Below are 126,134 nucleotides of genomic sequence, written 5' to 3' on the forward strand. Positions count from 1 at the left end.
GATCGAGTTGTAATTTATTGTTACAGAGAGACAGTTTAAATTTGAGAATAATCCGTTATAAATCAGGCGTGTCTGGACGTGAAGTGATTCTACTAATAAACAGCTTGGCCTTGAACATACATGTAGCTGCACATAGAATTATACACCGCGTGTTCTTTATTGTAAACCGTGGTGTATATTCAGAAAACCCACTCTTGTTTTTGTTCAATATATACACCCACATATCTGTTTCTCACTCCGTCTCATTACAAAACAATTCTCAGGTGCACGTAATCCTTTGAATGCCTTATATAGTCACTATTTGTCGCGGTACTTAAAAATGATGGTCAAAAAATAAAATGTTTTTAAACAAGAGACCCATGGGCCACATCGCTCACCTGAGTCACCTTGGCCCATATCTGAAGACTGTCCATATATATTTGCATGTAAAACCTAATAGTCCCTATTATGGCCCAAACTACCCTTTGCAAACTTGAATCTACACTATGTCAGAAAGCTTTCATGTAAATGTCAATTTCTTTGGCCCAATGGTTCTTGAGAAGATGATTTTTAAAGCTTTTTCCTATATTTGTATGTAAAACTTTGACCCCCCCCACTTGTGGCCCCATCCTACCCCCCGGGGGCCATGATTTGAACAAACTTGAATCTGCACTATGTCAGGAAGCTTTCAGGTAAATTTCAGCTCTTCTGACCCAGTGGTTCTTGAGAAGAAGATTTTTAAATGACCCCACCCTATTTTTGTGATTATCTCCCCTTTGAAAGGGACATGGCCCTTCATTTGAACAAACTTGAAAGCCCTTCACCCAAGGATGCTTTTGGCCATGTTTGGTTGAAATTGGCCCAGTGGTTCATGAGAAGAAGATGAAAATGTGAAAAGTTTACAGACAGACGGACAGACAGACAGACGAACGCCGGACAAAATGTGATCAGAAAAGCTCACTTGAGCCTTCGGCTCAGGTGAGCTAAAACAGCAAATAATGAACAAAATTGAAGCATTAATTTGTTGTATTATAATTAGCACATGATATTTAAACATAGAATACTGGGGAGGGGGGGGGGGGACATTTTGCTGCAAAAAATGGCATCTGAGAATGCATTACATGAAGAAATATTTGCATCAAAATGTATGAATGGTAGCATACATTGCACGTGTAAAATTATACTGATCATTTTGAATATCGATATGTCTCAGTTTTAATTTATTGCTACTCACATTATCTTAATTCAGGAAATCAAACAATACAAATCACAGAATACGAGAGAGAGAGAGAGAGAGAGAGAGAGAGAGAGAGAGTTGTCATAGTTGAAAGTATTGGAAGTATTTTATCCAATTCAAATTATCAGGCTGCATGTTTTGATGTGAAATACTATAATAGCGCCTTATGTTCACAATATTGATAAAAGTTTCCCCATCTCTTTTCGAAATCTTCAAATCCACAGTTATTTCTAAGCTGAAACGCGTGTTTTGATATCTACAAGTAATTTAATCTTTCATTCAGACAACACTATAAATGTATTCAGATTCTATACTCAGAAAACTTTTTTCTTTTGGACAACCTCAAACTGCCTTCAATATGCACAGCCTCCACAATGCAAGTGAACTCCCTAAACCATGGATTCAAGATAAAATGTTTCACTGGTCCAAAAATAGATGTTAATGCATTTCTTGGAATAACAACTACTCTTGTCTGACAATATTCATAAAATATATCGTATAAGTTTTGAACATCAGGACACTCCCAAAGTACATGTACAGTATATATGACAAATGGTCTCTTCGTGTGTACGTCATAATGGCAGATTTCCTTTAGAAATATGTATGAAAATATAAATATCAGCAATACCTTTTGAATCTAATCGCCTAGCTGGGTAGCGCAGTAGTTTTTTGTTTTTTTTTAACCATTTTCTACTAAAACTGTATTTTTAAAAAATAAATAAAGTAAAATTTTTAAAGTTTTCAATATTAATAACATCATTGTACAAATCTTCCACTTTCCATCCATATCAGATCTCTCAGGTGTGTTATTCCTACCTAATCTTCCAGGGACTTTATATATATTTTTACATATAAACAGTCTTACTTTCTTGACAGAGAATGAAGGAGGAAAAACACACCTGCGAAATCTGATAAAATAATCAAAGTCACGAATTTATTTTTGTAATTACAGCGTACATGTATATAATCACACTTGAGGATATGCACAAAGGTCAAATTTGCAAGCTATTTGACATACTCAGTACTGTATAAAAAAGAATTTATAATTAGATTGTGAATAAAAACTAACAAATGACATTTCAAGACATTTTTTGCAATGTTTGCAACCTTCATTTTTAATGGGAAATGAAGGTTGAAAACATTGCAAAAAAAAATTAATGCGGGTTAAGCTTTTTCTACGATGCTTGCGAACTTCATATCCCGCATAACAAAGACAATTTCCAGTACTTTTTGATATACTTTTGATATCTGATAATTACCTGACTTTGTCTTACGGTAGTACCAAACACCTATAAAATCAGTTTTCACTGATATCTTCTCAAATTCATTGATTTAATGAATGAAATCTCCATAACACTAATTTTCAATGATGTTATGAACAAACTGTATATGAGTGGCATGTATTTAGAATATTGTGAAACATAAGGAAGACATCCAATACATTGGAGGTCTGGGAGTCTAAATCTTGAATGCATTTATCTCATCTTTGTGAGATTTAACTTTTGTAGAGACCTGTATTTGGACACACGTTTAGCAAATATGATGATGTCATTTGCCGAATGTGTCAATTTTTTCTTAATCAGATTTTCAAAACAAACAAACAAACAAAAACCAAAAAAAAAAAAAAAAAAAAAAAAAAAAAAATCCAAAATATCAGAAATCCTAGGTTGAATTTTCTTTATTTCAAAACATATCAAATTCTGTATCATTTGTTCATTATGTTAATTTTTTTTCCCTTTCCTTTTAAGATATCTTACTATGTAGCAATTTTGTGATTAAGATTTGCTATTAACGAGCCATGCATGTTATATTGTACATCGCGGTACACACACATATATCAATTACAATATATTTTGCTGAGATTTAGTAACAAATAGGTCAGATAATAAAAGTATTATCAATTTTTGTAGAATCTCCATAGAAAATTTTACATAGGGCATATTCTTATCATGAAAGTTTAATTTCACATTCTTCTAACTGGGATCTGATATCCTATATTTAAAGCTATGTGGAGAAAAAATATGATAGGATAGATTTCATTGATAACAAGCACAGCAAAAGGTTTTGTTTCTTAGAACAACACATCAAAGTTTTGAAAAAAATTGAACTGGGGGAGGGGGGGGGGGATTTTTACGGCACTACCTTAATATTGATTTTCATATGTTAACAAAGGCAATGGGAAAAAGACCAAGAAAGACAAACTCTAAACGCATAACCAGAATCCATGGACTTCAATTGCAAAAATCCACATAGTGATTGTGAATGTATACAATCACAATACATGTGCAACATTCTATGACTACACATTAAGAACGAATAAAACATGGTAAATTTTTTAATGGCAGAATGCTATGTAAAGGATATTCGGATATAACCGAAAACTGTCTATTCTGTGAAAGACATGATTGAGGCCTGTAGGGCCGAGATCAGTTCTTTCTCTCACAGAATGGACGGTTTGAGGCTTATATCCTACTTAAAACATTACATCGTTTGTTCTAAGAATGGACAGGCTCTGGGACACCCATTGACAATGATACTCATCAATAAAGCAACCTGTTAGAAATCTGTTTCAGAATCTCCTGTTCACTAAATGATCAGTGTCAGGTAAGTTATCAAGTGTATCTTGTGCTACAGATGTTTTATAATCACTCACTCTATAGTACTGAGCCATATCAACATGTCTTCCTCTGATAGCGAGAGCATTTTCATTGCGCAATAAAAATTTAAGGATTATAGTGAAAGTACTGTCACTTTCAGGACATGAAGCCAAATTTTGATCTGAAAAGCATTGTGTTTTCGAATACAGGTATATCAGATGAAGATAATGAACAGTGATCAATCTCATAACTCCTACAAGCAATACAAAATAGAAAGTTGGGTAAACACGGACCCCTGGACACACCAGTGGTGGGATTGGGTGCCTAAGAGGAGTAAGCATCCCCTGTCGACCGGTGACACCCGCCATGAGCCCAATACCTTGATCAGGTAAACATAGTTAATGCCAGTCAAAAGAACCCAAGATGCCCGGCTCATGAAATCGAAAATAATTCAGAATTAGGATATTATTGAAGAATAAAGAAAACGTCAAGAAAAGGTGTTGTAAAGAAGTTTTGGAATGTGCCTTTGGATCCAGCAAAATTCAAATACAGCAAGGAAATACGTCTTTCAATTTTAAGTTTTGATAAAAAGTTGATATAATAATGACCGATTGAACTAAACAATCTGTGAATCGCAGAAGTTGGAGCAAATAAATATAATAAGGGTAAATATCAGAGATTTTCCGATATTTGTGTCGATTAAGGAAATTTATCTCGAATAAAGTTGATTCTGTTTGACAAATGCATCGTCTCGTTTTCAGTCTACAGTAGACATTTAATACGTTGTTGAATTTACCTGGCACCGTCCAATAAGTTGACAATTACTGTCCACTATTTTTAGAATGGAAACAAAGGACAGGTCAACTTATTGGACACCTATACCGGTAACGTATTAAATATTCTGTATAGCAGCCTAAAATAACAAAGGATTACAAAGTCATAATAAAAATGTTTTAAAGATAGGAAATATATTCTTTAATTTATGGATAACCGATTGGATCAAATCTTTACACTGACTATCTGTATATTGTGTTTCTGTTCCACGTGAATTTTAATTGCTTGATGAAATTATTTTACGTTATAACTTCATGTAATACTATTCATAGTAAAGTTTACATTCATGACAAGTTTAATAGGAGCGTCCTGACAAGTTTAATAGGCGACCAGTCCACCAGTTTAATTCTTGGCTGAAACTGGTGCTCATTTACAACTGAGTGGAATCCATCAATGCTGATCAAGTGCATTGTCTAAGGACACACGAAAAGCGTCACGTGACACAATGAGATTCAAACCAGCAACCTCTTGGTTACAGGCTGAACATCCTTATCACCACTGAGCCACACACTGTGTGATTATATAACACCACCCCCTGTCTGATACTGAAACCTGAGAAAACTTTAAAAGTGAAGTTTATTTCATTCACATTCATTACAACAATTAAATCGAAAAATTGGTAACAGCTCTTTGATAACAAAACATGATAAATTTTGAAATATATCCAGCAAACTCTCATTACAAATGAGCAAAGATAATGTTACGGTATGTTCACAACGAACATGCTATATGTATATGATACAATTTGAAATGCAGGGTTGATATAAAGTTTGTCAATGGAGTGATTCTGTGTAAAGTATATATATACATACATGTATATTTGTTTTTGAAATATTCATCCTTCTGTGCAAGCAATAGTTAAATATTCTGTTGTCACAGCCATAAAAATAAATCACAGATGCATTATTTGTAAACATACAAAATGAGATATGGAAAATATAGTCTGTGTGAACTTCAGATAAAAATTAATTTCAGGGAAAGTTGAACAGGGCCATGATGTAAAGAGTAATGCAAGGGAGGTAACTTTTCTATTCCCTTAAATTCCTACAATAACAAGAACCCTAGCATGACTTGTACATATTTGTATCGAGGGCCCCCAATTCTTATATTCTACCAAGTATGAAACAAATTTATTGGCAGAATATCATGCCTATCCTTAAATATGTCATGTAAAAATCAGTGCTGGTTCACAAATTTATGATATGTACTCTTTAAACACCATCATAACATTCTACAAGTACAGTGCTCCCTCAATATATTGCCAAGACCAAGGAGGGGGGGGGGGGGGGGCAATATATCGAGGGGGCACTGTTGTTCATTTACAGAATGAAAGTTGTTTTTGCTCATTTTATATGATAAACAGTATTTAAAGTTTGAGCAGTTTACGCATTGTAAACCGTGACGTGGTTTATAAAGGACTTATATTGTATAGAATGAGTAAACATTACTCTTATTTCTTATCATCTAATTTAGAAAGACAGATTTGATGTCATTTGATAAACAATTATAACGAAAATAGGAATTTTCTATGGCATGGAGCAATATTACTGTAGCAACAAAATAGAAACAGAGGACCTGGTAACATCAATCCTAGTCAAACTGTGTTATATATAAGTGAAATTGAGCTAGTCAAAAAACAAATTTCACCGTTCAAGGGCAGTAACTCTGCAATGCTTATGCTTTGTTTTAGTGATCCTCACATAGTAACGAGGATTACAGACATTGTGTGAAATGAAAGTAAGCATATGTACCTGTATTGTTCATTTATGTTTCACTTAAATAAATTGTAATGTCATCAACACCAAAATGCACGAACATGTTGAGAAAACATTAAATGAAAGCCCATGTAAAAAAGTTCACTTCAAAGAGAAAGTACATCGAGTCCTTCACTGATACATAATACACGTTTCTACAGTTTATCTCAATATATCACATTCAATAGAAAAAAAGCACTGTTTATAAATTGACCATAACCCTGTACATAAAATTGTAAAGCACATCAAACAATGCACGGGTTTAGGGGAATTGTTTGTAGTAACATAGTAATTGTTGTTTATTATTCCAAAGTACTATAAAAGGACTAGTATCAGATCTGAATCTGTGGTACTTGTCTGGTGATGAGGGTGCGCTCACCACATTTATTAGTACCAAGAATCCACCACTGACAGAGATGTAGAATGCGCATGCTTTAATTTTTATGACCTGATTAAAATGCTGATGTTTTTCTGAGTATATCAGACGGAGAAACGTTAAACACATGACTTTTATCCATCACCATGTTGCAAGGTCCGAGAGTTTTATTAACTTAAATTAGGTGGGATTTCACCACACGGTGGGTGGTGGCTCAGATTTCATCACATGGTGAGTGGTGGCTCAGAAATGTTGCCTGAAGTTGGGTGGTGTCAGTTCCACTGATGTATAGTACAGAACATAGGCTGACGACGACTGAAAAAAAGGAGAAAAAAGTGAGGAATCCTAGCTGCTGTCTGAAATCAAACATTACCTGTTGCGATCTTTAAGATTCCTTACACATAAGAATTTGTCAAATACTCACGTAGAAGGGCACACTAATAGTAGGCATGAATCAGGATCATTCACACAAAATTATTATTTTTTTTTTTAGAGATTTGCATTGTAAAATTGAAATTACACCAATCTGCATAAGCACCAGAATGTAATGCTTTAGTCGTAGAAATATACTGTATAACGTGGGCATTATTTTTATACAGTAGCCTGTTGGTAGTTAATTTTTTACTGACCCGCACACTTGACTCTGAAATCTCCGACACATGGTCATCGTCATACTTGTACCAGTTCTGTGTGCACGGGCTACGACAATATGCTGTATCTGAAACAACAGATAAATACGAGACTAAAACAGGGTCATCAATGTCTGTAATTCACAAGCAAACAGTACAAGTAAGTGATTCACAATTACTATGAAATACTAGTACAAGTACTAATAACATAAAGATGACTAGGTACATCATACTTACAATGCCCTCCATCCAAAGTCCCAGTGTGATTCTAAAACAAAAGTCAATCCATTAAGTACAAATAAAAAATTCAAATAACTTATAAAACAAAACTATTGTATTTTCTGATCATAATATGAAAATCCAGAATGGGACTATCTCCCTTCACTCTCTGTGTCGGTACATACTGAGGTAGCGTAGAGTTTGTAGACGGTCTTTGTAGACTTAGGTCCATCTAGATACGGGTTCAGGTCCAGGTTCCTAGCAGGGAAATCAACATGGCTGTTGATCTTTTCTCTCCATTGGCCCTTATACACAAACCTACAAGTATTGGAGAAATGTGTTCACAATAAACCTACAAGTATTGGAGAAACATGTTCACAATAAACCTACAAGTATTGAAACATGTTCACAATAAACCTACAAGTATTGGAGAAACATGTTCACAATAAACCTACAAGTATTGGAGAAACATGTTCACAATAAACCTACAAGTATTGGAGAAACATGTTCACAATAAACCTACAAGTATTGAAACATGTTCACAATAAACCTACAAGTATTGAAGAAACGTGTTCACAATAAACCTACAAGTATTGAAGAAACGTGTTCACAATAAACCTACAAGTATTGGAGAAATGTGTTCACAATAAACCTACAAGTATTGAAGAAATGTGTTCACAATAAACATACAAGTATTGAAACATGTTCACAATAAACCTACAAGTATTGGAGAAATGTGTTCACAATAAACCCACAAGCATTGAAACATGTTCACAATAAACCTACAAGTATTGGAGAAATGTGTTCACAATAAACCCACAAGTATTGGAGAAATGTGTTCACAATAAACCTACAAGTATTGAAACATGTTCACAATAAACCTACAAGTATTGAAACATGTTCACAATAAACCTACAAGTATTGAAGAAACATGTTCACAATAAACCTACAAGTATTGAAACATGTTCACAATAAACCTACAAGTATTGAAGAAATATGTTCACAATAAGACAAACCTACAAGTATTGAAGAAATTTGTTCACAATAAGACACATCCGCTTTGCGGTTTATAAGCGTAAACTGCCCCAAACCAATTTTTATCGTATAAAAAAACAAAACAAATTCATTCCTGAAGTAAACAAAGGTTTGCGTTCATACTGTACATCATTATCAATGTTTTACACATCTTGTAAGGGCTGTTCTATTTAAACACATGGGGTACCAGGGGAAGGCACTTTTTAAAAAAAATATCTATGGGTGGTTCACACTGGTGGGATATTGATTCTATGGTGGGTGGCTTTTGCACAAAAATTGCTTCTAGGGGTGGTTATTTTACCAAACCATATAATCTGTGAGAAAATAATCAGAAGAACACACGAATGACATAGGCAATCTTGGCGTTCTGTAAATTATGCTTGAAAGGGAATTGCATGTATTGAATACTGAAATAAAGTTGATATCAAGATGAAAAAGTACATTTTGTGCTGTATGACGGGAAAACAATTCTAATTTGGGAATATTTTAAATTCTACTTTTTGAATAAATCAATTTGCTTCTATAAGTGGCTATATAGCTTCGTTATTTGCCTCTATGGGTGGATAGGAGTGTACCAAAATCACTTCTATGGGTGGTCATCCTAATTTTCAAGTGCCTTTCCATTGTACGTTTTACTGGAACAGCCCTAAACTTTTAATTGAATGTTTTCATTGACACATGTAATCGTTTCACTCTTACTCTCTACACATTCAGACCTGTCCTTTGTTTTGCTCTTTTCTCCATCAATTCTGGCCCACCCTGTTTTTGCCCTTCTCTTTGACACATTCATAATCCATGTCTAACTAATTACCTGTTGAGCCCTATGAGTAGAATTCTGGGAAGTCTCCAGATATCAATTTTTTTGACGGCATCACGGTCAACTTTACATCGAGGACAGCGCCATCTACTGCTTCCTGTTAATTTCTCCTCTTTTAGAAACAACTTCAGGCAATCCTGATTAAAATAAGTGCAGTGGTGTACAAGGAGAAAACATGTCTATAAGAACAGAAAACTTGGAAAAAACACAATTAATACAGACATATTTTATAACAATGTCCATCTGCTGTTGCTAAAGAATGATTTTACTTTCATCATTGAAGACTATCAACAATGCCTGTTCTAATGGGACTGTGTAAACAAGAAAGAAGATAGATGAATGAAAATCAGACATATACACATGGACAGATTACGTGAAACCCGTTCATTGGATGAAAAGGCGGACATGGTGAACCAATGCATGTCCAAAAGTTGTTTGTGGGGGGTGATACTGATAGAATGTACAAAAAAATCATGAAAAATAACTTAAAATGACTACGACTTTCTAAAAATTTAACAATGAAATTACCAGTTGCACAGGTTTACATAGTACATGTATATAACATTTCCGCAAAATCTGGAACTAAAGTGCATTGCCAAATAATTCTCCAGTTAAGAGCCAGACAGGGTTTTGCCATGTTTGGCCATATCATCTTAATCAAAGGTTACAGTGACCTAACTTTACAGTATATCACACCTTCTACCCCAGATGCATCAGCTGACAAGGTCTGATGATTCTATGCCTCAAACCAGACTCAAACAAGATGTGTTTGTGAAACACAAATGCCTCCGATAATGGCCAATTCCAATGGCCAAGGTCACAAGGGCAAATTTCTTGGTACCAGTAGAAAGATCTTGTCAAAAGAAATGCTCAAGTACAATATGAAAGCTCTAATATTTACCATTTAGAAGTTATGACCACTGTAAAAAAAAAATTTAAAGTAGGTCAAATGTCAAGGTCAAAAGGTTCAATACCAACGGAAAGATCTTGTAACAAGGAATACTCATGTGAAATATCAAAGCTCTATCTCTTACTGTTCAAAAGTTATTAGCAAGGTTAAAGTTTTCAAAATGTAGGTCAAACTCCAAGGTCAAGAGTAAAAAATGTTGGTACCCACGGGAAGGTCTTGTCACAAGGAATACTCATGTGAAATATCAAAGCTCTATCACTTACTGTTCAAAAGGTATTTGCAAGGTTAAAGTTTTCAAAAAGTAGGTCAAATTCCAAGGTCAAGGGTAAAAAATGTTGGTACCCACGGGAAGGTCTTGTCACAAGGAATACTCATGTGAAATATCAAAGCTCTATCACTTACTGTTCAAAAGGTATTTGCAAGGTTAAAGTTTTCAAAAAGTAGGTCAAACGTCAAGGTCACAGGGTCAAAAATGTTGGTACCCACGGAAAGGTCTTGTCACAAGGAATACTCATGTGAAATATCAAAGTTCTATCACTTATTGTTCAAAAGTTATTAGCAAGGTTAAAGTTTTCAAAAAGTAGGTCAAACTCCAAGGTCAAGGGGTCAAAAATGTTGGTACCCACGGAAAGGTCTTGTCACAAGGAATACTCATGTGAAATATCAAAGCTCTATCTCTTACTTTTCAAAAGTTATTAGTAAGGTTAAAGTTTTCAAAAAGTAGGTCAAATGTCAAGGTCAAGGGTAAAAAATGTTGGTACCCACGGAAAGGTCTTGTCACAAGGAATACTCATGTGAAATATCAAAGCTCTATCACTTACTGTTCAAAAGTTATTAGCAAGGTTAAAGTTTCAGACAGAATGACAGAATTACAAAAGGACAGAATGACAGACAGGACAAAAACAATATGCCCCCCCGATCTTCGATCTCGGGGGCATAAAAATCTAATTGACAGACAGACATACCATAATATGTCCCACTCAGATGGGCATATACGAAGTAAATGAACAGCTTTCAAGAAATCTCTGGACTAAATACATTTACGGAGGTACGGACAAAGTGAAACCAATTCTCAACCTTGAACTTCATTTGTGGGGGTATAAATACCGTACATAAACAAATAGCTATGTAAAATATATGAATATTCAAGGGGCATGAAACTACGAGTTATGAAATCCAAATTTATGATGTTAGAGAAGTGAAAGAACTTACCCCAAGACTACACCGGGAGGAGGAAGGGAGGGGCAAGGTAAGAAACATGAAAGCCTGGAAGTTAACAGACATCTTCCTACAGTGTAGACACATCAAAGTAGACTTCAACTGGCCCTGTAAATACAGTAAACATTATAATGTAAACACGTCAACTGGCCCTGTAAATACAGAAAACATTACAGAGTAAACACGACAACTGGCACTGTAAATACAGTAAACATTACAATGTAAACATGTCAAATGGCCCTGTAAATACAGTAAACATTATAATGTAAACACGTCAACTGGCCCTGTAAATACAGTAAACATTACAGTGTAAACACTTTAACAGGCCCTGTAAATACAGTAAACATAATGTAAACACTTCAACTGGCCCTGTAAATACAGTAAACATTACAGTGTAAACACTTTAACAGGCCCTGTAAATACAGTAAACATAATGTAAACACTTCAACATGCCCTGTAAATACAGTAAACATAATGTAAACACTTCAACTGGCCCTGTAAATACAGTAAACATTATAATGTAAACACGTCAACTGGCCCTGTAAATACATTAAACATTACAGTGTAAACACTTCAACAGGCCCTGTAAATACAGTAAACATTACAGTGTAAACACATCAACTGGCCCTGTAAATACAGTAAACATTATACTGTAAACACGTCAACTGGCCCTGTAAATACAGTAAACATTATACTGTAAACACGTCAACTGGCCCTGTAAATACAGTAAACATTATAATGTAAACACGTCAACTGGCCCTGTAAATACAGTAAACATTATAATGTAAACATGTCAACTGGCCCTGTAAATACAGTAAACATAATGTAGACATGTCAACTGGTCCTGTAAATACAGTAAACATTACAGTGTAAACATGTCAACTGGCCCTGAAAATACAATAAACATTATAGTGTAAACACGTCAACTGGCCCTGTAAATACAGTAAACACTATAATGTAAATACATCAACTGGCTCTGTAAAGACAGTAAACATTTTAATGAGGGGGAAAATAAAATGAGTGTGTAACATTCCCAGTATATTAACGGTCAATGGTCCACGAATAGGTGTATCTATTACAGACACTTTCAGAGAGTAGTGACAGCATGGATACAACTTAATCTTATATCATAACAGATGTTTAATGTATTTAACCAATGATAGATTTCCTATCATAACAGATGTACATGTATAATGTATTTAACCAATGATAGACTCCAGATCATAACAGGTGTATAATGTATTAAACCAATGAAAGACTTCGTATCATAACAGATGTATAACGAATTTAACCAATCATAGACTTCCTATCATAACAGATGTATAACGTATTAAACCAATGATAGGCTTCGTATCATAACAGATGTATATTATATTTACACAATGATATATTCGGTATCATAACAGATAAATAATGTATTTAACCAATGATAGACTTTGTATCATAACAGATGTATAATGTATTTAACCAATAATAGACTTTGTATCATAACAGATGTATAATGTATTTAACCAATGAAAGGCTCCGTATAATAACAAATGTATGTTGTATTTATACAATGATAGACTCGGTATCATAACAGATGTATAATGTATTTAACCAATAATAGACTTCGTATCATAACAGTTGTATAATGTATTTAACCAATGAAAGGCTCCGTATAATAACAGATGTATGTTGTATTTATACAATGATAGACTCGGTATCATAACAGATGTATAATGTATTTAACCAATAATAGACTTCGTATCATAACAGTTGTATAATGTATTTAACCAATGATAGACTCCGTATCATAACAGATACATAATTTACCTGGAACAGCTCCACAATTATGGACTCATTACACAGCTGGTGATGTCTCCAGGCTATCTCTGCAGCCTGGTTATCCGGTAAATTATCATTCTCCTGCTCAGGGATCTCGGGGCGTTTCTTCACCTGTCAATCAAAGTGAATATCTTACATAGGCTATCACAGGACCTCAAAGTATCAAACACCTTATAGAGACACACAGGATGATTTATTTAGGTCATATTTACTGTTTGCCTCATTAGATTTAAAAAGTTTTGCTACAAGTACCTATTTCTTAATCTTTTCAACATGGAAAATAATATTCAAATCTGTTTTTGAGCCAATCCCGATAGCTTCGAAAAATACATGCACATTACCTTAGGCTCTTACATTTTCCTGTAAATATTTCATTTTGAATTCTTTCAGAAAAGACATGGCACTTCCATTTAGAAAAGGAAAACAAGGGCACCACTAAACAGAGCATTCCAATGCACAAAGCGATAACAAAGTTGTCTTTCCAATTTCAGATCAGAGAGAAAACGGTAAGTATGCTATTGGGTCTTTCTGTTTCTATATTGAAAACACACATCTGACATAAATCCTTTATCTGGCCATACCTGTGTTTTTGTAACACTGATCAGATCTGCATGGTCCTTACACCATACATTACAATTCTAAAACAACACAATGTACAAGTAGATGGTCCTTATCAATGTTAACTTTGTTTGAAGTTATCAAAGAATGACGAAAAATACTAAAACACATTCTTGGTGAGGCCCTAACGAGGCCTCTAAAGACATTACGATTTTGAAGTTTATTTGGTGAAGCCCTAACAAGATTTCTACAGACATTGCGATTTTGAGGTTGATCTTGGTGAGGCCCTAATGAGATCTCTACCGACATTGCGATTTTGAGGTTGATCTTGGTGAGGCCCTAACGAGATCTCTACAAACATTGCAATTTTGAGGTTGATTTTGGTGAGGCCCTAACGAGATCTCTAAAGCCAACAGTGTTTTAACCTGACCTTGTTCAGGCCCTCGTGAAGTCCGTCCATCAGGAATGTCAGAAAGTCGTGGCTGTCCTGTTGAGTGGTTCCTGCAAACTCTGGGTTGTGTTTACCCACTATAAACTGTAAAGATATAATTGTCGGACTCAACCACACGATCATGTTTAAATCCTGGAATTCAAGTAGACGTGTTTAGAAGATTAGCATGTTACAGCACATTAATTTTTTTTTCAAGTATCCAATATATGTTTGCATCTATGGTACCATAGTTTTCAGAAATAAGGTTGATGTGGAGTGTAGGGCAAAAGGCTCATCTTTGGCCATTTTCTGAGAAAAATCCTTAGATTGATCGATTCTTAAGGTAGGGTGAAGACTTTCCCAGCTATTTCCAGTGCTATTGGAGGTCAATTGGGCATGAGTATTGTTGCAAGTGTTACTTAATAAATCTAACAAATGTTTTGCAAAAATGACACAGGCCATTCATTACAATGATTTGGTAAATGAAATAAATATTTTTCTCACATTATCACCAGTGTGAGATCAACTTTGCCCATGTGAGACAGCCATGCGAGATTTTTCTGTCTCACACTGCTGCAACGTCATTTGATTGTGACGTCATATATTTTCTATGATTTACGTTACACGGTGAAGATTTAGGTTACACAGTGAAGTAAAAATATTTTACATTGTTATCTTGAAATCTTAATGTATATACCTTTCTGCTGGACAACCTTGGGTTGTTTAGTTTACACTTACAGTGTAAACCATTTTCGGGTATGATCTTTCTGCCTATCTAATTAGTTTTTGAATCGAAGTTCAAATGACGATTTTGATAATTTAGAATTTTCTAAAAGCTCCTAATTTTATGCACTAAACTGTTGGTAAAATATGAGAAAAATAATCCTTCATTATTTACTCATGTGGGATAGGGAAAATCCACCTCGGGAACAAGATTCGCTGTCTAGGACTCGGCAAAGCCTCGTCCTAGACTGCGAATCTTGTCCCCTCGGTGGAATTTCCCCATCCCACACTCGTACTAATGAAGGATTCTATTTATTAGTTCTTAACACTCCGCCAATCTAACTTGAAAGTATTGCACAACTGTTAATATCATCTGTCAAGTTGATTTTTACGTATTGGCTATTTTCAGCAAACCCAGCCAAATTGAATGAATGTAATTATTGCATAATAAAAGTCCCTAACTTCATTTTTCTTAAGAAAGCAGATTAGAATAAAGGGGAAAGAAAGATAACTCTGATATAACACACATTTTTAGATTTTTTAGACACGAGTGTCCAGGGATTTAAATCTCACACTCGTACACTTTTAATTATTGTTATAGATAATTTACATGAATAAATGAGATCATCAATATACTACATATAAATCATTGAAAAAAAATGAAACATAACAAACTCATTTAAGTCAATGGAGATAGAGAATCAAAACGAAGGGCCAGTCATGAAAGAAGCAGAGGTAGGGCTTGAAATGCTGGCATTGGTGTGTTATATCAATGATTATCTACACAATCACCACACGGTGGATGTCAAAAACATTTCTTTTTAAAATTGATTGATACTCGTTACAGACTGACCATGAGACACTTCAGGGTGAGGTAATTCCAACAACTTTGAACCATTCAAATGGTCTTAAAAAGCAATTTTTTCATCTTCAAATAAATTTTTTTTCACATAGGGCTAAGGCCTCTTATAGGTCAATTCAGTGTAATGGACAAGGTTAGCGGGGGTGAGTTTAAGATGGAGATCTAATGTCTGCAGTCCCTGGCGGTGATGGTAAGGTTAGCGGGGGTGAGTTTAAGACGGAGATCTAATGTCTGCAGTCCCTGGCGGTGATAGTAAGACATACATGTTACAATTTAGTGTCAGAGAAATTTTACCTGAGAGTGCCTGGAGGCGAGTAGGAGGATACAAAGATTTAGAGAAATTTTACCTGAGAGTGCCTGGAGGCGAGTAGGAGGATACAAAGATTTAGAGAAATTTTACCTGAGAGTGCCTGGAGGCGAGTAGGAGGATACAAAGATTTAGAGGATGAAGAGCCTCATCTTGAAATCCCAGCAGTCAGTATGGGACATATAGATTTAGGTTTCAAAGAACTTAAATCTCAATTTCCCTGGGGGTAAGTGAGAGGGGGAGGGGGGGGGGGCATAAAAATTATAGGTCTGAAGAAACTCACCTTGAAATCTCTAGGGGTGATACACTTGTACTGTCCGGACCACAGGGCCTTAATGATGACAGAGAAGTCATCTGCTACCTCACCATAGTAACCAAGCTGACTCTCTCTGTTACAAATATCAACAAGAAAAATCACATTTTCATGTGCCTCTAACATAGATCTAGTATGTAGCAAGAGTGTATTTCAGGGTTCCTGATTGACACACGATGAAATGCCCAGTATGAAATGCTCGAAGATAAAAATTCTACACACAGAAATCTAATAATCTGAAAATTTTACAAACTTTATATCACTGCTTTAAAAAGTAAATTCTCATACCTGTTAATGTCGTATAGATACATGTCCGTCAGGAAATATGTTGCTAGTGGCGACGTGTTGTTTAGACACTGAATGGTGGAATTCATGTAACACGTGTTGCCAAGGTTACGTAGACCTGTCAGAGCTCGACCCTAAAAACCAGACAAACATTTAGATCACATGATTTTAAAATGGAGTATGAATGAAAAGAGTGCAAGTACTCAACGCATTTAGTAAATGATTTACACCAAACCACATACAGATGGAAGACATTCAGAATGTGTGCTTGTAGTGAATTTTATCCAGCAAGGTGTACAGTGTATGTTGTGTATCCATCATAATCCTCATTTCCATACACCGGGTTCAAGTCTCTGTTCAACTCACCACATTTCCATACACCGGGTTTAAGTCTCTGTTCAACTTACCACATTTCCATACACCGGGTTTAAGTCTCTGTGAAGGGCTTTTCTAGGCTTTGGCTGAGGATGGTCAACTCTGAAAAATCCAACAAAATCAATAACATTTCGCTGTATCCCATGTGTTAGTCTAGAACACCGGATATTGTAAATGAACCTTCTGTTATGTAATTTCATGTCAGGCCACTTTCTGAAATATCTTGGCTTACCTCTTCCAACATGACATGAAAAATTTTAATACATGAAGGAAAACAGACAATTAATCTGTGTTTTAGATATAGTATAAAATTCAACACTTTACATTCAACACAAAGAAATCTTTGAAGTCATGAGAACATTGTTTGAGTTGGACAGGTGAGGGCAAACAAATAAATTTTTAGTAAATGATGTTTGCAGTAGATTTCTATAAACAGTAATATTTGTGATAACTTTCTTTCACAGATTAACCTTATTTGTAGTTTGACATCCTTTCTTACTGTAAAAGTGGTTATTTACATGTGGGGGGGAATTTACACTAATTATGCGGTCACATGATAAGTGTGTAAATTTCCCCCACATGTATAGTTATTTGATATTCAGTTACTGCATATTTTTCCCCAACGCCTAATGTTGGATGTGGAAAAACGCATACTTAACCCGTAGCGTAAATAACCACTTTTACACTAATTTGATTAACCTTGGCTGAGGTTTGACTTTCTTTTATAGACTAACCTTGGTTGAGGTTTCATGGCCCTGTTTACGGTAGGAAGTGTTTTGGGTGCCTGCTCTTCATCAAACATCATCTTGGCAATGTTAGGAGAAGAATTGGAGCGTGTCAAGCCTCGCTTTGGAGTGGTTGGTTCATCTTTAAGCTTGGTGACAGACAGCTGTCCTGGAGGCTGGCCTAATTAAACAACAGATCAATTATAAAGGATCTCAGACCAGTAATGAAGTATTCTTGATAATAGTTTTCTTTTTGAGCAATATGTACTCGTAGGCATGGTCTCCCTTTAAACATTTAAAACAGAAAGCAATCATGACTGGATTAAACAAAACACAACAAATAAGACAAATATCACATGTATTTTTCACATTATCAAAAAACATCATTAATTCTGTGGATTTTTTATCATACATGAATAAGTATTATTCTCACAAACTAGGTAGCATTGCTTTCATTTCTTTATTCACTAGTTAATACTGTATAAAATCTTTCAGAATCAGGGAACTGCGATATCATTTCATATTCTTGCAAAACTAATTGCCTTATATAAAGTACAGTAGTGACCTATTTTTCAAGTGTGTATCATCACCATAATTATTTTTGGTAGCATTGCAATGTCCCACTAGCAATCACACAATACATGTGTGTCCTTCAGCACTTGCCAGATGTTGCCACATTTCAGAATGACTCACTTGTCTGGGTATAAGGCGACTCCCACTGTGTGCTTCCCTTGTTGTGGTTGATATAGTAGTACCTCCTCGTGTTCAGGTCCAGCCTCTTCTCCCACCCACTGGGCAAGTTGGGGGAGGGGATGGTTTTTGGTTTTGAGGGTTGTGACTCAGCAACTATAATACAATTGAAATATACAGACGTTACAGAATTACAAAGATTGCATGCTTTTATAGTTATTAGATACTATGTAATCCACTATTGTTGCACAATGAAAATTTCATAGTTTAAAAAAGGAATAGAAAACTTATAGATTTTGATTTGAAGGATAGATGTATCAGATTCCATTTCATCTCTCATTTAGCCTGCCCTGCGTTCTATATCTCCACTCTCGATCAAGTCTACCGTAACCATAACATTCTTCTGTATTAAGTTTTACTTGCTTTGCATAAACAGGATAAGGCAGCGGGCTCAATGCCTATTTCAGCCTTCTCCTTGCAGGGATTTTTTTTGGGGTCTATAGGGGGCCTAAATAAGGCCCCATTCCCAATGTTTTAAAGCAGGTATTTTTCCCAATTCTTTGCTTTCAAATTCCCAAACAATGAAAACAAATCAAGCAGGGTAGCCTAATTGTTCATAAATCTTCTTCACAGGCTCACAGATTACAATTTTTTCTTCAAAATTGTTAAGTAAACCTAATTTTCTGACCTCCGCTTATTTGAATGAGGTAAACATTGACCAAATTAAAAGCCAGAAGGAGTTCGGTTATTCCTTAAAGCACTCTGGATTGGTTTTCTCCCATCTTCTCTATATGAAACATTTTTCCCAATTGGAAAGGCCCAGGCCCTTGAAATCAAGACCTTAAAAAAAACCTGCATTGACCTACCATTAAGTCTATCACGATAATGCCTATTTCAGCCTTCTCCTTGACCTATGATTAAGTCTATCACAATAATGACTATTTCAGCCTTCTCCTTGAACTATAATTAAGTCTATCACGATAATGCCTATTTCAGCCTTCTCCTTGACCTATCATTAAGTCTATCAGGATAATGCCTATTCCAGCCTTCTCCTTGATGACTATTTCAGCCTTCTCCTTGACCTATGATTAAGTCTATCATGATAATGCCTATTTCAGCCTTCTCCTTGAACTATAATTAAGTCTATCATGATAATGCCTATTTCAGCCTTCTCCTTGACCTATAATTAGCCTTCTCCTTGACCTATAATTAAGTCTATCATGATAATGCCTATTTCAGCCTTCTCCTTGACCTATAATTAGCCTTCTCCTTGACCTATCATTAAGTCTATCAGGATACCTCTGTGTCTCGTGTATAGCTCAACCTGTGTTTTCATCTCCTCTCTCTGTGAATACTTTTATAACTACATGTATATAAAGCTTAAAGATGTCTCCTCCATACCCTGCCTTGCTTGCTCTATATCTCTCTTCCCTCCACTCTGCAATTCCAGTTAATAAGTCAGATATTTTCTCTTCCAACTTCCACCAAGCCTGCTCCACCTCTCTCCACTCTGTACTTACACAAACATATAAATCTGCAGAATTTCTCCACCACCCCACTTCTCAGCCCTCTTTCTCCACCCTCTATACTTACAATTAAGCAAGCAGCATTTCTCTCCCACCTCCTGCCTGGCTTGCTCCACCTCTCATTGCACTTCTCCATCCACACACTCTCTCTCTCTCTATTTCCTCTCCCTCTACTTACAATTAAGTCAGCAGAGTTTCTCCTCCATACATTCCCAGCCTGCTTCACATCTCACTTCACTCTTTGTACTTACAAGTAAGCTGAAGAGTTTCTCCTCCACACATCCCCAGCCTGCTTCACATCTCACTTCACTCTTTGTACTTACAATTAAGCCTGAGGAGTTTCTCCTCCACACATCCCCAGCCTGCTTCACATCTCACTTCACTCTTTGTACTTACAATTAAGCCTGAGGAGTTTCTCCTCCACACATCCCCAGCCTGCTTCACATCTCACTTCACTCTTTGTACTTACAAGTAAGCCTGAAGAGTTTCTCCTCCACATTCACCCTCCAGCCTGCTCCATCTCTACCTCTTTCTCCACTCTTTGTACTTACAATTAAGCCTGCGAAGTTTCTCCTCTGCCTCTTTCCTAGCTAGGTCTGCTTTCTCCTTCTCCAGTCTTTCCTCCTCCACTTTCTTCATTTGCTCTTGCCTCTTCTTCTGACAAAATAAAACAATTATAACATATTTAACCCATAATCATAAACAAGAGAATCGTTGTTGTAAAGCACTTCATATTTTGTACAGTTGATCAATGCAGGTCACCATTCACACAGTAACTGATATTTCAAAGGAGACAATGTTAGGCCAAAAAAATTAATAGTTTCTTGGGCCAAAAATTTCAAATTTTGGGAGTCAGACAGGTATTTTTTTTTTTAACTTGGCTGTAGCATGAGTTATCTTTCTTTTTTTTTTATGTTGATTGTAGAATGAGTTACCTTTTCTTTCTCATGTACATGTTTATACAGAATAAGCAATGGAATTTTTATTCCTGTCAAAAATAGCCTCACATTACTAACTATTGAATTTATACTAGTATCTTTAAATACTTTCACATAAATAAGTATGCATTCAATAATTACTTGATTAAAAAGATACTTTCTATTTCATTAAAACCTTCTGAAGTTTTTATTTTAGTAAAACCTTCTGAAGTTTTTATTTTTGAATAGTAAAACCTTCTGAAAGTTTTACATAAATACCTATAACACAAGAGTTACCTCATTTACATAAATAAACAACTATAGATTGAAAAAAAAAATCCATGTGGTACCCTTTCAGCAGATGCGGTGGGGCCTGAGAAACAATTATTTTTGGCCTTATCTTGGACCCTGGTGACTTTTCATTAACAACACTTACCACTTACTTTTACCATACCTTTATACAAAATATGATATCATAGGTTAAAATACTGTGTTAAGGGACAGATAAAGTGGTTACTTTAGGTTTCTAATAAATGTCATATTCACTATTCAAGGTCATTTGGGGATTCGGGGATTCTCAGTCAAAAAATACCAGCAAGTGATATGTCACAATCGTAAAGCATAAAAAATGTTGGTTATTCAAATATGATTTAGTCTTAAGGCTTGCTCTGGTGGTATATTAACACGTACATAAACAACATAAGTGCTCTTTTTCTTTGAAAAGATTGGACAAAAAAAATTAATTACATGGTTCTCCGACCAATTTTCTCAAAATTAGATGAAGGAGGGGGGTTGGGGGGTGTATCCACTTTATCTAATAAAAAAGATTATCAAAAGGGAATTTTTATTTCAATTCAAAAGTCACAACTTTTAAGCAGTTTCAGCACAGAGCAAGCATTGGAAAAACTTCCCACTATATGCCATGGCTAGATAACCATTGTGGCTTTTTGTATCTGTACAGACATTAAGGCTGTCATGATTACATAACCCAGACAACCATTTGGAAAATATCACCTGTTAAAGCAAACGTCGAGATGACCCAGACTTAGTCAAACACTTTACAGACAGGGGCATCTAAAATGTGAACAGGGATTCCAGGTTTCATTTTTGGCATTAAAAGATCACATAAGAAGAAATTTAATTTTATTCATTTAAGGATAAAAATGGTTAATGTGCATTGATTAACAGATGCAGGAAGGCCCCAGAACCAAGTAATTAACTTTTTTAAGCCTTTGATTACACTAATTGTTATTTTAGTAATTAATCCTTTCATGGTGTCTTAACACTCCATGAAGTTTTTGTCAGAAAATTACTATTTTTCAAAATGATTACAATTCAATGACAATTATCTGAGCAGATTAAGCCTAAAATATAGGCATCTTGCACTAAAAATAAAATGTATTGTGTCACATGATAATATCAAATGTATCCTAAGCACTTACTGCAAGTGTGTGGAAACAAGGCTCTGGCATAGGTTTTATTGTTATATCATATGATTATCATTTGTTTTAAATGTCTTCCATGTCTTGGCAAAGGAAACACTAATTTGAAAATTATCCTACAGGTTAGAATTCTGTTTGCCTAAGTAATGTAGAAAGTAGACTTTCCTTTCATTCATTCCTTTGAAGAGTGGCACAAAACTTGGCTGAAATGTTTCGAAGTCAATAAGAAAATTTTGAGGATAGGCTTGATATAACCATTTTCCCCAAATCACAGACAAAAAATGATTCGTAAGTCGAAAGAATGTACAGTGTAGACTCAATGTACTAATAAGCTACAAAAAACCTTTGCATAGAAAATTAATTACCAGTTAATCTTAAAGTTTATAAAATTAATAATGAATAACACAAAGCTAGAAAAATGGCGAGGATATTCACATATATAGAGAGAATCCTCAGCTGGCCACAATAACATTGGTTTTACAAATGTAATAAATTTTGAAGCGTGAATGCCTGTAAAAGGTTATGCCAGATTTATGAATTGTGATGCAATAAAAATTGCTTATACAGACTCATTTGAATCTTGATATTCATTTGCTTTATGTGATACTAAGAATATGCAGATTTACAGGCATTTTCTTTCAACAGACATTTTCTGAGTTTTTTCACTTCAGAAAATATGCACTGAATGTGTAACCTTCAATTAGTATGAACAAAATGAGTCATGTAACCTTCATTTTGTATGAACAAAATGACTCAAAATGAGTCATATCACGCTTTGTGTTTTAATGTTGTAAATATGCAAAATTACTGTAGTTTTGGTTCACATATTGCACTCAGGATTTGTAGGCATGAAGCGCTCTCAAAAATTAAGATGTAGGAAATATTCATGGAGATAGTTAAATTATCGCCAACTTTCTTTCATCATATTTCAAAATTTGAAATCAGAATTACAAAAATTTTCTATTTTTGTTTCTATCTTTGTCCATGATGAGATATACTGAATTTCACATTAATTTCAGAATATTTAAATTTTAGGGCTGGAAATGGTTATGATCGCGCCCGTCAGTATACTGAATGCTGATTCGACCTCAGAGTTACCTCCTCTTTCCTTTGCTCCTCCTCCTGTTGCCTTCTCCTCTCTGTCTCCCTTTGCTCTTCCTCCTCTTTCTTTTTCTGTGTCTCAAGTCTGTCAGCTTCAACTTTTTGCTGTGCTGCAAGTTTATCTGCCTCAGCCTTTCTCTGTGCCTCAAGTTTGTCTGCCTCAGCTTTTTGTTGTGCCGCTCGTCTCTGCTCTTCCTCGAGTAGTCTCTGTGCCTCATCTTCAGCTTTTTTAAGATCCAATTTACGCCTCTCTTCTTCTAGTTTGGCATTTTCTCTAGCCTTTTCTAAAGCCTGTACATGAATATAATCAATCTGTATACATTAAATCTATGTGACACTTTTATGATAGAAAACTGAGAGATGGATTCCTTATGGCAAGTGTGTGCTTTCGTGAGTTAGGGTCTTCTGATCTTGATGACCTAAAATATCATGTAGTCGTAAAATCTCACTTTGAGAACATCCCTGACCTCTAATCATCATAATACCTCACTTTGAGAATATCCATGGCCTCCAATATACAATATTATGTCATCTGAAAATTCCACTTTGAGAACATGATTGATCTTGTCAATATACAAAATTTGATGATAAAATCCACACCCCAGGACTTTATAATACAATATGTAATTAGTATCATCGTAAATCCCCACTTTGACAACACCCCTGACCTTCCTGTCTGCCTCGCCCTCTTCCCTTCTCTTCCTCTCCTGCCTCAGCCTCTCCACTTCCTCCAGTCTTCGCTGCTTCTCTCGCTCCATCTCCTCCTGTACCTGCCTCTTCTCCTTCTCCTCGAGGTCAAGTATGGCTAGCTCCTTTCTCCTAAATCACACAATTATGTAAACATAACTATAACCTGATCAATAAGAATACATTAACAGACATATATCATTGCAAGAAAAAGTACAGTAAAATATCTGTATCTCGAATATGGTTTATCTCGAATACCCTGCTTGAGTCGAAGTCGACCGCCGGTCCCGGCCTTTTTCCCGATATAAACGATTTTAAAAACTTCTGTTATTTCAAACATGGTAATCTCGAATACCCTGCTTATGTCGAAGTATTTTCAAGGTCCCATGCCCTAAATTCACCTGGTTTATCTCGAAGTGCAGTCAATTTTCCGCTCTGCTTACCATACCTGACGTCGTCAAGTCACACATTCACGCCCGCGACTACACCAATTATAATTACTAACCGCTAATCCACGCTCCCCTTTTGCGAGTAGTCCCAGGTCGCAATAATTGGTTCAACAGCTTGGGTGATTAGTGAAGCCTTCCAATATTATGCATGAAGTTCACCGCCAATCATGAACTAACACGCCCGATTTCAGGGGTAGTGTTTTGAATGATACACGCTATATCATTAACATTTGGGTTAAATAAACGTACAAAATTGCCGAAGTACGCTTGAAGGTAATGCTCACAATAACGATAACGCATTTAATAATACATGCTTCATCTTTGAAACATCAAATATCCTCCTTGAAAAAATGATATACTCAAGATCAATTTTGGATATCTCGAACCCCCGGATATCTCAAAGTTTTTTCAAAGTCCCTCGGACTTCGAGATAGAGATATTTTACTGTATTAAAATCTTTTAAATCAGATTTCTCTTTCATATGTACTTTTCATTCTGTAATTAGTTTGCTAATTGTAAAACTCCCTCTCTAAAATTAGATAAGACAGAACTCCCTTCCTCTTTCAGAAAAATGCCTGGATTTAACAACCACATGAGAGCTGCCCATCATGTTGTTTTAATCCAGGCACTCCATATATCAGTACATTAGGTGGTTATCAAACTACACAGAGCCTAACACTTGCTTTAGAACACAGTGAACACACTCTATGCTGAGCCTAACACTTGCTTTAGAACACAGTGAAACACACTCTATGCTGAGCCTAACACTTGCTTTAGAACACAGTGAACACACTCTATGCTGAGCCTAACACTTACTTTAGAACACAGTGAACACACTCTATGGTCTAACCTTTCCTCCTCTCCCTTCTTGTGAGAGTCTGTCCTCGAATCTCCCTGATTTTCCTCTACAATGGCCTTTTTCTTTCTCATCAAATCGGCCACATCTCTAGCCTGCTCCATTTTTAACCGCTCCAGCTCCTGAAGGTAAGGAGACAGACATTGAATGACAAATTCCATCCACTACCCGTAAGCATATGAATGGGTCATATAGGACTTTTCCTTTCTACTGCCAAATTCTGTATGACCAATAGGGGTCTAATGATGGGGTTGAGATCTATCATGATATATTGTGATACACTATGGCCATATCACTACAAATTGAGATTTTTTTTTTCAATAAAAAGTACTACATTGTATAATTTAATTAATTCTTCTACCATTAATCAGTTTTAAAATGTAATTGTTCTTCATGTTTCTACTGATTTATACAGAAAATTAATAATGCTTTCTTAACTTTTGTCCAAAATCAGGTTTGCTTTTAGCCTTTTTGTGAAGCCTGTGATTGTACTAGGACGATTCTCCTACCATCTTACGTGAACAGGTTGTAAGGAGCCATATATAAAAGCTTAATTTTTACAAGTCTAGTAAAGAAACCAACACGACGGATGATTTTAATTAACAAGAAATGGTATCACTAAACATTGAAAAAGTACATTATTTTGTTTTGTATCATGATTCAATAGAAAATCTTATTGCCTCGCAATACATTGATGTTATACCAGTATATTGTTACATCCTCTAATTACCAATACATACAGTAAATGCAGAATACAGCATACATAAAGTCCTTATCTTAAATCATTATGAAGTCCAATTACATAGTTAAAATTTCAATGTTGGTTATAAAATTCTTACATGTAAATTACAGTTTGTACAAAAGTACAGCCTGATTATCTCCTTGTGTTCATTTATTTGTAAAACCTTTGCATGTTATCACATTTTCTGATAACACTCTTGTGTCACATTACCTGTTAGTCATACCTTTGTGTTACCTGTTAGTCATACCTTTGTGTTACCTGTTTGTCATACCTTTGTATTACCTGTTTGTCATACCTTTGTGTTACCAATTTGTCATACCTTTGTGTTACCTGTTTGTCATACCTTTGTGTTACCTGTTTGTCTTACCTTTGTGTTACCTGTTTGTCATACCTTTGTGTTACCTGTTTGTCATACCTTTGTGTTACCTGTTTGTCATACCTTTGTGTTACCTGTTTGTCTTACCTTTGTTTTACCTGTTTGTAATACCTTTGTGTTACCTGTTTGTCATACCTTTGTGTTACCTGTTTGTAATACCTTTGTGATAGCTGTTTATAATACCTATATATTACATTACCTGTATCTCCCTCTGTAACTTCTGTCTTTTTGCCTCCTGCTCCTCAGCTTCCTTATCTTTCTCTGTCTGGATCCTCATCTCCTCCTCCTTACTCCTCACCACCTCCTCAGCTGCCCTCTTCTCCTTCCTTTGTGCCTCAGCCATCAAGTTATTCTTAGGCACTGATATTGTCTTACTGTCAGTCTGGGAGGTGGGGAAGACATTGTGTATAGAATTCAGGCTGTTGTTTGAGGGGGAGGGTTTGGGTTTGGTGGACCTGTCCACGCTGGGTCTGGCCTGGCCCCCTGACGTCGGTATTGGAGGTTTAGCAGTGTCAGGCACATTGTTGAGCAGACCCAGTGGGTCTGACGAAGCCTCTACTTCAGGCTTTGGTTTGGGTTTAGGAGTAAGAGAGAAATCTTCATCAAAGTCAGGGTAATCAAAATCCACTGAAAAACAGAATATTTTATATCAAAAAATGCATTCTCTTTAGCCGAGACACATTAAGCTTAGATCCGTTACTGACAGTTCTTAAATCTTACTTAATTTCAGCCATTCTGAGCAACAGCAAGTTGAATTTCTTGTCAAATTACTTGTAACATAAATTATTTTGTTATTTTTTACCATGCAAACACATATTATCTCTTAAAGTATTCAGGAATTCTATAATATATAATTTTTACATGATGGGGCTGATGACATGGGTCCCTCCTGTGTGGGGTTGGTCACGTTGGCGTTGGTGGTGACTTGGGGGTAGTACATCAGCCACTGGTCGTATCCCCCCTCCAGGACTAACGGCTCACTCTTTATTATCACTGTAGAATCATACTGAAACAGCACACATACAGCGCAATTAAATTCCTAATCTCTGACTCATCCTTCAATATAACAAGTCTTTATTCTGTTTAGATGCTAACTACCAGGAAACGGGAGAGCTTATTTCTAATGGGATCTAGTTATAGTTTTGGGTGTTATTTTGTTTGATGTTTGCATGAGAGGATCATTAGTGTGGGAGGATATCAAAGAGGCCCAAGAAAAGCCCAAATCTTTGAGCAGGGCAACCACCATATCTTCATACATCTTAATAGTTGTGTAAATTCCTAAGCATTTTCATAACAAGTTTGTGATAGATATGCACTTGGGACAGTTCTGTGCAACATGTAGAGTTTTCAATTTTCTCAAAAATAATTTACATGTATATTGCAAAGATAATACTACTAAGTGCAGGGCTTGAATTAGCAATGAAACAAAACTCTTAAGAGAACTAAACAATTACATGTATGTTCACGCATATTTAGTTATTATTTACACACTTTAAACAAGGCATCCTTGAGTGTTCGCAGTGGTGTTGCTATGGTGACCTGACTCAGGGTGGAGTTCCAGTCCAGTAAGATAATGTGGTCAGTTTGACCTCTTTTCCTCCACTGACCTTTGGCCTCTTCTGACAGTGCCATTTCTATGTAGGTCACGGTCGTTCTGAAACATGGAGTACAGGTACATACAGTTAACAGAGGAATGAAATGTACGTGAAAGAGATGCTGGATATCAATCAAGCCCTACAGCGAGTGGATGAGCTGGCAGACACTGGGTTTTAACTCGAGATTGAACCAGAGCACCATCTTTTATGCCAATTACACAAACCCCCAAACTATAAATCTCCCATTGTGGGAGTTTGGAGTCTTATTAGATTTTCATGATATTAGAAATTTTAAAAACAACCAAGATGATGTTGAATGTTCTGCACTCCAATACTTCAAAAGATCATTATCAGTATCGATACACACACAAAAAGTATTTACATTTACTGATGCTTTATCATTTAAGAAATAAGATATCATTTTTGAATGTTGTTGGGATATGACATGAAGTTGGTCACGTGATCAAATCCTATAACGCCCGAAGGGCGTTATAGTAGATTTGATCACGTACCAACTTCATGTCATATCCCAATAACATTCAAAAATGATATTTTATTTCTTATATTTATATTTTCTATTTTGATTTGTGTTCTTACTGAGCTTCCATGATTATGTAGCAGATGATCAAAATAACGATCGCAGAACACAAAATATAGTTCATAAGAGTTTTATCGAATAAAAAATTAGGAACAATATCAAAGAGAATATAAGATATAGATATATAATTAAAAATGTTAAAAAAAGACGAAACATGTGTAAAAATAAAGGTAATTTAGAGGGTAAAGTTAACTGAAATGACAAGAAGAGCGGAGTAAACTACATCCGTGGTGTGATTTGGTTGCGATCAGCGATGGAGAAACTGGCGTCCGTCTAGCTTATTAAGTTGAAAAGCGCAATTGTTGATACAGATTTCGACAGAAATTCAAAGGATCTGAGAGAATTGATGGTGGATATGATGGGTCAAGTTAACGTTAAGCTCTTAGTCAGGTTTTTGGAAAGAAACAACGGTATGTTCATCGTTAGGACTCGCGGTTGTAGCCATGAAGGAGACGATTCAAGACAGTAGGACAGATTTAGACCAAGTACAGGTAGGTTGCGTCTTTTATTTACCTTCAGTGTGTGTAAAATAAAATAAAAATGAACTGACGGAGTTTTTGTTCACTCGAGAGATTTCTGTTGTAGGATTTTAATGAAGACTCGCACCGGTACCCTGACATGAACATGTAAATTTTTTGAGCCTCGAAACCAGCCTCGCTTATAATCATGCCGAGTCATAGCTGTGATGGAAGTTGCCAGGAAACAACAGGTTAACTTATCATCATGAAGTAAATACATGTAGGCTTATAACTCTGCCTACATGTTTTCGCTTCCAATATCATAGAACTTTATTTTATAAATTCACCATGCAGAAGTTGCAGACGGTATTTAAAACTGTATAAAATGAAACAACAGAAGGATATATGTTTAATGTTTCTCTTTTATAAATTGATGAAATTCTTATTTTTATAAATAAACTGTATAAATATCCTGCTGCGTTTATTTCTGTTATGATGTCATTGCAGTGGCGGATCCAGGGTTTATGAAAGGGTGTGTGTGAAAGTCAAGTATTAGCCAAAATGCTTTAATAGCCATTTTGGGTGCCAATCTGGAATTTTACTCACACTATTTCTATTATTTAAATTTGTGGCTAGAGGGGATGTGTGTCTAAATCCCCCACTGCATTGCATAAGCAAGAAGCCAGGTGAAAATACAGGAACTGACTTTTGAAGCGGTGATTGTATTCATACGCAAGAACAAACTGATCACATGACCAATTTCATGTCACACGAAATTAAACATCAATTTCATTAGTACTGTCATATAAGGAAGGAAGTGCATTGGCAAATGTAAATATTTAAATTCATGAATTCCGATATTACAACAACTTTGAAATTCGTTCCTTAAACATATGCAACTGAGAATGGTCTATAGAATACCAGAATTTCAACAAATTTAGATGTCCTCTTTGCAATTAAGATGAACTCTGTAAACTTTTTCAATTTCCCTATATTTCACCTTTTAAAGAATTTCTGAATTGATATAAAGATTAAATCCATGGATGGGACAACCTGCACACTTACACTGCACTTATGACCCCGTGATCTGTATTCAACCTGCACACTTACACTGCACTTATGACCCCGTGATCTGTATACAACCTGCACACTTGCACTGCACTTAGGACCCTGTGATCTGTATTCCATTGCAAGGTAGTCTAAGACTGATTCTTTTTATCTTAGTTATAAGTTATTTTGTGAAAAGTGCCATAGTACCAATAAAATGCCTAGCAATGAGAGTCGAGTTTACTATAATTAGCAATGAGAGCTGAGTTTACTATTAGCTATGAGGGTTGAGTTTTGTTTTAATAATGAGAGCTGAGTTTGGTATTAGCTATAAGAGCTGAGTTTACTATTAGCTATATGTGATTTGAGTTTAGTATTAGCAATGAGACCCGAGTTTAGTATTAGCTATGAGAGCTGAGTTTACTATTAGCTATGTGATTTGAGTTTAGTATTAGCAATGAGAGCTGAGTTGAGTATTACCTATGATAATTGAGTTTAGTATTAGCTATGAGATTTAATTTTAGTATTTTAGCTATGAGAATTGAGTTTAGTATTAGCTATGAGAGTTGAGTTTAGTATTAGCTATGAGAGTTGAGTTTAGTATTAGCTATAAGAGTTGAGTTTACTATTAGCTATGAGAGCTGAGTATATTATCAGCAATGAAATTTTAGTTTAGTATTTGCTATGAAAGTTGAATTTGGCATTAGCTATGAGAACTGAGTTTAGTATTAGCTATAAGAGCTGAGTTTAGTATTGGCTATGAGAGCTGAGTTTAGTATTTGCTATGAGAGGTGAGTTTAGTATGAACTATAAGAGCTGAGTTTAGTATTTGCTATGAGAGCTGAGTTTAGTATGAACTATAAGAGCTGAGTTGTCTTGCTACATACCCTGGTTTGATGACTTCCGCTGGCAGGCTGATACAGGCATCGTGTTTAGTATGAACTATAAGAGCTGAGTTTTCTTGCTACATACCCTGGTTTGATGACTTCCGCTGGCAGGCTGATACAGGCATCATGTTTAGTATGAACTATAAGAGCTGAGTTTTCTTGCTACATACCCTGGTTTGATGACTTCCGCTGGCACGCTGATACAGGCATCGTGTTTGATGTGTGATTCTCCATACTGTGAAGCTGGCCGTACGTCCATAATAATCAAATTAGTCTCCTTGTCATTTAACAAACGGTACAGTTCCACCGGGGTTATTCTGCCGTCAGCCTGTGGGGCAGGCTCCACTGAAAAAGCAGTCAATCCGACAGATCAAAACACAATTCTATAGAATATTTTTTGTAGTGTATCACTTTCAGTAGTTCTCCAAGCTTGGAGTCATTTTATCATATATACATTATACAATCATGTTTTTGCCTTTGATATCTCTTACAAATTGACATCCATTTCCTCAGGAATGCACTATGGTTGTGAACAATGCATGTACATGTATGAAACTAGGGAATATAGTACGTCTACTTTAATGGTTAAGAATTCTGACAGAAATTAAAGTAGAATGTAGATCTAAAAAATAAATTTCATATCTGGTAAAACATGAGAAAATGAACTATGATGTTTCACACATCAGTGCTTCATCAAGTAAGCTGGTGTGAAAATCACACTTCATACCTTCTTGTAATGTCAAAAATGAAATTTTTCTTTTAAATTGTGACATTGTAAAATGGAAACTAAAACTTTTAATCTACAACTATGTTTATAGAAAATATCAAGCATAAAAATTAGAATTTTTATTTCTTTGTTTAGATAAAATATGTCATGAATGTTGTTGTTCTCTGAAAAAATTGGTGATGAGTGAACTTTCACAATTTCTTTACATATGTACTGTCTAATACAAAATGTTCCAAAGGATTTAGAGTTATCTTTCTTTAAACACCAACGTGCAAATGAGTCATCTTTTCTTTAGATATAAAATTTGATAAGATGAGTATTGGCCTTCAACTACAGTATTAATGAACTTGTGTCAAATTTTAATAAGATACCATGCGTGAACAATTCTCTACCACAATGGCCAATTCGATTTCAAGAGAATTCAATCAGTAGTCATGACAATGAACTGTGTTGCAATGGTTAAAGTTGGTCTAAACCAGGATTATCAGACCTGTTAAATGCAAAGACACTGACAACAAATTCTTACAGAAGGGAAAATGATTATTCACTATGTATACATACTGGATAGTGGTACAGATGAACTACATGTTTATCTGATCCCAGGTCATGTTTACCTGATCCCAGTTCATGTTTACTTGATCCCAGTTCATGTTCACCTGATCCCAGTTCATGTTTACCTGATCCCAGATCCTGTTTACTTGATCCCAGTTCATAGTTATCTGATCCCAGTTCATGTTTACTTGATCCCAGTTCATGTTTACCTGATCCCAGTTCATGTTTACCTGATCCCAGTTCATATTCACCTGATCCCAGTTCATGTTTACTTGATCCCAGTTCATATTCACCTGATCCCAGTTCATGTTTACCTGATCCCAGTTCATGTTTACCTGATCCCAGTTCATGTTTACCTGGTTTGTCGGTGTTTTCTGTTTCAATTGGTTTTTTAACTTCCTCTTCCGTTCTGACAGGTTCTTCCTTTGGATGAGGATTATCTTCAAGGGGAGATAACTTGCTGGCTACTTCCTCAGCCTCAGCCAACTCATATCTATAAATACCATAAGGCACAGTTCAATAGAACAAGCTCATAATAAGGAATCACTGATGATGGAGAGGTTAATTTCATTCCCTGCAGTCAGAAAGGACACATATTTACCTGTCCTTCAGGTTTGCAGACAGTTCCTCAGCTTTGTTAATAGATTTTAGTAAATTCTTCTGTCCAATCAAACTGTCAAAATAGTCCTGAAATCCAGAGATTACACAGTCATCAGTCCTTGTTTCAATACATGTACAACAATCCTGATTTGATTTTAAAGGTAAAAGAGTTGCCCTTATTTTCATTTCATCTAAATACTCAGGCATATTATGTCTAGGGCTGAAACAATATGCCCCTTCAAGATACGATATGTAATGATTTTGAACATCTTTTATTGTATAAGTGCATATTATACACATGGCTTAAACACAAGTTCTTTCAACTTAATGGGGTTCTCACAATACATATTGCAATGCATGTGCCACGATTCAATATTTTTAATATGATACATTTTAAAGAAAATAACCAGTAATAACTTTGAAGGAAAATTTAATCATGAAGATTCACAGTCATGATTTAAGACTGATTTTAGAAGCAAAATTTTTCCCAACAGCCACACAATAAGATGCTTCTGTTGGCTCTGTAGGTTAAACTGATTAAGTTCATCACTGTTTTTGTCAGACTCAGGGCTTATAACAGTCTGACCATCATTAGATCCCATTTAACCCCTCTTGTATGTATAAACAATAAGTAAAGCCTGGTGTATTTTACCAAACCAAATTTTAAAAAATGTATCAAACCGAAGATCAAGACAATGAATGGAACATTGAATCGAGCGTTTATATTGAACAGTATTGATATTTCAATGAATGGAACACTGCATCGTGCATTTACATTGAACAGTATTGATATTTTGACGAATCGAACATTAAATCGAGCGTTTATATTGAAAAATATTCATATTTCAATGAATCGAACATTAAATTGAGCATTTATATTGAACAGTATTCATCTTTTAAAGAATCGAACATTAAATCGAGCATTTATATTGAACAGTATTGATATTTCAATGAATCGAACATTCAATCGAGTGTTTATTTTGAGCAGTATTAAGATTTCAACGAATTGAACATTAAATTGTGCGTTTAATATATATTGAACAGTATTCATATTTCAATTAATCGAACATTGAATCGAGCATTTATATTGAACAGTAATTATATTTCAATGAATCAAACATTGAATCGAGCATTTATATTGAACAGTATTGATATTTCAATGAATCGAACATTGAATCGAGCATTTATATTGAACAGAGCATTTATATTGAACAGTATTGATATTTCAACGAATCGAGCATTGAATCGAGCGTTTATATTGAACAGAGCATTTATATTAAACAGTATTGATATTTCAATGAATCGAACAATAAATAAAGCATTTATATTGAACAGTATTGATATTTCAATGAATAAAACATTAAATCGAGCGTTTATATTGAACAGTATTGATATTTCAATGAATCGAATATTAAATCGAGCGTTTATATTGAACAGTATTGATATTTAAATGAATTAAACATTAAATCGAGCATTTATATTGAACAGTATTGATATTTCGGTGAATTGTTTCAGCCTTAGTAATGTCTCCAGCAAATAAAATTTGTTTTCTTAGCAATGAATAACCAAACGATGTTTGCACCAATATGTTTCAGAAATCATAATCCTGCAAAAATAATAAATAATTGCAGTGACCAAAACTCTTTAGTACCTGCCTCCCCCCCCCCCCCCCCCCCCAACTCTCAGTTTATACTCCTTCAGTGGCTCTCACACATTCTTAAACTGATGACACCTCCCCACCCCTCTCGGTTGATACACCCCCTCCATCGCTGACACTCTCCATACCTTATGTTTTTTGTATTCGGCAGACTTTCTGATTAAAGTGACCACATTAAAGTACTTCATGCACATAATGTATGCCTTCTCCTCATCTCCCAGGGACTCGTGCAGTTCCGCTTCTTTATGTATCTTCTCAGCCGACTTCAGTAGTCTAAAGATAAATATTGTCAAAACAATTAACATGAAGGTCACATTTATTAATCACATCTCAGGCATTAATTAACAATTAAATCGCTTGGGTTTGAATTTACTATTAAAGAGTACAGAAACAAAATCCCCCATGTTACTGAATGCATACAGCAATGTGAATTTAGAAATTTTCAGAAAAAGGACGTGACTTTTTGAAAAGTGGGGGTAAGGGATTAGGAGTAGTAATATTCAGAACAACTATAACTTTGAATAAGGTATGAATTAGAATAGTTTACATAAAAAACAAGGCCCCACTAGACATGGCATTCAACATTTCATGATTACATACAAACACTACAAGGAAAACCCATTGACAACATGAATCAACTAATTTCGAAACAGTTGGGTAGTGTGTAAACTCTCAACCAGAGCTCCAAATAATGTTTTACCACAAAGAGTATTTACTCCCTGATTTTCAAATCAATGAGTATGTTGCTTTTCAGAAAAATTCAAAAGTGTATTTTGTTAATTTACTGATTATCTTTGTTCTTTTGCACAGAAGATGTCACCAGATAAACGATACTTCTTCCGTTAAACTTTAACTTAAAGTTTATACTACAAGACCGCTCCAGCTATTTACGGGGAAAATCCTTTGCAGTTCTTTTTATTAAAACTATTCATTGTCATTGGGAATTTGATATTTATCATTGATGAATTAAATTTGAATATGTCAGACACTTGGTCACATGATTATGATCCAATTTTGTTTATCATTCGTCCACGATTAATAATACAAGGTTTTTTTCTGTGCTTTCGACCACACACTAACTCTTTAAGAAAGAAAGTATAACAGGTAGGCCTATATGCGTGTTTTGAGTTAACTCTTCCAATTTTTCAAAATTGTGATTGTCATCAAAGCGTATTTCATAGCGCTAAATATCATGTATGATCAAGCCCTGGGCTGACCTCAATTCATATGAATAGATAATTCATATTTATATCATACTACATGTATCACAAATACGCGGACTAATACGCATTACTTTGGGAGTGTAAAGCATATTTACGTTCGCTAATGCATAATTGTACGCATGAATTTCAACTTAAATGCGTATTTGGTAAAATTTAATGAGTATTTACGCTGATACGCACCTTATCTGGAGCTCTGCTCAATTATGTGCATGATGTGAAATACATGCTCACATCATACCCGAGTGACGAACTTATAAACAATCATTGATACAGTACAACCTGTCTGTTAATTCAACATGTAATGACATACACAACGAAAAACAAGACCAAAACAATGAAACTATAAAATAAGGGTGAGAATTCCCAGTGAAACAGATTGAATGTGTGTCGAATTTGACAGTTTCCACAGTATTGATAATCTGAATCTTGGGAAATTTTAAATTATAATCTCCAATAATTCCACATCCTGTGAGGGATCCGGGTTAGAATAGGTCCTTGGTACCCTTTGCTTGTTGTAAGAGGCGACTATATTTGGCGATCTTTAGGATGAGACCGGAAAAACATAGGCCCCGTGTCACAGCAGGTGTGGCACGATAAAGATCCCTCCCTGCTCAAAGGCTGTAAGCGCCGAGCATATGCCTAAATTTTGCAGCCCTTCATCGACAATGGAGACGTCACCATATGAGTGAAAAATTCTCCAGAGGGAATTAAACAATACAGACACAACCAAGATTCCAAATGGTCGGGAATGTTGATTTATTCCATTATCAAATTTGAACTGACTTTTAATGGTAAAAATAGCAACAATTAAAGTAATTGTTTTTAACAATCACAAGGCATGGATCAGCTGAAGAACATTACATATAGAAAAGAGCATTTAATATAGACAGCCTACAAGCGTTTTAGAATTACATTATCTTATGTACAAGGACATTATATGTACATACTCTTAAGCTCTTGGGAGTGACCTGGACATTCTTGCACGTTTAACTGTCAGACGAGGAAATAAGAGAATGGAATTGATTTTAATCTTAACTATTCACTTGCAATTTTTGCTGCACAGTGCAACTTCATTCAATTTCAATGGTGTATACTTGCACCTTACTTAAAAACAAGAAAAAGAAGTAAAATCATTTATATCAAATTTGTCACTGATTGATTTATAGTTTCTAATTAAAACTGAATGTCAATTAAGAAATTCTTTGGATTTAATATTCGACATTAAATTAGATCTACATACGCTACACTCTCCACTACTACCGAACAAACGAATCTTCTCAATTACTGTTATAACCTGTGATGGCTTTAATAAGTACAGCTGTATTTTCCTGAAATCGGAGCTTTACGTTTTCTGTTACAGTATAAACAATCCATAGTATATTACTGTTACAGTATAAACAATAAATAGTATATTACTGTTACAGTATAAACAATACATAGCATATTACTGTTACAGTATAAACAATACATAGCATATTACTGTTTTACGTTTTCTGTTACCATGGTTACAGTATAAACAATACCGAGTATATTACTGTGGAGGAATCACTCACATTTTCGGATTATTTGTCATTTTGGCTGGCAGAGCAGCAAGGTCATTCAGGGCCTTTAAAGATTTTGCCACGTACAAGTCTTTCTTCTTCACAGGCATGATGGATTATCTGTAAAGAGGAGAGAGAGAGAAACTTCTATGTACTTTCACTATTATTGAACGGTAAAATATATATGTGCAGCAAATGAATATCAAACACTAAATCTCATACTGACTGATCCAATTTAAATTAACCTCATATCTACATCAGTCTATGCGAAAGTTTTTTGGACCACACAGGACATTCGGTCCTGTGTAATCAATGAACACACCGGACCGAACCAAATTTTGTCAGACCGAAAAACCTAATGTAAAAAAGTGAAACATGTGAAAATGCAAAACCAAGGGAATCTTGTTTATTATACTAGTGATACTATACCAGGGATCCCTCCCATATAATACTTTAGACAGTCCATCCGGTTTTAATCACATTCATTTACGTATTTGGATTCGTGTGCTATTTTTTACTTATAACAAACATTTAAATGACTCCGCATCAAAATAGTAAAGCTCAAAACCGGACACTGAGACATCGGACATTCCGGTCCGGTGTAAAAAATGATGCATCGGACCTGAGGCACTGCACATCGGTCAGGTCTGACGGTCCGATGTCTTTCGCATAGACTGCTACATGTATCTCCATTAATAGTACAGTATATATACATCTATTAATGACTGATCCATATTAACCTCATTTCTAGCCTCCATTAATGACTGATCCAATTTAACATTAATAGTACACTATATAAACAGAATTTTAACAGATGCAATAGCTTTTCAGCAGTAAAAAAAAAAGAAAAGAAAAAAAGACAACCAAAACAGCAGGCTAGCTACCCCTGGACCATTTGCGTTAATGAATCATGAAACAAATTGAAAATGCTACATCAATTGTTTCATTGGAATGTTGTATAAACTGTAAAACTAGCAATTAGACTAAGATTGAACAGATACCAGACTGGTATATAAACTGTGTGCTACTTTTATCAGTGTTTATCTATCGTACCCAGGAGGAAATCATTATACGTCTGCCATCACTCCCTTTGTTATGGATTTATGAACTTCTAATCGATTGTAGACATTCATCAAATGTGTACACATTAATACAAATGTTTCCATTAAGAGAAAGCAATGATTCATTGAATAAAATTTAAGTAAATCTTCATACATGTACTAACTTTTGCTTCTGCCTCGGTTCCGGGTCTCCAATTCAATGTTATTATCTATAATGCAACTTTTTCTAGTGATGACCAATATGATTCAAAGCTGGCATAAATGAAAATATAACACTCGCCATGTCAACTTATGTAAATGGTTAGAAACGTCAGATTCAGACTTCCATAATATTTACAAATGCGTCCATTTTCTTCTTTTTCGTCAACGACTTGAATAATATGTAGGCCGATCCCGATAAAATAAAATATTTACCTCATCTCGGATCGTGCGCCTTTTTACCACATAGATAACCCCGTAGAAACCCCATAAATACCACAAAGAACCCACAGAACGGCATTATCCTGTTATTAGCACCGCGGTGCTAATAATATTTGACGTTGTTGACGTTATTGACGTAAATATATATAAACTTTATGAACTTTATTTATTGTGTTTCAATGAGAATTAAGCATTTTTTTTAATTTTTTTTTTTTGCATTTGTTCCGATGCACTCTCTAGTTATATTTTTAGAAATTACCTTATTCTCAATGAAACTTATAACGGAATAAATGTATCCATAGAAACTAAAATTTGGCTTGCAGGAAAGTACCATTTATTCCGTTATAGACAAGAAGAAAAGTATCTTTAGAATTAATTTCATAACGGAATAAATGCCATATACTTAGATGAGCAGTAATGAGTATTTGTATTTTATTCCGTTATAGACCATGTAAAGTAATGTTTCTGTAGAGTAGATTTGATAACGGAATAAATGCCATATATTAAAATGAACACTAATGCATATGTTCACTTTATTCTGTTAAAGACAAGAGGGAATGTTTTTCTTCAAATTAATTTGATAACGGAATAAATCGCATGTATTAAGATGGACAGTATTGCATATTTACATTTTGCTTCGTTATAAACAAACATAAATGTTTCTGTACAGTTTATTTGATAACGGAATATAAATTCAAGTTGAACTTTAATGCATATTTGCACTTTATTCCGTTATAGACAAGAAGAAATGTTTCTTCTAAAATTAATGTTACAACTGAATAAATGCCATGTATTAAGATGTACAGTAATGCATATTTGCATTTTACTCCGTTATAATTCCAATGTTATTTATTACAATTGTTTTGATTGGACAAAAATAAAGCTGAACAAGAGTTTATACATCAATAAATCCGAAAACGCGATGTATTCATACACACCTGAAAACAAATAACATAATGCGGGGAAACTATTCACATTTTTGTAATTGTTAATAAAGTGAATCAAATGGAATTATAAGAATCAAACATTCTTTTTGAAGAATTTATCGATGTGTAAACTCCGGACATTTTACTCACAAACTTAACATAAAAGTGCTTCGCACTTTTATTCAGTTTGTGAGTAAAATGTCTGGAGTTTACACATCGATAAATTCTTCAAAAAGAATGTTTAATCCTATAATAAACAAAAAGAAATGTTTTTGTACAGTTAATTTGATAACGGAATATAAATTCAAGTTGAACTTTAATGCATATTTTTACTTTATTCCGTTATAGACAATATAAACAAGAATAAATGTTTGTCTTAAAATTAATGTCGCAACTTAATAAAGACCACGTATTAAGATGAACAGTAATGCATATTTGCATTTTATTAAAGGGGGGGGGGGGCTTTGACTTAAATTGCGATGAATAAATGAAGTATTTGTAAATGAAAACAATAAATTCAAAATCATGGTGAGGTCCATGTCTTTCATTGTGTACAAAGGGCAGTGTATTTGATTTCATGTGCAGGAGAAATGCATTTGTGTACATTTTTATCTAATGTTAATTATACAATTTATTGCATACAGGAACATTAATCGTTTGTCATCATGTCAATGTATTTCCATGTTCTCATTTTTGCACGGACTTTGAATGTGTTGCAATACATGTAGTGAATTAAGTCCTTTTAAGGAGGTGTGATACACCAGAGAAATTTGACGTAGATGAAAAGTGGAGGATATGTACAACAATATTTTGAAGTTGAAAATTTTCAAATTTACTTTATTTTGTCAAAAAATACAGTTTTAGTGGAAGGTAATCTGAAAAAAACATTAAAACCCCTGCTGGACTCGAACCTCCGACCTACAGGTCAACAGTCGGTATTCTAACCTACTGAGCTACTCAGCTAGGTATTTAAATCGTAAAGGAAAAGCAAATATTGCTGATATCGATTTTTTCATCCACGTTTTTAAAGGAAGTCATCCATTATGATGATGTAGAGTACTATCTCAAATGGCTGTAAACAAACTACCTGTACCATTGATGGACGGCATTCTATTGAATGAGTCGCAAAGCATGGCCGTATACTACGTGTTTACATATGGCTTTTGTACATTTCCTTCATCATCATGGCATAATCATGTTATTCGCTCCGCGGGATGAATTCCCCCACCCCCACCCACAAGGTTGTTTTAATTTATACTTCTTTCACCTGTGCCATATGCAAATGTTTGAAAATTTGCATATTCCTATAGTAATTTAACGGAATAAACCAAATTTAAAGAGCAAATAACTCTTACTAAAGGTAAAATGCCTGTTATTAGCACCGCGGTGCGAATTAATTTTGGCCATTCCACAGATGAAAACGTACCATTTTTACAGTGATAACCCCCCAAAATCTCCATCTTGATTTTTAAAACATCTTTTCTCTATATATACTCCTGTTATTAGCACCGCGGTGCGAATTAGTTTTGGGGTATTTATATGAACGTCGTCTCTCTATATATACTCCTGTTATTAGCACCGCCGTGCGAATTAGTTTTGCGCATTCCACAGATGAAAACGTGCCATTTTTAGTATGGGATGACCATTTATTTCAAATACGAATAAAAAATAAAATTTTGAATATTCCCTGAATTTTATTTTAAACAGAAATTTCATTAGAAATCATCAAATAATGATATATTTATAACTTTTAACGCTTCTGACGTTACGTAAAAAACGTCAAATATTATTAGCACCGCGGTGCTAATAACAGGATTATGCCCACAGAACTTCATAAATACCCTTATAGAACCCAAATTTAAAAATATAACCCCAATTTATATAAAACTGAGAATTCTGCATTTTCAAAGACTACTGAATAACCAGTGCACGCATTACATGTACTGTATTATCTTGATGTCAAATCTTAAAACGTACAACAAATGACTCCTCACAATAATGCTGTCTATGATACTTGTATAAGTACATACCTGTAGTTATATATGTCAAGTGTAAAGTACATATAAGTAAACACTGAAGTGTTACATTTTTAATACATGCGCAGTGCTTGGATCAAACCTGCTTATTTGTACTTTAAATATAGATTCTCTAAAATAATCTTTAGACATTAAGAGACCCCCCCCCCCCCCCATTTGCAAAAATGGGGGAAAAAATCATAAATTGTCTTCCATAAAACTTTGAAAAATTATGCTCAAAATTTCTAATGTACATACATGCAAAGTATGATAGAAAAGTGTACATCCACCCAGTATCTGAGACAATTGCATGTACATTTACAAACAGATGGATAATTACACCCCCCTCCAACACACGTTTGTGGGAGGGGATGTCGAGTTATAGAGAAAAACAAAACGATTTAAGTGAAAAATTAAGGGGGGAAAAACAAAGGGAAAAAAAGTAAAGAGTGCAACCCCTACCCCCACAACATTGTGAACAACGCCTGTATAAATGTTTTATTTCATTGAGTTATTTGGGGTTCTTTGTGGTATTTATGGGGTTTTTGTGGGGTTCTTTGTGGTATTTATGGGGGTTCTCTATGTGGGTCTATGGGGTTCTTTGTGGGTCGAGGGGGGGGGGGGGGGGGAGGGGGGAGAGGGGTAAAATGACACACCGCCTCAAAACAAGTGCTGTTGAAATTAGAGAATGTTGGATTTTCCACTCCAGTGACATTGAACTACTACTACATGTAATATATAAGAAACCACGCTCGGATCCTGTTGTAGGATTAATTACATATACCCCCCCCCCCTCCCCACCACCAAGCAAGTTTGAATGTGTCCGATTATAATTTAATTCATATCATAATGTCCATTAAATAAAAGCTATTAAAATTATCAACATCATCATCAGTGTCGAATGTATATACGTACATGTACATCATACACAGGGGTCGGATCCAGGAATTGCCGTTACGGGGGGGGGGGCACTTTAAGAGGAAGTGGGTCCAGGGCGAAGCCCTGGTGAGGGTCCAGGGGGCAAAGCCCCCGGAAGCTCCTGGATTTTACAGATTTTATGGGGCTTGAAATATTTCTCCTATTTATCTATTTGTACTATTTTCTATCATTTTAATAAGGTGAAATTAATAAAATGACACAAATTTTAAGGGTTTTTTGTAAAAAAAAAAATAAAAAAAAAATAAAAAATAATAATAATAATAATAATTAAGTTCTCCCAATAAAATAATCAAGAAATCAAAAGATTTTGTCATTTATTTCCCCTGGAGTGGAAGAAATTATTGTTTCTTTTATCGTTTGTACATTTTCCGAAACAAGATACCGCGATTTACCTTAAATTTGAAAATTTTAGGGGAGGGGGTGGGGGCGCCGGCTGCGCCCCCCCCCTCCCCCCTCTAAATCCGCCACTGATACATGTGCATGTATAGTAGACGGATTTAGGATAAAGAAACGATATTAATTTCGTTCCTTCGCCTTTGCGTCTTCGCACTTTCACTTTCACTTCATCACTTTGAGACTGCTGATCCACACACTCTTTGAGTGGCCTGACCAGAACACCGTACTAATGTAATGCTAAGGGTGCAAAGGAGGGTTCATTTCAGGTTGTATGTGGGAATGTACAGGGAATTGATTTAATTAACTTCTTTAGAAGAGTAGCAGGGCCACACTAAATCTGACCCAAATACAAATGTTGATTCAAGTTTTTTTTAATGTCCCCGCGACTGTAGTCGGGGGCTTATTGTTTTGTCCTGTCTGTCCAATACTTAAACCTTTTGAATGATGAGTGACAGGCCTTTCATATTCTATATGCACTTTCCTTGTGAGTTGTGACCTTGTTTTGGTACAAAGGTTCTTTACCTTGTGACCTTCACCTTGGAGTTTGACCTACATGTATTTTTAAGAAAACATAATCTATTCAATATCTCTCAAACTGTTTAATGTAGGGCTTTCATAAATTTTTATTTAGATTCCTTATTTCACAAACTGGATTGAAACAATAACCCGTAGTTGGGTCTTTAACTTTAAACCTTGCTTATAGTAGTGAGAGATATGGTTCTCATATTTCATATGTACATATGCATGCCTTGTGACAAAACATTTTTTGGGTACTGAAGTTTCTAATCCTGTAACCTTGACCTTGGAGTTTGACGTACTTTTGAAAACACCTAACCTATCAGGTATCTGTTGAAGTATTTTAAATATGGCTTTGACATTTTGTATACATGTGTATATAGATTCTGATGGACAGACCTTTCATGTGATACCATTTTGTTTGACCTTGTGACCTTGATCTTGGAGGCTGACCTACTTTCAAGGAAAGATAACCTATTCATTATCCGCTGAACTATTTGAGGTAGAGCTTTCACATTTTGTGTATACATTTCTTATTGCAAGACCTTTCATGTCATACCACAAACTATAACCATGTGACCTGAAAACTGGGGTCATGTTAGTCATGTTGGTGTTGATGTATGCCCATGTTCTGTGAATTCAAGTAATACTTTGGGGCTGAGCTGGGGTCACAGTATGGGGTCAAAATTTTTGATTCGCATTAATATTGAAGAAAAAGAAGAAACTTTTAAAAACCACTGCTGAACAACAGCGTAGGTACCTTAACTCAGGGGGCGATGTTGCCCATGGACCTTTTCTTAGAGTTGCAACCAATTTTTCTAATAGACACTACCACCAACCTTTGCAATGCATGGGCAGAATGAATTCAATGTAGGATAAAAGATCATGATGTTTCTTGCCATTGGTTGACTCTGTTACAATATCTGAGCCATGCATAAACTGTTTCGGAGATTGTGATCATCTAAAACATCGGTGCATACATCGGGTTCATGTCTATCAAATACGAATCTGACAGTAATCCATTTATCAAATACATGCCAGTATTATCTGCCCTTTGATTACAAAATACAGTATTATTCTGCATGTCCTTCCTGGTTGATTGAGATTGGTGTACAAAATTACCAAATGTTTCATCACCTCAATTCAGCGGCAACAAAATTAGAATAGAACTAATGTCATTTTGTAGATTTTAGACTTAATCTTTTAATTTTACCACCATTGGCATGGTAAATGAGATAAATTACAATATATTACACTTTTAATAGAAGAGAAGATAGAAGACTTTTTTATTAACATGGTTTTATTAATTAAAACAGTACCACAGTATTATAAATAGGTGTAAGGAATGAATCAACGCCCTCCTCACATGACCTAAAGATCAACAAAATAACAAAATTACATGCATCTACATTGTAACATTAACAACATGACGATGAAGTAAAGAATGACATAGCACACAGAATGTACTCTACGAATCGATAAATTCTACAACGATATGTACTCAAAAGTCTTGAATTTCGAAAGTCAGGATTTATTGCAGGATGACATGCTCGTTTATATTGTCACACATGCCCCTCAACAATCTGACAACAGAATCACGATTTAGACAGAAACACAAAGTGTTATAAATCCAAGCAGATTTAATGTCTGCAATGTAAGGCATTAACATTCATTTTAATTTTTAAAAAACCCAAGAAGATAAGGCACTTCAAATATCTTTAAAAATGTCCTTCGTCGGATTGGCAATTTTATCAACACGATCAACAATAATAACTTCAGATCTCTAAATTTGAGAGTAACGAGAATCTTTAATTATGTTTCTGGACTAATTAAAGCGAGGAAGGCAGCTTTAATTAATTTTGGTGTCAGACAGATTTCATCGTATTTCACACAACCTCCAAAAATTGATGTCGCATTTGTTTCATACAGCATCATTTACATTTCATCAAGCTTTGAATAACTTAAAACATTCAACAAGGAAACTTAACTTACATGTAGTTTTTCTAAACTGTCAAATAAAAGATCGCATCCATATGCATTAATAACATGCTTTCCTTTTCATCTTACGACTTATTCACGACAATTATCATAATGTGCTTAATGTTCTTTGAAATTGATTAAGATCAAACTGTACAGAAATACTTGACGATATCCATTATGTAACATAAAAAGTTCAAAGCATGTTCCCAAGACAATGCCAATTCACTTATTGAACATCTTAAAAGTATGGCACAGATACATTTATTCCCATTGGTCCCAATACCATGTTTTAGGACATCCATGTTCACACGTTCCTGCCCTGGACCATCGTGTTAAATGAATTAGAAGTCCTAAGTGGTCTCCTTGACCCGGTCAACGTGTGCCTACACTCGCAGTAGCATCGCTTGACAGGGCAATGTCCGCTTGAACACTTTCTGGCACACTCCTCATTAATACCAGGGTATTGTCTGTGAAACCCTCTACCCTCACAACGTAGCACTTCTCTGTTCCGACACACATTTGAAGAAGGTTCTACCATCATTCCTCCCGATGGTACTAAAGATCGCTCTTGTGACGGGGAGTTGGGTACATTTGATAATGACCCACCAGAAGAGAAGGAAATATCACGTCCGAATTCAGGCGGAGGAGGAGGGGGGATGGTAGTGGTGTGAGGGGGGCGTGTGAAACCTCTGTTGAATCTACCAAACCCATTTTGTGATCCGGAAATAAGTATGCCGTTGGATCGAGGTTGACTTTTTCGTTGTCTTTCCCTGCGGCTTTGATCTTGATTAAATGTTCTGAAGTTTCCGTTGGATAATTTACTCGGTGAAAGCATCTGTGACGAAGGCATCAGAATATCACTAGGACTTTGATTTTCGGGTGAAAATGCAAAGTGAGATCCAAGGGAATGTGTGATCACGCTTTTGTCGGAATCTTTATTTTTCTTTAAACCTTGTGCGAGGTTTATTTCCATATTTTGCCCACTAGCAGACACCAGTACGCCAGACTCCAATCCACCGCCGAACGGGTTGGATAGGCTGCCTAGAGATCGGGTCTTCGTTGCTTGATTGGGACTCTGAATTGATTCTCGTACTTGTGGTTGATATGATGGAGGTACTGGTCTTTGATTAAAACCACCAGAAAGCCGACCGGATCCTTGGTTCTGTCCCGCTGAACCAAACTCATACCAGTTCATTTGTACGTTCTCACCAGGAACTGGGTTTCTTTGCGCTTGATTCACGACACGGTCAGCCTGTCTCTGTGGTGACGCTCTGGGATTAAATCTATTCCCCTTTAGCATCTGAGCAGGACTAAGTCTATTTGTACTTGACCATTGTCCTGCTTGTGAATCCCACACAACCTGTCCATTTCCTTCATTTCTTTGTTGCACCGCAGGTATTCGTCTATTTTGAAATGACGATATCGAGCCCGAAGCTACGACATTTCCTAGATTTCCTAAGCTTGAACTTCCACCTGTGAAATCTATGGAAGGCTTTCCAACTGAGTTACTCAAACCAAACTTCTGTTGGAAACTCTTGTGCGGAGTTAAACCAAATGCCGCGGAATTAAATTTTTTCACGTTCTTGGGCTCCATCATTGCATTACCCATCTGTGAGAGACTGCCTTGTACCTTTGTCTGCGGCATCCAATTTTCTGTTGTTGTTTCAAGAACTATAGGTTCTCCTCTTTTGACAGATTTACCATTCACCAAGTCGAAATTCCGATAACGATTAGGACTCATTGTCTGCATATTTCGTCCCCTAGAGTCAGCAAATACAGGTGCCATTTGAGCACTGAGTCGTCCAAATCTCAGTCCGCTGAACGCGCCTCTCTGATCTATCGGTATTCCTGTTATTTGCTGATTAAATAAGTCCCTGTCAGCTGGTTGACCTAATCCGGAGGGTACCCCGGATTTACTGGCTTGTCTTTCATGATACTGTAAGACGTCCAAGGAAGCTCCTCCAGAGCTCAGCAGATTGAATGCTTTCCTTGTTGTTGTTGTAGTAGGATCTATCTGCATACCTGTTATGTCGTTTGGCGTCTCATTTGATGGTTGTGGTATTTCTTGCGGATTTACAATGTTTCCAACATAATTTTCCGATGCACCACGTTCTAGCCCCAGAAAACCATCAATAGTACTGGTGACAGGTTCCTGTGGTTTACTGGCTCTAGATACAGCATTGTTCCCAGGATCACTTAAAGGAGCGGGGGATTCAGGTGGTCCATCATTTACAGAGCGATCAATTTGCATGATATTTTTAGAAATTCCTTCTGAAAATCTTAATGCCGTAGTATATTGTTTCGAAGTTGATTTTTCGGGTGTAGTTTTGGCACTAAATACGACAGGGTTTGATGGCCTGCTTGTGGTGTAAATAACTTGTGGTTGTTTTTTAGTCATAACTGTAGGTTTGGATGTCGATCTTACATCATTTATTGTGTTCGAAGTTACCCACTGGTTTTCCATAGGCATTTCGGAAGCGAGAGATATCTCCAACGTCGGAGACTGTGTGGGTTTTAAAGTTGGTTTCTCAGTCATTGGACGATTGTATAAAATCATATCAAGGAATGTTTTTGCATCAATTTCTCCACTTTCAAATCTCTGTCTCAATCGTATAATTCGATCTGCATCTGATTCCGACTTCCGCGATGGTTCCACGGTCATCATGGGCTCTTTAGTTGTTTTCATTGTAACCTCATAGGTTGTATCAGGAACTTCGTTCTGCATTATTGTTGAGGAAACATCTTCGAAAGGATAGCCTTTCTCTGTTGTATCATGTACAAGATCGCCTGTTACCTTTGATGACGGAGTTGCAACATCAGCTTTTCCTGTATGCTCGTATTTTGGCATTGGCTGCACGTTGTAGTTAGGTTTTGGCAATCCCACCAAATATTGAATATTAGCTGGTCCGGCCCTTAAATTGGGATCAACCTGGTTAATAATCCGAAGAGTATCACTATTCAATTGTGATGGTGACTGAATAGTGCTCCCTTTTGTTGTAACTGGAATGGTAGTTGTGGTCGGCTTTGGAGTAGTAGTTGTTGTGGTAGTAGTAGTGGTTGTCGTCGTCGTACTTCGTCTTCTTAGCATTATTCGTTTAAATTCGTTGTAATTAAAGAGCTCCATTATGGCTAACGGCTGAGTTGTTGTCGTAGGAATTGTGGTTGTGGTAGTTGGCGTGGTTGTAGTGGTTGGAGTTGTTGTCGTAGTTGTAGGTTCAGTAGTGGTTGTCATTGTAGTTGTAGTGGTGGGCTCAGTAGTAGTAGTGGTGGTGGTGGCCCTAGTGGTGGTGGTGGCCCTAGTAGTAGTGGTAGTAGGCGCAACTGTAGTAGTCGTTGTTGTCGGCACAGTTGTAGTTGTAGGTTCAGGTGTGGTAGTAGTAGTTGTAGTAGTAGTAGTATCAGGGAACATTTCTTTGTAGAGCTCTGGGAAGAAAAGTTCCATGTATGCACGACTAGGAGTTGTCGTTGTCGCTAGAGTTGTTGTTGTTGTAGGTGCTGGTGTTGTTGTGGTAGTAGTTGTAGGTTCGGTGGTAGTTGTGGGTTCGGTGGTAGTTGTGGGTGCTGGTGTTGTTGTAGGTGCTGGTGTTGTAGGTTCAGTTGTTGTTACCTCACTTGTTGTCGAAGGTTCGGTTGAAGTTGTAGTTTGTTTTGTTGTAGTCGGTTGTTTTGTCGTTGTAGGTGTAGACAACGGTTTTGCTGTTGTATATACTTTTGTTGATGTGATTGTAACAGGTGAATCTTCATGTTCTGTAGGAGACATTTTTTCTTGTGCATTGATATTCGCAATTCTCTTTTTATCTAATGATTTCACTCTATTTACTTCTTTCCTTGCTGCCATCTTGGATAATTGTTTTTCAGATTCGAGTGATGATTCTTGAGAAGGAGACGATCGAGCTTCTTGTGTTACCTCTGTTGATACTTTAGAAGCTGCAAATGGTGTGGTATACGTGATATCTGCGACTGCTTGTTTCTCTGGTGTTGTCAATTCTCCAGTAGCTAGATTTTTAATTGTTGTTTCATACCTCTGTGCTATCTTACTAAATTCTTTAATCAAATCCTTTATTTCTTTGTATACTGTTTTGTCCATGGTTGTTGGAGACTTGTTAACACTACCTGTGTTTGTTGTACTGGTGAATTGTCTCGTACTTAATGGAATACTTTGTGAGATTGTTATTTCTTTCCCTAGTTGTTGGTCCGGAGTATTTTCAGATTTTTCTATCTTCCCCGCAGAAGTTGGGTAAAGGGACTTTAATTTCTGTGCTAATTTTTCCTGTATATTTTTGGCTGTCATGGTAATGTCGGTCTGTCCAGTTGTAGAATGCTTCAATATTGTGGTAAAATTATCTTTTGATATTGGCGTATTACTCTTTGTTTTCGTGACCGGTGTATTGGATGTCACTTCGACTGTAGATGTTAGTATGGATGTCGGTTTACGTGTTGTTGTCGTAGTTGTTGTTGATTTAGGTATCACGGTAGTTGTTGGTTTAGGTGTGGTGGTGATAGTTGTCGGTTTAGGTGTTGTTGTGGTAGTGGTAGTTGTTGGTTTAGGTGTTGTGGTGGTGGTAGTTGTCGGTTTAGGTGTGGTGGTGGTGGTAGTTGTCGGTTTAGGTGTTGTGGTTGTGGTAGTTGTCGGTTTAGGTGTTGTTGTGGTAGTGGTAGTTGTCGGTTTAGGTGTTGTGGTGGTGGTAGTTGTCGTAGTAGTGGTTGGTGCCGGTGTTTCTGTCGTTCTCCATTTTGCCATAATTTCTTTGTATTGATCAGGAGCAAATATCTCAAGGAAAGCCATGTCTGGTGTAGTTGATGGTGTTGTTGGTGTAGTCGTAGGTGGTGTTGATGTTGTTGGCGCCGTGGATGAGGTTGAGAGGGAAGGCATTTCTGTAGTATATAGATACACTAATTTCGGTGTTTCATCGCTTGGCAATGTTTTCGGAGTTTTAGTACTTTTCTGTCTTTCTAGTATTTTTTGGAATAATTGCCTGTTAAACAATTCTAAATAAGCCCAAGGTTGAGTAGGTTCAGGCGGATCTGTTAGCAGGTCTTCAGTCTTTGAGGTGTGCATAGACTTGTATGGATCAACATCTTTCGAAAAGTTTATCCCGATGTCATTATTTTTTGTTGAGTCAGTTTTGTCATATATTCGATTTGCAATAGACTCGGGATGTTCATAGAAAAATTCAGACGCTGTAGGTTCATTTAGTGCTGAGATATTTGTTGATGCAAGCCTCGTCATATTTACAAGATTGGTCCGTTTTTCGACGATATTTGCACCATTTCCAGATTTGTCATTTATTGATTTAGATGGCTTTGGTGCTAACGTTGTTGTGTTTGCTTGAGTCTTTATTTTGTTCGTGGTGGAAGATGAGATGTTCGATATGGCAGTCTCGTCCGAACCTTGTTTGTACTGAGTTGTAGATAACATGCTAGTCGATAAAATTTGCTTAGGTGTAGTAGCGCCATTTGCAACCTCAGCCACTGTTTGAGCAATTGATTGCTCGGCAGTCTGACCCACTGTTGATTTATGCCTTGTACTCAATTTGCTGTTGGTTGGAGTTTTTTCAACACTACCGTGAATATTTGTCATAAATTGATTATGTACATTATCTGTAGGTTGACCTGTTTTATAAGTAAAAGTTTGGAAGGTCTCTTCTGCAGTTGTCTCCAAAGGAGTCGACAATGTTTTATCAGCTGCAGTGATTATGCCAGCAATGGGCTGTCTTGTAGTTTCTACACTATGTTGAATACTACTTTCACTTGTGGAAACCACTTGATTTGCATTTTTCGTTATTTTGCCTATAGTCCCAGATGGAAATTTAGTTGTTTTTACAGGAGTCGTATTCATTTTAGTATCCACTTTAGTTCCCACTGTCTTCGCATCAGTTTCATATAATTGTCCACTGTATGTACTGCTCGGTTTTTCTGTTTTCTCACCAGCAACTGTGTGTTGTGTATGAAAACTACTTGTATTTTCTATCTGTTCTGCTGTATACTCCGCTTTGGTAGGCATTGACTGAGATGTGCTGTGTATTGCAATTGTATTTGATGTGTCATCAGCTGTCTTTGTAGCTGTTGTTCGAGACTTGTCATCCATTATGAATGATGTTGACTTTCCTGCTGCAGTTTGGCTTGTTGGATGACTTTCGACTGCTTGTTCTGTTGTTTGAACTGTGTGACCTGTCATTACATGCTTATCAAGCATCATTGTTTGTGTGGTCGGATCCAATTTCATTGAGGTTTTATGGAACTCTGTTGGACTAGGTAAACCGTGAGTTAAAGAAGAATCTGTATTATCATAGGCAGATTTCCCTTGTATGTTAGAAGTAGGGTTAAAGGTAGTTTTTGTATCCAAAGACGAATGACTCGATAATTCAATTGTTTTATCAGATTTTGTAGATACTATATCAAACATTTCACGACTTGGCTCAGAAGAGGTTATCTGGCCTTTCAAAGATTTAGTGGGCAATTCGAAAGGTTCTAATTTTATAGAAGTAGGGGAAGACTTCAGAATATCAATTATTCCATCTGGCGTTGTCATCATGGCATCCAGTGACACTGAATACTCAGGAACTTCACGGGTTTGATGTTGGGTTGTGGATTGTGAACCTATTATAGCAGTATCATATTTATTTTGTAGCTTCTCTTGTACTGTTGAAAGTTGCAGTTTTGATTTCGCGTCAGTAGTTGGCGGATCAACGGCGGACGTGGATTGTAAGTCTGATGAATAATGTGATGGAATTTCAGCGTCAACCGAAATGATATTCACACGTAGAGAATCTGGTGAATGTTTGGAAGATGAGCGATCAGCGATGTCTTCAACATTGTCGGGAGCTACCAGGTACGGATCTGAACGTGTTTCGTTTTGTGTTAAACTGCTTCTACCAATTGGTGAAACAATTTTCGTTCTAGATGCACTTCTGGTTGACACCGATTCATACTGCTGTACTTCAGGCATGGTCTGTGTGTGTTTCCACTCTGCTTCATTTCCTTTCAAGGTTGATTCAAGTGGTTGTGTTTTTGCATTTGCAGTTAGAGGTACTTTGCTGGCAAGATTGCTTTCCAAAGTTGACGTCAATGACATTCCGTCAACACGACTAAACTCTTCCGTTGCCGTTTCGTAGAAAGAGGATGGTAATATTCCATACTCATCTGGTTGAGGTACATGTGTTGACCTGGTTCGTCGAATGGGAGTAGTTTTTTCCATACGTGGTTTCACTTGGATTGATGGAGTAGTTTTATGTGAAAATATTGGAGAGAAGATAGCGGTTGTTTGGTACGACAAGGAATGTGTTGTTAAATCTCGAGAGTTTACTTCTTCCTTGATATCGGATAAAGCTCTGCTTTTAAACTGTTTTCGTTCTGTTGGTAAGTTTTCCTTTGTAATCACTTTCGCATTTTCAGGGGCCTGGTAATTATTTGGTGAAGTCTGAGTTTGGGCCAATTGTGTAGTGTGAAATGTACTGTACTTTGTTGAAAATTCTTGACTCTTCATTGATTGATCATCAGGTGTCTGTTTAACGGAAACATTGTTTGAATGTTTTGCCTTCATTCTGTTCATAACAACGTTTACAAGAAAATCTTCCGATGGAACGTCAATCATAGATTTTCTTAAATTTGCTGTCAATTCTTTGATGAGATTTTCGACGTATTGCTTTGTCATTAAATCAATGGAATCTGCATCCACAGGTTTTGCCGTAGTTTTTGTGACTGGTATTTCAGTGTTTGTAGTGGGTTTTCTAGTTGCCATTGTTTTGCTATCAGTATTTTCATCAAGCATTCTAATTCGTGTCATTGGCTGTCGAGGTACCTTAGTCGTTGTAGTTGGTAGTTCAGTTGTAGTCGTCGGTATTTCAGTTGTCGTTGGTTTTTCAGTGGTTGTGGTTGCCTTCTCAGTTGTTGATTTTTCAGTGGTTGTAGTTGACATTTTACTTGTTGTTGGTTTTTTAGTTGTAGTTGGTATTTCAGTTGTGGTTGCTTTTTCAATTGTTGGTTTTTCAGTTGTTGTAGTTTGTTTTTCAGTAGTTGTTTTTTCAGTTATTGTAGTTGGTTTTTCAGTTGTTGTGGTTGGTTTTTCAGTTGTTTGTTTTTCAGTTAATGTTGTTTGTTTTTCAGTTGTTGTGGTTTGTGTTACAGTTGTTGTAATTGGTATTTCAGTTGTTGTTTGTTTTTCAGTTAATGTTGTTGATTTTTCAGTTGTAGTTGGTATTTCAGTTGTGGTTAATTTTTCAGTTGTGGTAATTTTTTCAATTGTTGTAGGTTTTTCAGTTGTTGTTGTTGGTTTTTCAGTTGTTGTTGGTTTTTCAGTTTTTGTTGTTGGTTTTTCAGTTGTTGTAGTAGTTAATTTTACAGCTGTTGTTGTTGTTGGATTTTCAGTTGTTGTTGGTTTTTCAGGTGTTGTAATTGGTATTTCAGTTGTTGTTGTAGGTTTTTCAGTTGTTGTTGATGTTGTTGTTGTGGGTTTTTCAGTTGTTGTAGTTGGTTTTTCAGTTGTTGTTGGTTTTTCAGTTGTTGTTATAGTTGGTTTTTCAGTTGTTGTAGTTAATTTTTCTGTTGTTGTTGGTTTTTCAGTTGTTGTAGTAGTTAATTTTACAGTTGTTGTTGTCGTTGATATTTCAGTTGTTGTTGGATTTTCAGTTGTTGTAGTTGGTATTTCAGTTGTTATTGGTTTTTCAGTTGTTGTTGTAGTTGGTTTTTCAGTTGTTGTAGTTGGTTTCACAGTTGTCGTTAGTTTTTCAGTTGTTGGTTTTTGAGTTGTAGTTGGTTTTTCAGTTGTTGAAGTTGGTATTTCAGTTGTTGGTTTTTCAGTTATTGTTGGCTTTTCAGGTGTTGTTGTTGTTGTTGTTTTTTCAGTTGTTGTAGTTGGTTTTACAGTTGTTGTAGTTTGTATTTCAGTTGTTGTAGTTGTTTTTTCTGTTGTAGTTATTTTTTCTGTAGTTGTAGTTGGTTTTACAGTTGTTGTAGTTGGTTTTTCTGTTGTAGTTATTTTTTCTGTTGTTGTAGTTGGTTTTACAGTTGTTGTAGTTGGTATTTCAGTTGTTGTAGTTGTTTTTTCAGTAGTTGTTAGTTTTTCAGTTGTTGATTTTTCAGTTGTCGTTGGTTTTTCAGTTGTTGGTTTTTCAGTTGTAGTTGGTTTTGCAGTTGTTGTAGTTGGTATTTCAGTTGTCGTAGTTGGTTTTTCAGTTGTTGTGGTTGGTATTGTAGTTGTCGTAGTTGGTTTTTCAGTTGTTGTGGTTGGTATTGTAGTTGTCGTGGTTGGTTTTTCAGTTGGAGTTGGTTTTACAGTAGTTGTAGTTGGCGTTTCAGTCGTTGTTGTTGGCGTTTCAGTCGTTGTTGTTGGCGTTTCAGTCATTTTTGTAGTTGAAAATCTAGTTGTTGCTGGTATAGCTGTTGCTTTAGTTGTAGTTTGTAGCACTTCAGTAGTAGTTGACATTTGAGTTGTGATAGCTGATTTTGTTGTTGTAGAAGGTTGTTCTGTTGTTGTGCTTGGCGAAGCAGTTGATGTAATTGGTACTGTGGTTGTTGAAGTTGATGGTTTTCTCGTAGTTGTGGTATCATATGTTTTTTGGGTTAAAATTGTAGTTGGGTTTGCATGGACTTTCGTCGTTTTCACAAATGCATCACTAGCTTTCAACGACATCAGGGGAATTGGTGTTTCCACCGTAGTATCCAGTATTGACTTGTGCATTGCAGATTCTCGATCCTTGTAATTAAGTTGTTTTCTATGTTTGTGCATCTGAGAAAACAACCCTGTTCTACCTGACACATCTTGAACAGATAAATGAAGGTCTCTCTGAGAATCTGGGAAGGAATCTGCGAAGAACATTTCCTCCTTTGTTTTGTATGAATTATGCCTGATTTTCCCAGGGGAAACGCCTTGGCTATCTCTTTGTTTATCTTCTATAGAGTTATAACTTTTTGATCCCGAATCTATGCCAGGGAATAACTGAATAGGCATTATGCTATCCTTGCTTTGTCTGTATTCACCAATGCCCATTACGGTTGGTTTATTGTCATTGTAACGTTTCTGTTCTTGGTATGGGTGTGCTTGAAATAAATATGAACCTGGTTGTCGGGTGTGCCTTTCAAAAGAGGATGGTAGATTCACCGAGAAAACATACGAGTAAGGTTCGAAAGTAGTTCTCCTATTTCTCTGTGAAATTGACCGTTCCTCCGTATTCCAAAAGGATCTGAACCTGCCATCAGAATTGACATTAAATATATTGCCTGGTTCCTCCGGAATTGGCACTGTACTGGTCCGGCCTTTCAAACGATAAACTGGGCGATTTGTGATGCTGTCTGACAAAACTGGTGGATCTATGGCATATAGCTTGTATAATGCATCGTTTCCTTTAGGATTGACTGAGGTATGATCTCGAGTAATAACCGGATTTTTGTTATTTTTTTCACCATTAATATGGGAAACACTTCGAAATTTATCTCCTTTGAGAAATGTTATGTTTGGTTCATCAATTCGGTCTGCAGATGGGGAACGAAGATGGATTTTTTGACGCATTGTGTCTCCAATTTCCGCTGCCAGTCCCTGTGTATCGGTGCTGGACCATCCATACAATCTTTCCTCAAGCAATTTAAGATTATTTTTTATCAGATCTATGGCAGAAATCAAATCTTTATCTTTTGTCATTGGAGTGTTCATATTAGTATGTTGGAATTCTGATAACATTTGTGTAGCATTTGATGGCAGGACTGACGTTTTTGCTGTATTTTCAGTGTTTGGTGTGACTGAATAGGGTGGTGGTGTCGAGTGCATGTCTTCTGAAGTAGTCACACTAATCGTTGTTACGATTGGCACATATTTCCCTTTGATTTTCAGATTTTTCTCTGATATGGTGGACTTTGGAATTTCTGTTACTTTTTCGGTTCCGACTGTATCCACACTTGTGGCTGTTTTCGTGGAATCTCGTTTTTTAATAAAACCCATAGCTTGAAATTTATCCCAGTCAATGAAATATGTTTCTGAATTAACCTTCAGTTCAACAAGTTTGCCTGGTTTGTTAGACTGAAGATCTTCTGCATCGACTACATTTTGACTGGAATCATTTCTCTCTGGAGTTGTTTTCGAAACCATTGGCTGTTTGGTGGAATTTGATTGAAGAGTCATGGATTGGTTGTCTGTGCGTTTCTTTCTACTATCGTCAAATATAGAGTTCAGCTCACGTGATAAGCTATCTGGAATTTTTATGTTGTTTTGTTTAGCTAGGTCTAAGAGCGATAATAAAACATTATGTTCTGGGTCATTCGTTTGTGAAACATTTGGACCAGTAGTTGATGCCTCGATACTCTTGGACTGTTTTGTACCTGTGTGGCTCAAATTGCTTTCGAAAGTAATGTTTTTTGATATTGATGCTTTTGATGTTTTAAAGACCTGTGTTGATGACGTAACTGGCGGGGATGTAGTAGTTGGCGCGGTTACTGGTGGAGTGATAGAAAAGCCTGGTTTTGTCATAGACTTTACGTCTCGTGTAGTTCGTGACAACGTAGAGGTGTGACGTGAAGTTCCAACGTCAAGTTGTATACTATTCTTAGACATCAGACCAAGAGATTGAAGTTTGTTCCAGTCAAGGTAGTATGTTTGATTGTTTATCTTAATTTTGATTAGATTATTGGCGGTTTTTGTGCTAGTTGCAGCACTATTTGATAACCGATTTGTGTCATCCAGAGCTGTTATGGTATAGGTTCTTGTGGTGGGAATGATCTCCCTTGTAAAGGCACTTACAGTATGTGTCATCTCTGTAGTGTCTGCTGACTGTGACGTTGTTGTAACCTTAAGAGGTAGAGGTGTTGTTGGTAAACTTTCAAAGTCCGGTGATTTTGTAACTTCTACAGTCTTTTCCAAAATCTCAGTTTCATTTCTGTTTAACGAGTTGGATGCTTCCTTGGCGTTGCTATTTAATTTGTAGACTGTCAATGTTTCGGATTTGTTTGGAATTTCCTCATTGGCAACCATGGTAATATTATCATGTTTTGTAAATAAACTCTTGAGTTGATCGGCCATGGATCCAGGGATGTCAACATTAGATTTCCTAGCATTGTCGATAAGAGATTCAATGTTATTTGTAGAATCTTTTCCTTCAATGATGTCAACAGATTTTTCATTTAGACTGTTTTCTATCATGTTGTGTAAAAAGGAAGCACCACCAGTACCGCTTGATACTTCACGACTCATTTTCCTATAAGCCAAAGGACTCTTCTGTGAATCATCTTGAAGAATTCGATAGCCATAACTAGAATCAGATGAATCTGGTCTAATGACATGGATTTTATCTTTAATGTTTTGTCCGTTCTGCACATTCTTTGATACCTGTTGCACACTATTTTGAAGACTTGTATAACTTCCTTCAATATTTCCTCGAGGTTGTGTTTCTTTGCTAGTCGTGGATGCTATCGATGTTTTGGTGGGGGTTGGTTTGGGTGATGATATTGATTGTGCTGTTATTTTTGTGGGGGTTGGTTTGAGTGATGATGTTGATTGTGCTGTTATTTTTGTGGGGGTTGGTTTAGGTTGTGATGTTGATTGTGCTGTTGTTTTTGTGGGGGTTGGTTTGAGAGATGATGTTGATTGTGCTGTTGTTTTTGTGGGGGTAGGTTTAGGTTGTGATGTTGATTGTGCTGTTATTTTTGTGGGGGTTGGTTTAGGTGGTGATGTTGATTGTGCTGTTGTTTTATACTTTACTGTTGTTTCTGCTGTTGTATGTACTGTCTTTGTTGAATTGCTCGGGGAATCTTGTGTTGTGTCACTTATAGTTGTTATTGTTTTTAAACCTTCCTCATTCTCAACTTTATTTTGTGCTGCATGTGGTGTTTGTGTCATTGTTGTTTGTTTGATGGTTGTAGTTTGAGGCACTGTTTGTGTTGTTGCTGGTTTTACTGTGGGTTTCTTTAGTGATGTTGGTTTATTTGTCGATGATTTGGCTGTAGTTTTTGTTTTCCTTACCCTCTGGGACGTTGATAATTTTATAGATGAGGATCGTGTTGTACTTGCTTCGTTTATCGCTATTGTCTGTTCTTTATTAGATGTTGGTTCTGAAGTTGTGTTCATTGCTTCTGAGGTACTTGTTTCCATCATTCTTGGTGGTGGTTTAGTTGTCGGTGTTGTGGTTGTTGCTGTAGATTTTGTGGTTGGTGCATGTGTTGTTGATGTAGTTGTTGATCTAATGGTTGTTGTTGTCGGTGTTGTTGTTGATGTAGTGGTTGTTGTTGGTATTGTTGTTGATGTAGTGGTTGTTGTCGGAGTTGTAGTTGATGTTGTTGTTGGTGTTGTTGTTGGTGTAGTAGGTGTTGGTGTTGTAGTTGTTGGTTTCGGAGTTGTGGTAGTTGGACGAAGCTTATGATACAGTTCAGGGTTGAACAACTCTAGAAAAGCGAGACTAGCTGTGGTAGTTGTTGGAATGGTAGTGGTTGTTGTAGTCTCTGTCGTCGTTGTGGGTTCTGTCGTTGAGGTTGTTGTTGCTGCTGTTGTAGTAGTAGTAGGTGTAGTGGTTGTAGGAACATTTGTTGATGTAGATGGATTTGTTGTAGTTGTGGGTTCTGTAGAGGATACCACAGTAGTTGTGGTTGGCGGAGGGGTAGTAGTTGTGGTTGTCGTTGTTTTGGGTTTAGGTCGTAGTTTATGATACAATGTAGGATTGAATAATTCCAAGATCGCCATTGATTGGGTCGTAGTCGTTGGTTGTGGTGTTGTTGGTGGTTCTGTTGTTGTTGCCTCTGTTGTTGTTGATTGAGATGCTGTAACAGTTGTAGATTCGGAAGAGATCGATTTCGTTTTTAATTCACTGTGTGAAATCAACTGTACTCTATTGCTTGTACGGAAGGCAGAACCACTATTTGCAATAATTCTTCTTATATCATATTGGCTTCTTACAGACGGAATTGGAGGACGGTTAGTGAAAGGTTCAGTTGTAGTGGTTTCTGGGGTTGGAACTTCTATGGTTTTTGGTCGGAGCTGTTTATATAAATCAGGATCAAATAGCTCTAAGTAAGCTAATGATAAAGTTGTTGTGCTAGGTGTAGTTGTAGTTGTTGGAGTTGTGGTTGTTGTCGGAGTTGTGGTTGTCGGAGTTGTGGTTGTCGGAGTTGTGGTTGTTGTCGGGGTTGTGGTTGTTGTCGGAGTTGTGGTTGTTGTGGGGGTTGTGGTTGTAGTCGGGGTTGTGGTTGTTGTTGTTTTTGGTGTTGTTGATGATGGTTCTGGAGTTGTGCTGGTTGTAGGAGTAGTGCTAGTCTGAGTTGTTGTCGTAGTCTGAATTGTTGTTGTTGGTATGGCAGTGCTGCTGGTAATACTTGTTGTCGTTTTTGATATGATAGCTGGTTTTCTTGTAGTTTTCGTAGTACTAGGTGTAGTTTTGAAAGTTGTACTTGTTGTAGTCGGTTTTGTTGGCGCTAAAGTTGTAGTTGTTGTGGAAGGTGTTGTTGGCGCTAAGGTTGTAGTTGTTGTGGAAGGTGTTGTTGGTGCTAAGGTTGTAGTTGTTGTGGAAGGTGTTGTTGGCGCTAAAGTTGTGGTTGTTGTTTTCGGGCGAAGTTTATTATACAGTGTTCTATCAAATAGTTCTAAGTAAGCCATGGACAATGTAGTTGGTTCTGTTGTAGTAGTAGTCGATGCAGTCGTTGATGTAGTTGTGGTTGTAGGTGTGGTTGTCGATGTGGTTGTTGGAGCTGTGGTTTTGGGGTGTTCTGTTGTTGTTTTTGTTGTTAAAGTTGTCGAAGATCTAGACTTCGTAGACACTGTGATGTTAGGTTCTGTTGTAGTTGTTGTTGTTGGTTTCTTAGTGGTGGTTGATAGTTTGGCCATTAATTTTCTGTATCGTTCCGGATCGAAAAGTTCTATGTAAGCCATGTTTATTGTAGTTGTCGGTGGAGGAGTTGTGGTTGTTGTTGGTGCTTGTGTTGTTGTCAATGTTGAACTCGGGGGTGCAGGTGGCGAAAATGACATATTGAAAATCGAAGGCGTAAAATCCTTACCTGGCTCACTAGCCTTCCTTTCTTTCATTCGTTTCATTATTTCAAGTCGGAGAAATTCTAAGAATCCGAGAGTGGTGGCAGAAGTAGTAAAAGTCTTTGGGGATGAGGTAGTTGTTTTATGTTCCACCAAAGACGATTGTGAGGTTTTTTGAGATACAATATCAACGGGTGATACTTCAACGTTAATCTGTTTTAAATCCATCTTATCAAAATCATTGTTTTGCTGATCTGGTTTTGTTTTTACATTCTCCAAAAGAGTTGGAATTTTGGGAGGACGTGGAGGAAATGATTCAGAAAATGGAGTGTCGGTGGTTATCATGTACGATTCATCGTAGTTAACAGGATTTTCTGTTTCATAAATAAACGGTTCTAGTTTATGTGTTGTGTTTATTTCTGTGGTGGGTTGTCTTGTGTTAGCCTTGGGTGTTGTTGATTGTATAATATCAAATCGCTCTGTATTTGTCACCTTAAACTGTGCTATTGTTTTTTGCTCAGGAAGTATGGTTGTTTTCTGAGATGTGACAGACTTTTTATTATCTGAGAAAACTGGAAGCAGTGCACGGACACTTGGTTCGGCAGCTTCCTCTGTAGTGATTCTTGGAGCTTCTGTCACGTATGGAGCGAGAATGAAAGGTGTATTTCCGCTTCCGCTCAAATTATCTCCCTTTGATGTTACTCCGAAAAGTTCAGTGATCGTGGACTTTCCTTGCAAACTCTGCAAGCTCGTGTCCTGTGGAACAGTGTTTAGAGGAACACTTGTCGAATATTTTGAAGCATCTGCAACTGCAGTATGCTTCGATGTTTCATGAAATACAACTGTGCTTTTGCTCTCGAAAGTTTTGTCAGCAGGAATGGAAACGGTTCGTTTCGTTGTTGTCGATATTGATTCTGCCTGCTTTTCTTTTCGCAACGACGGAGAAGCCAATGTCGTTTGCTTTGAAAGACTTATTTTATTGTCTGTCGTTGGCAACTCACCAGTTACTTCATAATTATCAATTGCATTTGGAGAGATTTTCTGGTCTGCAAACATTTCATTTCCAAGTGGTGATTCAGTCATTGCTGTAGTTGTCTGTGTGTCAAGTACAGGATCGTTAACTTGTTTTCCCAATGTAGCAAAATCAACCAGGGAATTTGTGTCTGATGTTTGCTCTGAAACCAATATATTGGTAGAAGTCATATGTTTATCCTGATTTGAAAACTGATCTTCAATCGTCTGAACGAACGCGCTGGCGTCTGAGGGTTTCATTGTATAGATTTGCCCTTTTGGTATTGGAGCAGACGTATAAATGGAAACTGGTTCGTTATTTTGGGGTGATGGAGGTGTGTTTTCCCATCTCGGCGGGGTGCCCATGAAATCTTGCGGTACATCACCTTTTGAATCGGGAGGAACAATATAAATACCTGCGTTGTTTAATACAGTAGCATCGTTCGAGGTTTGATCTTTCATGGCATATTGGTCCTTCACACTTTCTCCTGCTAATGTAGATGAATCTCCAAGTAAATTATTATTGATATTAGGGATGTCTTGTACAGAAAGTGAATTACCTTCTTCCCCTGTATTGTAAGCAATTTGCAATGCTTTGTAAATATTTTTACTGTCATCAATTATATTCCTCTTCATAGATTCAGTTTGAAGTAGTGCCTCGAAAGTTGTTTTGGGGGGTTCAGTAGGCGTCTGTGCATGACTGTGCTCATCCATAAGTTCATTGTACAAAATATTGTTCACCGTTGGTGTTTTCGTTGTTAAATAAGCTCTTAGCCTCTGTTCGATTACCTTTGGGACATTGATATTTCCAACATCTGGAATGCCCTGTGGTTCTTCAAAGTTTCCTGGTCCAAAGACATCTTGAAAATACTTTGGAGTTTCGTGAAGCAAGTGATGATGACTGGGATCGGCGGGCGCTAATCCTCCTGCTGCGGCTGATGCAAAAGGATCTACCGCCTCCATGTGTGAGTGGTGATGATGATCATGCATGGGCTGATTAAATACAGGACTTACTGGCGTGTAGTGTCCCTCTGCAACCAAATTAGACGAAACTAGGGATTCCTGTTTTCCTTGCAGAGATGTATCAGTTGATGACACACCAGTAATATTCTGAGCAATAGCTTCGGTGCTTTGTTGCTGAGCATTCATTCCCTTTTCTCTTTGTATTGCTGCCAACAATTCGGGGTCTTCAATTCCGTGCTTTAGATTTTGAGCATACAATTGCATTAGGAAATCTAAGTGTGTAGTTGGTTTAGATGCATTTTGAAAGATATCTTTCTGTTGAGTTAAGTTCACATTTGGCACTTGGGTAGTTTCTGCAATGTTTATGGCGGTACTGGGAGCTGAAGTTGTTGTGCTTGTTACAATCTGTGAAGTTGTGGTCGTTGTTAGTAATGCTGTTGTAGATGGTAGAGGAGTGGTTGTAGTAGATGTTGTAGATGGTACAACAGTTGTAGTTGGGGGTAGTGGCGGTTTCTTGGTTCGAAATGGCATTAACAATCCCATGCGTTTTGGTTTTTTTGTTGTTGGTGGTACTGTCCCTTTCGTAGGGCTTGGGGTTACTTTTTGTGTTACAGCTGAAGGCTTTGCTGTAACGTTTGGTGGTTCTTTCTGAATTACTGGTAAATCCGGCTGCTTGGGCGCATTTTCTTTGACAACTAGATATTGAGGATCGATTATATTTGGATTAAACTTACGTTCTTTGTCTATTGGAATCCGTACTGTTTGAGCTCGTCTTATCCCATGTGCTACAAACTCGCGCGTTTTCGGAGCGATCTGCCCAGTTCTGAACATCCGTCGAATGTGGCCCATTTTGTTCGGTTGATCTGCTATTTCATTCCCAGTATGCACTTGGCCTATTCTTTGTACGTGTTGACTGTTTGTTCTCTGAGCTGGATTTTGATTTAGTTGATGGGTTGCTTCAAACAAAGTTTGTTCTCTTGTGGGCGAAATATTTCGATTGTTCACGACACGGAAAAAATTTTGACTTCCCTGTGTCATCTGATTTCCCTTTGTCTTCGTCTTTAGAATTCCATGGTGCGTATTTTGATTATTGGGGTGTAAAAACGGCCTTGCCTTAATCACGGGTCTCGCCTTTTCGATAGGAGTCAAAGCACCACGGCTGGGATCTTTTGACCAAGTCTTCCTTTGTAACGGTTGTGTTCTCTGCGACTGTTGAGCTCCACTCCAGAGGTCAGGTGAATCGACGTGGACAATGAACCGTGGGTCCACTCTGTTAGACTGTCGCTTCCGTCTCCTCACCATGTGGACGGAGGGGGTCCTCTCCGCTACTTTTATGTCAGCACAGTTAACAGTAGAACGTTTGCACCCATTGCAACTCGGGTCATCTGCAAAATAAAAAAAATCATTAATCATAGGTATATGTACATATCATGTTTTTAACATGGTTTAGCTAGGCATGCTATATACTATAACACTAGTATTTGTTGTTAGCTTTATGTAAAGTGGTAAACGTTTAGAGCTTAGTTTCATTTTTTCATCGAATTACACTGAAACATGGTGAATATGTTTTCTATTCATACATTATTGTTTTTTTTTAATTTTATTGTTTGATTTTTTTTCGAATCATTTAGTGATAGATGTATTTAAACAGTGTATTTTTAATTTGTAAACGTATCCCTTAATGCGATCAAACGTTTAAGATCTTCAGCTGAATATTAGCATTCAATATAGTCAATCAAAATTGACCTTTCAACAAGAAGGTTGAATATTGGAAAGTGTTTACGTAAATGAATCAGTAAATATACTTGTTGGGATGAATACTGGATCATCAGACTAGCAGAATATATCTAATGTACACGACATTGACCAGAGTATAATTTTTGTTTACTATCTTCAGTAACGACGATACCCGATTTGGCATTTATATTTATATGTATTGTGGTTTGATTGAATTTTAATTGATGTGTAAACAAATAGTTGCACGTTTTAAATGACCTACAATAGGTTGTATAAATAAATAATTAGTCGTGCCCTGTTTATTGCGAAAAATAAGACTTGGACGACAAGAGGGTTAACATGTGACGTCACAATGTCCATTTTCTGATGTCGTTTCAACGATTCTAATTACTTCGTGATTGTGACATTGTGTGCACAATTTTTGGTAGAACATTTTGTTAAGCGAGTTACTTCGAATGGATGACAACACTCTTGAAAACTGAATTTACTCAGAGATGACGTCAGTTGTACTGTGTGCTTACGACACTGATTAAAGAGTGCAATAACTGACGTCAGTTGTACTGTGTGCTTACGACACTGATTAAAGAGTGCAATAACTGACGTCAGTTGTACTGTGTGCTTACGACACTGATTAAAGAGTGCAATAACTGACTTCAGTTGTACTGTGTGCTTACGACACTGATTAAAGAGTGCAATAACTGACGTCAGTTGTACTGTGTGCTTACGACACTGATTAAAGAGTGCAATAACTGACGTCAGTTGTACTGTGTGCTTACGACACTGATTAAAGAGTGCAATAACTGACTTCAGTTGTACTGTGTGCTTACGACACTGATTAAAGAGTGCAATAACTGACGTCAGTTGTACTGTGTGCTTACGACACTGATTACAGAGTGCAATAACTGACGTCAGTTGTACTGTGTGCTTACGACACTGATTAAAGAGTGCAATAACTGACGTCAGTTGTACTGTGTGCTTACGACATTGATTACAGAGTACAATAACACCATTAATACGCTCACACATTTGCTCTGCATACTAAGGAACCAGTGCACTTGATACCCATACATGTGCCTCCAATTCAAACCGAAGATGTTTGAATGGGTAGTCACTGTCCTTTCACCGAGCGCCCGGTATTAAAAGTGAAAAGCACGAGTGTTTCAGATGAGAACTTAAAACTCGAAGATCCATATCACGATAGTGATCCTTTAAAGTAAAGAATCCTTGAGCGTCATGTCAAATCAAAACTTGTGGTACTTCTCCACGTACAGATGGTGGCGTCCTCATATATATGAAATATTATTGAAACTCAACAAAATAAAAGCATTGATTTTCATCATCATTGATAGGTTATATAGCGAGTGTTTAAATGTTACCATGGATATATGTTTAGGTACCCTTATACACGCGTATAAAACATTTTACACTTCTTTCAATATAAACTACAGGAGACGAAAGTTCTGTTCCTTGTGTTTTGAAAAATAAAAATTACTCATAGGTGCGTTCACATAACGTTACAATGCACCTTTCGGACATCTTTCGTGATTGCCTTCATTCGCAATATGCATAAATATAGATCATTGACTACAGTTCGCAGTGACTCGGGAGATCATTGACTACAGTTCGCAGTGACTCGGTGCGTTTGTTTCGTGGCCCGCTCTTGTCCCGACTGCGTCAAACCTAAAACGTAAAAACGGGCAAGTGAGTGCTCGCCATCGAAATGTAAGAGTCACGAGTCTTTCGGATGAAACCTTAAAAACTTAGATTCCTCGTCATTCCAGGTGTTGGTACGATAAAGAACCCTTCCTGCTACAGTCCTGATCGCATAGGTGCAAATTTGTAGCTCTTGACCTACGGTTGGTGACTTCTTAATATGAATGAAGAAACAAGCACCAACAGGTAAAAGTAAAGCAATATTTAATAAGATATACGAGATAAATATTCTAAATGAAACAAAATACCAATGGTTTCATATCATTTTTATACAGAACGGTTTTTTGGTAGATATCTATAATACATTCATTCAGTACTAGGAAACTTTCTTGGCCACTGTATTGAACATCTATATGTACCTATTAAAGATGTCAACGAATATTCGAATATTCTTCGATACCATCGACGTTCGACTAATTTTTTTTATTCGAATAGTCGGCAAAATAATTGTAGGTTTACTTGTATCTAGACTTCATAAACGTCTGTAGTGGATACAATGATTTTTAAAAGACAGACTCGGTAGAAAGTGCATCAACAGCACCGTTAACAATTACGTTCTTTTTAAATGTACATATATAGGTGTTCCAATGAATGAGGGTATTTCAAATGAATAGAGTGTCATGGACGTTGTCTTCATTGATTGTCATAATGAACGGTTACCTCGGGATCAATTCAATTCTTTATTGTCCTTGAGTTGTACAACTCATCGGAATAGGTCTACCTACATATAACAGGACTTTTACGGTTAACTATGCAATAATCGGTGGGAATTTACGGTGAGACCGTAAAAACCGGGGACCTGTCAGTGTGTCACAGCAGGTATGGCACGATAAAGATCCCTTCCTGCTCAAAAGCCGGGCAGTAGGCTTACATTTTGAAGCCCTTTACCGGAAATACTGGGGTCTCCATATGAATGAAATATTCTTGAGACAATATACAACCAACATCAGCATACCTTGAGGTAGCTTATATTGCGCGTTTCTGATTGTTGGAAAAGACACGTAAATACTTCAGTTATACTGAAAAATATATGTATATACATTGTACAGAGGAACATCACCGTAATAGAAGTTTAAAAAGTTCGTATAATCGAATTTTCTTCGACTAAAGCTATCAAATAATCGACTAAGAAATTTACTCATATTAACATCCCTAGTACCTAATATATATTTCCTGGTTTCTTTATGTCACATCTGTATCTATATATTATATTCCCTGCCTCTGTATTTAACAATCCAATTCACCGCACTATTTAACATCTCCGTTGACTTGAACTTCTGTATCTAACATTTCTATTCATAATAACAATAATAGTATTGAACTTCACATTCAGAATCTCTATGTATCTCTATGTATCATTTCAATTGACCTCTGTATTCAATATTTCTATCTCTATATTCATCATTTTTATTGACTTCCGCATTTAACATTTCTATTGATTTCCGCATTTAACATCTCTATTGACTTCCGTATTTAACATTTCTATTGACTTCCGTATTTAACATTTCTATTGACTTCCGCATTTAACATCTCTATTGACTTCCGCATTTAACATTTCTATTGACTTCCGCATTTAACATCTCTATTGACTTTCGTTTGTAACATCTCTGTTGGTCTTTATATTTAACATTTCTATTCACTTCAGTATTTTTTGCTGACAAAAGTAACTCTATATCCCTCTCATATAACAAACTTTCTGACAACCTGTAATACGGACGGCGTGCTTATTTTGATAATTTAAAGGATCTTTCGTACCATACAAACTTTCTGAGAACTAACGTTTGATATAACGGTATGATTGTTGCATTCTAAGGACGATGACTGTTGGTAATTACTACCTATGATGGCAGTTTGAGGTAAATTTAAATGACTCGTATCTATTTTTGAACATAATTGCGGTGATTATCATCTAAATTGCATTTTTTTTCATTGTGTTACTTTGTACGCGAATTTCGTGAAATATAAATAGATAAGCCGTGAAGTGACAGCTGATCTGAGAATCCGATCCTTTGCTCTAGCGAAAGTTTGTGTCTTCGTTATGTGAGGAGTGTGTTGTCAGACATGTTTATGGGGAACAAAGATTGTACATGTACACCCAAAATCAATGTACAAGACAGGCACTCTTCGTCCTCCTTACCACAGACATACAGTTATGATTCTTTATATATTTACATTTCATGTTGCCAAGTCTACGACAACTTTTACAATGCATGGATGTCTCGATCAAAGCACTGTGATACAAATCAATTGTGACGTCGTATTAATAAGTGCTTAATCGACTGGAACACGTGATCATTCGCATTATGTGATTGATCACCCATCTACTTTTGAAAAAGCATGACAATTATTTCATTAGAAAAGGTTGTATATGATATTTATTTACATAGAAACAGTGTAATGACATGTATTTACTCAGACACCATGAAAGGTGAAGATAACGAATAGTGATCAATCTCATAACTCCAGTAAAGGTGAAGATAACGAACAGTGATCAATCGCATAACTCCTATAAGGAATACAAAATAGAGAGTTGTGGAAACACGGGCCCCTGGATATACCAGAGGTGAGATCAGGTGCCTAGGAGAAGTAAACATCCCCTGTCTACAGGTCACACCCGCCGTGAGTCCTATATCTTGATCAGGTAAACAGAGTAATCCGTAGCCAAAACCAGTATGCCAAGAACGGCCTAACAATCGGTATGAAAGATGTGTATCAACATTCATACATACCTAGATACTGTGATGTAACATACAGGCTACTTAGATACTGTGCAATGACATATATGTTTAATTAAATACTGTGATATAACATACATGTTTATTTATATTCTGTGAATTGTTTATTGTAACCATCTTTCCATGCTACAGTATCCATCTATTAGAACCATATCACACTCAGTAACTTTACTCCGTCACTGTACAATTCCCCAGACACTAAGCTATCATGATTTCTATAGAAGAGAAATGGTTAATAGATATCTTTTATGTAACTGATAATATTACACATGCTTTCATTGTTTAAATCTCCTCTATAATACATTGTACATGTCTGTATTTATTACTTGTACTTATATAAGTAATAGTCTATCATGAAAGGTGAAGATAACGAACAGTGATCGATTTCAATACTATTATATGGAATACAAAATAGAGAGTCGTGCAAACACGAACCCCTGGACACCCCAGAGGTGGGACCAGGTGCCAAGGAGGAGTAAGCATCCCGTGTCGACCGGTGACACCCGCCGTGAGCCCTACATGTATGTCTTAATCAGGTAAACGGAGTAATCCGTAGTCAAAATCAGAGTGCCAACACCATGTACTGGAACAAGTATTTTTATGAAAATACCTGAATTAAAAAAAATATTTCAACCTTTGGAATCCACGTAAAACAATCCCACGTGCCCCTTCAATGTACAATTGGAGAAGGATCTGGTGGTTTGTTTATATAGTAATGTACGAGTGGAGAAGGATCTGGTGGTTTGTTTATATAGTAATGTACGAGTGGAGAAGGATCTCGTGGTTTGTTTATATAGTAATGTACGAGTGGAGAAGGATCTCGTGGTTTGTTTATATAGTAATGTACGAGTGGAGAAGGATCTCGTGGTTTGTTTATATAGTGATGTACAAATGGGGAAGGATCTCGTGGTTTGTTTATATAGTAATGTACGAGTGGAGAAGGATCTCGTGGTTTGTTTATATAGTAATGTACGAGTGGAGAAGGATCTCGTGGTTTGTTTATATAGTGATGTACAAATGGGGAAGGATCTCGTGGTTTGTTTATATAGTAATGTACGAGTGGAGAAGGATCTCGTGGTTTGTTTATATAGTAATGTACAAATGGGGAAGGATCTCGTGGTTTGTTTATATAGTAATGTACGAGTGGGGAAGGATCTGGTGATTATGTATTATATAGTAATGAACAAAAGAGGTGGGGAGAGAACATGTGCTTATGCTATGGGGATCCAAAGATCACGCGGAATTATGCACTGAAAGAGATTGGGTTTATTAGTACAGAACTGGTAAGGTAGGTATCGGATCTTTCAATCGTTTTTTAAACTTTCGTTTTTTGTTTTTTTTTATAGAATTACTTGCTGAAGTTCTGAATCCACATAGACATGAATTTACCTTCTGTAAACCTCCACCGTAATACACAGTGTTCACAGGCCACGGCTTCCGGAAGTAGAAGTACTGTAGACACTTCCTGTGATTTGTCTATTACAATGTCGTAGTCGTGGGAATTCAGAGGAAGCAGCGGGAAGTCCTGTTGGCACTCTTCATCTTCAGATAAAGAAGAGTCTAATCGAACACACAGAGAAATCCGCAAAATTCCACCAAACGTCGTATTCACTCGAGATTTTACTTCTAAGACATCACCGGAAGAATATGTGTTCACTATGATAACTTCGGCTACGTGTGTAACTTGTGACTGTGTATGTGAGCAGTAACCACACTTCCTGTCACGTGTCTACAAGAAAAGAAAACAATCATGATATTCATTGATGTTTGCATCCGAAAAAAAGTAAAATGTCATTCACAAAGCTGCAAATATATACAGTGTAATTATTGAATATCTAATATTATTCTTTTTATGTTTTGTTGGCACAGATTTAATTTATTATTTTTGTTGATGAAAGCGCCGAATTCGAAAAGTGCAAAGTGTTACAAAAAAAAAATCCCACCTGTTTAACAAAAAGTATATTACAAATTTCTCAATTTACATGTAATATAATCGATCATTGATTTCCGTTTTGTGTGGTTTTTCTTCATTACAAAACATGCTGGCAGTGTTAGAAATCAGATATTTGGTATGTTTGATCTGAAATATCATTAAGGAAACCTACAACCTTAAATCAGTAGACCTGACAACCAATAAGGCATGTCTATCACCACCATGCTAATGAGACGTTTGTTACAAAATTAATGTCGATAAGTTTGAATTATTTTAATCAAGCACCGAGTTGATCCTGTAAAATCATATATTAGTAAAATAATGAATTTTAATATTTGTCATAGAGAATAGATGTAGTTTACACTAGTGCGTTGATAGTCATGTAACTTAATGATAATTCTAAAGACCTCGTCATGTCTGAAAGCGCGCTAAATTGTCTTGTAGAGGAAGAGAGAAAGAAACAATTATTTCCTCACGTATTGGACAGATTCTTTCTTTGTAAATTTGCACGATGGTTATTGTCAAAGTTTTCAGAGAGCATGTGCATGTCTCTTGTCCGAAAAGGCCTTAACATATGTACTTGATAATGTAAAACAATGGTTATGAAATATTCATGCAATGAAGATCACAATTCATTTTCACTTCTATTCTAAAAAGCATTTTAATTAAACACGAAAACACAATGGATTTTTGTCTTGTACCTTGTTATCGTGTGTCACTTGTAGACCTGGTGTGGCGTTTCAATGTTATTTATTTTTTAAGTTCTTTGATTCTGTTTTGAGTGTTGTCCTTAAAAGTTATATGCGTATATTTTTATCTGTTTTGTCATTTGAAGAAGACGAATCACTTTTGAACGTTTTATGACAGATGTCACTTAACATAGAATTTATATCTTGCTTGCAAAACCAGGTGCTCTTGTTATAATCCTGTTACTTTTTATCTCTCAATTTACACACGGAGAGGCTGCATCTTGAATTTTAAAATATATGTGTTTTATTAAGTACTGTTCAAATTAATTGACCTGTAGAATTTCTGCATATCACTAAGGTTGATATATGACTTAACAATTCACCTAATTTTGTTATTTTCAAGAAAACCACAAGCATAGCATGCATAAACTGCTTGCATGTTCTGCTTTCCCCGGACTTTTGAAACTCTTTATCCAACTGCTGTGTAAAATTTTATTTAATCGGGATCGACATTTCTCAGTCTGGAGGGGTTCGATTTCGACAGAATGAATCTATTGAGTAAGCTGAAAACAGCCCGGGTTAGTTAGATTGAGTGAGTAACTCCCTGGTATACGCAGCTAGTGCATAGTATCAAACAGACATTCAAGTGAAGGATGTTGCAACCGCTTTTGGTTGAAAATTCTAAACAAAAGATCCCTTGTGCCATTTTGATATCTGCATCCCGCCCATTGGGGCGGTAAAGGTACCAGCTTCAGTTACAATCCACGCCCCCGCTTTGAATGTTTTTTCCGGGACCACCCCTGCTCTATAAATGTATCAGATAAAATGTGTGTAGCTTCGTATTTACATGTGTCACCCAGTAAACATGTACCAAAATCTCCAAACAGATGGGATTTTTACTTCTTTGTGATTTCCTTTATGTTAATCAATTCTATTAATCACCAGGACCTGATGTTTTAATTGTTTGTGGAATATAGCGTTATATGTGGTCATTATTCAATCGATTTACATATTAATAATGAGAAAACACCTTAATCACTTGGCGAAGCGTGAAGGAACAGAATTATGAAAATGACTGCCTCATTTGTTTGGGTAATCTATATTTATTAACCGTGAAATAGACACTCGCAGAAATTATCTAATGAACCGGCTATATTTTTTGTGTGTATTAACTAAATTGTTGTTATTCAAATCTAAGTCACATTGAACTTCAGATGTCACCAGAATATCATTTGTAATTGAGTGTCCGTAAGTTGATGAATGAACCGCCATGTAATGACTGAGGGAAACAAAACCGAAAGCGCATATCATAGCGCATGCATTGTCACGTGATTTCAAGACACTATATCTTTATCTCCTACAAAGAGAAAAAAAAGAGTTTAAAAAAACTAAGGATTCCTTTAATTTTGTAGACTAAATATTGATGCGTCACATTGTCACGTGATTTACAGGGCAGGATAGCTAGATCGGCAACATTCTTTTTTTCTTTTTTCTTTATTTCCCGCAATCGTGAAAATTTTTAATTTATGTTCCAGCAATTGCTCAGTAAACGTCTATATTGCGATTATCGCTATGCTTAACAAGGTAAAACGCGTTAAAATGTAAATTGAAAACAAGGATTCATTTTTCTCTGTCGTTGTCGAGATTATATTTTGCACGATTTCAGAGGTCGTTAAAGTCCGCACGCAGAAGCAAACCGCACGCGGAAATGTGTACAGTACAAATTATGTATGCAGCAGCCCGCCGGATGATTTTGTAATCTTAAAAAAAGTATCGTTATGAATCAATTGCAAATATTTATGATACAATGAAAAATTGTCGACCATTACCTTACAGAATATGAATTAGATAAATACATAACGTGATGAATAGTTTTTATTGGCTCAGACATTTAACCCTCAGAGGTTAGTACATACAACGACTGTAGATGATGAAGGACCTATTTGCTCAATCTTTGTCCAAGTACAACAGCTTCAGGAAACAGACCTCTATTTCATCCCTGGAGTTTGCACGGTTGGTTGCTTGTATAGGGTTTAACGTCCCACGTGAGAGTCTACATGCATGGTGCCGCGTTTCAAACGATTGGTATATTAGAAACTTAAATGGTCTACAGATTTTTTTTTGAAAACTCATTTCTACCAAAAACCCCTCCGGACTGGTAAGAAGTGTCAGTTCATTTAATTGAAATGAATTAAATTGTCTGACATTCATGAATCAGATTTCAAAAACTCTGGGCAGGGACCTATATACTATATACTTAGTATATAGGTCCCTGCTCTGGGTCAATATCGAATATACCGAGGAGAGTGCTTTAAATATATGTCAAATTGAGTCAATATGATTTAGAATTCACTATTCCATATCCAATAAAAGATAGTTAGATGGCTATATAGGTAGATAGATAAGTATGTCAGGTAGGTAAGTAGTTACAGGCGGTAGGTAAAGAAAGATCTTGCGTCAATGTATACTCGGCGCCATTGCAGGCCTTTTCATGCTCAAGGTTATTTATGCAATTTAACAGTGACGTCATAACCGAGCGTAAAGATGTGTACATGAACTGCAGTTGCTCTGCAGGCATATACCATGATGCGCGTTAGACTACATGCACTGATTATAAAACATCGCAAAATGTATAAATAGTAAACAGTCCCGCACTAAATAATAACGCTGACGTCATATTTCCAGTCCGACCGAGCATGTTGAAGGAATCATTCATGGTTGTTCTGACTTGTTGACTGACACGCTTGGGTGATGTTTCAAATCATATCATTAGCACTGTGAAAAAGTCACATCTAACTTTCATAGATAATACACGCTTCTATCTATGTATATATCTATTCATTCTATATACATGTATCTATTTTATCTAGATCCTCAGTACCCCTTGCTTGTCGTAAGAGGCGACTAAATGGAGCGGTCCTTCGGATGAGACCGCAAAAACCGAGGTCCCGTGTCACAGCAGGTGTGGCACGATAAAGACCCCCTACTCAGAGGCTGTAAGCGCCGAGCATAGGCCTAAATTTTGCAGCCCTTCACCGGCAATGGTGACGTCTCCATATGAATGAAATATTCTCGAAAGGGACGTTATAAAACAATACACAATCTATCTTTCTATCTATCTATCTGTCTCTCTGTCCATCTGTTTGTCTGTCTGCACGTGTGTGTTGTGCTAATAACACGCACTGGTGTGCAGCAAAACTTTCATAACGCAGTAGCCAATTTTATGTACATCTTTAGTCCAGTAGACGTGAAAAAATTAATATCTAATGCAAGAATAGATGTTTATAAATGAAAAAAGAATTCTGAATTATGTAATTAAAGATTTCAATAATTCTCTAAACATCACAGTCTTTGTTGTACACGTCACACGTCACTACGTCGTCTACATCACGTCCCATCCCGATCCTCGTGCCAGTCTACGATCGCTTTATACTCAGAGAAAACTAGATCACAATCCATAAAATATTAATTAATTATGTAAATTAATAGTTTATCGCAAATTCAGACCAAGTGTCGATAGAAAAGGTCCAGGAATGTGACATACATATGACAATTTCTAATTTATTTTGATTGTAAATTAAACCAAACATGTACTGTGACTGAAACTATGCATATATGTATGCACAAGAAATCCACCAATAGTATGTATCGTACGCAACAGGAAGGATCCATTCCTCAAAACGTAACCCAGCATCTTCAGTTCTGTTTCGACTCACAATTAAGTTTTCTGTGACAAAAACGAAATCGGAAGCTAGTAAAACTGGCTCAAGATGAGGGAAACTAATTTCTATGCAATACGGAAGTACACTTACTTTATGAAAATGAAAGTATGATCCACATTTATTGTTCATGGGACATCGATCTTTTATTTACACTCCTTTTACTGAAAGGGATATCACTTGTCTCTAAGGTATTTCTTTACAGGAAGATCCACTCAGTAATTACAATAGATTTATCTCATCTTAAATCTATTTCAAATTAGAGATGTCTCTTTCTGAAACCTAGAGATATAACAAAGACATTGCTTTTTTGTAATCTACAACGATGTGTATTTCTGAAACCTAAAGATATATCTCTTTCTGAAACCTACCAAGATATCCCTGAAACCTACAGAGATATTTCTTTCTTAAACCTACAGAGATATCTCTAAAAAGAAGTCTCTTTCTGAAACTGCAGAGATATTTCAATCTGAAACCTACACATATATCTCTCTATCTCTCTCTGAAACCCATAGAGCATCTCTAAAACCCAAGAAGTCTTTTTCTGAAACCTACAGCGATATCCCTTCTGAAATCTACAGAGATATTTCTATTTAACCAACTGAGATATCTCTTTCTGAAACTGCAGAGATATTTCAATCTGAAACTTACACAGATATCTCTTTCTGGAACCCACGGAGAGATCGCTTTGAAACCAACAGAAAGATCTCTTTCTGAACTCTACAGGTATATATATCTCACTACAGAAGAGATTCGTCTATTTCAATGCTCTTATATACATATACATGTGAGATATATGACATAGCTAGGTATGTCTCTGATTATAAGATACACATGTATGTCTCAAACGAGATATCCGTTATTGGAAAATAGGTCTTCACGTCAAAAGAATTCTCTTCTTTTATCAAATGATATTTTGATTATTAAAAGAAACGAAAAATCATATAATATTTTTAAAATGAATAGAGATGCTTCTTATATATACGGAGGGGGTGGCTAGGAAAACGGGCTAGGATGTCGAAAAGAATGAGAAGAAAAAACCAAACGCTGAATAATTAATTCAGGAACTATCACTGTTTAATATATGTACTAATAGCTTTTTATTGAATATTTGAATTATTTTTCTTGCATATTAAGTAGATGTTTTGTCTCGGATTTTCCTTGTTGTGATGTATTACAAATTGCAGTTCTGACCTCGTCAATTCCAGCTCTGCGCATTGTGCAGGCTGCGGTCACATTCCGAAACACTTTTGATATATTGTCTCACGTTAGAGACATACAAATGGTCACCGATACTGCTGATGATGATAACACGGACAAACAAACCAACAAATGTCACAAAACAAATAATGTTATAACCGCTGTGACGTTTTTTTCCCCAGCTGGTCATTTTACAAAATTCGCATTGGAAGATGTATGAATTTCCCAAAATTCTTTGGGATTTCTCTCTCTCTCTCTCTCTCTCTCTCTCTCTCTCTCTCTCTCTCTCTCTCTCTCTTTTCCATTTGTAGTTAGTACGGAAATCTTTTTCAAAATATCTTTTGAACCTTTGAGTAAAGAAATGATATAAAGTAAATTTCCTTGATTTGATTTTTTTTTAAATAGTTTTCCATAGATGATTCTTACCTCTATACACTTTAACTGGTCAAGTTCTCCGGATTGTGTCTTCTCCCATAACCTGTGCCTGGGGATAGGGTGCACTAACTGTGAGGTTTCTATGGATGTTAATCCCTGATACACACAGACACACAGACAAAGCGTCACTAACACACTCGTATGTAGTCCTGGAATTCTGAAAGACATTTTTTGGCGATTTTCGGCGATCCCGAGAACAGAAAACGAAACAGTAGAATTCTCCAAGAAAATTCCTCAGCAATTTTACATTGTTTCAAATCATCCCAAAGATCTTTAGCCGAGCCGCATTTTCGTGTCAATAGTACAGGGGAGAATTAAAAATTACTTATGCTAATTTTACACGGCTACGGGAGACAAGGCCCTCATTGCGCACGTCAGTTGTGACGGAGCGGTTGGTTGACAGTTCACATAACAATATTGTATAAAATTTAACAAAGTGTATAAATAGAAAAACTTCCTCTCATATTATGTATTATAAAGAAACAACACTTTTCCTATGTTTAATTAAACAATGTCACGCCCATCATTTACTCATTTGTAAAACAAGTCAATTTGACGTTAAATTCCATCCTGTACATCATCCTTTAATATACTCCAGTACTTTTAATATGCAAGAGTTATTGTCTCAAATTTTCGGCATTTCAGCTCAGCGACATGTACCGATGACATTCATGATTTCCGCAATGTTTATGTTGATTGGAGTTGGAAACTCTACTGCTTGCCAAGATGTGTATAAAAACCCAGAGAGAACCCAGTGTAATTATTTAAGTTAGAACTCGGTAGTTTAATTATCCAAGTTGGAACTAGTTAGTGCAAGTATTAGTCAGAGCAAGTTAGTGTAGTTATTTAAGTTAGATTTCGAGCGAGATTCCGGGAGGGGGTATTTTTAAGGCTAGATGGCTAGATTGTTTGTATCATAAGTCTATAAAAACAATAGAAGCATGGATAATTTGTATAGTCGGCTAAAGCGATTAGTATGTAAAAAAAAAAAAAAAAAAAAAAAAATACCCATCATAATACCAACGATTTAGTCATCTATTACTTTTATGTCAGATTGAAAAGAACAATGATTTAATTATGAAATAAAACATAATGAAATAACAGGGGACTGTCATTTACTGTAATTTTTTGTACTTACAACTTTCAAATCACCGTACTTTTTTTCTTTAATTTACAATCGTAACAAGAAGCGTATTCGCTCTTTATTTTTTTGGAATTGAAGATAGGAGTTTTGTTGTGTCAATTCAAAATTTCTTAGATTAATATCTCTTTCATATACTGTCAGGAGTTTGTCCCACAAAGCTCGTGATTCAGAGTCGGTACAATGCTCATTTTATATGGTATAGATTAAACACTATTGTTTTGCCAGACTTTAGTTGTAGTCTTGGACGATTCTCAGTTTAATTAATATGATTATACGATCTAGCATGTCTACCGAGTACGGTACATGGCTCTTTGTACATGAACCATATGTATGTATCTTTTTCTATATCTCAGTCTCTTTCATAATATAGATAAATTAAACAGTTCAATTAAAATAAATGTTTAAGTATAAGCTGAAATGAACACATCAGTATTTCGTTTTATTTTGAATATTATATTGATATACAATCTAGGGAAATGAAAATTTATTATAATGCAGGATGTGAAGATTTGACGAGGGAGGTAAATGTATCATCCCACACAACTGATTATATTGCATGGTGTGAGAATTTGGCGAGGAGGGTAGAGGTATATTCCAAGACAACTGATAGTAATACAGGGTGTTAAGATTTGACGAGGGAGGTAAATGCATCATCTAAGACAACTGATTATAATGCAGAGTGTGAGGATTTGACGAGGGAGGTAGACGTATCATCCCAGACTACTGATTGTAATGCAGGGTGGGAAAATTTGACGAGGGAGGTATTAATAGATGTATCATCCTAGATAAGATTTTCAGAGTCTGAAAGGGTTGTTATCACGATAGCTGTTGACTTTCTATATACATATTGACTAGAATGCAAAACTTGTAATTGTACCAACACCTGTATGATCTAAGTACATTATTAGCATATGCAGGTAACTCTTGTTCTCTCTTTATGATATGAGAAGTAAATTACTTAATGATTCACCGAAGTAAACATGACGCGTGTTGTGATACGATCCATTAATTGATCTTCAGCATCCAAAATGTAACAATTCTTTCTATGCAAGAGCTTGTTCTGCGTATAATCAGTTTTTGAATCGAGGCAGGCTACTGGCAAACACGTTGATGGTACAGGGGTCTCAACAGTCTCGTTTAAAGTCAACATTTCGCAAATTTTATGGCCGTTATAACGAGATAGTTTTCTAATACAACCCTATCATTGGGTCAAATGCTGTCCGATGTGTTTCATACCGATTGTTAGACTGTTCGTGGCACACCGATTTTGACTACGGATAACTCCGTTTACCTGATCAAGATATAGGGATCATGGCGGGTGTGACCGGTCGACAGGGGATGCTTACTCCTAGGCACCTGATACCACCTCTGATGTGTCCTGGGGTCCGTGTTTGCCCAATTATCTATTTTGTATTGCTTATGGGATTTATGAATTCGCTATCTTCACCTTTCATACAGTTCAGTCATAATTATTGTAATGTCGGTAATGTTTTCATTCCTTTCTCTATTTGCATTATCTCATTTAACAAAGCAATCATTCAATAGCTATAAAATCATCATCTCATTCAATAACTATGAAATCATTATATCATTCAATAACTATAAAATCATCATCTCATTCAATAAAGAAATCATTCAATAACTATAAAATCATCATCTCATTCAATAAATAAATCATTCAATAACTATGAAATCATTATCTCATTCAATAACTTTGAAATCATCATCTCATTCAATAAATAAATCATTCAATAACTATAAAATCATCATCTCATTCAATAAATAAATCATTCAATAACTATAAAATCATCATCTCATTCAATAAATAAATCATTCAATAACTATGAAATCATTATCTCATTCAATAACTTTGAAATCATCATCTCATTCAATAAATAAATCATTCAATAACTATAAAATCATCATCTCATTCAATAAAGAAATCATTCAATAACTATAAAGTCGTGCAGGCAATGAATCTAGTGACATAAAATAGGAATTTTCATGAATCTCCCGAGTTGCTGTTTTTAGTGTCAAATTAATGGGTACCATTGTGATTGACACTGAGTCTCTTAGTAAACTGACCGCTGACCTACTGTTTTAACAATCCATCTCTCACTGTAATGAACTTGATATTCCACATTGTCGATTTTTATGTTTTATAATCTTAGACCAGACGGAATGTGCAGCTGTATAGTCATCTTGAAAAATAAAAAGTCATTTTGAAAAAAGTGCACAAAACCACATTTCTTGGTGATTGATTTCCATATATTTATGGGCTTTAATATTTCTATTGACCTTTGTTTATATTCCTGGCCCATTCCAACAGACACCCTACCATAACACTCACTTTGGTGACATGACCGGGGCTAATGTATCACGACGTCCGTTCTTCTCCGGGTCTCTGCTACACATTCTCCGGGTCTCTGCTACACATTCTCCGGGTGTCTGCTACACATTATTCAGGTCTCTGCTACACATTCTCCGGGTCTCTGCTACACATTACTCAGGTCTCTGCTACACATTCTCCGGGTCTCTGCTACACATTATTCAGGTCTCTGCTACACATTCTCCGGGTCTCTGCTACACATTATTCAGGTCTCTGCTACACATTCTCCAGGTCTCTGCTACACATTCTCCGGGTCTCTGCTACACATTATTCAGGTCTTTGCTACACATTCTCCAGGTGTCTGCTACACATTCTCCGGGTCTCTGCTACACATTATTCAGGTCTCTGCTACACATTCTCCGGGTCTCTGCTACACATTATTCAGGTCTCTGCTACACATTCTCCAGGTCTCTGCTACACATTCTCCGGGTCTCTGCTACACATTATTCAGGTCTTTGCTACACATTCTCCAGGTCTCTGCTACACATTCTCCGGGTCTCTGCTACACATTCTCCAAGTCTCTGCTACACATTCAGTTATATTTGGCTTTACTCATTAGAAACGATCTGACACACAGTCTCATACAGTATCTCATTTCTGACTTCTCTTCCCACTCGACATTGCGAGAGTTTATTTTCAGTTTTCGAACTATACGTGTCGCACCGACCTCCGACAATCTGCTTTATCTGTTTCATCAAATCTTTGAGTCATTTCATAGAATAATGCGGTTTCTTTTCACTAACCACAACGCAGATCGCATATCCAGTCGAACTACTTTTTATTTCGTTTTGCTTCTCCCATTCAGTAAAGATAGTAACTGATTATGTACATCTACTTAATCCCAGGTCTCCTGCAATATCGGATCGGGTTTTATTTTGTCATTTAAATAGAAATATGATTTACAATGATTTTAACACGCCAGGTGACATTGAAATCACGGATTTCCTTATGCTCCGTGTACTCTGCGACTACAAAGTGAATTACGTCATAATGACTATAACATCATGACTGATAGATATACATTGATGTACCTTGATTACGAACGGATGGAATGGGGCACATCTTATTCAACAATTATCAGAGATATAGCCTGATAATCCTATAAATGATTAGAAACTGTGATGCATCTGTATTATTATATCATCCATAGCAATCAGTAACTTCATATGAATATCACCACATAGTGTATTAGCAAAGGTAGGATTAGTTGCAGATTATCTTGCTCTAGATTAGAAATGAATTCAAATGTACTACAAATAACGTAACTTCATAACTACGTACAAATGTACTACAAATAACGTAACGTCATAACTCCGTACAAATGTACTACAAATCTCGCAACGTCATAGCTCCGTACAAATGTACTACAAATAACGTAACGTCATAGCTCCGTACAAATGTCCTACAAATAACATAACCAATCGGAACTCCTCGAATGTCTCGCGCACTCAACATAGCTCTCGGATGTAATATGATGGCATCCATGAGCGAATTTGATGCATTGTCAATTGTGACGTCACAGCAATGCATCAAATTCGCTCATGGGTGCCATCGTATTACATCCGAGATCTATGTTGAGTGCGCGAGACATTCGAGGAGTTCCGATTGATAACATAACGTCATAACTCCGTACAAATGTACTACAAATAACGTGACGTCATAACTCCGTACAAATGTACTACAAATAACGTAACGTCATAACTCCGTACTAATGTACTACAAATAACGTGACGTCATAACTCCGTACAAATGTACTACAAATAACGTAACGTCATAGCTCCGTACAAATATACTACAAATAACGTAACATCATAGCTCCGTACAAATATACTACAAATAACGTAACGTCATAGCTCCGTACAAATGTACTACAAATAACGTAACGTCATAACTTCGTACAAATATAAAAATAGTACAAATAACATATCGTCATAGCTCCGTACAAATGTACTACACTACAAATAACGTAACGTCATACATTGACTCTGTATATATATACTACAAATGCGCAAATCAATATCGTTGACAGGTGTATGCAGTAAACGTTCCTCCACTATATCAAAACTTGTCTGTGGGTTGGCCTCTGTTTAGATTTCCAGACGTGTAATTTATAGTTTCATTGTAAATGAACAAATGCATTAACTTTTTTTAACATGTACTGATTTATTTCTTAGAAGTGTCAATTCCGGGATTGATTTGATGCATATTTCAGCGAATTTATAGATTATAATAGATTTTTTGGGGGGTGCTAGAATCAATTAAGGAAACTGCATCTCATTAAACCGTCACGCATTGTCTCGCTTCATTTCTCAATTGGATCAAGAAAAAAAAGTAAAATTCTGGAATTATTTAAGAATGAATGTTGACACACCCTTGTGTGGTGGTGATCTGTTTCATTGTTAGCATGTCAATATGTCCCTCTGTTGTTGGTTCACAAAACAAAGTCTTAATTATGGACACAGAAGAGATATTAATTGTTTAGCCTGATTACCACTAATAGCGAATCTTAATTAGTCTAATCATTATTTTTCTGATGTGATTTAAGAGCATATGTATTGAGGACGATTGTGTTTTATCAGCTCTATCGTATTTCTGACCGGTACTACATGTAAAAACACACTCTTCGTGACGTACGATACCATTTAGAATGCTGCCAGCTGACAGTATATGATATATGAACAAGTGAAGATAACGATCAGTGATCAATCTCATAAATCCTATAAAGAATGCAAAATTAAGAGTAGGTCAATCACATATCCCCTGGACATACCAGGGACGAGGAGCCGAGGAGGAATAAACATCTCCTGTTGACCGGTCACACCCGCCGTGAGCCCTTTATCTCGATCAGGTAAACGGAATAATCCCGTAGTCATATTCAATATCTAACAATTGGTATGAAACAGTCAGCATGTGACCCAGTGATATCTTGTATTTGCGATATACGATCACTATACATGTAACGATTCACGGTACCAAACCAATAAAAGCGGAAGTATACCAACATATACTACAAATTCTCAATCCACAATGTATCGTGCTTCACCAACAGTGTCAGATAACACCCGCACCGATAGTAACAAATCAGCATCACTCCAATCGTAACATGTTACAGGTAAACAGAATCAGAAATCAGTGTTGTCTAGGGTTGGTTCGTTGTATATTATTTAACGTCACGTGACGCTCGAGGATTTTCTTTTATTGATATGGAGACGTCGCCATTGTCGATGTAGGGCTGCGAAATTTAGAGCTATGCTCAGCGCTTACGGCTTTTGAGCAGGGAGGGATCTTTATCGTGCCACAACTGCTGTGACATGGGACCTCGGTTTTTGCGGTCTCATCCGAAGGACCGTCCGATTTAGTCGCCTCTTACGACAAGTAAGGGGGTACTGAGGACCTATACTAATCCGGATCCCCACGGGATATGTTATTCAATGCATGTTATATCTACATGTATATAGAAAATAACAAATCAATGTAACTTACTGAGTGTAAGAAATATATTCTATACTATTTTAAACTACATGTATCTGTAGACTAGTACTGATAGTAACAATTCTAATAACTGTTACCGTTAGGACGCGCGCAGTAATGTAATTACTTTAGTATTAATTATTAATGTAATATCCGGTAATGTATTTCTTCAAAGGTTACGAGTGGAGGTGCATCATAAGAAACAAAAGTATGCATTTTCTACCAATCTCAAGAGAGGGGTGTGGATCTCTAGGGGGGGGGGGGGTGGCTCATAACATGATTACTTCATCTGATGATCCAAACCTTTTACATACATGTAATGCGCCATTTAACGGATAAAATAATATTTTTTTCGAATTTACGATGCTCATCTGTGACATATAGATGAGTGAGTACCGTGATGGTTTGAAATATAGCAATACAACTATTTGCGATGGAAATGGTAACCAAACCTATTTTACCGGATAAGTACAAGAAGCTATTTAATGATAAAGGTACAGATAAAGTTAATTTGAAGCTTCCATTTGAGATATCAGACGCATGCGCACAGAGAGTAAACAGCGCAGCATGTCGTTCAGTGAGAGGAAGCGTACAGTAAAAGGACCCAAAAATTTTGACAGATACGAGAAAAGAGGTTAAAATAGATCTAGACACAACTCGTCCAGATAAGGATAAAATGTACATGGGGATCAGTAGCAAAGAGATATGAGACACACGCATGCCTTTAAATGTAAGTGCTATTTTCATCTGAAAACAGCAAGTGCTCGTTTATAACAAGAACAGTAGCACTAATGGGTGGTCTCGGAATCTAAACAATAAACTATTTCATGAATGGTGAAGATAACGAACAATGATCAATCTCATAACTCCTATAAGCAATACAAAATAGTAGTTGGGCAAACACGGACCCCTGGACACATCAAAGGTGGGACCAGGTACCTATGAGGAGTAAGCATCCCCTGTCGACCGGTCACACCCGTAGTGAGCCCTATATCCTGATCAGGTAAACGGAGTTATCCGTAGTCAAAATCAGTGTGCCAAGAACGGCCTAACAATCGGTATGAAACACGTCAGACAGCATTTGACCAAAATATAGGTTGTATTGACGAACTAGATCCTTATAACGACCATAGAATTTGCGAAATGCTGACTTCAATCGAGACTGTTGAAACCCCTGTACCATCAACATGTTTGTCAGTAGCTTGCCTCGAATTAAAAACTGACTATACGCATAACAAGCTCTTGCGCACCGAATCAGTTGAGATATATAAACACCATATACAGGTGATAATGGAATATTGCTACATAAATATGGGAAGTTGACGATGGAGAAGCTGAAATCATTCCGTTTATCATACAGTTGAGTTGTAAGTTTGCCGTTAATGTCTACTTTCAATAAAATATCTTAGTATTATTATTTACAGTATTTATATAGCGCATTATATAATTAAAAAAATTACTCTAAGCGCTTTACATTAAAACAACAATAAACTACAATTAAAAATTGAACATACGGTGTAATTATCTAAAACGGTGTAACAAAATATTCGTTTCATTAAAAGAATATGAATTCTAGCATTGGCTTACACAAAATCGTGATTAAACTACAGAAAATATATACAAAAGGTTTCATAAAAAAAAGAATATTAATACTGTCACTGGAAATGGCTTACATAAAATCGTGATAAGCAAGTCTGAAGAAGTAAGTTTTTAAATTTTTCTTGAAAAGTTCGAAAGAATTTTCGTTGCGGATGTAACTTGGACGGTTGTTCCAGAGTGTGGCGGTTGCTTTGTCAAACCTTCTGTCGCCATACGTTTTGGTCTTAACTCTTGGTGTTTGAATAGGCATGGCGTTTTCGGATCGTAAAGACCTTGATGGATTGTATGGACTGACCATATCTTCAACGTAGACAGGTGCAAGACCGTGGAAAGCTTTAAATGTTTATTAACAGTTTGTACTGAACCCTGAAATGTACTGGAAGCCAATGGAGTTTCACTAAAACTGGTGTTATGTGCTCATTTCTCTTAGTTCTTGTAATCAGCCGTGCTGCTGAATTCTGCACACGCTGTAACTTTGACACTATGTCAGAATTAACACCATAGAAAAGGGCGTTTCCATAGTCTAAACGCGAAGTCACTAGCGAACTGACCAAAGTCTTGCAGGCGTCTTCAGTAATGAATGGTTTTATGCGTCCAATGTTTCGGATCTGAAAAAAGCATGCCTTTGATATAACAGTTGCCTGTTTTCACATGCTTTGATAGTGTTCTATCAAAAAATACACCCAGGTTTTTAACAAACGAAACATCATGCACAACGGATCCATCAAACGAAAGATGACAAGTTTAGTATGAAGCAGAAGTGGACGTCTCTGTGGTGTATTTTATTTCGAGCTCACAGGAATATATTGAATCGACATATGAATGAAAGTTATTATTGTTAATAGACAAAACGTCGTCGATATATCTAAATGTCGAATTGAAGGCCACAGCAAGAGATTTTTTCTTCTCACGTGGAAGATTTAGAATAAATTCTGCTTCATATGAATATAGAAACAGGTCAGCAAACAAAGGAACACAATTCGTGCCCATTGGAATTTCAACATACTGTTGGAAGACCTGATCACCAAAGACCACAAAGATAGTGTCAATGAGGAACTCTAGCATATTTTTATTTCAACTTCAGAGTACTTGTACGTGGAATCAGAGTGGTGTTTAACAAAGTAAGTTTTTGGATTACTGATCACTAGATCGGAATATTTGCGTTTTCTATTTTTGTTGAAGAAGCAACTGTCTATGATGTCACAAAGTCTAGTCTTTAATTCATCGTGAGGAATGGTCGTGTATAGTGTTGAAAAGTCATAGGTTTTGATGTTATTGATTTGGGAAAGGTTTTGCGATTTCAAGTTTACTAAAAGTTATTTTAAAATTTTTAGAATCCATTTGATTACCACCACTTCTGGCATATGTACTCGCACAATCACATGCCCTCACGAACTTGCAAATAAATTTAATTACTTTTGCACTAATATCAGGCACAAATATGCAGCTAAATTTGACAATATTTTACCCAGTGTTAACAAACAGATGCCGAAAAGTTAATTTTCAATACCTCCCATTAGCGAGTACTTTGTTATTTCTGAGGTTTTGTCTATGTCTAACTCAAAATCTACTGGTTTAGATGTCTCTGTTAAACTTCTAAAAATTAGCATTTATGTAATAGGAGATATTTTAACACATATCATGAATTGCTCAGTTGAGTTGAGTGGGAAAGTGCACGGGTTACCCCACTGTATAAAACTGGTGAAAATGTTTTGGTCAATAACTACCGTCCATTGTCTGTTCTGCCTATTCTCAGCAAAATTATTGAAAGGCATGTTCACAATTATTTTCATGAATATCTAATACGTCACAATCTTATCAATGAAAAACAGTCTGGTTTTAGACCCAAGCATTCATGCAAAACAGCTCTTCATAGTATAATTGAAAAATGGTTACAAAACATTGACAATGGAAAACTTACAGGTGTCTTATTTGCAGATCTATGTAAAGCTTTTGACACGATAAATCATGACGCATTGCTTCACAAACTACTGCCTTTTGGAATATGTGAAAATTCTTACAATTGGTTTAAATCTTATTTGACAAATAGATCACAATGTGTTAGATGGAATGGAAAAATCCGACAAATTAGATATTACAATAGGAGTACCTCAAGGATCAATACTTGGTCCTTTGTTTTTTATTCTATGTGTAAATGACTATCCAGATTGCTTACAATACTCTGCAGCCCATATGTATGCGGACGATACAACCCAAGATGTCTCGGATAAAAGTATAGATGTTATAGAAAACAAATTACATTTGGGTCTAAAAATACTTTGAAATGGATGGATAAAAACAAACTTACAATCAATCTCAAGAAAACGCAGTGCATGATAATTGGTACAGAAAAAGAATTAAGAAATTGTAGAAAACTTTCAATAAAAGTGGACAATATCGCCATCGAAAATATGCTGTAAACGTATTATATTTGGCGTGTACGATATTTGGCGGAAATAGTTTTTTCAACAAGTTAGCGTAGATTTGATTTAGCGCATTCCTGAATTACTTTAAACATCTAGATTTACGGATGGCATTTAGCGATGTACTTGATTTAGCGGAAGCTGCGTTCCGCCAAAGGCGCTAAATAGAATACACAGCCAAATGTAATACATTTACAGTATCATGTGCAAAACTACTTGGTGTTTATATTATATTGACAGATGTCTCACGTGGTCTGAACATGTTGAAATTTTATCCAAAAAACTTCCAAGCAAAATAGGTGTGTTATCTAGATTTCGTTCATTCTTGTCAACTGAATTATTACTGAATTTTTTTAATACAATTGTTTTTCCTCATTTTAACTACTGTTGAACTATTTGGGGTAATATGAAAAACAAGGATGATCTTTACAAACTTCAAAAGTGAACTGCTAGAGTGATTTTAAATAGAATTTTTTATACACCTACAACAGAAATGATGCAGCAACTTAGATGGGTGCCTCTGTCAGACTATTTTGTATGTAGAACTATCATTCTTGTCTTCAAAGTTTTACATGGTCTGATCCTCGATTATTTAGATGTTTTTGAGTATGTTCGTGAAATTAGCAGTAGATCCACCAGATTAAGTAAAAAATAATTCATTATATATCCAGAGAGCAAAGACACAATATTTGAAAAGATCTTTTACAATTTACGGTTCACAGTTATGGAATAAATTTCTAAAATATTACCCAAAATTGGAAACTTAAATCCGCTTATCTTTGAAATTGTTTTTTATTCGGGAAATTAAAACCATATAGATTTGTGTTTGATTATTTTCAGTTTTATTTTTATTTGTTTATTTATTTTGTTTTATTTTCAGTTTTAAAATGTAAATAGCGTACATGTATGTATACAACATACCTTCATATACTATTTTATATTGTATCTGTATAATACTGCTGTCTGTATATATGTTTTCATGACCACAATGTAAACTAGTTTTTAAACTAATTGTGCTATCCTGTTTGAATAAAGGACATTATTATTGTCATTATTATTATTATTACAGTAAGTTTGAATATTCTCCTTCACAGCTGTTAATATTTTCGTAAGGAGCAAAGATAGGGGCTTGGTAGGACACTTACTGAATCCAGGAATGTGTCTTTGTTTGTAAGGGTTTTTATGTAGTATTGGAATCCCGTATAGGTACGGTAACTCATATTCATTCAACCCAATGACTGGGATATTAAATGTGTCTAAAAATGAAGCATGGTTTTGAAGAATGTCATCTTTTGAAAGGGTAGTTGGAATATAAGTACGATTACCAAAAGTGGAATTGATGCCAAGTTCGTTTAAAATACAATTGTAATAATGAGCCTTACAAATAAAGACAATGTTGTTACAAGCTTTGTCAGCTGGAACCAAAACATAATCCTCATCTAACCTATCTAATTCTTTTATCACTTCTGGTTTACTAAACACAGAAGGATAGCTGGTACGTACTTTTATTTTAATATGTTTAATGCGGGATTTTAATATTCCACTTATACTTTTAATCCATTCTGACAATGTATCAGGCTCTTCTTTTTCATATGTAGCCCATCGCCTGGGATAATCCTTGACAGAATTTATAATAGAGATGAAGTTCTGTCGCCAATTGAAAGACTGAGGTTCTCTCTATTTAGGACCTTTTAGAATAAGTAAGTTGATGTCCTCGTTTTCAACTATATCAACATCGCCAGTAATGACATGTCCAGCTGGACTATAGTTGAAAGAAGATGAAGAACAAGAACATGTTGGTGGATTACGTATAAGATGGTACATGTATATAGCTAGACACTGCAAAGTTTATTTTCTAATTAAAAAGTTTGGATGTAATAATAGAAGTATATTTGTAGGAAATACTGGACGTAGACTTGAACTTGAAATAAGTTGGAATACCCAACCTGAACTCTTTTATGACGAAGAATGTTGCTATGTTGATGGCATCTGTTCCTTTGTTTGTAAATTTGAGCTTAAGGAACTGGCGGCATGATCCGTTCTGGTTTAAAGAGCCTGTGATAGACAACATCCATAATCATAGAGTTTAGTCTGTATTCAGGTGTTGAAAAATCCATGTATAGACTAGCTGTAGCGTCTTTAAATAACGTATGTAAAACTCTCAATGGAACAGAGTAAAGTTTTGTACGAATATGATGTAGACCTAATTGTCTGTTGATGTAAGGCAAAAGTGAATCAAACGTGACATCATTTATACTTGGTCTTTTATAAGAACGATATCCACGAATGCGTTTCCGTCTTTGAGTATTGGGAAAGAGTCCCATCACATTCACGTTATCTCCTTGTGGACTACATCATATACATTATCATTGCATCCATATGGAAATGCAGTGTCTAGGGTCCTGATCCAGTGATCTTCTCGTTGTCTACGAAAAGGGGTGCTTAATGTTGGATTGTTTGTGTGATGGTAAATTTTTTCTCTCCAAAACCCTTACCCTCATGGACAAGATGGAGTGGTCCGGTGTGTTAAAATGTTTGTAAAGAAGTTGGTTACCACCATTATTTATTTGAAATATGTGCCCTAATATTGAATGATCGACTCGCCCAATGATCAATAACTGTTGAAATATTACTGAAAAGAGTGTTTCTTTTTCACATATAAGGTATGTTGAGTGAGGCTGACCATCACAAAATGACCTTGAGTGATCTTGGTCTGAATGTCATTTCCCTATTAATTATTTGTGTCATATAAAACCAATACCTGTTCAAAACTGTTGAAATGAGTCACATTTTTCTGAGACAAGGTGTATGTTCTGACATCTTCGCTAGCCAAGGGTTTACGATCCGCTCCACTTCTCTACAAACCCTTTGCAGATTTAGTGCGATTTTCGTAGCTTCAACTTTCAGGATATGATTGGACGCAGGGAAAGTCCACTGCTCAATCAGAGAACGTGTTACGTTAGATCACATGCAAAACAAAGGAATTTAAATACCTACAACTGTCACTCGGCCGTGTATCAAATACATATCCAAACCAATGATGCCACGTGCATAAAGTGCGTTTTATTTACTACAGTACCGTACCATAAGTTTAATATCAAACATCTCTTGTAATTCGTTGTTTTAAGTTCATCTCTCCCAGATTTAGACAGTTGCGTCAGATCTGTTTTCCCCAATTTGGAATTCACCTTACACACGTGGGGTTATTTTTAGACGTAGACTCAACGACTACATATATTTCATGGGTTCACTCATGTTTATTTTCTAAATAATATTCTCACTGATTTCTTTTTTCAAGTGTGCAATTAAGAGATAGTTAAATTTATTATTAATATTTTGAATGATTTGCATACCACATTCACATTGCGTTACTCTCTGAGCGCAGCCATTTCTAAATAATGAGCTCAGCCATTTCTAAACAACTTTCAAACAGTAGCTGAAACACGCATTTTCATTAGATAAGCATGATTTAATCCAAACAGGGTTGTTTTCTCCATCCACTAGAGGGCGCCACTCAAAGCTACGAAAATCGCACTAAATCAGCCAAGGGTTTGTAGAGAGCGGAGCGGATCGTAAACCTTTGGCTAGCGAAGATGGTGTTCTAAGTGATCTTAACTTTCACAAAATGACCTAGAGTGACCTTTATCTGAAAGCCATTTGCCTAATTACTTATTTGTGTGATATACGATCAATATCTGTTAAAAACCTGTTGAAATAAAGAACTTCTTACTTATATAAGGTATATGTTCTGAGTGACCTAGACTTTTCCAAAATGACTTTGGTCAAAACGACACTGTCTCAAGGAATATTTGTGATCACTTATGATAAATTTCTGGTGAAATGTTTAGGAGATGGGAACTTTTAGTCAAAAACTGTTGAAATAAGGAACTTTTATATGTTCTGAGTGACCTTGACCTTTTGAAAATGACCTTGAAAGACGTCCAAAAGTCTCTGTCTCAAGGAACATTTGTGATCAATTATATCAATTTCTAATGAACGGTTTAGGAGATAAGTTTCTATATAGAACGTTTGCTGTCATTCTAAGTCACGTGATGTAAAATGCCCGAGTCCATAGATTCGGCATGAAGAAACCTTTGAATTCCGGATGTTCTTCCAAGCTCAGTTGAGAGCAAATTGATGCATTCAGAATGTTATAAATTGCCAGTATCGATATGATTTTATCGATACGTGTTTTAAAAAACGCTTGATTAAAATATGGGAAATGAGCTGCTTTATAAATTTTTCTGTAATGCGATTTTCGTTTTTGAAATTATTGTGCCATTTTTTGAAATTTGAACATGTATTTATGTAATGTTTTTTGTCTAACAATAATTCCATACAAACCAGATTTTTAGCATTTGAGAAGAAAAATCATCATCCCATCAATTCATGGAAACAGAATAAAAAATACAAGCATTTTTCTTTGGTATTGGGGGGGGGGGGTCACATATACTAAAGTCTGTTTTCACTCGAACTTCAATTTAATCCTCTTCGGAAATATTTGAGGTTTTTTATCATTTGTTTTCTTACCAGTAATTGAGTGCAAATGTATTTCGTGCACTCTTTTGAGAAACTATCAAATTCAAAATTAATTTGTCAATCTAACACGGCATTAATAAGCTTTGCAGTCAAAGATATTCATCTATCGGTTACAGTAACTCAGTGGTAGTGCGTTCGTGACCGGGAGGCTGACCATACCTGCTAAATAAAACATCCAGAAGAAGACAATGCATACACATATGCGACATATATTCTATCTGCCAGATTTATGACAAGAATCCATAGTTTAATGTCGATAATATGTTCAATGATATTGGCTCTAACTCTGCCAACTCATTATACACATCATACTTCGTACCTCTGCTTGGTTTTGTGTGATCCTCTCCGTTGATCGTTTGATTATAAGAAAGGCAACATCTGATCATTGATTATGGGCTACTTCACTACCATTCTTTTTTTGGTGCTTGAACAATTTACCAAATTCATCAGAGCTTGGAATTTATCACATAATTATACTTATTTTTTCTGCAATGCCATTTTCGTTTTTAAAAACATTGTGCCATTTTTTTGATAAATCTCAAAGCATGCGTTTTTGTAATGTTTTTGGTCGAACGATAATTCCACACTAACGATATTTTTAGCATTTGAGCAGAAAAAAGCATGATCTTGATGGACAGATCATAATTTAATTTATCCATAAGAGGAAAAAAAGAAATTAAGGTTGACAGATCTCCATTCTACCATAGAGCACATTCATTCTAATATAAGAAATCCACATACATTATTCTATTTTACTTTAACTGTAATTTGTCTTCGGAAATACTTAGACCTCATAGAAATATATTGGATTAAACATTTTATGTCGAAATCGTCATTTCTGACACTTCGTATATCTGCTTGGTATCTATATTTAGTTTTGAATTATTGTGTCGTAAAGAAGGTTTTCTCACCTTTTTGTACTTTACATCTTATATGAAGGGTTTGATTGCCTGTCCCGGCATTCCCGAACACCGTGGGTACATTGTATATAACGGTACATATTTATGCGGAAAAAACATCTTTCCACGCTTTCCCCCAAACTATACGGCAGTGATGAAGTAACGGATCATAAAAATCAGAGGAAGCGAAGGCCCGGATGTAGAGCATTACAATTAAAATCAGATATTCTCTAATCTGTATCTGTTTAGGTACGTTGAATCACCACTTCTGGCATATGATCAACAGAAATGAGAGAACGCATGTAGATCTTATTCGCGCTGAAGGCTTGATTTGCAATCTTTGAACACACTTGGTGGTCACTCAGTTCATTCCAGTCAATGAATGAGTTTCTTCTGATAGGTGTGTTACATGATGGTATATTGAAACAACGGCTATTGTTGGTACTATGGATGATGTTCCGTGTTTCAAAGTCAGTGAATTTCGTGGCCTTGATTCGTCCTTTATTGGTGGCTGCTACCAAGTAAGTATCAGGCGGTATTGCTGGTACTATCCCTTCAACCACCTTAATTCTTTCCTTCGTTCTTGTAAAGATGGAAGATCTAAGGCCTTAAGCATGTTGGTAATGCTCCCTGGTGTCCCCGGTTCTTACAGTCTCCAGTAATAAACCGAGCTGCTTTCCTTTGTATCTTCTCCATCTTGATGATATCTGATTGAAGGAAGGGATCCCATATAATGGCCCCGTACTCTAGTGTAGAACGTAGTAGGGAGATGTATGCTGTTCTACGAGTAGGTGAAGGGCTGTGGCGAAGATTCCATTTCAGAAAACCTAGTGTGGAACTTGCTTTCTTACATATATTATTTATGTGGGTCGTCCATTTAAGGTCTGATGACAACATGACCCCTAAGTACGGGTTTGTCTGTACACCTTTGAGGATGGTTCCGTTTAGCTGGTAAAAGAACGTAGACTTTTTTCGGATACTAAGCACATAACATTTAGTAGCATTAAAACGCATTCCCCACTTTTTTGCTCCAGGTTAGCAAGGTCTTGCTGCATTGTTAGTTGGTCTTTGTGTGATGTTATATCACGGTATAGCAGGCAGTCATCGGCGAATAAGCGGACTTTAGTCTGCACCGTATCAGGTAAGTCATTTATATGGCAAAGGAATAGGAGGGGCCTAATACAGTACCGTGGGGTACACCTGAGTCTAGACTTGCTCAAGTATCTATGTTGTTTTTATTACATTATCATTTCATCCAGATTTTATTGTGTTTCTCTGCTCTCTACCATACTTAATGTCACCAAACATAGGGTTTACAAGTCTCTATGTTTGGTATTATCAAAAGTATTAAAGAGAGCACTGATTATTAAACATAGAGACTTGAGCAAGTCTAACCTGAGTCCACCGTGACTTCTTTTGAGCACTACCCTTCAACAACTACCCTCATCAGTCGGTTACATAGAATGATTGAATCCACTGGTGTAGGCGGCCTTGTGTTCCGTAAGCTTTCAGTTTCTGAAAAAAGTTATGGTGTGGCACGGTGTCAAATGCTTTCGAAAAGTCTAATATTGCAATATCAGTTTGTATCCCTCTGTTACACTGGAGAAGGATCTGACGGCATTGCGTTTAAGGTCATGTTATTTCACCTTTCACGCTTGACCAATCAAATGACGGCTTTCGCTAACATGAAAATTTTGTTGTTATATCGGACCGTACGCTTGTCAATAATTACTGTAACGAGAAGCGCAGTAGAATAATCGACGAAGATGGCGACGGCCATGAGCGATGTTAGAACGCCACAGAAAATATATTTTAACGATAATGGATTTATATTATATAGCCCTGCAAAATTTTATTAAGATCTTCCTTTAACGCTGATATTTGGAATATCGTTTAAACTTATTATGGATCAACGCCAGTTTTTGTGATCTTACAAACCGAATACACTTCATTAAAACGATTCCTGATTGGTCCTGGATTCTTTGTCAAACTATAGTTATTGTTTGAATATTTATTGAATTATTCATGAAATTAATTAGGGTCAAGTATACATGTACATAGTAACAGATCTATCTAGTAACAGCAGGGACCTATATACTAACATATTAGTATATAGGCCCCTGGTAACAGAGATCTATATATAGTAACAGATCTATCTAGTAACAGAGATTTATATATAGTAACAGATGCATGACCTTCGAAAGAGTAGTGAGTTCAAATTATCAACTAAATGTTCTTTATTCCGGGGTTTTTCACTGTATACACTTTCCTCCTACTTTTTGCTATATACACTTTTCTTCTACTTTTCGCTAGATACACTTTTCCTCTACTTTTCGCTATAAACTCTTTTCTTATACTTTCCGCTATATTCACTTTTCCTCTACTTTTCGCTATATACACTTTTCTCCTACTTTTCACTGTATACACTTTTCTCCTACTTTTCACTATATACATGTACACTTTTCTCCCACTTTTCGCTATATACACTTTTCTCCCACTTTTCGATATATACACTTTTCTCCCACTTTTCGCTATATACACTTTTCTCCCACTTTTGAGAATAATTTCAATGATGAAGCTGAAGGAGTAAAGCAATGTTTTACTCTGGTGTTGTTTCCACCGGGAAAAAAATCATTTTAAATCCCTAAATCTCATTTAAATTCCTAAATCTCATTTTAGAGAGTTGAATTTGGTTTAGTCGGAACATATTTCATTGCTACTATCAAAATAATAAGAACAGATACTGTATGTTGCATGTTGAATAAAACAACCATAGGAAGACAATGCAGACACATATTGTACATATATTTCTATTTGTCAAAATTGTAACAAGAATCCAAACTCAATTTCGATAATATGTTCAATGATTATCATTATCAATATACATTTACATAACGCTTTATCTGATTAAGAGAATTACCCTAAAGCGCTTTACATGTAAAACAATAAAAACAAACTAAAACAAAGAACTCAAAAGGGTTTGGCAATTCACATTTGTTGGCATTTTTATTTTTTTATGTGCCATCTCTTTGCTGTGTACTTTATGTAACTTGTACTTTTGTACATATATATTGTACATCTGTAAGTTTAGAGGATCAGCTTATTAAAATACCATTTTGTACTGTGTGATTAGCTGTTAGTCTGATCCCCTATCATGATTGATATATTTTTCATCATTTTCAATAAAACTACATTAGTGTTGATTTAATTGATCCTACTCAGCAAAAACAGAGCTGCGGTGAGATTATGCAACACGAATAAGCATAGAACAACAATTATGTAAATAATTACAATTAAGTTTTGACTACTGTTTTATTGCATATTATTGTATATTAGTAAGTAGATATACCAATTTAAATAAGGATTTTGGTGGAAAATATAAGTGAGTAAATATACCTATTTAATTGTATTGGTAACTCTTTAGTTTGGTCAATGCTTTAGACAATCGCCTGGTAATCCTTGCAGCTGGCCATGCAGGTGTCAGGTGGCATGTTGTGTAATTTTCCCCAATTCTTAGGACGCTGTGGTTTTTCTATGGCTGGTTATGTAATTCAAAACTTTTCCATTGTTTAATCTCAACCCTCCAAATGCTAATAGCCAATAGAAATTGATCATCATGATCACGTGATATGATGCAGGTCTGTAAGTCACCATTGAATATTTGGTCATTCTCACTTTAGCAACAGTTGTAAAGCAACATAAAATCTCAGCACACCCACCACCACCCCAGCTTTCCATCCTTATTTATTGATGTATCATCTTTTTGCTGTATACTTTATGTAGTTTGTATTTTTGTACATATATATATATATATATATATATATATATATATATATATATATATATTACATCTGTAATTTTAGAGGATCAGCATATTGAAATACCAGTTTTTCATCACTGCATTAGTGTTAATTTAATTGATCCTACTCAGCAAAAACAGAGCTGCGGTGAGATTGTGCAACATGAATAAGCATAAAACAACAATAAATACATAGAAAGAGGCATAAAAAGGCATACAATAATACATGTACTAAATACTGATTTTTGTTGAGTTTTTTTTTTTATATTGATGCTTACTTTTTTACTTACTTTTATTCCACATGTAACATAGAGTATTTTATATTGGTGCTTACTCTACCAAATTATTATAGACAGATTGTGTTTCATGTGATCTTTTCCGTTGATCATTTGATTATAAGAAAGCCAACATCCTCATGATCACGTGATTTGATGTAGGGCCTCAGGCTACTTCACTCCCACTTTCATCAGGGCTTGGCATGATTTTTATTAATTTTTCTTTAATGTCATTTCGTTTTTAGAACTATTGTGCCATTTTTTGATAAATCTCAACATGCGTTTTTGTAATGTTTTTTGTCTAACAAGATTCCACATAAACCATATTTAGAACATTTGAGCAGAAAAAAGCATGATCTTGATGGACAGATCATAATTTGATTTATCCATAAGAGGAAAAAAAAAGAAATTTCGGATGACAGAGCTGCGTTCTACCATGGAGCACACCCATTCTAATGTAAGAAATCCACATACATTATTCTATTTTACTTTAACTGTAATTTGTCTTCGGAAATACTTAGACCTCAAAGAAATATATTGGATTAAACGGTTTATGTCGGAATCGTCATGACACTTCGTACCTCTGCTTGGTATCTATATTTAGTTTTGAATTGCTGTGCGGTAAAGGTTTTCTAACCTTATTGTACTTTACATCTTATATGAACAATGAAGGGTTTGGCTGCCTGTCCCGTCATTTCCGATCACCATGGGTACATTGTATATAACAGTACATATTTATGCAGAAAAAATCTCTCCACGATTTCCCCCAAACTATACGGCAGTGATGAAGTAACGGATCAGGAAAATCAGAGGAAGCGAAGGCCCGGCTGTAGAGGTAAGTTTTTCCGAAACCAGACCTGATAGGTTTATGCAACCATAGTTCTAGTCCCTTTAACTTTTACTAAGAATGCGGTTGGTCTACAGAAGCATGCAAAAGGTATTCGGTTGTGTGTTATTTTTTACTTAATTCATTTGAAATGTCAATATGTAAAAAAAAAAATAATAATGAAGTGAATTTAGTAGGTATAGGTATGTCATATAGATTTTACATTCATATGAGACTTTATATCATTTATGACATGTAATGCAGATAACTGATATACAGATGAATATATAGGAAATTTTACAAACAACAATAGTTAAGCCAATTCAAGTCGTATATATACTAATGATATTACATCCATATATAGTAACATATCTAATATATATATATATATATATATATATATATATATATAGAAATAGGTCTATCTAGTAACATGTATTTAGCAATAAATCTAAATAAAGTAACAGTATTATACAGAAACTGTTACAGATTTATCTAGTAACAGATTTTTACGTCCCGTCCAAAAATTTTCTCTCATACTGAGACGTCATTGAGGGCGGGAATCGAACTCATGACCTCCCGGTTACGACGCGAATGCTCTGCCACTGAGCTACCGCAACCGGTTTATCTTATAATAAATCTATATAGTAACACATCCATCTATATATACATGTATATAACTGTACATGTATATATATATATATATATATATATATATATATATATATATATATATATAAGCTAATCTGTATAGCTACAGATCTTTTTAATAAGATATCCATACATGTTAACAAATCTATATAGTGGGAGATCTATAATAATAGATCTATAAATAGTAACATATCTATATATAGTAACAGATCTACAAATAGTAACAGATCTATATATAGTAATATTTCTATAGAGTAACAGATCCATCAGTAACAGATCTGTTATCGCCTTTGGAGAAGTAGCCAGTTCAAATTATTAACCAAAATTTCTTTATTCTGGGGTTTCTTTTTTTCGTTATATGCACTTTTCTCCTTCTTTTGAAAACAATTCCATGCGATGAGTTTGTTGTATAGGAAATGAAATTTATTGTTCTACAATTTGAGTAAAGCAATATCTTACGACGCCGTTGTTTCTACCGAAAATATAGTCCCTTATAATTTTTCAGACAACATTCCATCTTTGAATGTTGGTTTCGTATTAACATATTTCATTGTTGCTATCAAAATAATCAGGAAAAAAAATTAAATGGTTCATGTTAAATATTGCAAGTAAAATGTTACATGTCAAATGAAAAAGTGGAAATAACGAACAGTGGTCAATCTCATAAATCCTACAGAGAATACAAAACTAAGAGTAGGGCAAACACTGACCCCTGGACACATTCCTATATCTGCTCGAGTAAACCGATAAACGGAGCAATCCGTAATCAAAATCAGCATGTAAAAATGGCCTAACAATGGTATGAAACATGTCAGACAGACTTCGACCTGATAACAAGTTGTACTTGCAATGTGAGATCATCATTACGACCATGAAATGTTGACTTTAAATTAGACTGTTGAAACCCCTGTAACATCAACTTATTTGTCAGTAGCCTGTTTCGGTTTTAAAAGACATACACAAAACATGCTCTCGCATATCGAATAGGAATATAGATTTATATAAGTTTAATTAAACTGGTAATAATGGGATATGGCTAAATATAGATTTGCTACATAGATATGTCCATGAGAGGGGAAAACAAATTATAAACGTTGACAAGATTACATTTTACCATGGTGTACACTCGTGTACAGATTTTTTTTCTTTTTACCTTAACAGTAACCTGTCTTTAGACATACTTAACCCTAAATCTAGTAGAAATATGATGAAAATAAACAAGTATGGTAATATTGTCACTTTTAATTGGTACTTATATATAGTTTCTGAATTGTTGTGCGGTTAAAATGTTTTCTCATTTCGTCGCTATTTAAAAAGGAATTTATCATGAATACTTATGATTTTGGTTTTACGTCCCGACATTCCCGAAAACCATAGATACATCACAGTACAAATTTTATGTGAAAAAATACATGAATGGGTCATTATTTAAATATTTAGCATTTTCTGTCAGTATTATTTTACAAAGAAAATTATAATATATTTAAGGAAAATGTAAGCGCCCTCGAATGTTACATTAGTAGGACATGGAAATACAGTAGAGATAATTCTAAAGATTACTAAATTTATCCTTTAGTTAAAATATTCCTATTTTTATTAATATATCTATTCATTCATGATTTCTAAGAGAAAAAACTTTCGATGCAGATCTGAGGTCCATATAGAAAATTTATATAGAAGCGAGGTTATACCGGATGCTCTGGGGAAAATTCAGCTTGCGCATGCACAAGTGTACGTTTTCAACTACAAGTATATGTTTATGGGAATTCGTAGTGTTTCATGAGTAAGATAATTTAAAAACGTTTATCATGTTCTGCATGGTTGTGGTTCTTGAGTAAAGAGAGGTCTTGATGTTATGGAGTTTATTACAGTTACATAACAACATATTCATCTCAGCAACGCGGACAACCATCATTTTATTGGATTAATTTTTGGTGACAAGTCATCAGGTTGATATACATACAATGTATGTAACTACAATCAAGACGATATAAATATGTCGTTTGTATATATATGTCGATTTATTGAGTAAATAAATATTCGTTTAATTGTTAAAATCATAGACATCTCGACTTCTTAATTTCGACATGATGATGTTTAATCAACAAGACAAGGCACTTGAATGTTTCCGTACTGCTCAAACTTAATAAATAATGAAAAAATATGACCAAGAATTTTTTCCCGACAAGTTAACGTAATTAACTGACGAACTGACTTAATTATCTGACCAGTTGACGTAATTAACTGACAAATTGACATAATTGTTTGACCAGTCGACGTAATTAACTGACAAATTGACATAATTGTCTGACCAGTCGACGTAATTAACTGACAAATTGACATAATTTTCTGAGTAGTCGACGTAATTAACTGACAAATTGACGTAATTGTCTGACCAGTCGACGTAATTAACTGACAAATTGACATAATTTTTTGATTAGTTGACGTAATTAACTGACAAATTGACGTAATTGTCTGACCAGTCGACGTAATTAATTGACAAATTGACATAATTGTCTGACCACTCGACGTAATTAACTGCCAAATTGACGTAATTATCTGACCAGTCGACGTAATTAAGTGACAAATTGACGTAATTATCTGACCAATCGACGTAATTATCTTGCTAGTGATGACAGAAAGGTGCCACCATACCCGTTAAATACCCCAACCTCAAGAAAACTGTGTAGTGCGCAGCAGAAGTTCAGTGTGTTTAATAGAATCATTCTTATTTCCACACAGTAAGAAATAAAATAAACGGCTCTGAACTGCCCAAAATTTCACAAAATTGTTTACGATATACACATACACAACTTTAAAAGTCAACTACTTTTACTTAGATGACAGATTGCTAGAATAGCAATATGTGTAGTAAAGTGCTTATGAATGAAAGACATAATTAAAAACTGAAAATAGCAATAATTTGCAAACATAATATTTCCTAATGCTGGAATTAAACAGGTATCCCAACATGGCGGCAAGGAAGAATAATGTTATTAGAATGTGAGGATTTCAGTTAAGATAAGAGATATCCTGATGAGATAGTTTGAGTTTCAAAACTGTAGAATCGGAATAACACGTAGGCAGATTGTACCTTGTATATTATTTAAAATTGTTGTAAAATTCAATTTTGTAAACAGGCCGACCGTGTTATTCTTATGTAATGTCTGGCTCTATATATCTGCAATAGAGTTTTGGAGGCATTGGGATTGCTTTATAGAAGAATGAAAACAAAAAGAATAAAGACTGAATTCTAAGGGTTGCATTCAATAAACACTTTTCTGTGTATTAAAGAATTTAAGATTGTTTATAATTACAATATATACGATTAAAGATTCAATTTCGATATATGTAACTGCAAATTTATCTTGTTCGTTTTTGTTTTTTCTTTCTTTCTTTCAAAAATTGAAATTTTTATAAAATTATTCATTCGTACGTAAGTTGGTTCATCAGCAATCAATCTCCCTTGCGTTGAACAGCGTCTCAACCAATGATTTTTCACACCATGCATTGTGTACCAATCACATTAGAGAGGATGTGTATACTATATAATATGAATACATTATGTATCTTTTTAACCCCATAAGTGTTTCATGCAATTCCGGGGAGAAAGTTCGACGTAAGGTGGCGTCCTTTTGAGAATATCATGGATCCGCCTCTGGTAATTAAAAGCGGTACGTGCAGGAAATATAAAACTACATGGTTCGAATATATATATATATATATATATATATATTTATATTTCCTGCACGTACCGCTTTTAATTATATATATATAATATATATATATATATATAAAGCACAGAAAATTTCACTTTATTTGGATACCCACTTTCGCCCCTACCCGGGGTTGAACTCACGACCTGGGGAACCAACCCTCTTAGCAGCATGTAACCAGCGCGATAGACCGCTCAATCATCTAGACAAGTCAGATATATATATATATATATATATATATATATATAATATATATATATATATATATATATATATATATATATATATATATATATATATATACTATTCGTATAAAGGAAACACCTACTTGTAACAGTTAATTGCAGATGCAGAGTTTACCTTTATCAAGATTTACTTATCGTTGTACACATGGTATGGAGGCTGTATACATTGTAGGTCGTTGCGTCACTAACATATACATGTGTAGTTTTGCTTCGATATTTCTTTCATATGCATTTGTTCAATTCCATAACTTGTATAGGTACGGTGATATAATACTTCTGTGAATAAAAAGCAGTCTTTATTCGGTAGAATTTTTAATTGCGTATATGCAGGCAATGACGGCTAGGTATTACGCTAAATTAATTTATTTGTCAGTTTCATAAAGAGGTTCACACATGAATGTTCAGCGCCAAAATTAGGCAAGTCAAATAAATCTTCACATGTTTATAGGAATTTCCTTCTAATATCACAGAAAAATTCTGCATGTACAGGTATTTACCTGTATTTGCACACTTTAGGAGGATATTAGAAGTAATTTTCGGGAAAGGTTATGTTTTGTGACAGAGGCATATATATATATATATATATATATATATATATATATATATATATATGTGTGAAAATTACGTCACTGTTTTCTTCCAATTTTATCTTCATATTTTAATTTATGCAGTATAATTCTTGTCTTTAAATCTCTCGCAACATTTATGCCAGAAATTATTAATAGGTATTATGTAACAAGTTCAGAACATAGTTCTGGCTTTGTAGAAGTGATGATTATAACGGAATATAATTTTTTTTTTTTTTTTGGTGTGGAAAACTATGGACAAACTGAGTGTTCAAATAACACTATATTAAAATTTTCTTTTTGAACAATTTTATTTGTATGCTGTTTAATTCCCTGGAATCTAACTAATACAGATAATACACTGCAACACGTGTAAGTAGTTGTCATGTGGTAAATTCTACATTTTCTATCAACCAGTAAATTTACATCAGCGGGGCTGAGAATATTTCTAATAATTACAATGTGTCCATATTCTTTACTCAAACAAGTAAATTTTATAGTGCAACCGTGAGAGGAAATATAGCCAAACTGCCATACATTTTGAACAATGCACTCGTCATAATGGTTTGCCATCAAATGAAGACAATAAAACACACATGTTCCTTACTCTTTGTAAAACCCAAGGGGACTATAGCTTTCTTCTCCGTCTGTCTGTCTGTCCTCTGTCTGACAGTCCAATATTATATGTTTTTCATACCTTTTCTCTCTCGTTATTCTTGCGTGGATTCATTTGAAACTTGCAGTGTAGTTTCAGAGTAGTAAATTACAGATCAAGTTCAAATTTCGTAACGTTTGATGAACAGGTTTTAAAGAAATTGATTTTTATATTTTACGGTTTTTTTATTCATCGAGATCGGGATTGTGTTCCGATGAAAATGGGTAAAAGTGGGACGCCTAAATAGAGCAGTCGAAGAGCCTCGATCGCTGAATTTGTAAAATGAAAAAACAAAACAAAAACTTCATTGATATGACATTTCACGTACATTTATCACAAAAGGAATATATCAATGAATATTTATCACTTCTGTTAATTACGCGAGTATTTTTGTGTAATCAGTGAGCCAACTCTTATGCGTCGGCAGTTCTCAATTTATCGCATTCCTGCAGTCGCGGGTATTTGATTTGAAATGACCTATTCGAAATCGGCCCTCAAACAGTTGAAAGTAAGTAGTATTTTGAAGTCCTTTATAAGTATTTAACATACAGATATGATTTTATATTGGTGTGTTGTTTTCTGTTCCATTTGCACGATTATTTAAATATTTTCCACGTATTTTGTGCCCTGATAAAAAGTTTTTTTAAAAACTACACTTGTCAACTGTATGAACAACAAAACATTAAATCAGTTTGACACTGGTAAACATGGTGACCTGGTACCAATGTATTGGGTCACAGTGCATGGTTAAACAACATCAAATGTACATTCCCTCGAATATTAAGTGCAGTCGTCAATTAATGGAGGCGCCGGTAGGGGATGATGCATTGCTTATGCAATTTACCCTCAAAGTACTTGTTATGGCGTACTTCCAGATTTTAATTTGATGCAAATAAACCACATTAAATTACTGAGTTCTATTACTATAGATACGCACGTGATGATATGCAAATTATCTTAATGTTTGTTTGATTGAGAGGAAGTTGATACAATGTAATATCGACTTCTGAAGCGTCAGTTCATATAATATTATAAATATTGATGTTCTCCGGTCAAAATCATATTCTATTGACCTTCGAAAAACAAAATCTGTGTTAGGGTCAATAAATCACGAAAGTAACCTCAAAATGTCAATAATTATATGGTGTTGGTCAGGTAATATCTGGAAACCCACTAAGAAACTAAAAGAAAATGAAGACAAAATTAAATGGGAATATCAAAGTCGGCTTTGCATGTATAATTCGTGATTTACGTGCTGTTTGAGTTACATTTCAGGAAATGTTTCTTTCTTAAATTTACACCTCGAAATGATTTCGTATTTTCAGCCGCTGTCCTTAATGAAATGTAAATCGATGTTGCGGAGAAACTTGACGCAGACTAATGCGCTGATGAGAAAAATAGTCCTCATTTACAATGTAATTAAAACGACCACAAAAGGGCCCTGTCTTTGTTTCAGTCTACAGATGTTGTAAATATAATCTGATTATGCGAATCCAGCAAGTCGTTATAAAGACGAGTTATTCTTTCTAACAAATGAGAATATGTAATCTTACCATAGGAATTTAATCATAGCATGTGATTTACACATATCTAAAGCAGTATACCTTAAAGGAGACAGAACCAGTCTTTATTTGCATAAACATTATCTGGTCGTGTTTGTATTACAATAGTGTACCAAAGACCTATTAAGGATGGAGTGTCGCGTGTTTTTGAGACGCCTTTAGATGTAGTATTTTGTTCGTAATTATTTTTTATAGAATATATACATACAAAATGTTGCCAATGCAAATGAACTCTGTGTCTCGTATTCTTCTTATGTGTCGAGGTCATTTCAAGGTCATAAAAAATTAGGTTCTTGAAATTCCGGTAAGGCAAGCATTAGTTGTATCTTCAAGTGATTTATTACAATGGCCTTAATTTGCAGCATAAACAATTTTGTGCACACATTTCTATTGTTTTACAAAACAGAATTAACAAACATCACATAACAATTTCAGTATGGGATATAAGACAGAATTTCTATGTTTTATAGATTGCTCATTGATCGCCATTCCTTTCATGTTTATTCCTCTTGAAAAATTCTGACTTTTTATACGATAACACTGATGTTTGTGATACACTCGGGATATCGGACCATTTAGAAAAAAAGGAAAATGATTTCTGCAATTTTTTTTCTTTAAAAAAGAATTGGGTTAAGGCATCTAAAATGGACTCCAGGTTAGGTTCTTCAAACTGTCACACTTTTTGTAGTTAATTCCTTTTGCCACTGAAGAAGACGATATGAATTATCTCATTTTAATATTAGAGTGATGCATAATATTTTACTACGCCTCTGATTAAGTTCACCATTTTAGTGTAAAATGTTACAGTAATAAACAAGAAAGAAAAATATAGCTCAACGATCCGTGTGAAGAGGTTACATTTATACATGTTTTATAACTCAAGAGATTACATTTATACATGGTTCATGACTTCTATAAATGACAAGAATCCTTAGTTCCTTGTTGTAAACTAACTTGAATACGCGGTCATAAGAAGTAGATTTGTCCACAAATCCTGAACATAGCTGAGCCATGTGTGATTTTTTTCCCTCGAAAATACAAGAGGCCATTTGTCAGTGTGAAACCCTTTCATTTCTTGGATTACTGAACACTGAAGCACCTGCCTAAGTTACCTCCCTTATTTTCCATCATGTATGAATTCAAAAAAAAGTGAGGGGTCTGTCCATTCAAACGACGTAAAACAACTGTCTTGAAAATTATGAATGCATGTTATTGTTATGTGATTTTGATTTATTACGCGCGATGTCTCGCCTACAACGAAAAAGCCAAAGGTCGATTAAAGCAGGTGGTAATTTAAGGGAAACATAAAATTTACATGTACAGATGACAAAATGAAATTTCATTTAAATCAAGTTTTTATTTTATTTTTGCATCTCCATTTCATTTAATAAAAGAAAAAAAACAGCAATTCTAAAATTAATAGTAATATCCATCTGTTACATTTTCTGAAAATCCATCAATGCATGCAGCTTACAGTGATTGGTTCCATTATACGTGTCAATGTTATATAACGCACCACCAAAATATGGTACTGGATTGAGTTCTATATCATACCTCTAATTAAGTTTAAGCAGAAATTTTAAAGTCCCGTATTTCTTTGGTCTCGTAGTTTTTAAGAGTACTCTTTGGGGGAAACAAGGTGGACTTGGATCAGCGTAAATCCATACATTTTCGTTATCTCTATACATCCTTTGTACGTGTAGATGTTTAGGTCTTCGCTCGTCTCAACAGTCACATTGTTAGAGATACACGCATTACAATTCTCTAAGATCAACAATGCCATATACAGTACTCTAAGATAAACAATACATGTTTAATTATACTTCCATGTAAAATACTCGAATCGGATTGGCTGAGAAGCGTTCGGAAAAAGTCACTGTGGGAATAAAACCCACATCCTCCAGGGTGATAATATCTACAGGTAGCAACGGGAAACATTGCTTGACAACGGGTGATATTATTTAAAAAGGACACATGTATCAAATTGATGCGCGTACGGTTCGCCGTAGAGTTTAGATTTTTGAATCCAGTTGAAAAATTTTCACTCATATTGAGACTTCACCACCTCTAGGTAAAATACCACAAATTTAGACTCATGATTACGGCTCAGAAATGTAGCAGTGTGGGTTCTTTAACGTGCTAACGCCTGTCGCGACACTGGACCTCCATCTTAAGGTCATATCCGAAAAACCCGCGAGTCTCACTTTTAACAGTTTAATGGCGAAGGAGAAATCACTACCTATGTTAATTTCTTAGGTTTGACGTGGTGATGGCAAGAGCGGGATTCGAACTCACGACCACCCATTTAGGAAGTGACCGTTCTACCAAAGTCTAACCAACAAATTTGGTTGATTTTTTGTGCTATGTTACATATATATCTAATAAATGTACGACATGCAGTATAATAAAACAAAATATTGCATGTTGTTGAGGAAACATTGATTATGTCAACCGAGGCAATACATCGTTCAGTTCTCCGTGATCAATAATGTCTATTAGTCTCGATGATAAACAGTGTTATAATGTCTATAAGTCTCGATGATAAACAGTGTTTTAATGTCTATAAGTCTCGATGATAAACAGTGTTATAATAATGTCTATAAGTCTCGATGAGAAACAGTGTTATAATAATGTCTATAAGTCTCGATGATAAACAGTGTTATAATAATGTCTATAAGTCTCGATGAGAAACAGTGTTATAATAATGTCTATAAGTCTCGATGATAAACAGTGTTGTAGTTTTTTTTTAATGATAAATAGTGTTATACAGTTCTTACAAATAAACCGTATGTTCAATTCTTTATGAAAACAAAATCAAATACAGCTCTGTAAGAAAACAAGTAAAATTCGCTAAGATAAAACAATATGTAATGCAATATGTGATATAGTTCTCTAAGATAAGCAATGTGTTCTCTATGATACACAATTCTTTTTCTGAGGAGAAGAAAAAATGATATAGCATTTTCTAAACATGAAAATGCCACCTCCCACAACTTCCAAATAACTTGTCATTAATTTCGTATATGAAAATAGTCATACTGATGGTGCATATTCTGAGAAACCATTTCGTATTGAGTGGTATGAGGACAATATACACTTCTGTGAATGCAACCAGACAACAAACGTAAGCCAGGCAAGCTTGTCGGACAGCCGGCGTTTAATAATTCTACAATAAATATACTACATGGCAACTGACATGAACAAGTTTCTAAAAGTCTTGAATTAAATAACAAAATGGCAAGAAAACCCCCACCATTGACGTTAAAAACCGCCCTGGAGAAACCATAGATAAAATATTTGAAAAAAAAAAACCTATGGAAACCTGTATCCGAAAGCAAGTGTTAAGGAACGTGTAAGGGTGAATATCAGACCTTATTCATGATTTTAAAAAAATTGTACTATGTGCACTTCGTGAGACTGGTTTGGAATGACCTTACTTATGACATTGATGTAGGCCTTCCTATGCCCACGTCTTGCATCACTCCGCATATAGGCATTGAACACGTTCCTATCATACACCGTTTTCCCCGCTATTCTTCGAAACGCGGGAAAACTACATCATCTTTACACAATATCCAAAAAGCAGGGTTAACACATCATTTAACAGTTAAGGCACTTTTGTGCGTGTTTTGATTAAAGAAACTTAACTCGAACAGACAGCAAATCGCGTATGACAGTTAAAATAATGTCCCCTGAGGGTCCCCCCCCCCCTCTCTCTCTCTCTCTCGTATTTATTCTGTCTAATGTCTATATCTTTATCTAATTCCAATAAACTTTTAAAATAATTGAAAAGGCTTCACCCTAAACGAGTATGCTTCGTTACATGTATGAAGTCAACACAGAACCAGTCATCAAACTACCTTCTCATCAACTCTTACATTACCATAGCGTTAACTAGACATTAATTGCCAGTTAATTTTAACTCATCTTCGTGGAAATGGCCCCATGTTTGATAGCACCTGTGTTATGGGAAATAAAAGCAATGAAAACATTTGATAATTTCTAATTCGAGGAAGAAAATACGAAATTACCCCCCCCTCTCCTTTCCCAAGCGTCCATTAACTTATGCTCCCATAACGCAAACAATTCTTATGTCAATAGTTTACAATTTAAGGAGGAATACTACTCCGGACACATTTGATATGTTAAGGAGGAATACTACTCCGGACACATTAATCCTTCTATCAATAGTTTACAATTTAAGGAGGAATACTACTCCGGACACATTAATCCTTCTATCAATAGTTTACAATTTAAGGAGGAATACTACTCCGGACACATTTGATATGGATGAAAAGTGAAGGATTTGTTCAACAATGTTTTGAAATTGAAAACTTTCAAGTTTACTTTATTCACTAAAAAAGGTTTTAGTAACAAAAAGAAAGGAAAGATCCTCTTACTATTCACATTGTTATAAAGTACGACAGGGCCCCCTGACACAGGCCTGGTGGTTATAAACTTTTATCGTACCCGTACTCAAACTCATCTATGTTTGTTTTGAGTACAACTCTGAGCAAGCTCCCAGCATACTCAAAACATTTTGAGCATGAACTCCATTTGAGTATGAGAATAAGTGTATATAAGTTTTATAACCTTTACTTTTGAGTATGAGTACGAGTTAGAGCACTGAGTTGTATATAAGTTTTATAACCTTTACTTTTGAGTATGAGTACGAGTTAGAGCACTGAGTTGTATATAAGTTTTATAACCTTTACTTTTCAGTATGAATACGAGTTAGAGCACTGAGTTGTATATAAGTTTTATAACCTTTACTTTTCAGTATGAGTACGAGTTAGAGCACTGAGTTGGAGTTGGGGTATGAAAACGTGCTGAAAAAAGTTTTATTACCTCATGGACAGTCGTATCGAATAGTTCAAATTTTTCACCCACTGTAATCTGTAAACCTCTCGTTTCTGTAGTTAATCGTTGTATTCAGTTTATACTGATCTCTCGTTTCTGCAATCTCGTGGGGATCCGGGTTATTATAGGTCCTCAGTACCCCTTGCTTGTCGTAAAAGGTGATGAAATGGGGCGGTCCTTCGGATGAGACCGCAAAAACCGAGGTCCCGTGTCACAGCAGGTGTGGCACAATAAAGATCCCCCCTGCTCAATGGCCATAAGCGCCGAGCATAGGCCTAAATTTTGCAGCCCTTCATCGGCAATGGTGACGTCTCCATATGAGTGAAATATTCTCGAGAGGGACGTTAAACAATAATCAATCAATCAATCGTTTCTGTTGTTAATCGTTGTATTCAGTTTATTATACTCACACATTACACTAGGCTTTAACAGTGATGTTGCAGTGGACTCTGAGTTCAATTATCTGTATATGAAATTTTGTTCATATAAAGTTTGCTTAATCGCCAAATAGGTTACACTATAGTGACAATACTTTGATATCTGGCATTTCTAGTCAACAAACAAGTTCATATGCTAACAAACTTTCCTTGATATGGGTATGTCTTCCAGCCATTTTTTTATGTTTTAAAACATGTTTTCAACAGTTTAATATAAATGACAAGTTTTTACACATTGGCATGTTTTCTGTAAACAGAGCTGAATTAAGTGAAATATCCAAAACATAATCATGGAAAATATGACACAAATCACGAGTTTCATCGTTAATCACATTGTATCAGTAACGACCCTGTAATATATTAATATCATGGCATTCCATTGCAAAGTAAGAGTTCTTCCCCTTTATGCATTGCTTTACGTATTTAACTTCTCCCTATCTATGGATTATGATAATAAATATGTACATACAGTGTATTTGATGTGCGCACGTCACTATTTTCGCACAAAACATGGTTATTCAGTACAATATCACTATTCTCTCTCTCTCTCTCTCTCTCTCTCTCTCTCTCTCTCTCTCTCTCTGCTTTCATTTTTTATCATATAGCCTAAGAGTAAATTAAACAACGTATCTTATTTAGAAGGGGAAAATGCGGACTCGATCCCAGGACCATACTTTTGCTAAGTGAACGCGCTCTCATTAGGACAAGGATACGTTCATATGAATTTCCTTCATTCAGACTATCTTGAAACTTGTTCCCACAGCTTCGTACAAGGAGTAGGCATCCGGGTATTATTGCGTATCACTAGTCTCTCTCTCTCTCTCTCTCTCTCTCTCTCTCTCTCTCTGCTCCTTTTCTTTTTCAGTAGTTCTCCAGGATATGGGAGAGATTGTGATAAGCATTGCTAACAAAATCAAGCTTTTCAAAAATGATTTTTGGCGTTTCTTTTCTGGCCATCGAGACAGATTTCTCGAGTAAAATATTTCTGGTTTTTCGAAATCAAAGTGTATCCTCTTTCCCGGGAACACTCCTTAGATCTGTAGTATTACTTTAAATTACCTTTCTTTTATGTATCAGCCCGGAGAGGTTTTGTGAAAATTCTACAAGTAACATTGAACCTGACAAGGCACTAAGACGTAACTGTTTGTATTTTTCTTTCGACTAAAACAGCATATTATAGCACCAGAAGGTGAAAAATGATTAAATCATTAAAGTTATATATGCCGTATCAATTGGATATCATTGCAAGAATAATCATGCGAGTCTACGAAACGACACCAGGTCGGTCATCTTTGTATACAGCAACACCTGAAAGTGATCAAAGACGCGAGTTTTTAATATATATATATATATATATATATATATATATATATATATATATATATATATATATATATATATTACTAAATCATTTAAACATGGAAATCGGTTACTAAACATATAGAACTTACCAAACGATAACCGGTCGGTCATACCTAAATCGAGTTCGATGTTAATACGTGTATAATAATACAATAATTGTTACTGCAGTTCGTGATAGAAGTCACCTCTTATCAATATCGTAGTGCAAGATAGTCTATAGTGAGTAGAGATGCGAAGTTTCCTTGAGTGACAAAAAATAATGGTCAATCGTAATCCGTTTTGAAATTCCCACTTTACTTTTAAGCCGATGTTGCAAGGAGGCATGCGCAGGTAAACATAGTATACGAACGTTCTATTTTTCCGAAGTTGTCGGATCTCAACCAATCAGAAAGTAAGAAATTATTTGTAAAAGTGGCTGTTGGCGGAACACTTTTAGCAATAAAAGAAGAAAAACCAGGGAACGGGGTAGAGAGAATCGTTTTCATCATAAGTGATGGACGTGTGAATATGAGCTTAATCAGTTTTTAATACAACTATTTATCGTAATCCTCTTCCTCTAACGATGCTTTTCCTTCGCATCTGCTAACATCCACCATGAACGCCAGTTCTTCATAAATACGCATTTAAAAAAAAAAATCACGGTTTTCTCCTGCATTGAACAGACTTGTACCTCTTTAATTTGTAGATTTTCAGAAATTACCATCATACTGATAAAAGTTTTGGTATGACTTTCAACATATGAAATTATCATTAAATGATATGGTTTATATAGCTTTCAGGAAGATGCCCCATTATATTGCAAATAAATGAATACAATTTATATAGAGAGACAAGTCTGTCAGATCTAAAAGTAAGAATATTTATGTTGCTACACAAACAAACCAAATAAAACAAACCAATTCATCTAGAGGTATTGTAGTTTCGACGTTTAGGTCCGGAGGTGAAGACTACAGACCACAAGGCGGAGGTGGGTATGTGTGTGTGTGGGGGGGGGGGGGGGGGTAAGCAGTTATATCATCAGTTGTTTATACATATTGCTTAATTGCACAAAAACATCCCACACCTTATACCAATTAGCTGTCTGGGGAACAAAACATGTCTCCACGTTCTTCTTCTGTTCGCTGTTCTCTTTGCATCAAGGCAATAACGTTGTACTACAGATTATTACAAGCTCGTGCTTGGCACACACGTGACTTATGAATGAATGGTGTATAATGATCGATCTCAATTTCGAAAACCGATTCCGTTCTCCGGGTTTGAAAGATGCACTAATTGTCCCATCCACATTCAACACTTTTACATATATGCATGCCTTATCTACGAGACGTTTTGTATGAGAATCTGCATGCTTATATCTATGAGGAGATTTTTGTATGAGTCACTCAGGTGTTTGTGACCCTCTTGGGTAAGATAAATTGATTGAAGAATTTCAAACTTCTCATATCGGTAATATGAAGTGTCATGGGTCGTCTAAAGCTTCGTAGAAGTGATCGACGAATTCATGTGACCTGACGAATGGTTAGACGACGGGTTATCTGTCTTTCGGTTGCAGCATAATCTCAAAACCCGTCCATTGCAGACATAGCTTAAGAACAGAAATAGTCCCTGGAGTCCGTTGAGAATGGCGACAACGTAAGACAGGAAGGAGAGAGGCAGGAAGGCGTCCACGACCTGGAAGATCCAGGTGAGTCCAGTCAGACTGAATAGTTTGACATAAACCCATACATCCACGGACTGCCGCTGATTTTTCTGCGCATGCGGCGTATTGCGGATCCGGTACACGGTGACAATGAAGAAAATCAAATTGCTAATGCAGATCAGCATCATGGGAGAAATTATCGATACTATAAATGCCGTTTTGTTGTTAACAAGACCATTTCTGTTTTCATAGCCTGTAAGAGTTCCATTTGATATAATTAGATTTACAATTAAGTGAATTGCAACTATTAAGGCTGGGGTACCGTAGGCATATGTTCCATACTTCATGACGGTGTGACGTTTGCCCTTCTCACTTTTTATCGTGTGAATTTTCCCTGTAAAGACACGGAACATATGAAATGAACAAACATGAAGCCAGAAGAATACTGACAACCAGAAGTAATGTAGGGCTATGGAGATACCCAAGACAACGGAGAGCACATCCAATGCATGGGGTCTTATCAGCGTCATTAATTGAGCGAAGAAGAGAGAAAGAATCAAACACATGTTGTTCAAACCAGGTAGCGTTCGAAGGGGTTCGAAAACACAATAAATGAAAAAGGTGACGACGAGACAAACGAGGGAAACGAGGATACAGCTGACTGTTAACATGGATAAACTAAGCGTGTCAGCGTCCACGGGTCCGAGCTCCGTTTTGGAAATTCTGTTTAGCTTGCTTACACAAACTCTTGCTGAATTGTCCTCATTTAACAAGAATTCGTCTCTTGGAAGAGAAATATTATATCCCTTAATTTTCAGTATTTCTGTGGAAGCGTTGTACGTGTACTCTGACGGGTTTATAAGAACTTGTGTACACAACAGTAAGTCATTCACGAAGACTGCCCTGTATACTAGTTTGCCTCTCCTCAATTTTGTCGGCACATTATGTACGCATTTCTGCAGATAAAACGGAAATAATATCGGGTATCTATCTTGTGTAAATGAGAATTCATAATTAAAACCATGGAGGTTGAATTTGTGTGGAGAATTTGAAAAATTTAGAAGTTTCATTTCGACGTCTGTGCGATTAACAAGCACTGGTATGAATATAGTTATTTGTGTGTATACTTTGAAATTTGAAGCATTTGTTACGTGGCAGGGTTTGTTTGAATGGAAAGACGCCTCCTCTACATTCAATGGACTTTGATGCTGGGATATGTTCGCAATTGATATTATCCTCTCTCTAATTAAGCGTTCTAATATTATGAGAATCCGTCCAGTCTGTAACTTCAGCGGGATATATCTGTTTCCTGCGTGATTTATCCAAAAGTACAGAACGTATCGCAAGTTCCTTGTCTGCTCAAGCAGAGGGACACACGAGTTATTCTTCAGTATCTTTCCAGGAAAACACGTTTTGTTCATGCATTCACCCTGTAAAAGAGAACAAAAGTATTCTTAATGCGTATATCTAAATTGAACAGATGCACCAAACCAAGAGCTTCCCCGATGTCCCCACAAGGGTGTTACTGCCGAGTGACTGGCTCGTCCCCTATACCCCCTCCCTTTTTTAACTGTAGGTGTACTTATTTTAGCGGGATTCATATTTTAGCGCATTTGTCGACGAAGCAAGAGCATTAATTTATGGTTGCGTTTAAATATGAAATCTTCTATCTATTCATTATCATTCAAAGAAGGGGCACTATATCCTGATAAGGCCAAAAATGGTACAGGAGCTCAGATTCCGCCAAATTTTAAATACGCTGATACAAATACACGTACAGCATTTTTCTTTCAAGGCACAAATAGTTTAAGTGTAATAATTTTTGGGTTTTGTAAGACAAAACGAGTGTTTGTAATTTACATTCATATTTATGCACACTCATTATTTGTATGGGGAACGTGGTCATAATAGCCTAACGAACATGTGGGGAAAGTGCTCCACACAGAAATGAAAGTGTGTAATATTTGTATTTCATATTTGTTTGGTGGGTTTTTGTAGGTAGGGTTTTTTGGTGGGTTTTCTTTTCTTTTTGTTTGCACACGCTCAGCTAAATTTCACTTCCTGTCTGTGGTATATAGATTTAATATGTAACTCCTCCAGGCCGAACGTTCTTAGATTACTTAAAAAGGAAAAGGTAACCAACCCTAACCACAGTGTTGCCTTGATGAATAAAGTATTACTTACCGATATCGTAAATGACAGTCTTTCACAACAAAAATCCTTGCGTAACAATTAAATCAATATTAATCTATCTTATATTTCAAATTACCCGCCGCTAAGAGAGCGGCAATTGAAGTTTAATTTATTACCTCACACCGTCGGTTCCGGTTTATTTCATCAGCAGCATTGTAAACATGACAAGTCACGAACAGTGAAGTCGTATAGATTTGAGCCCGTTCTTTCGCAAGAGGAATTTAAGAAAAGAAGACGTTCAGTCGAATCGCAGACCAGGCAGATAGTACTCGTTTCTTCAAACACGTACATGTCTCAAACCTCAACTTGTCATTACGCAAATGATGGATCCACATTTTACATATGTAGTATTTTCTTTTCAAATCTTGTTAGGTCAGGAATTTGGGGGGGGGGGGGGGGCTTTTTTCCACATCTCCCCTTCGCATTAGTGTAATTAACTGCTTGACAAGAAGGCATCCACCTATTTACAATGTATTTTTAAAATCTACCACATTCTCATCTTTGATGATGCAAGGTGAATATAACGAACAGTGATCAATCTCATAACTCCTATAAGCAATACAAAATAGATAGTTGGGCAAACACGGACCCCTGGACACACCAGAGGTGGGCTCAGGTGCCTAGGAGGAGTAAGCATCCCCTGTTGACCGGTCACACCCGCCGTGATCCCTATATCCTGATCAGGTAAACGGAGTTATCAGCAGTCAAAATCAGTGTGCCAAGAATGGCTTAATAATTGGTATGAAACACATCAGACAGCATTTGATCTTAGAATCTCATCAAAACCTGAATAGATGGTGTGACGTCAAAATTATTGATTTTTGTGGTCTTGAATAAAAAAGAGTTCCACTTCATGGCAGCCTCTATAGATGGCGGGAATTTCAATTTTTAACGTTTTATAATTAGTACTGAGGCTTATATAGGTCATGCATCAACAGAATATGACAAATCTTTATCATATAATTAATCGCATCATTTATTATGTAAAAATATTTTTGGGTTGCCTTTCCCTTTAAGATTGTCATATTAAATCAGAATTCGAAAAAAGCGGTATAGACAAAGCCATGCAGATGCCGGATTAATCTTGAGGCTACGTTATTTTGATGTAATGTGATTTCTCTAAATTTCCCCGAGAGCATCTGTCGCAATTCTTATTTTCAAAACCTCCATGTCAATATTAGATTAGATCACTGAGAGAGGTGTTGTCTAAAGAAAATGCACACTTTTCAAAACAGGTGGTGCTTTGGTAAGAAAAGATTACCCACAGAGTAGATACTGCACGATACCTAATGTTATTAAATTTCATGAATTTATGTCAACGAGTAAGATTAAAACACTTTAAAAACTCGGTATGTTTATCTAAAAAATGTATGTGTTTGTCTGTCATCCTTAACATATTGTAAATACCTTTCACTACATGTATATTTGTACATACTCTGGTCTTATTCATTGTACTCAAATGTACATGTAAGGGGCCTCCGTGGCCGAGTGGTTAGAGCATTGCGCTCAAAATCACACGGCCTCTCACCTCTGTCGGCGCGGGCTCGAATCCCGCTCGCGCCGGTAAGTGAAAAAGTTTCCCAGTTTACTTTCGGAAGGTCGGTGGTCTCTTCCCAGGTACATTGTATCCGGGATCTCTCTTCCTCCAATAAAAACTGGGCGCCACCATATAACTGAAAAATTGTTGAGTGTGGCAGAAAACATCAAAACAAAACAAAAATCATGTACATGTACCATCTATGTAATGAGCGAATAAATAAACTTCAACTTGGTACAAACCTGGAATTCATTTAGCTGTTGATCAGCAAGACAAGACCTCTCTGACCGCCGTGGAGGATGTTTGTCGTATACGCTGAGCGCAAACATTGTCCTGAAATAACGTATCTCAGCAATCGTCTGCTCTCCGTCTCCTTCTATGTCTGATGGTGCTAAAAAGCTCTTATGACGACTAACTTTATCTCCCAGTGATCTGGAAGTGTCATCGTTATTACAAATCGCACAAAAATGATTTCTGTATCTGGAAGACATCTGCACGTAAGGTAATCCCTTGCACGCTTCTACCTCTGAAAATGGAGTAAACATCCTACAAAAATCAATGATATGATCAGCGACTGTCGCTACGGGGTTACACATCTGACAAAATATATTTTTATATTTTCCTATTGGGCCAGTCCGTGATAAACTTCCATGTTTTGTCTCCTCGCAGGATCGTTTGATATCAATGTCTTCCTCGACCCATAACCCAGTTGTGTTACAAATACTCACTTCCGCCTCTCTGTTGTCACATCTATCTAGTCTGGTTAATGGATCTGCCTTTATATTGAATTTGCATTTCATTGATTTCAAAATTATAATAAAGTCATCCAATGTTGGAAAATAATCCGGATTGACGAATTCTTTGCAGAAAACAAGTAGCTTCCATGGCGAAACTCTTGATTGTATCAAGTCTCGAACAGACCTTTCATTCGGTGTCCTCTTTTCTACATTACACAAAAAACAGAACATATTTTTGTATGATCTACCATTTTGACTGTCAGTCACGGGCAATGCGTGAAGTAAATCAGTATCATCAAGAGCACGAGTATCGCAATGAACAGCGTGGTATTGATTTGCCCTGCTTGAAATACATTTATCTATAACGGAAACTCCGCCATTTTCATTCAATCCTGGTGGATAATCGCTGTTGATACAGGAAGTGACGTCATGATGTATCAGTGCATGATCTACACAACAAGACATCGTACAACCGATTTCACAGGAACACGAACTTCCCAGATTCATCACGTCTTCCGAGAGAATTCTAGAATTACACAGCTTTAATCCAGAAAACGCAAAACTTTTGATGGCAACATGAGTAATGTTAATTGTTTTTGACAGTGGTATGACTTCATTCGTAATGCTATTTGTTTTAAACTCGACTGCTTTGCTCGTCTCCCAGCGTTTGTAATGTTGTTTGACAATTATCGGATTGACGGTGATAGCATGCTTCACTTCTGTGGAATCTGCCGTTCTTCTGAATGTGTTCGTTACTCGGTATTCCTCGCCTGGCGCATCGCTGCATAACAAACAGAATATATTTTTGTATGGTGAAAAAGTGTTCGTCCTTGGAAAGAAATCGCACAATGTTTGTAATGGCGACTTTTCATCTTGACAATGGGAAACTTTGGGCGGATGACGCGGTGCGAGCTGTGGGGGATTGCACATGTAGCAGAAGACGTTTTTAAAGACGTTTTTATAAACAGAATTCAGAGTACTTCTGCACGCACTGTCAATTGAGAAGTCGTAATTTTCCCAATTTCCGGTGACGTTACATTGGGAGATTAAGTCCTTGTGGTGCTCAGGAGCACACACCCTACCTTCAGTACCCCGAAAAGCTATAGAACAACCCTGTTTATCAGCCGTCTCAGTTATTTCCTCGTACGAAGACAAGTAGTTGAAATCGATTGGATTTTTACATTCGAAAAACAAACTCCAGGATTGAACATTGGAAATGTTGTGGCAATCTGCGCAATATCTGTTCAAAAATAACACATTATGTTGTCTGCTTGCAACAGGTGGCAAAAGTAACCGTTCCGCGGGCGTTCGTGTTTTAGAACATTCCTCAATCAACTTGTTGTCAGCTTCTGCGGGACAAGAATCAATTAAACTGAAAAAATAATCATTGATTTTATTATCTGTCGCTTCTACAGATTGACAAAATGGTGCGCCATACCTGAAAAAGAAATCAGGACAGCATGGATATCTTGAATTCTGTAATAAGCAACTCGACTTGCAGTTACATTTAGGACACCCTGTTCTCTGGGGGTACCCTCGCAGCGGTAAGTTTAGAGATGTCAAAAACGACGAGTCGCACAACGTTACTGGTCCACAGACAGCTATGTGCTGTATGATTAGGTGTGTGTAATTGAATATACGGGGGAACTTGTCTTCGGCCAAGGCTGGTGCCGACATACTAAATAGTACGGCAATATACCACTTAACAACACGACAGCGGAGAGGCTTCTCTCGTCTCCCAAATAGTCTGTCTTTACTTAAAAATGTCATCACCCTGAAATGAAATTTTATGATATATAATAATTTGACTTTTTCTGGTCAAGAAAATGTTTTTATCGAAACCTAAGTAGCCACATGGAATATATATATATATATATATAAATTTTTTACAGATATGATATTTTGTGACTTAAAAAATACAGAACCTAGTTCTTATCTACATAGCACCATTTTGATTTATAGAATTATTAATTCTGTCTTGAAATTGTCGATATGTCTATTGATTCATAAAATTATTAATTCAGCCCTGCTATTGTGATATGTCTAGATCTAATATCGGTGAGGGTAGCCAATCGTCAGAGGCAAAAGGGTCTGGAGCTGCCTTTATGCCCCCAGTGAGTCTAGGAAAAAGTTCTGGTGGGTGGTCCAGGGTGCAAAGCATGTAGCACTTAGAAGTTCCAGTGTTCTCCTAATTTGATGGCAACGTTTACATGAGGCATAGAGCAAGTTATTTATTTATTTTTTAAACAAGATATGTGTTGATACTTTTAAAAAAAGAACCAATACGGCTATGGTCATAGCATATACATATACATACATTGGTTTATCTGAACTTCCAAAGGCGTTAAAAATAAGAATAGATGGTGTGTCAGGGGTTGTCCCTATCTCAATGCTTTTTTGTGTAATATTAGACAGATGAAACTCGTAATTTCCAACTTTTTAAGGGATGTGTGCCCCTTTAAATCGTCAGAATATTGTACACATATTGCAAATTCCAGGTTTGTGTGTTCCAGACCCTGTCTCCTTTAGATCTGCACATGGTGGTCTACTTGAGAAGATATTTTTGTATTTTGTTTATTCAATCTAACAAGCTTCATTAATTGTGGGGACAGAGTATACTTAAGAAACAAAAACTATATTAGAGGTGAATTATGAATTATTCCTTCGGACTAGAAAGTTGCCGTGAAAAATATAAACCTAAATACTGAAGATGACGTTTTTATCTTTCTCGGTAACTCCAAAGACTTCAAACACGAGATAAGTTGTTTAGTTTTCTTTAAAATATTTTTCATGGCCTCATAGCAAGGTAGCCTAATTCATAACATAGATTGCATAAATTTAAATCTGCTATTGTCACTATTAAATCATGTAAATTTTGTACATTGAATATGGATATGGGGTTACCCATACCCTTTCTTGTATAGGCTGTCGAGTATTTATAATTATTTGTATGCTTTCTATGATACATTACATGTACGAATTTAGGTAATATCTGATGGCCCTTTTATTACCTCCAAAAATTTACTTCTATTCCATTATCACCTGCATATAGTGTTTATATCTCTCAACTGATTCGATACGCAAGAGCTTGTTCTGCGTATGGTCAGTTTTTAAATCGAGACAAGCTACTGACAAACAAGTTCATGGTACAGGGGTTCAACAGTCTCGATTGAAGTCAGCATTTCGCAAATTATATGGTCGTTATAACGATCTAGTTCGTCAATACAACCTATCATTGGGTCAAATGCTGTCTGACGTGTTTCATACCGATTGTTAGGCCGTTCTTGGCACACTGATTTTGACTACGGATAACTCCGTTTACCTGATCAGGATATAGGGCTCACGGCGGATGTGACCGGTCGACAGGAGATGCTTACTCCTTCTAGGCACCTGATCCCACCTCTGTGTGTCCAGGGGTCCGTGTTTGCCCAACTATCTATTTTGTATTGCTTATAGGAGTTATGAGATTAATCACTGTTCGTTATCTTCGCCTTTCATGAAGAAGAAAAATTAATTGCAGAGCTTCATTACTGCTTAACTAATTTGCCATACCAAAATTCGTTCGATGTATTGTATTTTAAATGATGCTGTTTGATAGTTTTGCATCCTTTCAAGAATTTTTAAGAGAAATTTACAGAACTATGCATTGCCGCAGCAGTGAGGGTTCTTTATCATGTCAGAGGCTGTCGCTACACGGGACTCTGTTTTAAGGTCTCACCCAAAGGACTCACAACTCTCACTTCTAAATGCCGGGAGAAAGGAACAGACACTACCTATTTCTACGTTTTAAGTTTGACGTAGCCAGTTACCAGTAGCACTCGAACTCGCGACCTTTCTATCAGAAAACGAACGCTTCAACTCCTGAAACACGTCGACATCTGTTTTATAAATCAAAGTAGATTTATAGTGAAACCATTATATCCTGAGACGAAATAAATGAGTTAAAATGAAACAGAAATACGACTTACATTTTATCGAAATTGTGTCGACGATGTTATTATCCAGGTTCCGGTGTCATCCACAGTCTGGGAACTCCGGATTTCTGTTACAATGGGAAATTTTTACTGTATTTTCATTTATATCATTTAAACGCAGCGAATGATAAATTATAAGTCAACAAATGTGCACTCTAAATTTGCCAAGAGCAATCAATTGATATGCAAAAATATTTCTGCTCATCATTATTGTCGTAGTCGTCGTTGTTTGATTATTTTTCGCCGCCATCATCATTATCATCGACAAGTTTCACTATTATAGCCACATCTTCTTCATTCTAAGTGAAGACCAGCAATCAACATAACTCTGTCCAAAGTGAAGAAAAAATTAATACAAAGCACAGAATTTCACTCTACAAAATTGTTTATTACTTCTTACATTTTGGATCAGCTCTTTGGACGAATTAGTTATGTCCTAATTCGCTCCGCTTAAAAATATGGAGTCTGCGTTGTGCATATGTTTGTAGATATCAGTGTAGTTGTAGTGCTAGATGTATTTATATGTAGTTTTTGTTATTATTCTCTGTTAATATTGGCCACATTATATAATTCTTTTCGTTTGTCCCGAAGAACGGACAGTTCGTCCCGAAAATTTGACAATCTGGTTGTTCGTGTCGTTGGTCATTTTAGTGCTTTGTATATATTTTTTTTTTGGTAATTGTTTTGTATTTGACCTTGTATCCATGTTGTGGATCCGGCACTCTTAGGTATCGGGTGTTGTTGAAACTTAGTGCTTTTATATATACATGTATGTGTGTATGTATACGAGTTTTCGTGGATCCGGCACTCTTAGGTATCGGGTGTTGTTGAAACTTAGTGTTTATATATATATATGTGTGTGTGTGTGTGTGTGTGTGTGTGTGTGTGTGTGTGTGTGTGTGTGTACGAGTTTTCGTCTCTGGGCTATCATACGTCGGCTCTCTTCATGGTTCAATCAATCACGTTCACATCATTCGCATCCGTCCGCAAAATTGAGTAGCGGAGGGATACATTATTCATCAACATCGAAGGAAATAGTTTGGCACTCAGCTAATATTTAACAAATGATAAATACGGCTGAATTAGAAACTTTCCCTTCAGGTAGATCATCAAATCATTGACCCAATGTACTTTTGGAGGACAATTTACATCTCAAGCAATGACTGAACAAATCCTGAATCACATTGATACTGTTTTCACTTTTATTGAATGATTCAATTCAATCTAAAAAGTGATGTTGGAACTTATGATCTGCTTTGTTTAGAATCTCATTTGGTTCGTTATATCATATTTATTTTCATTCACAAGATTTAACGTTTAAAACAAAATAAAACACATACATGTATATTGTATCAAAAATGCTGAACTTCTCATCTAGACCGGGGACTACGTCTCATATGCGTTTTAATTTGAAAAATAGAAAATGGTAGTAATGGTGAGATCGGTGTTAAATATATTTATTCCCTGTTCTTATCATTTAATATTATAGACCTGGTATACTATGTTAACATACAGGAGTTGCATGTATCTAGCAAAGATGTCTACATCTTGCGTTTACTTCATGGAGAATCACAGTACTTAAAGGTTGGAGTAGCACTAAGCGTGTGAATTCCGAGTTCCGAGTAGCACTAAGCGTGTGAATTCCGAGTTCCGAGTAGCACCAAGCGTGTGAATTTCGACAGGTAACATTACCGAGGTGTCATTTAAGTATATTTTCTAGCAGTTCTTAATATGCAATCCATCACAAACTTTAGAAAATTAGAAATTAATGCTGGATCATGTATGTTTGAACGGGCACGTCGTTTCCTTTGATTCTATAAGGTTGGGTCTGATCTGTTCTACACCTATTGATCGACTAACCACAGTGTACATCTAATTATCACATTTTCAATGGTGAAATACTATAATTTATCCATTCCCCAGTTTACTTTCGGAAGGTCGGTACGTTGTATCTAGGTTCTCTCTTCCACCAAAAAAACAAAAAACAAAACTGGACGCCATCAGATAACTGAAAAATTGTTGAGTGTGGCGGAAAACATCAATCAATCAATCAATCCATAGAATAAAAATGATAACATTTTATTTTCACTACAGTGAAAATAGCAACTGATTGTGACGACATGTTGTATATTATATACATCGTATAAGATTTGAAATAGACATGTTTTAAAACCAACGAAAATGTAATAAACAGAAAATCCAATGCTTTGTTGTTGAATATGGAATTTATATCACTCTTGGTACAGGTTTTTTTTTTATATATTCACTTCAATTCAATTATCATCTGCATATGGTGTTTATGTCTCTCAACTGATTATATATGCAAGAGCGTGTTCTGCGTGTGATCAGTCTTTAAATCGAGGCAGGCTACTGATACATAGGTTGATGTTACAAGGGTTTCAACAATCTCGTTAAAGTCAGCATTTCACAAATTTTATGGTCATCATAACGATCTAATTTACAAATATAACCTGTCATAAGGTCGAATGTTGTCTGACGTGTTTCATACCAATTATTAGGCCGTTCTTTACAAACTAATTTTGACTATGGATTACTCCGTTTACCTTGTTAAACTATAGGGCTCTGACAGGTGTGACCGGTCAACAGGGGATGCAGACTCCTCCTAGGCACCTGATCCCATCTTTGGGATCTTCGTAGTTTTGTGTTTGTGCTAATCTTAATTCTGTATTCTTTACAGGAATTATAGGATTGATCACAGTTTGTTATCTTTTTTCATTATAATCTTGAAATGCAAAGTCATTTCTGATTATATTAGAAAAAGTACCTATATAGCCGTTTGGTACACTTTGATAAAACCTCAGATGCACTCATGAAAACGATTTGAGGTTGTGTTATTTTTGGCTGTTTGAATTACGTTCCTTCAAGATTGCTTCACACATATTGAGACGTCACCAGCTGTAGGTGACGTACCACACATTTAATCCATGCTTAGCGCTCAGGGCCGTAACAGTGAGGGTCATTTGTCAACGCATTATGCAACTATTGATCAAAACCTGCCAAAATTCCAATTTTTTTTATCTAAGTTAAAATTTTTAGACATGTCATTTTTATTCTTATTGTCTGTTTATCATATATATTATATAAATATAAGGACCCCATTGGAAGTAATCTACTTTAAGCTTTTATGGGTTATCCTTGGGTTATTATATCATCATATGTCATGTTATTCATACAGTCACTTATTCTTTAACTGTTATAACTGCATATTGCTAAAGATTATGTCAGGTTTCCATTTGTTATTTTAAATTTATAATCGTGACATTCTGCGATATGTTATACCTGAATAAAATAAAATGAAATAGTGCGGGTATTGTAACGTGACAACGCATGTCGAGACAAATAACCTCTGTTGTTTAGGCTATATCCGACAGCGATTCCCATTTCTAAATGCCGAGCGTTTGTCAAAAAAGGAATCACAACCTGTGTATACATCTGTCACGAAGGGTTGCCCGAGTTCAAACCCGAGTATGAAACGAAGTCACCCGAAGCCAAAACTGTAAATGTTGAGCTATATTTAATGCGACCGCTCTGATAAGAATGACAGTGATATTGTTGACATACATAAAATATATCTTTACACGGTCTCTTGTTATGCATCAAATGAA

At 35.9% G+C, this 126,134-nt stretch overlaps 3 protein-coding genes across 6 annotated transcripts; all 3 read right to left on the reverse strand.

The window, feature by feature from the left end:
* Positions 1 to 5,206: 5,206 nt before the first annotated feature.
* On the reverse strand, positions 5,207 to 39,123 carry LOC125662016 (ubiquitin carboxyl-terminal hydrolase 8-like). 4 transcript variants are annotated; one of them, XM_048894188.2, is made up of 26 exons: positions 38,907 to 39,123; positions 37,694 to 37,801; positions 35,046 to 35,190; positions 33,262 to 33,347; positions 33,017 to 33,153; positions 31,552 to 31,726; positions 28,288 to 28,450; positions 27,658 to 27,802; positions 26,996 to 27,423; positions 25,673 to 25,800; positions 24,355 to 24,505; positions 23,684 to 23,977; positions 20,778 to 20,880; positions 18,704 to 18,856; positions 18,020 to 18,191; positions 17,318 to 17,387; positions 16,914 to 17,044; positions 16,596 to 16,701; positions 14,421 to 14,525; positions 13,421 to 13,543; positions 11,600 to 11,713; positions 9,472 to 9,614; positions 7,811 to 7,943; positions 7,644 to 7,674; positions 7,407 to 7,495; positions 5,207 to 7,092 (listed from the first exon to the last, which is right to left on the reverse strand). In XM_048894188.2, the coding sequence occupies exons 2-26, from the start codon at positions 37,789 to 37,791 to the stop codon at positions 7,021 to 7,023; spliced, it is 3,495 nt and encodes a 1,164-aa protein (XP_048750145.2). In that variant the 5' UTR covers positions 37,792 to 37,801; positions 38,907 to 39,123; the 3' UTR covers positions 5,207 to 7,020. The 4 variants fall into 4 exon arrangements, with proteins under 4 accessions (XP_048750145.2, XP_048750143.2, XP_048750144.2 ...); XM_048894186.2 differs by having other exon boundaries at positions 20,778 to 20,883; XM_048894187.2 differs by having other exon boundaries at positions 20,778 to 20,883; positions 38,897 to 39,123.
* Positions 39,124 to 45,226: 6,103 nt separating this feature from the next.
* On the reverse strand, positions 45,227 to 77,358 carry LOC125661609 (serine-rich adhesin for platelets-like). The gene is made up of 3 exons (XM_048893679.2): positions 77,002 to 77,358; positions 70,424 to 70,763; positions 45,227 to 64,234 (listed from the first exon to the last, which is right to left on the reverse strand). The coding sequence occupies exons 1-3, from the start codon at positions 77,176 to 77,178 to the stop codon at positions 46,239 to 46,241; spliced, it is 18,513 nt and encodes a 6,170-aa protein (XP_048749636.2). The 5' UTR covers positions 77,179 to 77,358; the 3' UTR covers positions 45,227 to 46,238.
* A 38,000-nt stretch (positions 77,359 to 115,358) lies between these two features.
* On the reverse strand, positions 115,359 to 120,211 carry LOC125661613 (uncharacterized). The gene is made up of 3 exons (XM_048893683.2): positions 118,040 to 120,211; positions 117,789 to 117,933; positions 115,359 to 115,497 (listed from the first exon to the last, which is right to left on the reverse strand). Exons 1-3 carry the CDS (start codon positions 120,209 to 120,211, stop codon positions 115,493 to 115,495), a joined length of 2,322 nt encoding a protein of 773 aa, XP_048749640.2. The 3' UTR covers positions 115,359 to 115,492.
* Positions 120,212 to 126,134: the final 5,923 nt, after the last annotated feature.

The sequence above is a fragment of the Ostrea edulis genome, chromosome 8 (genome assembly GCF_947568905.1).
Source record: "Ostrea edulis chromosome 8, xbOstEdul1.1, whole genome shotgun sequence".
NCBI classification, from domain to species: Eukaryota; Metazoa; Mollusca; class Bivalvia; order Ostreida; family Ostreidae; genus Ostrea; species Ostrea edulis.

What these genes read in the sequence shown, in the direction of transcription:
- LOC125661613 (XM_048893683.2), bottom strand. Translation starts at nt 120,211, where the DNA reads ATGTCGGCACCAGCCTTGGCCGAAGACAAGTTCCCCCGTATATTCAAT. An exon ending in AACAGCTAAATGAATTCCAG is followed by an intron (nt 117,934 to 118,039) that starts GTTTGTACCAAG and finishes ACAATTTTTCAG; the next exon opens with TTATATGGTGGCGCCCAGTT.
- LOC125661609 (XM_048893679.2), bottom strand. Translation starts at nt 77,178, where the DNA reads ATGTCTTTCAGAATTCCAGGACTACATACGAGTGTGTTAGTGACGCTT. An exon ending in ACCAGTTAAAGTGTATAGAG is followed by an intron (nt 70,764 to 77,001) that starts GTAAGAATCATC and finishes CTTTTCTTGTAG; the next exon opens with ACACGTGACAGGAAGTGTGG. An exon ending in ACGGTGGAGGTTTACAGAAG is followed by an intron (nt 64,235 to 70,423) that starts GTAAATTCATGT and finishes TTTATTTTGCAG; the next exon opens with ATGACCCGAGTTGCAATGGG.
- LOC125662016 (XM_048894186.2), bottom strand. Translation starts at nt 37,791, where the DNA reads ATGCCTGTGAAGAAGAAAGACTTGTACGTGGCAAAATCTTTAAAGGCC. An exon ending in ATGACAAATAATCCGAAAAT is followed by an intron (nt 35,191 to 37,693) that starts GTGAGTGATTCC and finishes ATTTATCTTTAG; the next exon opens with ACTACTGAAGTCGGCTGAGA. An exon ending in TCACCCCTAGAGATTTCAAG is followed by an intron (nt 14,526 to 16,595) that starts GTGAGTTTCTTC and finishes ATATCTTTACAG; the next exon opens with TTTATAGTGGGTAAACACAA.